Genomic DNA, 144,179 nt, shown 5'->3' on the forward strand with positions numbered 1-144,179 from the left:
CAGTGAGAAACGCACTGTCTTGGCGAAAGAAAGCGTTTTTGTACAACTTCATATAAATAGCTGTAACTTTTGATAGAAGACTCAGACAAACATGTTTATGGCTTTATCTTATAGAACTCAAGGTCCCCGTGCTGGGAAAACAGGTTTTGCAGCTGTTTGAGCTAAGATTTCCAAGTTATACACATAATGAAAACCTATACTTTGTTTCGGTCGAGATCCCCATTCAAATGCATGTAACAGTGAGAAACGCACTGTCTTGGCGAAAGAAAGCGTTTTTGTACAACTTCATATAAATAGCTGTAACTTTTGATAGAAGACTCAGACAAACATGTTTATGGCTTTATCTTATAGAACTCAAGGTCCCCGTGCTGGGCAAACAGGATTTGCAGCTGTTTGAGCTAAGATTTTCAAGTTATACACATAATGAAAACCTATACTTTGTTTCGGTCGAGTTCCCCATTCAAATGCATGTAACAGTGAGAAACGCACTGTCTTGGCGAAAGAAAGCGTTTTTGTACAACTTCATATAAATAGCTGTAACTTTTGATAGAAGACTCAGACAAACATGTTTATGGCTTTATCTTATAGAACTCAAGGTCCCCGTGCTGGCAAAGTAGGTTTTGCAGCTGTTTGAGCTAAGATTTCCAAGTTATACACATAATGAAAACCTATACTTTGTTTCGGTCGAGTTCCCCATTCAAATGCATGTAACAGTGAGAAACGCACTGTCTTGGCGAAAGAAAGCGTTTTTGTACAACTTCATATAAATAGCTGTAACTTTTGATAGAAGGCTCAGACAAACATGTTTATGGCTTTATCTTATAGAACTCAAGGTCCCCGTGCTGGGCAAACAGGATTTGCAGCTGTTGGAGCTAAGATTTTCAAGTTATACACATAATGAAAACCTATACTTTGTTTCGTTCGAGTTCCCCATTCAAATGCATGTAACAGTGAGAAACGCACTGTCTTGGCGAAATAAAGCGTTTTTGTACAACTTCATATAAATAGCTGTAACTTTTGATAGAAGACTCAGACAAACATGTTTATGGCTTTATCTTATTAAACTCAAGGTCCCCGTGCTGGGAAAACAGGTTTTGCAGCTGTTTGAGCTAAGATTTCCAAGTTATACACATAATGAAAACCTATACTTTGTTTCGGTCGAGTTCCCCATTCAAATGCATGTAACAGTGAGAAACGCACTGTCTTGGCGAAATAAAGCGTTTTTGTACAACTTCATATAAATCGCTGTAACTTTTGATAGAAGACTCAGACAAACATGTTTATGGCTTTATCTTATAGAACTCAAGGTCCCCGTGCTGGGCAAACAGGATTTGCAGCTGTTGGAGCTAAGATTTTCAAGTTATACACATAATGAAAACCTATACTTTGTTTCGGGCGAGTTCCCCATTCAAATGCATGTAACAGTGAGAAACGCACTGTCTTGGCGAAAGAAAGCGTTTTTGTACAACTTCATATAAATAGCTGTAACTTTTGATAGAAGACTCAGACAAACATGTTTATGGCTTTATCTTATAGAACTCAAGGTCCCCGTGCTGGCAAAATAGGTTTTGCAGCTGTTTGAGCTAAGATTTCCAAGTTATACACATAATGAAAACCTATACTTTGTTTCGGTCGAGTTCCCCATTCAAATGCATGTAACAGTGAGAAACGCACTGTCTTGGCGAAAGAAAGCGTTTTTGTACAACTTCATATAAATAGCTGTAACTTTTGATAGAATACTCGGATACACATGTTTATGGCTTTATCTTATAGAACTCAAGGTCCCCGTGCTGGGAAAACAGGATTTGCAGCTGTTGGAGCTAAGATTTTCAAGTTATACACATAATGAAAACCTATACTTTGTTTCGGTCGAGTTCCCCATTCAAATGCATGTAACAGTGAGAAACGCACTGTCTTGGCGAAAGAAAGCGTTTTTGTACAACTTCATATAAATAGCTGTAACTTTTGATAGAAGACTCGGATACACATGTTTATGGCTTTATCTTATAGAACTCAAGGTCCCCGTGCTGGGCAAACAGGATTTGCAGCTGTTGGAGCTAAGATTTTCAAGTTATACACATAATGAAAACCTATACTTTGTTTCGGTCGAGTTCCCCATTCAAATGCATGTAACAGTGAGAAACGCACTGTCTTGGCGAAAGAAAGCGTTTTTGTACAACTTCATATAAATAGCTGTAACTTTTGATAGACGACTCAGACAAACATGTTTATGGCTTTATCTTATTAAACTCAAGGATCCCGTGCTGGAAAACAGGTTTTGCAGCTGTTTGAGCTAAGATTTCCAAGTTATACACATAATGAAAACCTATACTTTGTTTCGGTCGAGTTCCCCATTCAAATGCATGTAACAGTGAGAAACGCACTGTCTTGGCGAAATAAAGCGTTTTTGTACAACTTCATATAAATCGCTGTAACTTTTGATAGAAGACTCAGACAAACATGTTTATGGCTTTATCTTATAGAACTCAAGGTCCCCGTGCTGGGCAAACAGGATTTGCAGCTGTTGGAGCTAAGATTTTCAAGTTATACACATAATGAAAACCTATACTTTGTTTCGGTCGAGTTCCCCATTCAAATGCATGTAACAGTGAGAAACGCACAGTCTTGGCGAAAGAAAGCGTTTTTGTACAACTTCATATAAATAGCTGTAACTTTTGATAGAAGACTCAGACAAACATGTTTATGGCTTTATCGTATAGAACTCAAGGTCCCCGTGCTGGGCAAACAGGATTTGCAGCTGTTGGAGCTAAGATTTTCAAGTTATACACATAATGAAAACCTATACTTTGTTTCGGTCGAGTTCCCCATTCAAATGCATGTAACAGTGAGAAACGCACTGTCTTGGCGAAAGAAAGCGTTTTTGAACAACTTCATATAAATAGCTGTAACTTTTGATAGAAGACTCAGACAAACATGTTTATGGCTTTATCTTATAGAACTCAAGGATCCCGTGCTGGAAAACAGGTTTTGCAGCTGTTTGAGCTAAGATTTCCAAGTTATACACATAATGAAAACCTATACTTTGTTTCGGTCGAGTTCCCCATTCAAATGCATGTAACAGTGAGAAACGCACTGTCTTGGCGAAAGAAAGCGTTTTTGTACAACTTCATATAAATAGCTGTAACTTTTGATAGAAGACTCAGACAAACATGTTTATGGCTTTATCTTATAGAACTCAAGGTCCCCGTGCTGGGAAAACAGGATTTGCAGCTGTTGGAGCTAAGATTTTCAAGTTATACACATAATGAAAACCTATACTTTGTTTCGGTCGAGTTCCCCATTCAAATGCATGTAACAGTGAGAAACGCACTATCTTGGCGAAAGAAAGCGTTTTTGAACAACTTCATATAAATAGCTGTAACTTTTGATAGAAGACTCAGACAAACATGTTTATGGCTTTATCTTATAGAACTCAAGGTCCCCGTGCTGGGAAAACAGGATTTGCAGCTGTTGGAGCTAAGATTTTCAAGTTATACACATAATGAAAACCTATACTTTGTTTCGGTCGAGTTCCCCATTCAAATGCATGTAACAGTGAGAAACGCACTGTCTTGGCGAAAGAAAGCGTTTTTGTACAACTTCATATAAATCGCTGTAACTTTTGATAGAAGACTCAGACAAACATGTTTATGGCTTTATCTTATAGAACTCACGGTCCCCGTGCTGGGAAATCAGGATTTGCAGCTGTTGGAGCTAAGATTTTCAAGTTATACACATAATGAAAACCTATACTTTGTTTCGGGCGAGTTCCCCATTCAAATGCATGTAACAGTGAGAAACGCACTGTCTTGGCGAAAGAAAGCGTTTTTGTACAACTTCATATAAATCGCTGTAACTTTTGATAGAAGACTCAGACAAACATGTTTATGGCTTTATCTTATAGAACTCAAGGTCCCCGTGCTGGGCAAACAGGATTTGCAGCTGTTGGAGCTAAGATTTTCAAGTTATACACATAATGAAAACCTATACTTTGTTTCGGTCGAGTTCCCCATTCAAATGCATGTAACAGTGAGAAACGCACTGTCTTGGCGAAAGAAAGCGTTTTTGTACAACTTCATATAAATAGCTGTAACTTTTGATAGAAGACTCAGACAAACATGTTTATGGCTTTATCTTATAGAACTCAAGGTCCCCGTGCTGGGAAAACAGGTTTTGCAGCTGTTTGAGCTAAGATTTCCAAGTTATACACATAATGAAAACCTATACTTTGTTTCGGTCGAGTTCCCCATTCAAATGCATGTAACAGTGAGAAACGCACTGTCTTGGCGAAAGAAAGCGTTTTTGAACAACTTCATATAAATAGCTGTAACTTTTGATAGAAGACTCAGACAAACATGTTTATGGCTTTATCTTATAGAACTCAAGGTCCCCGTGCTGGGAAAACAGGTTTTGCAGCTGTTTGAGCTAAGATTTCCAAGTTATACACATAATGAAAACCTATACTTTGTTTCGGTCGAGTTCCCCATTCAAATGCATGTAACAGTGAGAAACGCACTGTCTTGGCGAAAGAAAGCGTTTTTGTACAACTTCATATAAATAGCTGTAACTTTTGATAGAAGACTCGGATACACATGTTTATGGCTTTATCTTATAGAACTCAAGGTCCCCGTGCTGGGAAAACAGGTTTTGCAGCTGTTTGAGCTAAGATTTCCAAGTTATACACATAATGAAAACCTATACTTTGTTTCGGTCGAGTTCCCCATTCAAATGCATGTAACAGTGAGAAACGCACTGTCTTGGCGAAAGAAAGCGTTTTTGTACAACTTCATATAAATAGCTGTAACTTTTGATAGAAGACTCAGACAAACATGTTTATGGCTTTATCTTATAGAACTCACGGTCCCCGTGCTGGGAAAACAGGATTTGCAGCTGTTGGAGCTAAGATTTTCAAGTTATACACATAATGAAAACCTATACTTTGTTTCGTTCGAGTTCCCCATTCAAATGCATGTAACAGTGAGAAACGCACTGTCTTGGCGAAAGAAAGCGTTTTTGTACAACTTCATATAAATAGCTGTAACTTTTGATAGAAGACTCAGACAAACATGTTTATGGCTTTATCTTATTAAACTCAAGGTCCCCGTGCTGGGAAAACAGGTTTTGCAGCTGTTTGAGCTAAGATTTCCAAGTTATACACATAATGAAAACCTATACTTTGTTTCGGTCGAGTTCCCCATTCAAATGCATGTAACAGTGAGAAACGCACTGTCTTGGCGAAATAAAGCGTTTTTGTACAACTTCATATAAATCGCTGTAACTTTTGATAGAAGACTCAGACAAACATGTTTATGGCTTTATCTTATAGAACTCAAGGTCCCCGTGCTGGGCAAACAGGATTTGCAGCTGTTTGAGCTAAGATTTTCAAGTTATACACATAATGAAAACCTATACTTTGTTTCGGTCGAGTTCCCCATTCAAATGCATGTAACAGTGAGAAACGCACTGTCTTGGCGAAAGAAAGCGTTTTTGTACAACTTCATATAAATAGCTGTAACTTTTGATAGAAGACTCAGACAAACATGTTTATGGCTTTATCTTATAGAACTCAAGGTCCCCGTGCTGGCAAAGTAGGTTTTGCAGCTGTTTGAGCTAAGATTTCCAAGTTATACACATAATGAAAACCTATACTTTGTTTCGGTCGAGTTCCCCATTCAAATGCATGTAACAGTGAGAAACGCACTGTCTTGGCGAAAGAAAGCGTTTTTGTACAACTTCATATAAATAGCTGTAACTTTTGATAGAAGACTCAGACAAACATGTTTATGGCTTTATCTTATAGAACTCAAGGTCCCCGTGCTGGGCAAACAGGATTTGCAGCTGTTGGAGCTAAGATTTTCAAGTTATACACATAATGAAAACCTATACTTTGTTTCGGTCGAGTTCCCCATTCAAATGCATGTAACAGTGAGAAACGCACTGTCTTGGCGAAATAAAGCGTTTTTGTACAACTTCATATAAATCGCTGTAACTTTTGATAGAAGACTCAGACAAACATGTTTATGGCTTTATCTTATAGAACTCAAGGTCCCCGTGCTGGGCAAACAGGATTTGCAGCTGTTGGAGCTAAGATTTTCAAGTTATACACATAATGAAAACCTATACTTTGTTTCGGGCGAGTTCCCCATTCAAATGCATGTAACAGTGAGAAACGCACTGTCTTGGCGAAAGAAAGCGTTTTTGTACAACTTCATATAAATAGCTGTAACTTTTGATAGAAGACTCAGACAAACATGTTTATGGCTTTATCTTATAGAACTCAAGGTCCCCGTGCTGGCAAAATAGGTTTTGCAGCTGTTTGAGCTAAGATTTCCAAGTTATACACATAATGAAAACCTATACTTTGTTTCGGTCGAGTTCCCCATTCAAATGCATGTAACAGTGAGAAACGCACTGTCTTGGCGAAAGAAAGCGTTTTTGTACAACTTCATATAAATAGCTGTAACTTTTGATAGAATACTCGGATACACATGTTTATGGCTTTATCTTATAGAACTCAAGGTCCCCGTGCTGGGAAAACAGGATTTGCAGCTGTTGGAGCTAAGATTTTCAAGTTATACACATAATGAAAACCTATACTTTGTTTCGGTCGAGTTCCCCATTCAAATGCATGTAACAGTGAGAAACGCACTGTCTTGGCGAAAGAAAGCGTTTTTGTACAACTTCATATAAATAGCTGTAACTTTTGATAGAAGACTCGGATACACATGTTTATGGCTTTATCTTATAGAACTCAAGGTCCCCGTGCTGGGCAAACAGGATTTGCAGCTGTTGGAGCTAAGATTTTCAAGTTATACACATAATGAAAACCTATACTTTGTTTCGGTCGAGTTCCCCATTCAAATGCATGTAACAGTGAGAAACGCACTGTCTTGGCGAAAGAAAGCGTTTTTGTACAACTTCATATAAATAGCTGTAACTTTTGATAGACGACTCAGACAAACATGTTTATGGCTTTATCTTATTAAACTCAAGGATCCCGTGCTGGAAAACAGGTTTTGCAGCTGTTTGAGCTAAGATTTCCAAGTTATACACATAATGAAAACCTATACTTTGTTTCGGTCGAGTTCCCCATTCAAATGCATGTAACAGTGAGAAACGCACTGTCTTGGCGAAATAAAGCGTTTTTGTACAACTTCATATAAATCGCTGTAACTTTTGATAGAAGACTCAGACAAACATGTTTATGGCTTTATCTTATAGAACTCAAGGTCCCCGTGCTGGGCAAACAGGATTTGCAGCTGTTGGAGCTAAGATTTTCAAGTTATACACATAATGAAAACCTATACTTTGTTTCGGTCGAGTTCCCCATTCAAATGCATGTAACAGTGAGAAACGCACAGTCTTGGCGAAAGAAAGCGTTTTTGTACAACTTCATATAAATAGCTGTAACTTTTGATAGAAGACTCAGACAAACATGTTTATGGCTTTATCGTATAGAACTCAAGGTCCCCGTGCTGGGCAAACAGGATTTGCAGCTGTTGGAGCTAAGATTTTCAAGTTATACACATAATGAAAACCTATACTTTGTTTCGGTCGAGTTCCCCATTCAAATGCATGTAACAGTGAGAAACGCACTGTCTTGGCGAAAGAAAGCGTTTTTGAACAACTTCATATAAATAGCTGTAACTTTTGATAGAAGACTCAGACAAACATGTTTATGGCTTTATCTTATAGAACTCAAGGATCCCGTGCTGGAAAACAGGTTTTGCAGCTGTTTGAGCTAAGATTTCCAAGTTATACACATAATGAAAACCTATACTTTGTTTCGGTCGAGTTCCCCATTCAAATGCATGTAACAGTGAGAAACGCACTGTCTTGGCGAAAGAAAGCGTTTTTGTACAACTTCATATAAATAGCTGTAACTTTTGATAGAAGACTCAGACAAACATGTTTATGGCTTTATCTTATAGAACTCAAGGTCCCCGTGCTGGGAAAACAGGATTTGCAGCTGTTGGAGCTAAGATTTTCAAGTTATACACATAATGAAAACCTATACTTTGTTTCGGTCGAGTTCCCCATTCAAATGCATGTAACAGTGAGAAACGCACTATCTTGGCGAAAGAAAGCGTTTTTGAACAACTTCATATAAATAGCTGTAACTTTTGATAGAAGACTCAGACAAACATGTTTATGGCTTTATCTTATAGAACTCAAGGTCCCCGTGCTGGGAAAACAGGATTTGCAGCTGTTGGAGCTAAGATTTTCAAGTTATACACATAATGAAAACCTATACTTTGTTTCGGTCGAGTTCCCCATTCAAATGCATGTAACAGTGAGAAACGCACTGTCTTGGCGAAAGAAAGCGTTTTTGTACAACTTCATATAAATCGCTGTAACTTTTGATAGAAGACTCAGACAAACATGTTTATGGCTTTATCTTATAGAACTCACGGTCCCCGTGCTGGGAAATCAGGATTTGCAGCTGTTGGAGCTAAGATTTTCAAGTTATACACATAATGAAAACCTATACTTTGTTTCGGGCGAGTTCCCCATTCAAATGCATGTAACAGTGAGAAACGCACTGTCTTGGCGAAAGAAAGCGTTTTTGTACAACTTCATATAAATCGCTGTAACTTTTGATAGAAGACTCAGACAAACATGTTTATGGCTTTATCTTATAGAACTCAAGGTCCCCGTGCTGGGCAAACAGGATTTGCAGCTGTTGGAGCTAAGATTTTCAAGTTATACACATAATGAAAACCTATACTTTGTTTCGGTCGAGTTCCCCATTCAAATGCATGTAACAGTGAGAAACGCACTGTCTTGGCGAAAGAAAGCGTTTTTGTACAACTTCATATAAATAGCTGTAACTTTTGATAGAAGACTCAGACAAACATGTTTATGGCTTTATCTTATAGAACTCAAGGTCCCCGTGCTGGGAAAACAGGTTTTGCAGCTGTTTGAGCTAAGATTTCCAAGTTATACACATAATGAAAACCTATACTTTGTTTCGGTCGAGTTCCCCATTCAAATGCATGTAACAGTGAGAAACGCACTGTCTTGGCGAAAGAAAGCGTTTTTGAACAACTTCATATAAATAGCTGTAACTTTTGATAGAAGACTCAGACAAACATGTTTATGGCTTTATCTTATAGAACTCAAGGTCCCCGTGCTGGGAAAACAGGTTTTGCAGCTGTTTGAGCTAAGATTTCCAAGTTATACACATAATGAAAACCTATACTTTGTTTCGGTCGAGTTCCCCATTCAAATGCATGTAACAGTGAGAAACGCACTGTCTTGGCGAAAGAAAGCGTTTTTGTACAACTTCATATAAATAGCTGTAACTTTTGATAGAAGACTCGGATACACATGTTTATGGCTTTATCTTATAGAACTCAAGGTCCCCGTGCTGGGAAAACAGGTTTTGCAGCTGTTTGAGCTAAGATTTCCAAGTTATACACATAATGAAAACCTATACTTTGTTTCGGTCGAGTTCCCCATTCAAATGCATGTAACAGTGAGAAACGCACTGTCTTGGCGAAATAAAGCGTTTTTGTACAACTTCATATAAATCGCTGTAACTTTTGATAGAAGACTCAGACAAACATGTTTATGGCTTTATCTTATAGAACTCAAGGTCCCCGTGCTGGGCAAACAGGATTTGCAGCTGTTGGAGCTAAGATTTTCAAGTTATACACATAATGAAAACCTATACTTTGTTTCGGTCGAGTTCCCCATTCAAATGCATGTAACAGTGAGAAACGCACAGTCTTGGCGAAATAAAGCGTTTTTGTACAACTTCATATAAATCGCTGTAACTTTTGATAGAAGACTCAGACAAACATGTTTATGGCTTTATCTTATAGAACTCAAGGTCCCCGTGCTGGGCAAACAGGATTTGCAGCTGTTGGAGCTAAGATTTTCAAGTTATACACATAATGAAAACCTATACTTTGTTTCGGTCGAGTTCCCCATTCAAATGCATGTAACAGTGAGAAACGCACTGTCTTGGCGAAAGAAAGCGTTTTTGTACAACTTCATATAAATAGCTGTAACTTTTGATAGAAGACTCAGACAAACATGTTTATGGCTTTATCTTATAGAACTCAAGGTCCCCGTGCTGGCAAAATAGGTTTTGCAGCTGTTTGAGCTAAGATTTCCAAGTTATACACATAATGAAAACCTATACTTTGTTTCGGTCGAGTTCCCCATTCAAATGCATGTAACAGTGAGAAACGCACTGTCTTGGCGAAAGAAAGCGTTTTTGAACAACTTCATATAAATAGCTGTAACTTTTGATAGAAGACTCAGACAAACATTTTTATGGCTTTATCTTATAGAACTCAAGGTCCCCGTGCTGGGAAAACAGGTTTTGCAGCTGTTTGAGCTAAGATTTCCAAGTTATACACATAATGAAAACCTATACTTTGTTTCGGTCGAGTTCCCCATTCAAATGCATGTAACAGTGAGAAACGCACTGTCTTGGCGAAAGAAAGCGTTTTTGTACAACTTCATATAAATAGCTGTAACTTTTGATAGAAGACTCGGATACACATGTTTATGGCTTTATCTTATAGAACTCAAGGTCCCCGTGCTGGGAAAACAGGTTTTGCAGCTGTTTGAGCTAAGATTTCCAAGTTATACACATAATGAAAACCTATACTTTGTTTCGGTCGAGTTCCCCATTCAAATGCATGTAACAGTGAGAAACGCACTGTCTTGGCGAAAGAAAGCGTTTTTGTACAACTTCATATAAATAGCTGTAACTTTTGATAGAAGACTCAGACAAACATGTTTATGGCTTTATCTTATAGAACTCAAGGTCCCCGTGCTGGGAAAACAGGATTTGCAGCTGTTGGAGCTAAGATTTTCAAGTTATACACATAATGAAAACCTATACTTTGTTTCGGGCGAGTTCCCCATTCAAATGCATGTAACAGTGAGAAACGCACTGTCTTGGCGAAATAAAGCGTTTTTGTACAACTTCATATAAATCGCTGTAACTTTTGATAGAAGACTCAGACAAACATGTTTATGGCTTTATCTTATAGAACTCACGGTCCCCGTGCTGGGAAATCAGGATTTGCAGCTGTTGGAGCTAAGATTTTCAAGTTATACACATAATGAAAACCTATACTTTGTTTCGTTCGAGTTCCCCATTCAAATGCATGTAACAGTGAGAAACGTACTGTCTTGGCGAAATAAAGCGTTTTTGTACAACTTCATATAAATCGCTGTAACTTTTGATAGAAGACTCAGACAAACATGTTTATGGCTTTATCTTATAGAACTCAAGGTCCCCGTGCTGGCAAAACAGGTTTTGCAGCTGTTTGAGCTAAGATTTCCAAGTTATACACATAATGAAAACCTATACTTTGTTTCGGTCGAGTTCCCCATTCAAATGCATGTAACAGTGAGAAACGCACTGTCTTGGCGAAATAAAGCGTTTTTGTACAACTTCATATAAATCGCTGTAACTTTTGATAGAAGACTCAGACAAACATGTTTATGGCTTTATCTTATAGAACTCAAGGTCCCCGTGCTGGGAAAAGAGGTTTTGCAGCTGTTTGAGCTAAGATTTCCAAGTTATACACATAATGAAAACCTATACTTTGTTTCGGTCGAGTTCCCCATTCAAATGCATGTAACAGTGAGAAACGCACTGTCTTGGCGAAAGAAAGCGTTTTTGAACAACTTCATATAAATAGCTGTAACTTTTGATAGAAGACTCAGACAAACATGTTTATGGCTTTATCTTATAGAACTCAAGGTCCCCGTGCTGGGAAAACAGGTTTTGCAGCTGTTTGAGCTAAGATTTCCAAGTTATACACATAATGAAAACCTATACTTTGTTTCGGTCGAGTTCCCCATTCAAATGCATGTAACAGTGAGAAACGCACTGTCTTGGCGAAAGAAAGCGTTTTTGTACAACTTCATATAAATAGCTGTAACTTTTGATAGAAGACTCGGATACACATGTTTATGGCTTTATCTTATAGAACTCAAGGTCCCCGTGCTGGCAAAACAGGTTTTGCAGCTGTTTGAGCTAAGATTTCCAAGTTATACACATAATGAAAACCTATACTTTGTTTCGGTCGAGTTCCCCATTCAAATGCATGTAACAGTGAGAAACGCACTGTCTTGGCGAAAGAAAGCGTTTTTGTACAACTTCATATAAATAGCTGTAACTTTTGATAGAAGACTCAGACAAACATGTTTATGGCTTTATCTTATAGAACTCAAGGTCCCCGTGCTGGGAAAACAGGATTTGCAGCTGTTGGAGCTAAGATTTTCAAGTTATACACATAATGAAAACCTATACTTTGTTTCGGGCGAGTTCCCCATTCAAATGCATGTAACAGTGAGAAACGCACTGTCTTGGCGAAATAAAGCGTTTTTGTACAACTTCATATAAATCGCTGTAACTTTTGATAGAAGACTCAGACAAACATGTTTATGGCTTTATCTTATAGAACTCACGGTCCCCGTGCTGGGAAATCAGGATTTGCAGCTGTTGGAGCTAAGATTTTCAAGTTATACACATAATGAAAACCTATACTTTGTTTCGTTCGAGTTCCCCATTCAAATGCATGTAACAGTGAGAAACGTACTGTCTTGGCGAAATAAAGCGTTTTTGTACAACTTCATATAAATCGCTGTAACTTTTGATAGAAGACTCAGACAAACATGTTTATGGCTTTATCTTATAGAACTCAAGGTCCCCGTGCTGGCAAAACAGGTTTTGCAGCTGTTTGAGCTAAGATTTCCAAGTTATACACATAATGAAAACCTATACTTTGTTTCGGTCGAGTTCCCCATTCAAATGCATGTAACAGTGAGAAACGCACTGTCTTGGCGAAATAAAGCGTTTTTGTACAACTTCATATAAATCGCTGTAACTTTTGATAGAAGACTCAGACAAACATGTTTATGGCTTTATCTTATAGAACTCAAGGTCCCCGTGCTGGGAAAAGAGGTTTTGCAGCTGTTTGAGCTAAGATTTCCAAGTTATACACATAATGAAAACCTATACTTTGTTTCGGTCGAGTTCCCCATTCAAATGCATGTAACAGTGAGAAACGCACTGTCTTGGCGAAAGAAAGCGTTTTTGAACAACTTCATATAAATAGCTGTAACTTTTGATAGAAGACTCAGACAAACATGTTTATGGCTTTATCTTATAGAACTCAAGGTCCCCGTGCTGGGAAAACAGGTTTTGCAGCTGTTTGAGCTAAGATTTCCAAGTTATACACATAATGAAAACCTATACTTTGTTTCGGTCGAGTTCCCCATTCAAATGCATGTAACAGTGAGAAACGCACTGTCTTGGCGAAAGAAAGCGTTTTTGTACAACTTCATATAAATAGCTGTAACTTTTGATAGAAGACTCAGACAAACATGTTTATGGCTTTATCTTATAGAACTCAAGGTCCCCGTGCTGGGAAAACAGGTTTTGCAGCTGTTTGAGCTAAGATTTCCAAGTTATACACATAATGAAAACCTATACTTTGTTTCGGTCGAGTTCCCCATTCAAATGCATGTAACAGTGAGAAACGCACTGTCTTGGCGAAAGAAAGCGTTTTTGTACAACTTCATATAAATAGCTGTAACTTTTGATAGAAGACTCGGATACACATGTTTATGGCTTTATCTTATAGAACTCAAGGTCCCCGTGCTGGGAAAACAGGTTTTGCAGCTGTTTGAGCTAAGATTTCCAAGTTATACACATAATGAAAACCTATACTTTGTTTCGGTCGAGTTCCCCATTCAAATGCATGTAACAGTGAGAAACGCACTGTCTTGGCGAAAGAAAGCGTTTTTGTACAACTTCATATAAATAGCTGTAACTTTTGATAGAAGACTCAGACAAACATGTTTATGGCTTTATCTTATAGAACTCACGGTCCCCGTGCTGGGAAAACAGGATTTGCAGCTGTTGGAGCTAAGATTTTCAAGTTATACACATAATGAAAACCTATACTTTGTTTCGTTCGAGTTCCCCATTCAAATGCATGTAACAGTGAGAAACGCACTGTCTTGGCGAAAGAAAGCGTTTTTGTACAACTTCATATAAATCGCTGTAACTTTTGATAGAAGACTCAGACAAACATGTTTATGGCTTTATCTTATAGAACTCAAGGTCCCCGTGCTGGCAAAACAGGTTTTGCAGCTGTTTGAGCTAAGATTTCCAAGTTATACACATAATGAAAACCTATACTTTGTTTCGGTCGAGTTCCCCATTCAAATGCATGTAACAGTGAGAAACGCACTGTCTTGGCGAAATAAAGCGTTTTTGTACAACTTCATATAAATCGCTGTAACTTTTGATAGAAGACTCAGACAAACATGTTTATGGCTTTATCTTATAGAACTCAAGGTCCCCGTGCTGGGCAAACAGGATTTGCAGCTGTTGGAGCTAAGATTTTCAAGTTATACACATAATGAAAACCTATACTTTGTTTCGGTCGAGTTCCCCATTCAAATGCATGTAACAGTGAGAAACGCACAGTCTTGGCGAAATAAAGCGTTTTTGTACAACTTCATATAAATCGCTGTAACTTTTGATAGAAGACTCAGACAAACATGTTTATGGCTTTATCTTATAGAACTCAAGGTCCCCGTGCTGGGCAAACAGGATTTGCAGCTGTTGGAGCTAAGATTTTCAAGTTATACACATAATGAAAACCTATACTTTGTTTCGGGCGAGTTCCCCATTCAAATGCATGTAACAGTGAGAAACGCACTGTCTTGGCGAAATAAAGCGTTTTTGTACAACTTCATATAAATCGCTGTAACTTTTGATAGAAGACTCAGACAAACATGTTTATGGCTTTATCTTATAGAACTCACGGTCCCCGTGCTGGGAAATCAGGATTTGCAGCTGTTGGAGCTAAGATTTTCAAGTTATACACATAATGAAAACCTATACTTTGTTTCGGGCGAGTTCCCCATTCAAATGCATGTAACAGTGAGAAACGCACTGTCTTGGCGAAAGAAAGCGTTTTTGTACAACTTCATATAAATCGCTGTAACTTTTGATAGAAGACTCAGACAAACATGTTTATGGCTTTATCTTATAGAACTCAAGGTCCCCGTGCTGGGCAAACAGGATTTGCAGCTGTTGGAGCTAAGATTTTCAAGTTATACACATAATGAAAACCTATACTTTGTTTCGGTCGAGTTCCCCATTCAAATGCATGTAACAGTGAGAAACGCACTGTCTTGGCGAAAGAAAGCGTTTTTGTACAACTTCATATAAATAGCTGTAACTTTTGATAGAAGACTCAGACAAACATGTTTATGGCTTTATCTTATAGAACTCAAGGTCCCCGTGCTGGCAAAATAGGTTTTGCAGCTGTTTGAGCTAAGATTTCCAAGTTATACACATAATGAAAACCTATACTTTGTTTCGGTCGAGTTCCCCATTCAAATGCATGTAACAGTGAGAAACGCACTGTCTTGGCGAAAGAAAGCGTTTTTGTACAACTTCATATAAATAGCTGTAACTTTTGATAGAAGACTCGGATACACATGTTTATGGCTTTATCTTATAGAACTCAAGGTCCCCGTGCTGGGAAAAGAGGTTTTGCAGCTGTTTGAGCTAAGATTTCCAAGTTATACACATAATGAAAACCTATACTTTGTTTCGGTCGAGTTCCCCATTCAAATGCATGTAACAGTGAGAAACGCACTGTCTTGGCGAAAGAAAGCGTTTTTGAACAACTTCATATAAATAGCTGTAACTTTTGATAGAAGACTCAGACAAACATGTTTATGGCTTTATCTTATTAAACTCAAGGTCCCCGTGCTGGGAAAACAGGTTTTGCAGCTGTTTGAGCTAAGATTTCCAAGTTATACACATAATGAAAACCTATACTTTGTTTCGGTCGAGTTCCCCATTCAAATGCATGTAACAGTGAGAAACGCACTGTCTTGGCGAAATAAAGCGTTTTTGTACAACTTCATATAAATCGCTGTAACTTTTGATAGAAGACTCAGACAAACATGTTTATGGCTTTATCTTATAGAACTCAAGGTCCCCGTGCTGGGCAAACAGGATTTGCAGCTGTTTGAGCTAAGATTTCCAAGTTATACACATAATGAAAACCTATACTTTGTTTCGGGCGAGTTCCCCATTCAAATGCATGTAACAGTGAGAAACGCACTGTCTTGGCGAAAGAAAGCGTTTTTGTACAACTTCATATAAATAGCTGTAACTTTTGATAGAAGACTCGGATACACATGTTTATGGCTTTATCTTATAGAACTCAAGGTCCCCGTGCTGGGAAAACAGGTTTTGCAGCTGTTTGAGCTAAGATTTCCAAGTTATACACATAATGAAAACCTATACTTTGTTTCGGTCGAGTTCCCCATTCAAATGCATGTAACAGTGAGAAACGCACTGTCTTGGCGAAAGAAAGCGTTTTTGTACAACTTCATATAAATAGCTGTAACTTTTGATAGAAGACTCAGACAAACATGTTTATGGCTTTATCTTATAGAACTCACGGTCCCCGTGCTGGGAAAACAGGATTTGCAGCTGTTGGAGCTAAGATTTTCAAGTTATACACATAATGAAAACCTATACTTTGTTTCGTTCGAGTTCCCCATTCAAATGCATGTAACAGTGAGAAACGCACTGTCTTGGCGAAAGAAAGCGTTTTTGTACAACTTCATATAAATAGCTGTAACTTTTGATAGAAGACTCAGACAAACATGTTTATGGCTTTATCTTATAGAACTCAAGGTCCCCGTGCTGGGAAAACAGGTTTTGCAGCTGTTTGAGCTAAGATTTCCAAGTTATACACATAATGAAAACCTATACTTTGTTTCGGTCGAGATCCCCATTCAAATGCATGTAACAGTGAGAAACGCACTGTCTTGGCGAAAGAAAGCGTTTTTGTACAACTTCATATAAATAGCTGTAACTTTTGATAGAAGACTCAGACAAACATGTTTATGGCTTTATCTTATAGAACTCAAGGTCCCCGTGCTGGGCAAACAGGATTTGCAGCTGTTTGAGCTAAGATTTTCAAGTTATACACATAATGAAAACCTATACTTTGTTTCGGTCGAGTTCCCCATTCAAATGCATGTAACAGTGAGAAACGCACTGTCTTGGCGAAAGAAAGCGTTTTTGTACAACTTCATATAAATAGCTGTAACTTTTGATAGAAGACTCAGACAAACATGTTTATGGCTTTATCTTATAGAACTCAAGGTCCCCGTGCTGGCAAAGTAGGTTTTGCAGCTGTTTGAGCTAAGATTTCCAAGTTATACACATAATGAAAACCTATACTTTGTTTCGGTCGAGTTCCCCATTCAAATGCATGTAACAGTGAGAAACGCACTGTCTTGGCGAAAGAAAGCGTTTTTGTACAACTTCATATAAATAGCTGTAACTTTTGATAGAAGGCTCAGACAAACATGTTTATGGCTTTATCTTATAGAACTCAAGGTCCCCGTGCTGGGCAAACAGGATTTGCAGCTGTTGGAGCTAAGATTTTCAAGTTATACACATAATGAAAACCTATACTTTGTTTCGTTCGAGTTCCCCATTCAAATGCATGTAACAGTGAGAAACGCACTGTCTTGGCGAAATAAAGCGTTTTTGTACAACTTCATATAAATAGCTGTAACTTTTGATAGAAGACTCAGACAAACATGTTTATGGCTTTATCTTATTAAACTCAAGGTCCCCGTGCTGGGAAAACAGGTTTTGCAGCTGTTTGAGCTAAGATTTCCAAGTTATACACATAATGAAAACCTATACTTTGTTTCGGTCGAGTTCCCCATTCAAATGCATGTAACAGTGAGAAACGCACTGTCTTGGCGAAATAAAGCGTTTTTGTACAACTTCATATAAATCGCTGTAACTTTTGATAGAAGACTCAGACAAACATGTTTATGGCTTTATCTTATAGAACTCAAGGTCCCCGTGCTGGGCAAACAGGATTTGCAGCTGTTGGAGCTAAGATTTTCAAGTTATACACATAATGAAAACCTATACTTTGTTTCGGGCGAGTTCCCCATTCAAATGCATGTAACAGTGAGAAACGCACTGTCTTGGCGAAAGAAAGCGTTTTTGTACAACTTCATATAAATAGCTGTAACTTTTGATAGAAGACTCAGACAAACATGTTTATGGCTTTATCTTATAGAACTCAAGGTCCCCGTGCTGGCAAAATAGGTTTTGCAGCTGTTTGAGCTAAGATTTCCAAGTTATACACATAATGAAAACCTATACTTTGTTTCGGTCGAGTTCCCCATTCAAATGCATGTAACAGTGAGAAACGCACTGTCTTGGCGAAAGAAAGCGTTTTTGTACAACTTCATATAAATAGCTGTAACTTTTGATAGAATACTCGGATACACATGTTTATGGCTTTATCTTATAGAACTCAAGGTCCCCGTGCTGGGAAAACAGGATTTGCAGCTGTTGGAGCTAAGATTTTCAAGTTATACACATAATGAAAACCTATACTTTGTTTCGGTCGAGTTCCCCATTCAAATGCATGTAACAGTGAGAAACGCACTGTCTTGGCGAAAGAAAGCGTTTTTGTACAACTTCATATAAATAGCTGTAACTTTTGATAGAAGACTCGGATACACATGTTTATGGCTTTATCTTATAGAACTCAAGGTCCCCGTGCTGGGCAAACAGGATTTGCAGCTGTTGGAGCTAAGATTTTCAAGTTATACACATAATGAAAACCTATACTTTGTTTCGGTCGAGTTCCCCATTCAAATGCATGTAACAGTGAGAAACGCACTGTCTTGGCGAAAGAAAGCGTTTTTGTACAACTTCATATAAATAGCTGTAACTTTTGATAGACGACTCAGACAAACATGTTTATGGCTTTATCTTATTAAACTCAAGGATCCCGTGCTGGAAAACAGGTTTTGCAGCTGTTTGAGCTAAGATTTCCAAGTTATACACATAATGAAAACCTATACTTTGTTTCGGTCGAGTTCCCCATTCAAATGCATGTAACAGTGAGAAACGCACTGTCTTGGCGAAATAAAGCGTTTTTGTACAACTTCATATAAATCGCTGTAACTTTTGATAGAAGACTCAGACAAACATGTTTATGGCTTTATCTTATAGAACTCAAGGTCCCCGTGCTGGGCAAACAGGATTTGCAGCTGTTGGAGCTAAGATTTTCAAGTTATACACATAATGAAAACCTATACTTTGTTTCGGTCGAGTTCCCCATTCAAATGCATGTAACAGTGAGAAACGCACAGTCTTGGCGAAAGAAAGCGTTTTTGTACAACTTCATATAAATAGCTGTAACTTTTGATAGAAGACTCAGACAAACATGTTTATGGCTTTATCGTATAGAACTCAAGGTCCCCGTGCTGGGCAAACAGGATTTGCAGCTGTTGGAGCTAAGATTTTCAAGTTATACACATAATGAAAACCTATACTTTGTTTCGGTCGAGTTCCCCATTCAAATGCATGTAACAGTGAGAAACGCACTGTCTTGGCGAAAGAAAGCGTTTTTGAACAACTTCATATAAATAGCTGTAACTTTTGATAGAAGACTCAGACAAACATGTTTATGGCTTTATCTTATAGAACTCAAGGATCCCGTGCTGGAAAACAGGTTTTGCAGCTGTTTGAGCTAAGATTTCCAAGTTATACACATAATGAAAACCTATACTTTGTTTCGGTCGAGTTCCCCATTCAAATGCATGTAACAGTGAGAAACGCACTGTCTTGGCGAAAGAAAGCGTTTTTGTACAACTTCATATAAATAGCTGTAACTTTTGATAGAAGACTCAGACAAACATGTTTATGGCTTTATCTTATAGAACTCAAGGTCCCCGTGCTGGGAAAACAGGATTTGCAGCTGTTGGAGCTAAGATTTTCAAGTTATACACATAATGAAAACCTATACTTTGTTTCGGTCGAGTTCCCCATTCAAATGCATGTAACAGTGAGAAACGCACTATCTTGGCGAAAGAAAGCGTTTTTGAACAACTTCATATAAATAGCTGTAACTTTTGATAGAAGACTCAGACAAACATGTTTATGGCTTTATCTTATAGAACTCAAGGTCCCCGTGCTGGGAAAACAGGATTTGCAGCTGTTGGAGCTAAGATTTTCAAGTTATACACATAATGAAAACCTATACTTTGTTTCGGTCGAGTTCCCCATTCAAATGCATGTAACAGTGAGAAACGCACTGTCTTGGCGAAAGAAAGCGTTTTTGTACAACTTCATATAAATCGCTGTAACTTTTGATAGAAGACTCAGACAAACATGTTTATGGCTTTATCTTATAGAACTCACGGTCCCCGTGCTGGGAAATCAGGATTTGCAGCTGTTGGAGCTAAGATTTTCAAGTTATACACATAATGAAAACCTATACTTTGTTTCGGGCGAGTTCCCCATTCAAATGCATGTAACAGTGAGAAACGCACTGTCTTGGCGAAAGAAAGCGTTTTTGTACAACTTCATATAAATCGCTGTAACTTTTGATAGAAGACTCAGACAAACATGTTTATGGCTTTATCTTATAGAACTCAAGGTCCCCGTGCTGGGCAAACAGGATTTGCAGCTGTTGGAGCTAAGATTTTCAAGTTATACACATAATGAAAACCTATACTTTGTTTCGGTCGAGTTCCCCATTCAAATGCATGTAACAGTGAGAAACGCACTGTCTTGGCGAAAGAAAGCGTTTTTGTACAACTTCATATAAATAGCTGTAACTTTTGATAGAAGACTCAGACAAACATGTTTATGGCTTTATCTTATAGAACTCAAGGTCCCCGTGCTGGGAAAACAGGTTTTGCAGCTGTTTGAGCTAAGATTTCCAAGTTATACACATAATGAAAACCTATACTTTGTTTCGGTCGAGTTCCCCATTCAAATGCATGTAACAGTGAGAAACGCACTGTCTTGGCGAAAGAAAGCGTTTTTGAACAACTTCATATAAATAGCTGTAACTTTTGATAGAAGACTCAGACAAACATGTTTATGGCTTTATCTTATAGAACTCAAGGTCCCCGTGCTGGGAAAACAGGTTTTGCAGCTGTTTGAGCTAAGATTTCCAAGTTATACACATAATGAAAACCTATACTTTGTTTCGGTCGAGTTCCCCATTCAAATGCATGTAACAGTGAGAAACGCACTGTCTTGGCGAAAGAAAGCGTTTTTGTACAACTTCATATAAATAGCTGTAACTTTTGATAGAAGACTCGGATACACATGTTTATGGCTTTATCTTATAGAACTCAAGGTCCCCGTGCTGGGAAAACAGGTTTTGCAGCTGTTTGAGCTAAGATTTCCAAGTTATACACATAATGAAAACCTATACTTTGTTTCGGTCGAGTTCCCCATTCAAATGCATGTAACAGTGAGAAACGCACTGTCTTGGCGAAAGAAAGCGTTTTTGTACAACTTCATATAAATAGCTGTAACTTTTGATAGAAGACTCAGACAAACATGTTTATGGCTTTATCTTATAGAACTCACGGTCCCCGTGCTGGGAAAACAGGATTTGCAGCTGTTGGAGCTAAGATTTTCAAGTTATACACATAATGAAAACCTATACTTTGTTTCGTTCGAGTTCCCCATTCAAATGCATGTAACAGTGAGAAACGCACTGTCTTGGCGAAAGAAAGCGTTTTTGTACAACTTCATATAAATAGCTGTAACTTTTGATAGAAGACTCAGACAAACATGTTTATGGCTTTATCTTATTAAACTCAAGGTCCCCGTGCTGGGAAAACAGGTTTTGCAGCTGTTTGAGCTAAGATTTCCAAGTTATACACATAATGAAAACCTATACTTTGTTTCGGTCGAGTTCCCCATTCAAATGCATGTAACAGTGAGAAACGCACTGTCTTGGCGAAATAAAGCGTTTTTGTACAACTTCATATAAATCGCTGTAACTTTTGATAGAAGACTCAGACAAACATGTTTATGGCTTTATCTTATAGAACTCAAGGTCCCCGTGCTGGGCAAACAGGATTTGCAGCTGTTTGAGCTAAGATTTTCAAGTTATACACATAATGAAAACCTATACTTTGTTTCGGTCGAGTTCCCCATTCAAATGCATGTAACAGTGAGAAACGCACTGTCTTGGCGAAAGAAAGCGTTTTTGTACAACTTCATATAAATAGCTGTAACTTTTGATAGAAGACTCAGACAAACATGTTTATGGCTTTATCTTATAGAACTCAAGGTCCCCGTGCTGGCAAAGTAGGTTTTGCAGCTGTTTGAGCTAAGATTTCCAAGTTATACACATAATGAAAACCTATACTTTGTTTCGGTCGAGTTCCCCATTCAAATGCATGTAACAGTGAGAAACGCACTGTCTTGGCGAAAGAAAGCGTTTTTGTACAACTTCATATAAATAGCTGTAACTTTTGATAGAAGACTCAGACAAACATGTTTATGGCTTTATCTTATAGAACTCAAGGTCCCCGTGCTGGGCAAACAGGATTTGCAGCTGTTGGAGCTAAGATTTTCAAGTTATACACATAATGAAAACCTATACTTTGTTTCGGTCGAGTTCCCCATTCAAATGCATGTAACAGTGAGAAACGCACTGTCTTGGCGAAATAAAGCGTTTTTGTACAACTTCATATAAATCGCTGTAACTTTTGATAGAAGACTCAGACAAACATGTTTATGGCTTTATCTTATAGAACTCAAGGTCCCCGTGCTGGGCAAACAGGATTTGCAGCTGTTGGAGCTAAGATTTTCAAGTTATACACATAATGAAAACCTATACTTTGTTTCGGGCGAGTTCCCCATTCAAATGCATGTAACAGTGAGAAACGCACTGTCTTGGCGAAAGAAAGCGTTTTTGTACAACTTCATATAAATAGCTGTAACTTTTGATAGAAGACTCAGACAAACATGTTTATGGCTTTATCTTATAGAACTCAAGGTCCCCGTGCTGGCAAAATAGGTTTTGCAGCTGTTTGAGCTAAGATTTCCAAGTTATACACATAATGAAAACCTATACTTTGTTTCGGTCGAGTTCCCCATTCAAATGCATGTAACAGTGAGAAACGCACTGTCTTGGCGAAAGAAAGCGTTTTTGTACAACTTCATATAAATAGCTGTAACTTTTGATAGAATACTCGGATACACATGTTTATGGCTTTATCTTATAGAACTCAAGGTCCCCGTGCTGGGAAAACAGGATTTGCAGCTGTTGGAGCTAAGATTTTCAAGTTATACACATAATGAAAACCTATACTTTGTTTCGGTCGAGTTCCCCATTCAAATGCATGTAACAGTGAGAAACGCACTGTCTTGGCGAAAGAAAGCGTTTTTGTACAACTTCATATAAATAGCTGTAACTTTTGATAGAAGACTCGGATACACATGTTTATGGCTTTATCTTATAGAACTCAAGGTCCCCGTGCTGGGCAAACAGGATTTGCAGCTGTTGGAGCTAAGATTTTCAAGTTATACACATAATGAAAACCTATACTTTGTTTCGGTCGAGTTCCCCATTCAAATGCATGTAACAGTGAGAAACGCACTGTCTTGGCGAAAGAAAGCGTTTTTGTACAACTTCATATAAATAGCTGTAACTTTTGATAGACGACTCAGACAAACATGTTTATGGCTTTATCTTATTAAACTCAAGGATCCCGTGCTGGAAAACAGGTTTTGCAGCTGTTTGAGCTAAGATTTCCAAGTTATACACATAATGAAAACCTATACTTTGTTTCGGTCGAGTTCCCCATTCAAATGCATGTAACAGTGAGAAACGCACTGTCTTGGCGAAATAAAGCGTTTTTGTACAACTTCATATAAATCGCTGTAACTTTTGATAGAAGACTCAGACAAACATGTTTATGGCTTTATCTTATAGAACTCAAGGTCCCCGTGCTGGGCAAACAGGATTTGCAGCTGTTGGAGCTAAGATTTTCAAGTTATACACATAATGAAAACCTATACTTTGTTTCGGTCGAGTTCCCCATTCAAATGCATGTAACAGTGAGAAACGCACAGTCTTGGCGAAAGAAAGCGTTTTTGTACAACTTCATATAAATAGCTGTAACTTTTGATAGAAGACTCAGACAAACATGTTTATGGCTTTATCGTATAGAACTCAAGGTCCCCGTGCTGGGCAAACAGGATTTGCAGCTGTTGGAGCTAAGATTTTCAAGTTATACACATAATGAAAACCTATACTTTGTTTCGGTCGAGTTCCCCATTCAAATGCATGTAACAGTGAGAAACGCACTGTCTTGGCGAAAGAAAGCGTTTTTGAACAACTTCATATAAATAGCTGTAACTTTTGATAGAAGACTCAGACAAACATGTTTATGGCTTTATCTTATAGAACTCAAGGATCCCGTGCTGGAAAACAGGTTTTGCAGCTGTTTGAGCTAAGATTTCCAAGTTATACACATAATGAAAACCTATACTTTGTTTCGGTCGAGTTCCCCATTCAAATGCATGTAACAGTGAGAAACGCACTGTCTTGGCGAAAGAAAGCGTTTTTGTACAACTTCATATAAATAGCTGTAACTTTTGATAGAAGACTCAGACAAACATGTTTATGGCTTTATCTTATAGAACTCAAGGTCCCCGTGCTGGGAAAACAGGATTTGCAGCTGTTGGAGCTAAGATTTTCAAGTTATACACATAATGAAAACCTATACTTTGTTTCGGTCGAGTTCCCCATTCAAATGCATGTAACAGTGAGAAACGCACTATCTTGGCGAAAGAAAGCGTTTTTGAACAACTTCATATAAATAGCTGTAACTTTTGATAGAAGACTCAGACAAACATGTTTATGGCTTTATCTTATAGAACTCAAGGTCCCCGTGCTGGGAAAACAGGATTTGCAGCTGTTGGAGCTAAGATTTTCAAGTTATACACATAATGAAAACCTATACTTTGTTTCGGTCGAGTTCCCCATTCAAATGCATGTAACAGTGAGAAACGCACTGTCTTGGCGAAAGAAAGCGTTTTTGTACAACTTCATATAAATCGCTGTAACTTTTGATAGAAGACTCAGACAAACATGTTTATGGCTTTATCTTATAGAACTCACGGTCCCCGTGCTGGGAAATCAGGATTTGCAGCTGTTGGAGCTAAGATTTTCAAGTTATACACATAATGAAAACCTATACTTTGTTTCGGGCGAGTTCCCCATTCAAATGCATGTAACAGTGAGAAACGCACTGTCTTGGCGAAAGAAAGCGTTTTTGTACAACTTCATATAAATCGCTGTAACTTTTGATAGAAGACTCAGACAAACATGTTTATGGCTTTATCTTATAGAACTCAAGGTCCCCGTGCTGGGCAAACAGGATTTGCAGCTGTTGGAGCTAAGATTTTCAAGTTATACACATAATGAAAACCTATACTTTGTTTCGGTCGAGTTCCCCATTCAAATGCATGTAACAGTGAGAAACGCACTGTCTTGGCGAAAGAAAGCGTTTTTGTACAACTTCATATAAATAGCTGTAACTTTTGATAGAAGACTCAGACAAACATGTTTATGGCTTTATCTTATAGAACTCAAGGTCCCCGTGCTGGGAAAACAGGTTTTGCAGCTGTTTGAGCTAAGATTTCCAAGTTATACACATAATGAAAACCTATACTTTGTTTCGGTCGAGTTCCCCATTCAAATGCATGTAACAGTGAGAAACGCACTGTCTTGGCGAAAGAAAGCGTTTTTGAACAACTTCATATAAATAGCTGTAACTTTTGATAGAAGACTCAGACAAACATGTTTATGGCTTTATCTTATAGAACTCAAGGTCCCCGTGCTGGGAAAACAGGTTTTGCAGCTGTTTGAGCTAAGATTTCCAAGTTATACACATAATGAAAACCTATACTTTGTTTCGGTCGAGTTCCCCATTCAAATGCATGTAACAGTGAGAAACGCACTGTCTTGGCGAAAGAAAGCGTTTTTGTACAACTTCATATAAATAGCTGTAACTTTTGATAGAAGACTCGGATACACATGTTTATGGCTTTATCTTATAGAACTCAAGGTCCCCGTGCTGGGAAAACAGGTTTTGCAGCTGTTTGAGCTAAGATTTCCAAGTTATACACATAATGAAAACCTATACTTTGTTTCGGTCGAGTTCCCCATTCAAATGCATGTAACAGTGAGAAACGCACTGTCTTGGCGAAAGAAAGCGTTTTTGTACAACTTCATATAAATAGCTGTAACTTTTGATAGAAGACTCAGACAAACATGTTTATGGCTTTATCTTATAGAACTCACGGTCCCCGTGCTGGGAAAACAGGATTTGCAGCTGTTGGAGCTAAGATTTTCAAGTTATACACATAATGAAAACCTATACTTTGTTTCGTTCGAGTTCCCCATTCAAATGCATGTAACAGTGAGAAACGCACTGTCTTGGCGAAAGAAAGCGTTTTTGTACAACTTCATATAAATAGCTGTAACTTTTGATAGAAGACTCAGACAAACATGTTTATGGCTTTATCTTATTAAACTCAAGGTCCCCGTGCTGGGAAAACAGGTTTTGCAGCTGTTTGAGCTAAGATTTCCAAGTTATACACATAATGAAAACCTATACTTTGTTTCGGTCGAGTTCCCCATTCAAATGCATGTAACAGTGAGAAACGCACTGTCTTGGCGAAATAAAGCGTTTTTGTACAACTTCATATAAATCGCTGTAACTTTTGATAGAAGACTCAGACAAACATGTTTATGGCTTTATCTTATAGAACTCAAGGTCCCCGTGCTGGGCAAACAGGATTTGCAGCTGTTTGAGCTAAGATTTTCAAGTTATACACATAATGAAAACCTATACTTTGTTTCGGTCGAGTTCCCCATTCAAATGCATGTAACAGTGAGAAACGCACTGTCTTGGCGAAAGAAAGCGTTTTTGTACAACTTCATATAAATAGCTGTAACTTTTGATAGAAGACTCAGACAAACATGTTTATGGCTTTATCTTATAGAACTCAAGGTCCCCGTGCTGGCAAAGTAGGTTTTGCAGCTGTTTGAGCTAAGATTTCCAAGTTATACACATAATGAAAACCTATACTTTGTTTCGGTCGAGTTCCCCATTCAAATGCATGTAACAGTGAGAAACGCACTGTCTTGGCGAAAGAAAGCGTTTTTGTACAACTTCATATAAATAGCTGTAACTTTTGATAGAAGACTCAGACAAACATGTTTATGGCTTTATCTTATAGAACTCAAGGTCCCCGTGCTGGGCAAACAGGATTTGCAGCTGTTGGAGCTAAGATTTTCAAGTTATACACATAATGAAAACCTATACTTTGTTTCGTTCGAGTTCCCCATTCAAATGCATGTAACAGTGAGAAACGCACTGTCTTGGCGAAATAAAGCGTTTTTGTACAACTTCATATAAATAGCTGTAACTTTTGATAGAAGACTCAGACAAACATGTTTATGGCTTTATCTTATAGAACTCAAGGTCCCCGTGCTGGGCAAACAGGATTTGCAGCTGTTGGAGCTAAGATTTTCAAGTTATACACATAATGAAAACCTATACTTTGTTTCGGGCGAGTTCCCCATTCAAATGCATGTAACAGTGAGAAACGCACTGTCTTGGCGAAAGAAAGCGTTTTTGTACAACTTCATATAAATAGCTGTAACTTTTGATAGAAGACTCAGACAAACATGTTTATGGCTTTATCTTATAGAACTCAAGGTCCCCGTGCTGGCAAAATAGGTTTTGCAGCTGTTTGAGCTAAGATTTCCAAGTTATACACATAATGAAAACCTATACTTTGTTTCGGTCGAGTTCCCCATTCAAATGCATGTAACAGTGAGAAACGCACTGTCTTGGCGAAAGAAAGCGTTTTTGTACAACTTCATATAAATAGCTGTAACTTTTGATAGAATACTCGGATACACATGTTTATGGCTTTATCTTATAGAACTCAAGGTCCCCGTGCTGGGAAAACAGGATTTGCAGCTGTTGGAGCTAAGATTTTCAAGTTATACACATAATGAAAACCTATACTTTGTTTCGGTCGAGTTCCCCATTCAAATGCATGTAACAGTGAGAAACGCACTGTCTTGGCGAAAGAAAGCGTTTTTGTACAACTTCATATAAATAGCTGTAACTTTTGATAGAAGACTCGGATACACATGTTTATGGCTTTATCTTATAGAACTCAAGGTCCCCGTGCTGGGCAAACAGGATTTGCAGCTGTTGGAGCTAAGATTTTCAAGTTATACACATAATGAAAACCTATACTTTGTTTCGGTCGAGTTCCCCATTCAAATGCATGTAACAGTGAGAAACGCACTGTCTTGGCGAAAGAAAGCGTTTTTGTACAACTTCATATAAATAGCTGTAACTTTTGATAGACGACTCAGACAAACATGTTTATGGCTTTATCTTATTAAACTCAAGGATCCCGTGCTGGAAAACAGGTTTTGCAGCTGTTTGAGCTAAGATTTCCAAGTTATACACATAATGAAAACCTATACTTTGTTTCGGTCGAGTTCCCCATTCAAATGCATGTAACAGTGAGAAACGCACTGTCTTGGCGAAAGAAAGCGTTTTTGTACAACTTCATATAAATAGCTGTAACTTTTGATAGAAGACTCAGACAAACATGTTTATGGCTTTATCTTATAGAACTCAAGGTCCCCGTGCTGGGAAAACAGGATTTGCAGCTGTTGGAGCTAAGATTTTCAAGTTATACACATAATGAAAACCTATACTTTGTTTCGGTCGAGTTCCCCATTCAAATGCATGTAACAGTGAGAAACGCACTATCTTGGCGAAAGAAAGCGTTTTTGAACAACTTCATATAAATAGCTGTAACTTTTGATAGAAGACTCAGACAAACATGTTTATGGCTTTATCTTATAGAACTCAAGGTCCCCGTGCTGGGAAAACAGGATTTGCAGCTGTTGGAGCTAAGATTTTCAAGTTATACACATAATGAAAACCTATACTTTGTTTCGGTCGAGTTCCCCATTCAAATGCATGTAACAGTGAGAAACGCACTGTCTTGGCGAAAGAAAGCGTTTTTGTACAACTTCATATAAATCGCTGTAACTTTTGATAGAAGACTCAGACAAACATGTTTATGGCTTTATCTTATAGAACTCACGGTCCCCGTGCTGGGAAATCAGGATTTGCAGCTGTTGGAGCTAAGATTTTCAAGTTATACACATAATGAAAACCTATACTTTGTTTCGGGCGAGTTCCCCATTCAAATGCATGTAACAGTGAGAAACGCACTGTCTTGGCGAAAGAAAGCGTTTTTGTACAACTTCATATAAATCGCTGTAACTTTTGATAGAAGACTCAGACAAACATGTTTATGGCTTTATCTTATAGAACTCAAGGTCCCCGTGCTGGGCAAACAGGATTTGCAGCTGTTGGAGCTAAGATTTTCAAGTTATACACATAATGAAAACCTATACTTTGTTTCGGTCGAGTTCCCCATTCAAATGCATGTAACAGTGAGAAACGCACTGTCTTGGCGAAAGAAAGCGTTTTTGTACAACTTCATATAAATAGCTGTAACTTTTGATAGAAGACTCAGACAAACATGTTTATGGCTTTATCTTATAGAACTCAAGGTCCCCGTGCTGGGAAAACAGGTTTTGCAGCTGTTTGAGCTAAGATTTCCAAGTTATACACATAATGAAAACCTATACTTTGTTTCGGTCGAGTTCCCCATTCAAATGCATGTAACAGTGAGAAACGCACTGTCTTGGCGAAAGAAAGCGTTTTTGAACAACTTCATATAAATAGCTGTAACTTTTGATAGAAGACTCAGACAAACATGTTTATGGCTTTATCTTATAGAACTCAAGGTCCCCGTGCTGGGAAAACAGGTTTTGCAGCTGTTTGAGCTAAGATTTCCAAGTTATACACATAATGAAAACCTATACTTTGTTTCGGTCGAGTTCCCCATTCAAATGCATGTAACAGTGAGAAACGCACTGTCTTGGCGAAAGAAAGCGTTTTTGTACAACTTCATATAAATAGCTGTAACTTTTGATAGAAGACTCGGATACACATGTTTATGGCTTTATCTTATAGAACTCAAGGTCCCCGTGCTGGGAAAACAGGTTTTGCAGCTGTTTGAGCTAAGATTTCCAAGTTATACACATAATGAAAACCTATACTTTGTTTCGGTCGAGTTCCCCATTCAAATGCATGTAACAGTGAGAAACGCACTGTCTTGGCGAAAGAAAGCGTTTTTGTACAACTTCATATAAATAGCTGTAACTTTTGATAGAAGACTCAGACAAACATGTTTATGGCTTTATCTTATAGAACTCACGGTCCCCGTGCTGGGAAAACAGGATTTGCAGCTGTTGGAGCTAAGATTTTCAAGTTATACACATAATGAAAACCTATACTTTGTTTCGTTCGAGTTCCCCATTCAAATGCATGTAACAGTGAGAAACGCACTGTCTTGGCGAAAGAAAGCGTTTTTGTACAACTTCATATAAATAGCTGTAACTTTTGATAGAAGACTCAGACAAACATGTTTATGGCTTTATCTTATTAAACTCAAGGTCCCCGTGCTGGGAAAACAGGTTTTGCAGCTGTTTGAGCTAAGATTTCCAAGTTATACACATAATGAAAACCTATACTTTGTTTCGGTCGAGTTCCCCATTCAAATGCATGTAACAGTGAGAAACGCACTGTCTTGGCGAAATAAAGCGTTTTTGTACAACTTCATATAAATCGCTGTAACTTTTGATAGAAGACTCAGACAAACATGTTTATGGCTTTATCTTATAGAACTCAAGGTCCCCGTGCTGGGCAAACAGGATTTGCAGCTGTTTGAGCTAAGATTTTCAAGTTATACACATAATGAAAACCTATACTTTGTTTCGGTCGAGTTCCCCATTCAAATGCATGTAACAGTGAGAAACGCACTGTCTTGGCGAAAGAAAGCGTTTTTGTACAACTTCATATAAATAGCTGTAACTTTTGATAGAAGACTCAGACAAACATGTTTATGGCTTTATCTTATAGAACTCAAGGTCCCCGTGCTGGCAAAGTAGGTTTTGCAGCTGTTTGAGCTAAGATTTCCAAGTTATACACATAATGAAAACCTATACTTTGTTTCGGTCGAGTTCCCCATTCAAATGCATGTAACAGTGAGAAACGCACTGTCTTGGCGAAAGAAAGCGTTTTTGTACAACTTCATATAAATAGCTGTAACTTTTGATAGAAGACTCAGACAAACATGTTTATGGCTTTATCTTATAGAACTCAAGGTCCCCGTGCTGGGCAAACAGGATTTGCAGCTGTTGGAGCTAAGATTTTCAAGTTATACACATAATGAAAACCTATACTTTGTTTCGTTCGAGTTCCCCATTCAAATGCATGTAACAGTGAGAAACGCACTGTCTTGGCGAAATAAAGCGTTTTTGTACAACTTCATATAAATAGCTGTAACTTTTGATAGAAGACTCAGACAAACATGTTTATGGCTTTATCTTATAGAACTCAAGGTCCCCGTGCTGGGCAAACAGGATTTGCAGCTGTTGGAGCTAAGATTTTCAAGTTATACACATAATGAAAACCTATACTTTGTTTCGGGCGAGTTCCCCATTCAAATGCATGTAACAGTGAGAAACGCACTGTCTTGGCGAAAGAAAGCGTTTTTGTACAACTTCATATAAATAGCTGTAACTTTTGATAGAAGACTCAGACAAACATGTTTATGGCTTTATCTTATAGAACTCAAGGTCCCCGTGCTGGCAAAATAGGTTTTGCAGCTGTTTGAGCTAAGATTTCCAAGTTATACACATAATGAAAACCTATACTTTGTTTCGGTCGAGTTCCCCATTCAAATGCATGTAACAGTGAGAAACGCACTGTCTTGGCGAAAGAAAGCGTTTTTGTACAACTTCATATAAATAGCTGTAACTTTTGATAGAATACTCGGATACACATGTTTATGGCTTTATCTTATAGAACTCAAGGTCCCCGTGCTGGGAAAACAGGATTTGCAGCTGTTGGAGCTAAGATTTTCAAGTTATACACATAATGAAAACCTATACTTTGTTTCGGTCGAGTTCCCCATTCAAATGCATGTAACAGTGAGAAACGCACTGTCTTGGCGAAAGAAAGCGTTTTTGTACAACTTCATATAAATAGCTGTAACTTTTGATAGAAGACTCGGATACACATGTTTATGGCTTTATCTTATAGAACTCAAGGTCCCCGTGCTGGGCAAACAGGATTTGCAGCTGTTGGAGCTAAGATTTTCAAGTTATACACATAATGAAAACCTATACTTTGTTTCGGTCGAGTTCCCCATTCAAATGCATGTAACAGTGAGAAACGCACTGTCTTGGCGAAAGAAAGCGTTTTTGTACAACTTCATATAAATAGCTGTAACTTTTGATAGACGACTCAGACAAACATGTTTATGGCTTTATCTTATTAAACTCAAGGATCCCGTGCTGGAAAACAGGTTTTGCAGCTGTTTGAGCTAAGATTTCCAAGTTATACACATAATGAAAACCTATACTTTGTTTCGGTCGAGTTCCCCATTCAAATGCATGTAACAGTGAGAAACGCACTGTCTTGGCGAAATAAAGCGTTTTTGTACAACTTCATATAAATCGCTGTAACTTTTGATAGAAGACTCAGACAAACATGTTTATGGCTTTATCTTATAGAACTCAAGGTCCCCGTGCTGGGCAAACAGGATTTGCAGCTGTTGGAGCTAAGATTTTCAAGTTATACACATAATGAAAACCTATACTTTGTTTCGGTCGAGTTCCCCATTCAAATGCATGTAACAGTGAGAAACGCACAGTCTTGGCGAAAGAAAGCGTTTTTGTACAACTTCATATAAATAGCTGTAACTTTTGATAGAAGACTCAGACAAACATGTTTATGGCTTTATCGTATAGAACTCAAGGTCCCCGTGCTGGGCAAACAGGATTTGCAGCTGTTGGAGCTAAGATTTTCAAGTTATACACATAATGAAAACCTATACTTTGTTTCGGTCGAGTTCCCCATTCAAATGCATGTAACAGTGAGAAACGCACTGTCTTGGCGAAAGAAAGCGTTTTTGAACAACTTCATATAAATAGCTGTAACTTTTGATAGAAGACTCAGACAAACATGTTTATGGCTTTATCTTATAGAACTCAAGGATCCCGTGCTGGAAAACAGGTTTTGCAGCTGTTTGAGCTAAGATTTCCAAGTTATACACATAATGAAAACCTATACTTTGTTTCGGTCGAGTTCCCCATTCAAATGCATGTAACAGTGAGAAACGCACTGTCTTGGCGAAAGAAAGCGTTTTTGTACAACTTCATATAAATAGCTGTAACTTTTGATAGAAGACTCAGACAAACATGTTTATGGCTTTATCTTATAGAACTCAAGGTCCCCGTGCTGGGAAAACAGGATTTGCAGCTGTTGGAGCTAAGATTTTCAAGTTATACACATAATGAAAACCTATACTTTGTTTCGGTCGAGTTCCCCATTCAAATGCATGTAACAGTGAGAAACGCACTATCTTGGCGAAAGAAAGCGTTTTTGAACAACTTCATATAAATAGCTGTAACTTTTGATAGAAGACTCAGACAAACATGTTTATGGCTTTATCTTATAGAACTCAAGGTCCCCGTGCTGGCAAAATAGGTTTTGCAGCTGTTTGAGCTAAGATTTCCAAGTTATACACATAATGAAAACCTATACTTTGTTTCGGTCGAGTTCCCCATTCAAATGCATGTAACAGTGAGAAACGCACTGTCTTGGCGAAAGAAAGCGTTTTTGTACAACTTCATATAAATAGCTGTAACTTTTGATAGAATACTCGGATACACATGTTTATGGCTTTATCTTATAGAACTCAAGGTCCCCGTGCTGGGAAAACAGGATTTGCAGCTGTTGGAGCTAAGATTTTCAAGTTATACACATAATGAAAACCTATACTTTGTTTCGGTCGAGTTCCCCATTCAAATGCATGTAACAGTGAGAAACGCACTGTCTTGGCGAAAGAAAGCGTTTTTGTACAACTTCATATAAATAGCTGTAACTTTTGATAGAAGACTCGGATACACATGTTTATGGCTTTATCTTATAGAACTCAAGGTCCCCGTGCTGGGCAAACAGGATTTGCAGCTGTTGGAGCTAAGATTTTCAAGTTATACACATAATGAAAACCTATACTTTGTTTCGGTCGAGTTCCCCATTCAAATGCATGTAACAGTGAGAAACGCACTGTCTTGGCGAAAGAAAGCGTTTTTGTACAACTTCATATAAATAGCTGTAACTTTTGATAGACGACTCAGACAAACATGTTTATGGCTTTATCTTATTAAACTCAAGGATCCCGTGCTGGAAAACAGGTTTTGCAGCTGTTTGAGCTAAGATTTCCAAGTTATACACATAATGAAAACCTATACTTTGTTTCGGTCGAGTTCCCCATTCAAATGCATGTAACAGTGAGAAACGCACTGTCTTGGCGAAATAAAGCGTTTTTGTACAACTTCATATAAATCGCTGTAACTTTTGATAGAAGACTCAGACAAACATGTTTATGGCTTTATCTTATAGAACTCAAGGTCCCCGTGCTGGGCAAACAGGATTTGCAGCTGTTGGAGCTAAGATTTTCAAGTTATACACATAATGAAAACCTATACTTTGTTTCGGTCGAGTTCCCCATTCAAATGCATGTAACAGTGAGAAACGCACAGTCTTGGCGAAAGAAAGCGTTTTTGTACAACTTCATATAAATAGCTGTAACTTTTGATAGAAGACTCAGACAAACATGTTTATGGCTTTATCGTATAGAACTCAAGGTCCCCGTGCTGGGCAAACAGGATTTGCAGCTGTTGGAGCTAAGATTTTCAAGTTATACACATAATGAAAACCTATACTTTGTTTCGGTCGAGTTCCCCATTCAAATGCATGTAACAGTGAGAAACGCACTGTCTTGGCGAAAGAAAGCGTTTTTGAACAACTTCATATAAATAGCTGTAACTTTTGATAGAAGACTCAGACAAACATGTTTATGGCTTTATCTTATAGAACTCAAGGATCCCGTGCTGGAAAACAGGTTTTGCAGCTGTTTGAGCTAAGATTTCCAAGTTATACACATAATGAAAACCTATACTTTGTTTCGGTCGAGTTCCCCATTCAAATGCATGTAACAGTGAGAAACGCACTGTCTTGGCGAAAGAAAGCGTTTTTGTACAACTTCATATAAATAGCTGTAACTTTTGATAGAAGACTCAGACAAACATGTTTATGGCTTTATCTTATAGAACTCAAGGTCCCCGTGCTGGGAAAACAGGATTTGCAGCTGTTGGAGCTAAGATTTTCAAGTTATACACATAATGAAAACCTATACTTTGTTTCGGTCGAGTTCCCCATTCAAATGCATGTAACAGTGAGAAACGCACTATCTTGGCGAAAGAAAGCGTTTTTGAACAACTTCATATAAATAGCTGTAACTTTTGATAGAAGACTCAGACAAACATGTTTATGGCTTTATCTTATAGAACTCACGGTCCCCGTGCTGGGAAATCAGGATTTGCAGCTGTTGGAGCTAAGATTTTCAAGTTATACACATAATGAAAACCTATACTTTGTTTCGGGCGAGTTCCCCATTCAAATGCATGTAACAGTGAGAAACGCACTGTCTTGGCGAAAGAAAGCGTTTTTGTACAACTTCATATAAATCGCTGTAACTTTTGATAGAAGACTCAGACAAACATGTTTATGGCTTTATCTTATAGAACTCAAGGTCCCCGTGCTGGGCAAACAGGATTTGCAGCTGTTGGAGCTAAGATTTTCAAGTTATACACATAATGAAAACCTATACTTTGTTTCGGTCGAGTTCCCCATTCAAATGCATGTAACAGTGAGAAACGCACTGTCTTGGCGAAAGAAAGCGTTTTTGTACAACTTCATATAAATAGCTGTAACTTTTGATAGAAGACTCAGACAAACATGTTTATGGCTTTATCTTATAGAACTCAAGGTCCCCGTGCTGGGAAAACAGGTTTTGCAGCTGTTTGAGCTAAGATTTCCAAGTTATACACATAATGAAAACCTATACTTTGTTTCGGTCGAGTTCCCCATTCAAATGCATGTAACAGTGAGAAACGCACTGTCTTGGCGAAAGAAAGCGTTTTTGAACAACTTCATATAAATAGCTGTAACTTTTGATAGAAGACTCAGACAAACATGTTTATGGCTTTATCTTATAGAACTCAAGGTCCCCGTGCTGGGAAAACAGGTTTTGCAGCTGTTTGAGCTAAGATTTCCAAGTTATACACATAATGAAAACCTATACTTTGTTTCGGTCGAGTTCCCCATTCAAATGCATGTAACAGTGAGAAACGCACTGTCTTGGCGAAAGAAAGCGTTTTTGTACAACTTCATATAAATAGCTGTAACTTTTGATAGAAGACTCGGATACACATGTTTATGGCTTTATCTTATAGAACTCAAGGTCCCCGTGCTGGGAAAACAGGTTTTGCAGCTGTTTGAGCTAAGATTTCCAAGTTATACACATAATGAAAACCTATACTTTGTTTCGGTCGAGTTCCCCATTCAAATGCATGTAACAGTGAGAAACGCACTGTCTTGGCGAAAGAAAGCGTTTTTGTACAACTTCATATAAATAGCTGTAACTTTTGATAGAAGACTCAGACAAACATGTTTATGGCTTTATCTTATAGAACTCAAGGTCCCCGTGCTGGGAAAACAGGATTTGCAGCTGTTGGAGCTAAGATTTTCAAGTTATACACATAATGAAAACCTATACTTTGTTTCGTTCGAGTTCCCCATTCAAATGCATGTAACAGTGAGAAACGCACTGTCTTGGCGAAAGAAAGCGTTTTTGTACAACTTCATATAAATAGCTGTAACTTTTGATAGAAGACTCAGACAAACATGTTTATGGCTTTATCTTATTAAACTCAAGGTCCCCGTGCTGGGAAAACAGGTTTTGCAGCTGTTTGAGCTAAGATTTCCAAGTTATACACATAATGAAAACCTATACTTTGTTTCGGTCGAGTTCCCCATTCAAATGCATGTAACAGTGAGAAACGCACTGTCTTGGCGAAATAAAGCGTTTTTGTACAACTTCATATAAATCGCTGTAACTTTTGATAGAAGACTCAGACAAACATGTTTATGGCTTTATCTTATAGAACTCAAGGTCCCCGTGCTGGGCAAACAGGATTTGCAGCTGTTGGAGCTAAGATTTTCAAGTTATACACATAATGAAAACCTATACTTTGTTTCGGGCGAGTTCCCCATTCAAATGCATGTAACAGTGAGAAACGCACTGTCTTGGCGAAAGAAAGCGTTTTTGTACAACTTCATATAAATAGCTGTAACTTTTGATAGAAGACTCAGACAAACATGTTTATGGCTTTATCTTATAGAACTCAAGGTCCCCGTGCTGGCAAAATAGGTTTTGCAGCTGTTTGAGCTAAGATTTCCAAGTTATACACATAATGAAAACCTATACTTTGTTTCGGTCGAGTTCCCCATTCAAATGCATGTAACAGTGAGAAACGCACTGTCTTGGCGAAAGAAAGCGTTTTTGTACAACTTCATATAAATAGCTGTAACTTTTGATAGAAGACTCAGACAAACATGTTTATGGCTTTATCTTATAGAACTCAAGGTCCCCGTGCTGGGCAAACAGGATTTGCAGCTGTTGGAGCTAAGATTTTCAAGTTATACACATAATGAAAACCTATACTTTGTTTCGTTCGAGTTCCCCATTCAAATGCATGTAACAGTGAGAAACGCACTGTCTTGGCGAAATAAAGCGTTTTTGTACAACTTCATATAAATAGCTGTAACTTTTGATAGAAGACTCAGACAAACATGTTTATGGCTTTATCTTATTAAACTCAAGGTCCCCGTGCTGGGAAAACAGGTTTTGCAGCTGTTTGAGCTAAGATTTCCAAGTTATACACATAATGAAAACCTATACTTTGTTTCGGTCGAGTTCCCCATTCAAATGCATGTAACAGTGAGAAACGCACTGTCTTGGCGAAATAAAGCGTTTTTGTACAACTTCATATAAATCGCTGTAACTTTTGATAGAAGACTCAGACAAACATGTTTATGGCTTTATCTTATAGAACTCAAGGTCCCCGTGCTGGGCAAACAGGATTTGCAGCTGTTGGAGCTAAGATTTTCAAGTTATACACATAATGAAAACCTATACTTTGTTTCGGTCGAGTTCCCCATTCAAATGCATGTAACAGTGAGAAACGCACTGTCTTGGCGAAAGAAAGCGTTTTTGTACAACTTCATATAAATAGCTGTAACTTTTGATAGAAGACTCAGACAAACATGTTTATGGCTTTATCTTATAGAACTCAAGGTCCCCGTGCTGGCAAAATAGGTTTTGCAGCTGTTTGAGCTAAGATTTCCAAGTTATACACATAATGAAAACCTATACTTTGTTTCGGTCGAGTTCCCCATTCAAATGCATGTAACAGTGAGAAACGCACTGTCTTGGCGAAAGAAAGCGTTTTTGTACAACTTCATATAAATAGCTGTAACTTTTGATAGAATACTCGGATACACATGTTTATGGCTTTATCTTATAGAACTCAAGGTCCCCGTGCTGGGAAAACAGGATTTGCAGCTGTTGGAGCTAAGATTTTCAAGTTATACACATAATGAAAACCTATACTTTGTTTCGGTCGAGTTCCCCATTCAAATGCATGTAACAGTGAGAAACGCACTGTCTTGGCGAAAGAAAGCGTTTTTGTACAACTTCATATAAATAGCTGTAACTTTTGATAGAAGACTCGGATACACATGTTTATGGCTTTATCTTATAGAACTCAAGGTCCCCGTGCTGGACAAACAGGATTTGCAGCTGTTGGAGCTAAGATTTTCAAGTTATACACATAATGAAAACCTATACTTTGTTTCGGTCGAGTTCCCCATTCAAATGCATGTAACAGTGAGAAACGCACTGTCTTGGCGAAAGAAAGCGTTTTTGAACAACTTCATATAAATAGCTGTAACTTTTGATAGAAGACTCAGACAAACATGTTTATGGCTTTATCTTATAGAACTCAAGGTCCCCGTGCTGGGAAAACAGGATTTGCAGCTGTTGGAGCTAAGATTTTCAAGTTATACACATAATGAAAACCTATACTTTGTTTCGGTCGAGTTCCCCATTCAAATGCATGTAACAGTGAGAAACGCACTGTCTTGGCGAAAGAAAGCGTTTTTGAACATCTTCATATAAATAGCTGTAACTTTTGATAGAAGACTCAGACAAACATGTTTATGGCTTTATCTTATAGAACTCAAGGTCCCCGTGCTGGGCAAACAGGATTTGCAGCTGTTGGAGCTAAGATTTTCAAGTTATACACATAATGAAAACCTATACTTTGTTTCGGTCGAGTTCCCCATTCAAATGCATGTAACAGTGAGAAACGCACAGTCTTGGCGAAATAAAGCGTTTTTGTACAACTTCATATAAATCGCTGTAACTTTTGATAGAAGACTCAGACAAACATGTTTATGGCTTTATCTTATAGAACTCAAGGTCCCCGTGCTGGGCAAACAGGTTTTGTAGCTGTTGGAGCTAAGATTTTCAAGTTATACACATAATGAAAACCTATACTTTGTTTCGGTCGAGTTCCCCATTCAAATGCATGTAACAGTGAGAAACGCACAGTCTTGGCGAAATAAAGCGTTTTTGTACAACTTCATATAAATCGCTGTAACTTTTGATAGAAGACTCAGACAAACATGTTTATGGCTTTATCTTATAGAACTCAAGGTCCCCGTGCTGGGCAAACAGGATTTGCAGCTGTTTGAACTAAGATTTCCAAGTTATACACATAATGAAAACCTATACTTTGTTTCGGTCGAGTTCCCCATTCAAATGCATGTAACAGTGAGAAACGCACTGGCTTGGCGAAAGAAAGCGTTTTTGTACAACTTCATATAAATAGCTGTAACTTTTGATAGAAGACTCGGATACACATGTTTATGGCTTTATCTTATAGAACTCAAGGTCCCCGTGCTGGGCAAACAGGATTTGCAGCTGTTGGAGCTAAGATTTTCAAGTTATACACATAATGAAAACCTATACTTTGTTTCGGTCGAGTTCCCCATTCAAATGCATGTAACAGTGAGAAACGCACAGTCTTGGCGAAATAAAGCGTTTTTGTACAACTTCATATAAATCGCTGTAACTTTTGATAGAAGACTCAGACAAACATGTTTATGGCTTTATCATATAGAACTCAAGGTCCACGTGCTGGCAAAATAAAAAATAAAAAACCTATACTTTGTTTCGGTCGAGACAGTGCGTTTCTCACTGTTACATGCATTTGAATGGGGAACTCGACCGAAACAAAGTATAGGTTTTCATTATGTGTATAACTTGGAAATCTTAGCTCAAACAGCTGCAAAACCTGTTTTCCCAGCACGGGGACCTTGAGTTCTATAAGATAAAGCCATAAACATGTTTGTCTGAGTCTTCTATCAAAAGTTACAGCTATTTATATGAAGTTGTACAAAAACGCTTTCTTTCGCCAAGACAGTGCGTTTCTCACTGTTACATGCATTTGAATGGGGAACTCGACCGAAACAAAGTATAGGTTTTCATTATGTGTATAACTTGGAAATCTTAGCTCAAACGGCTGCAAAACCTGTTTTCCCAGCACGGGGACCTTGAGTTCTATAAGATAAAGCCATAAACATGTTTGTCTGAGTCTTCTATCAAAAGTTACAGCTATTTATATGAAGTTGTACAAAAACGCTTTCTTTCGCCAAGACAGTGCGTTTCTCACTGTTACATGCATTTGAATGGGGAACTCGACCGAAACAAATTATAGGTTTTCATTATGTGTATAACTTGAAAATCTTAGCTCCAACAGCTGCAAATCCTGTTTTCCCAGCACGGGGACCTTGAGTTCTATAAGATAAAGCCATAAACATGTTTGTCTGAGTCTTCTATCAAAAGTTACAGCTATTTATATGAAGTTGTACAAAAACGCTTTCTTTCGCCAAGACAGTGCGTTTCTCACTGTTACATGCATTTGAATGGGGAACTCGACCGAAACAAAGTATAGGTTTTCATTATGTGTATAACTTGAAAATCTTAGCTCCAACAGCTGCAAATCCTGTTTTCCCAGCACGGGGACCTTGAGTTCTATAAGATAAAGCCATAAACATGTTTGTCTGAGTCTTCTATCAAAAGTTACAGCTATTTATATGAAGTTGTACAAAAACGCTTTCTTTCGCCAAGACAGTGCGTTTCTCACTGTTACATGCATTTGAATGGGGAACTCGACCGAAACAAAGTATAGGTTTTCATTATGTGTATAACTTGAAAATCTTAGCTCCAACAGCTGCAAATCCTGTTTTCCCAGCACGGGGACCTTGAGTTCTATAAGATAAAGCCATAAACATGTTTGTCTGAGTCTTCTATCAAAAGTTACAGCTATTTATATGAAGTTGTACAAAAACGCTTTCTTTCGCCAAGACAGTGCGTTTCTCACTGTTACATGCATTTAAATGGGGAACTCGACCGAAACAAAGTATAGGTTTTCATTATGTGAATAATTTTAAAATCTTAGCTCAAACGGCTGCAAAACCTGTTTTCCCAGCACGGGGACCTTGAGTTCTATAAGATAAAGCCATAAACATGTTTGTCTGAGTCTTCTATCAAAAGTTACAGCTATTTATATGAAGTTGTACAAAAACGCTTTCTTTCGCCAAGACAGTGCGTTTCTCACTGTTACATGCATTTGAATGGGGAACTCGACCGAAACAAAGTATAGGTTTTCATTATGTGTATAACTTGAAAATCTTAGCTCAAACAGCTGCAAATCCTGTTTTCCCAGCACGGGGACCTTGAGTTCTATAAGATAAAGCCATAAACATGTTTGTCTGAGTCTTCTATCAAAAGTTACAGCTATTTATATGAAGTTGTACAAAAACGCTTTCTTTCGCCAAGACAGTGCGTTTCTCACTGTTACATGCATTTAAATGGGGAACTCGACCGAAACAAAGTATAGGTTTTCATTATGTGAATAATTTTAAAATCTTAGCTCAAACGGCTGCAAAACCTGTTTTCCCAGCACGGGGACCTTGAGTTCTATAAGATAAAGCCATAAACATGTTTGTCTGAGTCTTCTATCAAAAGTTACAGCTATTTATATGAAGTTGTACAAAAACGCTTTCTTTCGCCAAGACAGTGCGTTTCTCACTGTTACATGCATTTGAATGGGGAACTCGACCGAAACAAAGTATAGGTTTTCATTATGTGTATAACTTGAAAATCTTAGCTCCAACAGCTGCAAATCCTGTTTTCCCAGCACGGGGACCTTGAGTTCTATAAGATAAAGCCATAAACATGTTTGTCTGAGTCTTCTATCAAAAGTTACAGCTATTTATATGAAGTTGTACAAAAACGCTTTCTTTCGCCAAGACAGTGCGTTTCTCACTGTTACATGCATTTGAATGGGGAACTCGACCGAAACAAAGTATAGGTTTTCATTATGTGTATAACTTGGAAATCTTAGCTCAAACGGCTGCAAAACCTGTTTTCCCAGCACGGGGACCTTGAGTTCTATAAGATAAAGCCATAAACATGTTTGTCTGAGTCTTCTATCAAAAGTTACAGCTATTTATATGAAGTTGTACAAAAACGCTTTCTTTCGCCAAGACAGTGCGTTTCTCACTGTTACATGCATTTGAATGGGGAACTCGACCGAAACAAAGTATAGGTTTTCATTATGTGTATAACTTGAAAATCTTAGCTCAAACAGCTGCAAATCCTGTTTTCCCAGCACGGGGACCTTGAGTTCTATAAGATAAAGCCATAAACATGTTTGTCTGAGTCTTCTATCAAAAGTTACAGCTATTTATATGAAGTTGTACAAAAACGCTTTCTTTCGCCAAGACAGTGCGTTTCTCACTGTTACATGCATTTGAATGGGGAACTCGACCGAAACAAAGTATAGGTTTTCATTATGTGTATAACTTGAAAATCTTAGCTCAAACAGCTGCAAATCCTGTTTTCCCAGCACGGGGACCTTGAGTTCTATAAGATAAAGCCATAAACATGTTTGTCTGAGTCTTCTATCAAAAGTTACAGCTATTTATATGAAGTTGTACAAAAACGCTTTCTTTCGCCAAGACAGTGCGTTTCTCACTGTTACATGCATTTGAATGGGGAACTCGACCGAAACAAATTATAGGTTTTCATTATGTGTATAACTTGAAAATCTTAGCTCCAACAGCTGCAAATCCTGTTTTCCCAGCACGGGGACCTTGAGTTCTATAAGATAAAGCCATAAACATGTTTGTCTGAGTCTTCTATCAAAAGTTACAGCTATTTATATGAAGTTGTACAAAAACGCTTTCTTTCGCCAAGACAGTGCGTTTCTCACTGTTACATGCATTTGAATGGGGAACTCGACCGAAACAAAGTATAGGTTTTCATTATGTGTATAACTTGGAAATCTTAGCTCAAACGGCTGCAAAACCTGTTTTCCCAGCACGGGGACCTTGAGTTCTATAAGATAAAGCCATAAACATGTTTGTCTGAGTCTTCTATCAAAAGTTACAGCTATTTATATGAAGTTGTACAAAAACGCTTTCTTTCGCCAAGACAGTGCGTTTCTCACTGTTACATGCATTTGAATGGGGAACTCGACCGAAACAAAGTATAGGTTTTCATTATGTGAATAATTTTAAAATCTTAGCTCAAACGGCTGCAAAACCTGTTTTCCCAGCACGGGGACCTTGAGTTCTATAAGATAAAGCCATAAACATGTTTGTCTGAGTCTTCTATCAAAAGTTACAGCTATTTATATGAAGTTGTACAAAAACGCTTTCTTTCGCCAAGACAGTGCGTTTCTCACTGTTACATGCATTTGAATGGGGAACTCGACCGAAACAAAGTATAGGTTTTCATTATGTGTATAACTTGAAAATTTTAGCTCAAACAGCTGCAAATCCTGTTTTCCCAGCACGGGGACCTTGAGTTCTATAAGATAAAGCCATAAACATGTTTGTCTGAGTCTTCTATCAAAAGTTACAGCTATTTATATGAAGTTGTACAAAAACGCTTTCTTTCGCCAAGACAGTGCGTTTCTCACTGTTACATGCATTTAAATGGGGAACTCGACCGAAACAAAGTATAGGTTTTCATTATGTGAATAATTTTAAAATCTTAGCTCAAACGGCTGCAAAACCTGTTTTCCCAGCACGGGGACCTTGAGTTCTATAAGATAAAGCCATAAACATGTTTGTCTGAGTCTTCTATCAAAAGTTACAGCTATTTATATGAAGTTGTACAAAAACGCTTTCTTTCGCCAAGACAGTGCGTTTCTCACTGTTACATGCATTTGAATGGGGAACTCGACCGAAACAAATTATAGGTTTTCATTATGTGTATAACTTGAAAATCTTAGCTCCAACAGCTGCAAATCCTGTTTTCCCAGCACGGGGACCTTGAGTTCTATAAGATAAAGCCATAAACATGTTTGTCTGAGTCTTCTATCAAAAGTTACAGCTATTTATATGAAGTTGTACAAAAACGCTTTCTTTCGCCAAGACAGTGCGTTTCTCACTGTTACATGCATTTGAATGGGGAACTCGACCGAAACAAAGTATAGGTTTTCATTATGTGTATAACTTGGAAATCTTAGCTCAAACAGCTGCAAAACCTGTTTTCCCAGCACGGGGACCTTGAGTTCTATAAGATAAAGCCATAAACATGTTTGTCTGAGTCTTCTATCAAAAGTTACAGCTATTTATATGAAGTTGTACAAAAACGCTTTCTTTCGCCAAGACAGTGCGTTTCTCACTGTTACATGCATTTGAATGGGGAACTCGACCGAAACAAAGTATAGGTTTTCATTATGTGTATAACTTGGAAATCTTAGCTCAAACAGCTGCAAAACCTGTTTTCCCAGCACGGGGACCTTGAGTTCTATAAGATAAAGCCATAAACATGTTTGTCTGAGTCTTCTATCAAAAGTTACAGCTATTTATATGAAGTTGTACAAAAACGCTTTCTTTCGCCAAGACAGTGCGTTTCTCACTGTTACATGCATTTGAATGGGGAACTCGACCGAAACAAAGTATAGGTTTTCATTATGTGTATAACTTGGAAATCTTAGCTCAAACAGCTGCAAAACCTGTTTTCCCAGCACGGGGACCTTGAGTTCTATAAGATAAAGCCATAAACATGTTTGTCTGAGTCTTCTATCAAAAGTTACAGCTATTTATATGAAGTTGTACAAAAACGCTTTCTTTCGCCAAGACAGTGCGTTTCTCACTGTTACATGCATTTGAATGGGGAACTCGACCGAAACAAAGTATAGGTTTTCATTATGTGTATAACTTGGAAATCTTAGCTCAAACGGCTGCAAAACCTGTTTTCCCAGCACGGGGACCTTGAGTTCTATAAGATAAAGCCATAAACATGTTTGTCTGAGTCTTCTATCAAAAGTTACAGCTATTTATATGAAGTTGTACAAAAACGCTTTCTTTCGCCAAGACAGTGCGTTTCTCACTGTTACATGCATTTGAATGGGGAACTCGACCGAAACAAAGTATAGGTTTTCATTATGTGTATAACTTGGAAATCTTAGCTCAAACAGCTGCAAAACCTGTTTTCCCAGCACGGGGACCTTGAGTTCTATAAGATAAAGCCATAAACATGTTTGTCTGAGTCTTCTATCAAAAGTTACAGCTATTTATATGAAGTTGTACAAAAACGCTTTCTTTCGCCAAGACAGTGCGTTTCTCACTGTTACATGCATTTGAATGGGGAACTCGACCGAAACAAATTATAGGTTTTCATTATGTGTATAACTTGAAAATCTTAGCTCCAACAGCTGCAAATCCTGTTTTCCCAGCACGGGGACCTTGAGTTCTATAAGATAAAGCCATAAACATGTTTGTCTGAGTCTTCTATCAAAAGTTACAGCTATTTATATGAAGTTGTACAAAAACGCTTTCTTTCGCCAAGACAGTGCGTTTCTCACTGTTACATGCATTTGAATGGGGAACTCGACCGAAACAAATTATAGGTTTTCATTATGTGTATAACTTGAAAATCTTAGCTCCAACAGCTGCAAATCCTGTTTTCCCAGCACGGGGACCTTGAGTTCTATAAGATAAAGCCATAAACATGTTTGTCTGAGTCTTCTATCAAAAGTTACAGCTATTTATATGAAGTTGTACAAAAACGCTTTCTTTCGCCAAGACAGTGCGTTTCTCACTGTTACATGCATTTGAATGGGGAACTCGACCGAAACAAAGTATAGGTTTTCATTATGTGTATAACTTGGAAATCTTAGCTCAAACGGCTGCAAATCCTGTTTTCCCAGCACGGGGACCTTGAGTTCTATAAGATAAAGCCATAAACATGTTTGTCTGAGTCTTCTATCAAAAGTTACAGCTATTTATATGAAGTTGTACAAAAACGCTTTCTTTCGCCAAGACAGTGCGTTTCTCACTGTTACATGCATTTGAATGGGGAACTCGACCGAAACAAAGTATAGGTTTTCATTATGTGTATAACTTGGAAATCTTAGCTCAAACAGCTGCAAAACCTGTTTTCCCAGCACGGGGACCTTGAGTTCTATAAGATAAAGCCATAAACATGTTTGTCTGAGTCTTCTATCAAAAGTTACAGCTATTTATATGAAGTTGTACAAAAACGCTTTCTTTCGCCAAGACAGTGCGTTTCTCACTGTTACATGCATTTGAATGGGGAACTCGACCGAAACAAAGTATAGGTTTTCATTATGTGTATAACTTGGAAATCTTAGCTCAAACAGCTGCAAAACCTGTTTTCCCAGCACGGGGACCTTGAGTTCTATAAGATAAAGCCATAAACATGTTTGTCTGAGTCTTCTATCAAAAGTTACAGCTATTTATATGAAGTTGTACAAAAACGCTTTCTTTCGCCAAGACAGTGCGTTTCTCACTGTTACATGCATTTGAATGGGGAACTCGACCGAAACAAATTATAGGTTTTCATTATGTGTATAACTTGAAAATCTTAGCTCCAACAGCTGCAAATCCTGTTTTCCCAGCACGGGGACCTTGAGTTCTATAAGATAAAGCCATAAACATGTTTGTCTGAGTCTTCTATCAAAAGTTACAGCTATTTATATGAAGTTGTACAAAAACGCTTTCTTTCGCCAAGACAGTGCGTTTCTCACTGTTACATGCATTTGAATGGGGAACTCGACCGAAACAAAGTATAGGTTTTCATTATGTGTATAACTTGAAAATCTTAGCTCAAACAGCTGCAAATCCTGTTTTCCCAGCACGGGGACCTTGAGTTCTATAAGATAAAGCCATAAACATGTTTGTCTGAGTCTTCTATCAAAAGTTACAGCTATTTATATGAAGTTGTACAAAAACGCTTTCTTTCGCCAAGACAGTGCGTTTCTCACTGTTACATGCATTTGAATGGGGAACTCGACCGAAACAAATTATAGGTTTTCATTATGTGTATAACTTGAAAATCTTAGCTCCAACAGCTGCAAATCCTGTTTTCCCAGCACGGGGACCTTGAGTTCTATAAGATAAAGCCATAAACATGTTTGTCTGAGTCTTCTATCAAAAGTTACAGCTATTTATATGAAGTTGTACAAAAACGCTTTCTTTCGCCAAGACAGTGCGTTTCTCACTGTTACATGCATTTGAATGGGGAACTCGACCGAAACAAAGTATAGGTTTTCATTATGTGTATAACTTGGAAATCTTAGCTCAAACGGCTGCAAAACCTGTTTTCCCAGCACGGGGACCTTGAGTTCTATAAGATAAAGCCATAAACATGTTTGTCTGAGTCTTCTATCAAAAGTTACAGCTATTTATATGAAGTTGTACAAAAACGCTTTCTTTCGCCAAGACAGTGCGTTTCTCACTGTTACATGCATTTGAATGGGGAACTCGACCGAAACAAAGTATAGGTTTTCATTATGTGAATAATTTTAAAATCTTAGCTCAAACGGCTGCAAAACCTGTTTTCCCAGCACGGGGACCTTGAGTTCTATAAGATAAAGCCATAAACATGTTTGTCTGAGTCTTCTATCAAAAGTTACAGCTATTTATATGAAGTTGTACAAAAACGCTTTCTTTCGCCAAGACAGTGCGTTTCTCACTGTTACATGCATTTGAATGGGGAACTCGACCGAAACAAAGTATAGGTTTTCATTATGTGTATAACTTGAAAATTTTAGCTCAAACAGCTGCAAATCCTGTTTTCCCAGCACGGGGACCTTGAGTTCTATAAGATAAAGCCATAAACATGTTTGTCTGAGTCTTCTATCAAAAGTTACAGCTATTTATATGAAGTTGTACAAAAACGCTTTCTTTCGCCAAGACAGTGCGTTTCTCACTGTTACATGCATTTAAATGGGGAACTCGACCGAAACAAAGTATAGGTTTTCATTATGTGAATAATTTTAAAATCTTAGCTCAAACGGCTGCAAAACCTGTTTTCCCAGCACGGGGACCTTGAGTTCTATAAGATAAAGCCATAAACATGTTTGTCTGAGTCTTCTATCAAAAGTTACAGCTATTTATATGAAGTTGTACAAAAACGCTTTCTTTCGCCAAGACAGTGCGTTTCTCACTGTTACATGCATTTGAATGGGGAACTCGACCGAAACAAATTATAGGTTTTCATTATGTGTATAACTTGAAAATCTTAGCTCCAACAGCTGCAAATCCTGTTTTCCCAGCACGGGGACCTTGAGTTCTATAAGATAAAGCCATAAACATGTTTGTCTGAGTCTTCTATCAAAAGTTACAGCTATTTATATGAAGTTGTACAAAAACGCTTTCTTTCGCCAAGACAGTGCGTTTCTCACTGTTACATGCATTTGAATGGGGAACTCGACCGAAACAAAGTATAGGTTTTCATTATGTGTATAACTTGGAAATCTTAGCTCAAACAGCTGCAAAACCTGTTTTCCCAGCACGGGGACCTTGAGTTCTATAAGATAAAGCCATAAACATGTTTGTCTGAGTCTTCTATCAAAAGTTACAGCTATTTATATGAAGTTGTACAAAAACGCTTTCTTTCGCCAAGACAGTGCGTTTCTCACTGTTACATGCATTTGAATGGGGAACTCGACCGAAACAAAGTATAGGTTTTCATTATGTGTATAACTTGGAAATCTTAGCTCAAACAGCTGCAAAACCTGTTTTCCCAGCACGGGGACCTTGAGTTCTATAAGATAAAGCCATAAACATGTTTGTCTGAGTCTTCTATCAAAAGTTACAGCTATTTATATGAAGTTGTACAAAAACGCTTTCTTTCGCCAAGACAGTGCGTTTCTCACTGTTACATGCATTTGAATGGGGAACTCGACCGAAACAAAGTATAGGTTTTCATTATGTGTATAACTTGGAAATCTTAGCTCAAACAGCTGCAAAACCTGTTTTCCCAGCACGGGGACCTTGAGTTCTATAAGATAAAGCCATAAACATGTTTGTCTGAGTCTTCTATCAAAAGTTACAGCTATTTATATGAAGTTGTACAAAAACGCTTTCTTTCGCCAAGACAGTGCGTTTCTCACTGTTACATGCATTTGAATGGGGAACTCGACCGAAACAAAGTATAGGTTTTCATTATGTGTATAACTTGGAAATCTTAGCTCAAACGGCTGCAAAACCTGTTTTCCCAGCACGGGGACCTTGAGTTCTATAAGATAAAGCCATAAACATGTTTGTCTGAGTCTTCTATCAAAAGTTACAGCTATTTATATGAAGTTGTACAAAAACGCTTTCTTTCGCCAAGACAGTGCGTTTCTCACTGTTACATGCATTTGAATGGGGAACTCGACCGAAACAAAGTATAGGTTTTCATTATGTGTATAACTTGGAAATCTTAGCTCAAACAGCTGCAAAACCTGTTTTCCCAGCACGGGGACCTTGAGTTCTATAAGATAAAGCCATAAACATGTTTGTCTGAGTCTTCTATCAAAAGTTACAGCTATTTATATGAAGTTGTACAAAAACGCTTTCTTTCGCCAAGACAGTGCGTTTCTCACTGTTACATGCATTTGAATGGGGAACTCGACCGAAACAAATTATAGGTTTTCATTATGTGTATAACTTGAAAATCTTAGCTCCAACAGCTGCAAATCCTGTTTTCCCAGCACGGGGACCTTGAGTTCTATAAGATAAAGCCATAAACATGTTTGTCTGAGTCTTCTATCAAAAGTTACAGCTATTTATATGAAGTTGTACAAAAACGCTTTCTTTCGCCAAGACAGTGCGTTTCTCACTGTTACATGCATTTGAATGGGGAACTCGACCGAAACAAATTATAGGTTTTCATTATGTGTATAACTTGAAAATCTTAGCTCCAACAGCTGCAAATCCTGTTTTCCCAGCACGGGGACCTTGAGTTCTATAAGATAAAGCCATAAACATGTTTGTCTGAGTCTTCTATCAAAAGTTACAGCTATTTATATGAAGTTGTACAAAAACGCTTTCTTTCGCCAAGACAGTGCGTTTCTCACTGTTACATGCATTTGAATGGGGAACTCGACCGAAACAAAGTATAGGTTTTCATTATGTGTATAACTTGGAAATCTTAGCTCAAACGGCTGCAAATCCTGTTTTCCCAGCACGGGGACCTTGAGTTCTATAAGATAAAGCCATAAACATGTTTGTCTGAGTCTTCTATCAAAAGTTACAGCTATTTATATGAAGTTGTACAAAAACGCTTTCTTTCGCCAAGACAGTGCGTTTCTCACTGTTACATGCATTTGAATGGGGAACTCGACCGAAACAAAGTATAGGTTTTCATTATGTGTATAACTTGGAAATCTTAGCTCAAACAGCTGCAAAACCTGTTTTCCCAGCACGGGGACCTTGAGTTCTATAAGATAAAGCCATAAACATGTTTGTCTGAGTCTTCTATCAAAAGTTACAGCTATTTATATGAAGTTGTACAAAAACGCTTTCTTTCGCCAAGACAGTGCGTTTCTCACTGTTACATGCATTTGAATGGGGAACTCGACCGAAACAAAGTATAGGTTTTCATTATGTGTATAACTTGGAAATCTTAGCTCAAACAGCTGCAAAACCTGTTTTCCCAGCACGGGGACCTTGAGTTCTATAAGATAAAGCCATAAACATGTTTGTCTGAGTCTTCTATCAAAAGTTACAGCTATTTATATGAAGTTGTACAAAAACGCTTTCTTTCGCCAAGACAGTGCGTTTCTCACTGTTACATGCATTTGAATGGGGAACTCGACCGAAACAAATTATAGGTTTTCATTATGTGTATAACTTGAAAATCTTAGCTCCAACAGCTGCAAATCCTGTTTTCCCAGCACGGGGACCTTGAGTTCTATAAGATAAAGCCATAAACATGTTTGTCTGAGTCTTCTATCAAAAGTTACAGCTATTTATATGAAGTTGTACAAAAACGCTTTCTTTCGCCAAGACAGTGCGTTTCTCACTGTTACATGCATTTGAATGGGGAACTCGACCGAAACAAATTATAGGTTTTCATTATGTGTATAACTTGAAAATCTTAGCTCCAACAGCTGCAAATCCTGTTTTCCCAGCACGGGGACCTTGAGTTCTATAAGATAAAGCCATAAACATGTTTGTCTGAGTCTTCTATCAAAAGTTACAGCTATTTATATGAAGTTGTACAAAAACGCTTTCTTTCGCCAAGACAGTGCGTTTCTCACTGTTACATGCATTTGAATGGGGAACTCGACCGAAACAAAGTATAGGTTTTCATTATGTGTATAACTTGGAAATCTTAGCTCAAACGGCTGCAAATCCTGTTTTCCCAGCACGGGGACCTTGAGTTCTATAAGATAAAGCCATAAACATGTTTGTCTGAGTCTTCTATCAAAAGTTACAGCTATTTATATGAAGTTGTACAAAAACGCTTTCTTTCGCCAAGACAGTGCGTTTCTCACTGTTACATGCATTTGAATGGGGAACTCGACCGAAACAAAGTATAGGTTTTCATTATGTGTATAACTTGGAAATCTTAGCTCAAACAGCTGCAAAACCTGTTTTCCCAGCACGGGGACCTTGAGTTCTATAAGATAAAGCCATAAACATGTTTGTCTGAGTCGTCTATCAAAAGTTACAGCTATTTCTATGAAGTTGTACAAAAACGCTTTCTTTCGCCAAGACAGTGCGTTTCTCACTGTTACATGCATTTGAATGGGGAACTCGACCGAAACAAAGTATAGGTTTTCATTATGTGTATAACTTGGAAATCTTAGCTCAAACAGCTGCAAAACCTGTTTTCCCAGCACGGGGACCTTGAGTTCTATAAGATAAAGCCATAAACATGTTTGTCTGAGTCTTCTATCAAAAGTTACAGCTATTTATATGAAGTTGTACAAAAACGCTTTCTTTCGCCAAGACAGTGCGTTTCTCACTGTTACATGCATTTGAATGGGGAACTCGACCGAAACAAAGTATAGGTTTTCATTATGTGTATAACTTGGAAATCTTAGCTCAAACAGCTGCAAAACCTGTTTTCCCAGCACGGGGACCTTGAGTTCTATAAGATAAAGCCATAAACATGTTTGTCTGAGTCTTCTATCAAAAGTTACAGCTATTTATATGAAGTTGTACAAAAACGCTTTCTTTCGCCAAGACAGTGCGTTTCTCACTGTTACATGCATTTGAATGGGGAACTCGACCGAAACAAAGTATAGGTTTTCATTATGTGTATAACTTGGAAATCTTAGCTCAAACAGCTGCAAAACCTGTTTTCCCAGCACGGGGACCTTGAGTTCTATAAGATAAAGCCATAAACATGTTTGTCTGAGTCTTCTATCAAAAGTTACAGCTATTTATATGAAGTTGTACAAAAACGCTTTCTTTCGCCAAGACAGTGCGTTTCTCACTGTTACATGCATTTGAATGGGGAACTCGACCGAAACAAAGTATAGGTTTTCATTATGTGTATAACTTGGAAATCTTAGCTCAAACGGCTGCAAAACCTGTTTTCCCAGCACGGGGACCTTGAGTTCTATAAGATAAAGCCATAAACATGTTTGTCTGAGTCTTCTATCAAAAGTTACAGCTATTTATATGAAGTTGTACAAAAACGCTTTCTTTCGCCAAGACAGTGCGTTTCTCACTGTTACATGCATTTGAATGGGGAACTCGACCGAAACAAAGTATAGGTTTTCATTATGTGTATAACTTGGAAATCTTAGCTCAAACAGCTGCAAAACCTGTTTTCCCAGCACGGGGACCTTGAGTTCTATAAGATAAAGCCATAAACATGTTTGTCTGAGTCTTCTATCAAAAGTTACAGCTATTTATATGAAGTTGTACAAAAACGCTTTCTTTCGCCAAGACAGTGCGTTTCTCACTGTTACATGCATTTGAATGGGGAACTCGACCGAAACAAAGTATAGGTTTTCATTATGTGTATAACTTGGAAATCTTAGCTCAAACAGCTGCAAAACCTGTTTTCCCAGCACGGGGACCTTGAGTTCTATAAGATAAAGCCATAAACATGTTTGTCTGAGTCTTCTATCAAAAGTTACAGCTATTTATATGAAGTTGTACAAAAACGCTTTCTTTCGCCAAGACAGTGCGTTTCTCACTGTTACATGCATTTGAATGGGGAACTCGACCGAAACAAATTATAGGTTTTCATTATGTGTATAACTTGAAAATCTTAGCTCCAACAGCTGCAAATCCTGTTTTCCCAGCACGGGGACCTTGAGTTCTATAAGATAAAGCCATAAACATGTTTGTCTGAGTCTTCTATCAAAAGTTACAGCTATTTATATGAAGTTGTACAAAAACGCTTTCTTTCGCCAAGACAGTGCGTTTCTCACTGTTACATGCATTTGAATGGGGAACTCGACCGAAACAAATTATAGGTTTTCATTATGTGTATAACTTGAAAATCTTAGCTCCAACAGCTGCAAATCCTGTTTTCCCAGCACGGGGACCTTGAGTTCTATAAGATAAAGCCATAAACATGTTTGTCTGAGTCTTCTATCAAAAGTTACAGCTATTTATATGAAGTTGTACAAAAACGCTTTCTTTCGCCAAGACAGTGCGTTTCTCACTGTTACATGCATTTGAATGGGGAACTCGACCGAAACAAAGTATAGGTTTTCATTATGTGTATAACTTGGAAATCTTAGCTCAAACGGCTGCAAATCCTGTTTTCCCAGCACGGGGACCTTGAGTTCTATAAGATAAAGCCATAAACATGTTTGTCTGAGTCTTCTATCAAAAGTTACAGCTATTTATATGAAGTTGTACAAAAACGCTTTCTTTCGCCAAGACAGTGCGTTTCTCACTGTTACATGCATTTGAATGGGGAACTCGACCGAAACAAAGTATAGGTTTTCATTATGTGTATAACTTGGAAATCTTAGCTCAAACAGCTGCAAAACCTGTTTTCCCAGCACGGGGACCTTGAGTTCTATAAGATAAAGCCATAAACATGTTTGTCTGAGTCTTCTATCAAAAGTTACAGCTATTTATATGAAGTTGTACAAAAACGCTTTCTTTCGCCAAGACAGTGCGTTTCTCACTGTTACATGCATTTGAATGGGGAACTCGACCGAAACAAAGTATAGGTTTTCATTATGTGTATAACTTGAAAATCTTAGCTCAAACAGCTGCAAATCCTGTTTTCCCAGCACGGGGACCTTGAGTTCTATAAGATAAAGCCATAAACATGTTTGTCTGAGTCTTCTATCAAAAGTTACAGCTATTTATATGAAGTTGTACAAAAACGCTTTCTTTCGCCAAGACAGTGCGTTTCTCACTGTTACATGCATTTAAATGGGGAACTCGACCGAAACAAAGTATAGGTTTTCATTATGTGAATAATTTTAAAATCTTAGCTCAAACGGCTGCAAAACCTGTTTTCCCAGCACGGGGACCTTGAGTTCTATAAGATAAAGCCATAAACATGTTTGTCTGAGTCTTCTATCAAAAGTTACAGCTATTTATATGAAGTTGTACAAAAACGCTTTCTTTCGCCAAGACAGTGCGTTTCTCACTGTTACATGCATTTGAATGGGGAACTCGACCGAAACAAATTATAGGTTTTCATTATGTGTATAACTTGAAAATCTTAGCTCCAACAGCTGCAAATCCTGTTTTCCCAGCACGGGGACCTTGAGTTCTATAAGATAAAGCCATAAACATGTTTGTCTGAGTCTTCTATCAAAAGTTACAGCTATTTATATGAAGTTGTACAAAAACGCTTTCTTTCGCCAAGACAGTGCGTTTCTCACTGTTACATGCATTTGAATGGGGAACTCGACCGAAACAAAGTATAGGTTTTCATTATGTGTATAACTTGGAAATCTTAGCTCAAACGGCTGCAAAACCTGTTTTCCCAGCACGGGGACCTTGAGTTCTATAAGATAAAGCCATAAACATGTTTGTCTGAGTCTTCTATCAAAAGTTACAGCTATTTATATGAAGTTGTACAAAAACGCTTTCTTTCGCCAAGACAGTGCGTTTCTCACTGTTACATGCATTTGAATGGGGAACTCGACCGAAACAAAGTATAGGTTTTCATTATGTGTATAACTTGGAAATCTTAGCTCAAACAGCTGCAAAACCTGTTTTCCCAGCACGGGGACCTTGAGTTCTATAAGATAAAGCCATAAACATGTTTGTCTGAGTCTTCTATCAAAAGTTACAGCTATTTATATGAAGTTGTACAAAAACGCTTTCTTTCGCCAAGACAGTGCGTTTCTCACTGTTACATGCATTTGAATGGGGAACTCGACCGAAACAAATTATAGGTTTTCATTATGTGTATAACTTGAAAATCTTAGCTCCAACAGCTGCAAATCCTGTTTTCCCAGCACGGGGACCTTGAGTTCTATAAGATAAAGCCATAAACATGTTTGTCTGAGTCTTCTATCAAAAGTTACAGCTATTTATATGAAGTTGTACAAAAACGCTTTCTTTCGCCAAGACAGTGCGTTTCTCACTGTTACATGCATTTGAATGGGGAACTCGACCGAAACAAAGTATAGGTTTTCATTATGTGTATAACTTGGAAATCTTAGCTCAAACGGCTGCAAATCCTGTTTTCCCAGCACGGGGACCTTGAGTTCTATAAGATAAAGCCATAAACATGTTTGTCTGAGTCTTCTATCAAAAGTTACAGCTATTTATATGAAGTTGTACAAAAACGCTTTCTTTCGCCAAGACAGTGCGTTTCTCACTGTTACATGCATTTGAATGGGGAACTCGACCGAAACAAAGTATAGGTTTTCATTATGTGTATAACTTGAAAATCTTAGCTCAAACAGCTGCAAATCCTGTTTTCCCAGCACGGGGACCTTGAGTTCTATAAGATAAAGCCATAAACATGTTTGTCTGAGTCTTCTATCAAAAGTTACAGCTATTTATATGAAGTTGTACAAAAACGCTTTCTTTCGCCAAGACAGTGCGTTTCTCACTGTTACATGCATTTAAATGGGGAACTCGACCGAAACAAAGTATAGGTTTTCATTATGTGAATAATTTTAAAATCTTAGCTCAAACGGCTGCAAAACCTGTTTTCCCAGCACGGGGACCTTGAGTTCTATAAGATAAAGCCATAAACATGTTTGTCTGAGTCTTCTATCAAAAGTTACAGCTATTTATATGAAGTTGTACAAAAACGCTTTCTTTCGCCAAGACAGTGCGTTTCTCACTGTTACATGCATTTGAATGGGGAACTCGACCGAAACAAATTATAGGTTTTCATTATGTGTATAACTTGAAAATCTTAGCTCCAACAGCTGCAAATCCTGTTTTCCCAGCACGGGGACCTTGAGTTCTATAAGATAAAGCCATAAACATGTTTGTCTGAGTCTTCTATCAAAAGTTACAGCTATTTATATGAAGTTGTACAAAAACGCTTTCTTTCGCCAAGACAGTGCGTTTCTCACTGTTACATGCATTTGAATGGGGAACTCGACCGAAACAAAGTATAGGTTTTCATTATGTGTATAACTTGGAAATCTTAGCTCAAACGGCTGCAAAACCTGTTTTCCCAGCACGGGGACCTTGAGTTCTATAAGATAAAGCCATAAACATGTTTGTCTGAGTCTTCTATCAAAAGTTACAGCTATTTATATGAAGTTGTACAAAAACGCTTTCTTTCGCCAAGACAGTGCGTTTCTCACTGTTACATGCATTTGAATGGGGAACTCGACCGAAACAAAGTATAGGTTTTCATTATGTGTATAACTTGGAAATCTTAGCTCAAACAGCTGCAAAACCTGTTTTCCCAGCACGGGGACCTTGAGTTCTATAAGATAAAGCCATAAACATGTTTGTCTGAGTCTTCTATCAAAAGTTACAGCTATTTATATGAAGTTGTACAAAAACGCTTTCTTTCGCCAAGACAGTGCGTTTCTCACTGTTACATGCATTTGAATGGGGAACTCGACCGAAACAAATTATAGGTTTTCATTATGTGTATAACTTGAAAATCTTAGCTCCAACAGCTGCAAATCCTGTTTTCCCAGCACGGGGACCTTGAGTTCTATAAGATAAAGCCATAAACATGTTTGTCTGAGTCTTCTATCAAAAGTTACAGCTATTTATATGAAGTTGTACAAAAACGCTTTCTTTCGCCAAGACAGTGCGTTTCTCACTGTTACATGCATTTGAATGGGGAACTCGACCGAAACAAAGTATAGGTTTTCATTATGTGTATAACTTGGAAATCTTAGCTCAAACAGCTGCAAAACCTGTTTTCCCAGCACGGGGACCTTGAGTTCTATAAGATAAAGCCATAAACATGTTTGTCTGAGTCTTCTATCAAAAGTTACAGCTATTTATATGAAGTTGTACAAAAACGCTTTCTTTCGCCAAGACAGTGCGTTTCTCACTGTTACATGCATTTGAATGGGGAACTCGACCGAAACAAATTATAGGTTTTCATTATGTGTATAACTTGAAAATCTTAGCTCAAACAGCTGCAAATCCTGTTTTCCCAGCACGGGGACCTTGAGTTCTATAAGATAAAGCCATAAACATGTTTGTCTGAGTCTTCTATCAAAAGTTACAGCTATTTATATGAAGTTGTACAAAAACGCTTTCTTTCGCCAAGACAGTGCGTTTCTCACTGTTACATGCATTTGAATGGGGAACTCGACCGAAACAAAGTATAGGTTTTCATTATGTGTATAACTTGGAAATCTTAGCTCAAACGGCTGCAAATCCTGTTTTCCCAGCACGGGGACCTTGAGTTCTATAAGATAAAGCCATAAACATGTTTGTCTGAGTCTTCTATCAAAAGTTACAGCTATTTATATGAAGTTGTACAAAAACGCTTTCTTTCGCCAAGACAGTGCGTTTCTCACTGTTACATGCATTTGAATGGGGAACTCGACCGAAACAAAGTATAGGTTTTCATTATGTGTATAACTTGAAAATCTTAGCTCAAACAGCTGCAAATCCTGTTTTCCCAGCACGGGGACCTTGAGTTCTATAAGATAAAGCCATAAACATGTTTGTCTGAGTCTTCTATCAAAAGTTACAGCTATTTATATGAAGTTGTACAAAAACGCTTTCTTTCGCCAAGACAGTGCGTTTCTCACTGTTACATGCATTTAAATGGGGAACTCGACCGAAACAAAGTATAGGTTTTCATTATGTGAATAATTTTAAAATCTTAGCTCAAACGGCTGCAAAACCTGTTTTCCCAGCACGGGGACCTTGAGTTCTATAAGATAAAGCCATAAACATGTTTGTCTGAGTCTTCTATCAAAAGTTACAGCTATTTATATGAAGTTGTACAAAAACGCTTTCTTTCGCCAAGACAGTGCGTTTCTCACTGTTACATGCATTTGAATGGGGAACTCGACCGAAACAAAGTATAGGTTTTCATTATGTGTATAACTTGGAAATCTTAGCTCAAACAGCTGCAAAACCTGTTTTCCCAGCACGGGGACCTTGAGTTCTATAAGATAAAGCCATAAACATGTTTGTCTGAGTCTTCTATCAAAAGTTACAGCTATTTATATGAAGTTGTACAAAAACGCTTTCTTTCGCCAAGACAGTGCGTTTCTCACTGTTACATGCATTTGAATGGGGAACTCGACCGAAACAAATTATAGGTTTTCATTATGTGTATAACTTGAAAATCTTAGCTCCAACAGCTGCAAATCCTGTTTTCCCAGCACGGGGACCTTGAGTTCTATAAGATAAAGCCATAAACATGTTTGTCTGAGTCTTCTATCAAAAGTTACAGCTATTTATATGAAGTTGTACAAAAACGCTTTCTTTCGCCAAGACAGTGCGTTTCTCACTGTTACATGCATTTGAATGGGGAACTCGACCGAAACAAATTATAGGTTTTCATTATGTGTATAACTTGAAAATCTTAGCTCAAACAGCTGCAAATCCTGTTTTCCCAGCACGGGGACCTTGAGTTCTATAAGATAAAGCCATAAACATGTTTGTCTGAGTCTTCTATCAAAAGTTACAGCTATTTATATGAAGTTGTACAAAAACGCTTTCTTTCGCCAAGACAGTGCGTTTCTCACTGTTACATGCATTTGAATGGGGAACTCGACCGAAACAAAGTATAGGTTTTCATTATGTGTATAACTTGGAAATCTTAGCTCAAACGGCTGCAAATCCTGTTTTCCCAGCACGGGGACCTTGAGTTCTATAAGATAAAGCCATAAACATGTTTGTCTGAGTCTTCTATCAAAAGTTACAGCTATTTATATGAAGTTGTACAAAAACGCTTTCTTTCGCCAAGACAGTGCGTTTCTCACTGTTACATGCATTTGAATGGGGAACTCGACCGAAACAAAGTATAGGTTTTCATTATGTGTATAACTTGAAAATCTTAGCTCAAACAGCTGCAAATCCTGTTTTCGCAGCACGGGGACCTTGAGTTCTATAAGATAAAGCCATAAACATGTTTGTCTGAGTCTTCTATCAAAAGTTACAGCTATTTATATGAAGTTGTACAAAAACGCTTTCTTTCGCCAAGACAGTGCGTTTCTCACTGTTACATGCATTTAAATGGGGAACTCGACCGAAACAAAGTATAGGTTTTCATTATGTGAATAATTTTAAAATCTTAGCTCAAACGGCTGCAAAACCTGTTTTCCCAGCACGGGGACCTTGAGTTCTATAAGATAAAGCCATAAACATGTTTGTCTGAGTCTTCTATCAAAAGTTACAGCTATTTATATGAAGTTGTACAAAAACGCTTTCTTTCGCCAAGACAGTGCGTTTCTCACTGTTACATGCATTTGAATGGGGAACTCGACCGAAACAAAGTATAGGTTTTCATTATGTGTATAACTTGGAAATCTTAGCTCAAACAGCTGCAAAACCTGTTTTCCCAGCACGGGGACCTTGAGTTCTATAAGATAAAGCCATAAACATGTTTGTCTGAGTCTTCTATCAAAAGTTACAGCTATTTATATGAAGTTGTACAAAAACGCTTTCTTTCGCCAAGACAGTGCGTTTCTCACTGTTACATGCATTTGAATGGGGAACTCGCCCGAAACAAAGTATAGGTTTTCATTATGTGAATAATTTTAAAATCTTAGCTCAAACGGCTGCAAAACCTGTTTTCCCAGCACGGGGACCTTGAGTTCTATAAGATAAAGCCATAAACATGTTTGTCTGAGTCTTCTATCAAAAGTTACAGCTATTTATATGAAGTTGTACAAAAACGCTTTCTTTCGCCAAGACAGTGCGTTTCTCACTGTTACATGCATTTGAATGGGGAACTCGACCGAAACAAAGTATAGGTTTTCATTATGTGTATAACTTGGAAATCTTAGCTCAAACAGCTGCAAAACCTGTTTTCCCAGCACGGGGACCTTGAGTTCTATAAGATAAAGCCATAAACATGTTTGTCTGAGTCTTCTATCAAAAGTTACAGCTATTTATATGAAGTTGTACAAAAACGCTTTCTTTCGCCAAGACAGTGCGTTTCTCACTGTTACATACATTTGAATGGGGAACTCGACCGAAACAAATTATAGGTTTTCATTATGTGTATAACTTGAAAATCTTAGCTCCAACAGCTGCAAATCCTGTTTTCCCAGCACGGGGACCTTGAGTTCTATAAGATAAAGCCATAAACATGTTTGTCTGAGTCTTCTATCAAAAGTTACAGCTATTTATATGAAGTTGTACAAAAACGCTTTCTTTCGCCAAGACAGTGCGTTTCTCACTGTTACATGCATTTGAATGGGGAACTCGACCGAAACAAAGTATAGGTTTTCATTATGTGTATAACTTGGAAATCTTAGCTCAAACGGCTGCAAAACCTGTTTTCCCAGCACGGGGACCTTGAGTTCTATAAGATAAAGCCATAAACATGTTTGTCTGAGTCTTCTATCAAAAGTTACAGCTATTTATATGAAGTTGTACAAAAACGCTTTCTTTCGCCAAGACAGTGCGTTTCTCACTGTTACATGCATTTGAATGGGGAACTCGACCGAAACAAAGTATAGGTTTTCATTATGTGTATAACTTGAAAATCTTAGCTCAAACAGCTGCAAATCCTGTTTTCCCAGCACGGGGACCTTGAGTTCTATAAGATAAAGCCATAAACATGTTTGTCTGAGTCTTCTATCAAAAGTTACAGCTATTTATATGAAGTTGTACAAAAACGCTTTCTTTCGCCAAGACAGTGCGTTTCTCACTGTTACATGCATTTGAATGGGGAACTCGACCGAAACAAATTATAGGTTTTCATTATGTGTATAACTTGAAAATCTTAGCTCCAACAGCTGCAAATCCTGTTTTCCCAGCACGGGGACCTTGAGTTCTATAAGATAAAGCCATAAACATGTTTGTCTGAGTCTTCTATCAAAAGTTACAGCTATTTATATGAAGTTGTACAAAAACGCTTTCTTTCGCCAAGACAGTGCGTTTCTCACTGTTACATGCATTTGAATGGGGAACTCGACCGAAACAAATTATAGGTTTTCATTATGTGTATAACTTGGAAATCTTAGCTCAAACAGCTGCAAAACCTGTTTTCCCAGCACGGGGACCTTGAGTTCTATAAGATAAAGCCATAAACATGTTTGTCTGAGTCTTCTATCAAAAGTTACAGCTATTTATATGAAGTTGTACAAAAACGCTTTCTTTCGCCAAGACAGTGCGTTTCTCACTGTTACATGCATTTGAATGGGGAACTCGACCGAAACAAAGTATAGGTTTTCATTATGTGTATAACTTGGAAATCTTAGCTCAAACGGCTGCAAATCCTGTTTTTCCAGCACGGGGACCTTGAGTTCTATAAGATAAAGCCATAAACATGTTTGTCTGAGTCTTCTATCAAAAGTTACAGCTATTTATATGAAGTTGTACAAAAACGCTTTCTTTCGCCAAGACAGTGCGTTTCTCACTGTTACATGCATTTGAATGGGGAACTCGACCGAAACAAATTATAGGTTTTCATTATGTGTATAACTTGAAAATCTTAGCTCCAACAGCTGCAAATCCTGTTTTCCCAGCACGGGGACCTTGAGTTCTATAAGATAAAGCCATAAACATGTTTGTCTGAGTCTTCTATCAAAAGTTACAGCTATTTATATGAAGTTGTACAAAAACGCTTTCTTTCGCCAAGACAGTGCGTTTCTCACTGTTACATGCATTTGAATGGGGAACTCGACCGAAACAAATTATAGGTTTTCATTATGTGTATAACTTGGAAATCTTAGCTCAAACAGCTGCAAAACCTGTTTTCCCAGCACGGGGACCTTGAGTTCTATAAGATAAAGCCATAAACATGTTTGTCTGAGTCTTCTATCAAAAGTTACAGCTATTTATATGAAGTTGTACAAAAACGCTTTCTTTCGCCAAGACAGTGCGTTTCTCACTGTTACATGCATTTGAATGGGGAACTCGACCGAAACAAAGTATAGGTTTTCATTATGTGTATAACTTGGAAATCTTAGCTCAAACGGCTGCAAATCCTGTTTTCCCAGCACGGGGACCTTGAGTTCTATAAGATAAAGCCATAAACATGTTTGTCTGAGTCTTCTATCAAAAGTTACAGCTATTTATATGAAGTTGTACAAAAACGCTTTCTTTCGCCAAGACAGTGCGTTTCTCACTGTTACATGCATTTGAATGGGGAACTCGACCGAAACAAATTATAGGTTTTCATTATGTGTATAACTTGAAAATCTTAGCTCCAACAGCTGCAAATCCTGTTTTCCCAGCACGGGGACCTTGAGTTCTATAAGATAAAGCCATAAACATGTTTGTCTGAGTCTTCTATCAAAAGTTACAGCTATTTATATGAAGTTGTACAAAAACGCTTTCTTTCGCCAAGACAGTGCGTTTCTCACTGTTACATGCATTTGAATGGGGAACTCGACCGAAACAAATTATAGGTTTTCATTATGTGTATAACTTGGAAATCTTAGCTCAAACAGCTGCAAAACCTGTTTTCCCAGCACGGGGACCTTGAGTTCTATAAGATAAAGCCATAAACATGTTTGTCTGAGTCTTCTATCAAAAGTTACAGCTATTTATATGAAGTTGTACAAAAACGCTTTCTTTCGCCAAGACAGTGCGTTTCTCACTGTTACATGCATTTGAATGGGGAACTCGACCGAAACAAAGTATAGGTTTTCATTATGTGTATAACTTGGAAATCTTAGCTCAAACGGCTGCAAATCCTGTTTTCCCAGCACGGGGACCTTGAGTTCTATAAGATAAAGCCATAAACATGTTTGTCTGAGTCTTCTATCAAAAGTTACAGCTATTTATATGAAGTTGTACAAAAACGCTTTCTTTCGCCAAGACAGTGCGTTTCTCACTGTTACATGCATTTGAATGGGGAACTCGACCGAAACAAATTATAGGTTTTCATTATGTGTATAACTTGAAAATCTTAGCTCCAACAGCTGCAAATCCTGTTTTCCCAGCACGGGGACCTTGAGTTCTATAAGATAAAGCCATAAACATGTTTGTCTGAGTCCTCTATCAAAAGTTACAGCTATTTATATGAAGTTGTACAAAAACGCTTTCTTTCGCCAAGACAGTGCGTTTCTCACTGTTACATGCATTTGAATGGGGAACTCGACCGAAACAAAGTATAGGTTTTCATTATGTGTATAACTTGGAAATCTTAGCTCAAACAGCTGCAAATCCTGTTTTCCCAGCACGGGGACCTTGAGTTCTATAAGATAAAGCCATAAACATGTTTGTCTGAGTCTTCTATCAAAAGTTACAGCTATTTATATGAAGTTGTACAAAAACGCTTTCTTTCGCCAAGACAGTGCGTTTCTCACTGTTACATGCATTTGAATGGGGAACTCGACCGAAACAAATTATAGGTTTTCATTATGTGTATAACTTGGAAATCTTAGCTCAAACAGCTGCAAAACCTGTTTTCCCAGCACGGGGACCTTGAGTTCTATAAGATAAAGCCATAAACATGTTTGTCTGAGTCTTCTATCAAAAGTTACAGCTATTTATATGAAGTTGTACAAAAACGCTTTCTTTCGCCAAGACAGTGCGTTTCTCACTGTTACATGCATTTGAATGGGGAACTCGACCGAAACAAAGTATAGGTTTTCATTATGTGTATAACTTGGAAATCTTAGCTCAAACGGCTGCAAATCCTGTTTTCCCAGCACGGGGACCTTGAGTTTTATAAGATAAAGCCATAAACATGTTTGTCTGAGTCTTCTATCAAAAGTTACAGCTATTTATATGAAGTTGTACAAAAACGCTTTCTTTCGCCAAGACAGTGCGTTTCTCACTGTTACATGCATTTGAATGGGGAACTCGACCGAAACAAAGTATAGGTTTTCATTATGTGTATAACTTGGAAATCTTAGCTCAAACGGCTGCAAATCCAGTTTTCCCAGCACGGGGACCTTGAGTTCTATAAGATAAAGCCATAAACATGTTTGTCTGAGTCTTCTATCAAAAGTTACAGCTATTTATATGAAGTTGTACAAAAACGCTTTCTTTCGCCAAGACAGTGCGTTTCTCACTGTTACATGCATTTGAATGGGGAACTCGACCGAAACAAAGTATAGGTTTTCATTATGTGTATAACTTGGAAATCTTAGCTCAAACAGCTGCAAAACCTGTTTTCCCAGCACGGGGACCTTGAGTTCTATAAGATAAAGCCATAAACATGTTTGTCTGAGTCTTCTATCAAAAGTTACAGCTATTTATATGAAGTTGTACAAAAACGCTTTCTTTCGCCAAGACAGTGCGTTTCTCACTGTTACATGCATTTGAATGGGGAACTCGACCGAAACAAAGTATAGGTTTTCATTATGTGTATAACTTGAAAATCTTAGCTCAAACAGCTGCAAATCCTGTTTTCCCAGCACGGGGACCTTGAGTTCTATAAGATAAAGCCATAAACATGTTTGTCTGAGTCTTCTATCAAAAGTTACAGCTATTTATATGAAGTTGTACAAAAACGCTTTCTTTCGCCAAGACAGTGCGTTTCTCACTGTTACATGCATTTAAATGGGGAACTCGACCGAAACAAAGTATAGGTTTTCATTATGTGAATAATTTTAAAATCTTAGCTCAAACGGCTGCAAAACCTGTTTTCCCAGCACGGGGACCTTGAGTTCTATAAGATAAAGCCATAAACATGTTTGTCTGAGTCTTCTATCAAAAGTTACAGCTATTTATATGAAGTTGTACAAAAACGCTTTCTTTCGCCAAGACAGTGCGTTTCTCACTGTTACATGCATTTGAATGGGGAACTCGACCGAAACAAATTATAGGTTTTCATTATGTGTATAACTTGAAAATCTTAGCTCCAACAGCTGCAAATCCTGTTTTCCCAGCACGGGGACCTTGAGTTCTATAAGATAAAGCCATAAACATGTTTGTCTGAGTCTTCTATCAAAAGTTACAGCTATTTATATGAAGTTGTACAAAAACGCTTTCTTTCGCCAAGACAGTGCGTTTCTCACTGTTACATGCATTTGAATGGGGAACTCGACCGAAACAAAGTATAGGTTTTCATTATGTGTATAACTTGGAAATCTTAGCTCAAACGGCTGCAAAACCTGTTTTCCCAGCACGGGGACCTTGAGTTCTATAAGATAAAGCCATAAACATGTTTGTCTGAGTCTTCTATCAAAAGTTACAGCTATTTATATGAAGTTGTACAAAAACGCTTTCTTTCGCAAAGACAGTGCGTTTCTCACTGTTACATGCATTTGAATGGGGAACTCGACCGAAACAAAGTATAGGTTTTCATTATGTGTATAACTTGGAAATCTTAGCTCAAACAGCTGCAAAACCTGTTTTCCCAGCACGGGGACCTTGAGTTCTATAAGATAAAGCCATAAACATGTTTGTCTGAGTCTTCTATCAAAAGTTACAGCTATTTATATGAAGTTGTACAAAAACGCTTTCTTTCGCCAAGACAGTGCGTTTCTCACTGTTACATGCATTTGAATGGGGAACTCGACCGAAACAAAGTATAGGTTTTCATTATGTGTATAACTTGGAAATCTTAGCTCAAACAGCTGCAAAACCTGTTTTCCCAGCACGGGGACCTTGAGTTCTATAAGATAAAGCCATAAACATGTTTGTCTGAGTCTTCTATCAAAAGTTACAGCTATTTATATGAAGTTGTACAAAAACGCTTTCTTTCGCCAAGACAGTGCGTTTCTCACTGTTACATGCATTTGAATGGGGAACTCGACCGAAACAAAGTATAGGTTTTCATTATGTGTATAACTTGGAAATCTTAGCTCAAACAGCTGCAAAACCTGTTTTCCCAGCACGGGGACCTTGAGTTCTATAAGATAAAGCCATAAACATGTTTGTCTGAGTCTTCTATCAAAAGTTACAGCTATTTATATGAAGTTGTACAAAAACGCTTTCTTTCGCCAAGACAGTGCGTTTCTCACTGTTACATGCATTTGAATGGGGAACTCGACCGAAACAAAGTATAGGTTTTCATTATGTGTATAACTTGGAAATCTTAGCTCAAACAGCTGCAAAACCTGTTTTCCCAGCACGGGGACCTTGAGTTCTATAAGATAAAGCCATAAACATGTTTGTCTGAGTCTTCTATCAAAAGTTACAGCTATTTATATGAAGTTGTACAAAAACGCTTTCTTTCGCCAAGACAGTGCGTTTCTCACTGTTACATGCATTTGAATGGGGAACTCGACCGAAACAAATTATAGGTTTTCATTATGTGTATAACTTGAAAATCTTAGCTCAAACAGCTGCAAATCCTGTTTTCCCAGCACGGGGACCTTGAGTTCTATAAGATAAAGCCATAAACATGTTTGTCTGAGTCTTCTATCAAAAGTTACAGCTATTTATATGAAGTTGTACAAAAACGCTTTCTTTCGCCAAGACAGTGCGTTTCTCACTGTTACATGCATTTGAATGGGGAACTCGACCGAAACAAAGTATAGGTTTTCATTATGTGTATAACTTGGAAATCTTAGCTCAAACGGCTGCAAATCCTGTTTTCCCAGCACGGGGACCTTGAGTTCTATAAGATAAAGCCATAAACATGTTTGTCTGAGTCTCCTATCAAAAGTTACAGCTATTTATATGAAGTTGTACAAAAACGCTTTCTTTCGCCAAGACAGTGCGTTTCTCACTGTTACATGCATTTGAATGGGGAACTCGACCGAAACAAAGTATAGGTTTTCATTATGTGTATAACTTGGAAATCTTAGCTCAAACAGCTGCAAAACCTGTTTTCCCAGCACGGGGACCTTGAGTTCTATAAGATAAAGCCATAAACATGTTTGTCTGAGTCTTCTATCAAAAGTTACAGCTATTTATATGAAGTTGTACAAAAACGCTTTCTTTCGCCAAGACAGTGCGTTTCTCACTGTTACATGCATTTGAATGGGGAACTCGACCGAAACAAAGTATAGGTTTTCATTATGTGTATAACTTGAAAATCTTAGCTCACACAGCTGCAAATCCTGTTTTCCCAGCACGGGGACCTTGAGTTCTATAAGATAAAGCCATAAACATGTTTGTCTGAGTCTTCTATCAAAAGTTACAGCTATTTATATGAAGTTGTACAAAAACGCTTTCTTTCGCCAAGACAGTGCGTTTCTCACTGTTACATGCATTTAAATGGGGAACTCGACCGAAACAAAGTATAGGTTTTCATTATGTGAATAATTTTAAAATCTTAGCTCAAACGGCTGCAAAACCTGTTTTCCCAGCACGGGGACCTTGAGTTCTATAAGATAAAGCCATAAACATGTTTGTCTGAGTCTTCTATCAAAAGTTACAGCTATTTATATGAAGTTGTATAAAAACGCTTTCTTTCGCCAAGACAGTGCGTTTCTCACTGTTACATGCATTTGAATGGGGAACTCGACCGAAACAAAGTATAGGTTTTCATTATGTGTATAACTTGGAAATCTTAGCTCAAACAGCTGCAAAACCTGTTTTCCCAGCACGGGGACCTTGAGTTCTATAAGATAAAGCCATAAACATGTTTGTCTGAGTCTTCTATCAAAAGTTACAGCTATTTATATGAAGTTGTACAAAAACGCTTTCTTTCGCCAAGACAGTGCGTTTCTCACTGTTACATGCATTTGAATGGGGAACTCGACCGAAACAAAGTATAGGTTTTCATTATGTGTATAACTTGGAAATCTTAGCTCAAACAGCTGCAAAACCTGTTTTCCCAGCACGGGGACCTTGAGTTCTATAAGATAAAGCCATAAACATGTTTGTCTGAGTCTTCTATCAAAAGTTACAGCTATTTATATGAAGTTGTACAAAAACGCTTTCTTTCGCCAAGACAGTGCGTTTCTCACTGTTACATGCATTTGAATGGGGAACTCGACCGAAACAAAGTATAGGTTTTCATTATGTGAATAACTTGAAAATCTTAGCTCCAACAGCTGCAAATCCTGGTTTCCCAGCACGGGGACCTTGAGTTCTATAAGATAAAGCCATAAACATGTTTGTCTGAGTCTTCTATCAAAAGTTACAGCTATTTATATGAAGTTGTACAAAAACGCTTTCTTTCGCCAAGACAGTGCGTTTCTCACTGTTACATGCATTTGAATGGGGAACTCGACCGAAACAAAGTATAGGTTTTCATTATGTGTATAACTTGGAAATCTTAGCTCCAACAGCTGCAAATCCTGTTTTCCCAGCACGGGGACCTTGAGTTCTATAAGATAAAGCCATAAACATGTTTGTCTGAGTCTTCTATCAAAAGTTACAGCTATTTATATGAAGTTGTACAAAAGCGCTTTCTTTCGCCAAGACAGTGCGTTTCTCACTGTTACATGCATTTGAATGGGGAACTCGACCGAAACAAAGTATAGGTTTTCATTATGTGTATAACTTGAAAATCTTAGCTCCAACAGCTGCAAATCCTGTTTTCCCAGCACAGGGACCTTGAGTTCTATAAGATAAAGCCATAAACATGTTTGTCTGAGTCTTCTATCAAAAGTTACAGCTATTTATATGAAGTTGTACAAAAGCGCTTTCTTTCGCCAAGACAGTGCGTTTCTCACTGTTACATGCATTTGAATGGGGAACTCGACCGAAACAAAGTATAGGTTTTCATTATGTGTATAACTTGAAAATCTTAGCTCCAACAGCTGCAAATCCTGTTTTCCCAGCACGGGGACCTTGAGTTCTATAAGATAAAGCCATAAACATGTTTGTCTGAGTCTTCTATCAAAAGTTACAGCTATTTATATGAAGTTGTACAAAAACGCTTTCTTTCGCCAAGACAGTGCGTTTCTCACTGTTACATGCATTTGAATGGGGAACTCGACCGAAACAAAGTATAGGTTTTCATTATGTGTATAACTTGGAAATCTTAGCTCCAACAGCTGCAAATCCTGTTTTCCCAGCACGGGGACCTTGAGTTCTATAAGATAAAGCCATAAACATGTTTGTCTGAGTCTTCTATCAAAAGTTACAGCTATTTATATGAAGTTGTTCAAAAACGCTTTCTTTCGCCAAGACAGTGCGTTTCTCACTGTTACATGCATTTAAATGGGGAACTCGACCGAAACAAAGTATAGGTTTTCATTATGTGAATAATTTTAAAATCTTAGCTCAAACGGCTGCAAAACCTGTTTTCCCAGCACGGGGACCTTGAGTTCTATAAGATAAAGCCATAAACATGTTTGTCTGAGTCTTCTATCAAAAGTTACAGCTATTTATATGAAGTTGTACAAAAACGCTTTCTTTCGCCAAGACAGTGCGTTTCTCACTGTTACATGCATTTGAATGGGGAACTCGACCGAAACAAAGTATAGGTTTTCATTATGTGTATAACTTGGAAATCTTAGCTCAAACAGCTGCAAAACCTGTTTTCCCAGCACGGGGACCTTGAGTTCTATAAGATAAAGCCATAAACATGTTTGTCTGAGTCTTCTATCAAAAGTTACAGCTATTTATATGAAGTTGTACAAAAACGCTTTCTTTCGCCAAGACAGTGCGTTTCTCACTGTTACATGCATTTAAATGGGGAACTCGACCGAAACAAAGTATAGGTTTTCATTATGTGAATAATTTTAAAATCTTAGCTCAAACGGCTGCAAAACCTGTTTTCCCAGCACGGGGACCTTGAGTTCTATAAGATAAAGCCATAAACATGTTTGTCTGAGTCTTCTATCAAAAGTTACAGCTATTTATATGAAGTTGTACAAAAACGCTTTCTTTCGCCAAGACAGTGCGTTTCTCACTGTTACATGAACTCGACCGAAACAAAGTCTGAGTCTTCTATCAAAAGTTACAGCTATTTATATGAAGTTGTACAAAAACGCTTTCTTTCGCCAAGACAGTGCGTTTCTCACTGTTACATGCATTTGAATGGGGAACTCGACCGAAACAAAGTATAGGTTTTCATTATGTGTATAACTTGAAAATCTTAGCTCCAACAGCTGCAAATCCTGTTTTCCCAGCACGGGGACCTTGAGTTCTATAAGATAAAGCCATAAACATGTTTGTCTGAGTCTTCTATCAAAAGTTACAGCTATTTATATGAAGTTGTACAAAAACGCTTTCTTTCGCCAAGACAGTGCGTTTCTCACTGTTACATGCATTTAAATGGGGAACTCGACCGAAACAAAGTATAGGTTTTCATTATGTGAATAATTTTAAAATCTTAGCTCAAACGGCTGCAAAACCTGTTTTCCCAGCACGGGGACCTTGAGTTCTATAAGATAAAGCCATAAACATGTTTGTCTGAGTCTTCTATCAAAAGTTACAGCTATTTATATGAAGTTGTACAAAAACGCTTTCTTTCGCCAAGACAGTGCGTTTCTCACTGTTACATGCATTTGAATGGGGAACTCGACCGAAACAAAGTATAGGTTTTCATTATGTGTATAACTTGGAAATCTTAGCTCAAACGGCTGCAAAACCTGTTTTCCCAGCACGGGGACCTTGAGTTCTATAAGATAAAGCCATAAACATGTTTGTCTGAGTCTTCTATCAAAAGTTACAGCTATTTATATGAAGTTGTACAAAAACGCTTTCTTTCGCCAAGACAGTGCGTTTCTCACTGTTACATGCATTTGAATGGGGAACTCGACCGAAACAAAGTATAGGTTTTCATTATGTGTATAACTTGGAAATCTTAGCTCAAACAGCTGCAAAACCTGTTTTCCCAGCACGGGGACCTTGAGTTCTATAAGATAAAGCCATAAACATGTTTGTCTGAGTCTTCTATCAAAAGTTACAGCTATTTATATGAAGTTGTACAAAAACGCTTTCTTTCGCCAAGACAGTGCGTTTCTCACTGTTACATGCATTTGAATGGGGAACTCGACCGAAACAAAGTATAGGTTTTCATTATGTGTATAACTTGGAAATCTTAGCTCAAACAGCTGCAAAACCTGTTTTCCCAGCACGGGGACCTTGAGTTCTATAAGATAAAGCCATAAACATGTTTGTCTGAGTCTTCTATCAAAAGTTACAGCTATTTATATGAAGTTGTACAAAAACGCTTTCTTTCGCCAAGACAGTGCGTTTCTCACTGTTACATGCATTTGAATGGGGAACTCGACCGAAACAAATTATAGGTTTTCATTATGTGTATAACTTGAAAATCTTAGCTCAAACAGCTGCAAATCCTGTTTTCCCAGCACGGGGACCTTAAGTTCTATAAGATAAAGCCATAAACATGTTTGTCTGAGTCTTCTATCAAAAGTTACAGCTATTTATATGAAGTTGTACAAAAACGCTTTCTTTCGCCAAGACAGTGCGTTTCTCACTGTTACATGCATTTGAATGGGGAACTCGACCGAAACAAAGTATAGGTTTTCATTATGTGAATAATTTTAAAATCTTAGCTCAAACGGCTGCAAAACCTGTTTTCCCAGCACGGGGACCTTGAGTTCTATAAGATAAAGCCATAAACATGTTTGTCTGAGTCTTCTATCAAAAGTTACAGCTATTTATATGAAGTTGTACAAAAACGCTTTCTTTCGCCAAGACAGTGCGTTTCTCACTGTTACATGCATTTGAATGGGGAACTCGACCGAAACAAAGTATAGGTTTTCATTATGTGTATAACTTGGAAATCTTAGCTCAAACGGCTGCAAAACCTGTTTTCCCAGCACGGGGACCTTGAGTTCTATAAGATAAAGCCATAAACATGTTTGTCTGAGTCTTCTATCAAAAGTTACAGCTATTTATATGAAGTTGTACAAAAACGCTTTCTTTCGCCAAGACAGTGCGTTTCTCACTGTTACATGCATTTGAATGGGGAAGTCGACCGAAACAAAGTATAGGTTTTCATTATGTGTATAACTTGAAAATCTTAGCTCAAACAGCTGCAAAACCTGTTTTCCCAGCACGGGGACCTTGAGTTCTATAAGATAAAGCCATAAACATGTTTGTCTGAGTCTTCTATCAAAAGTTACAGCTATTTATATGAAGTTGTACAAAAACGCTTTCTTTCGCCAAGACAGTGCGTTTCTCACTGTTACATGAACTCGACCGAAACAAAGTCTGAGTCTTCTATCAAAAGTTACAGCTATTTATATGAAGTTGTACAAAAACGCTTTCTTTCGCCAAGACAGTGCGTTTCTCACTGTTACATGCATTTGAATGGGGAACTCGACCGAAACAAAGTATAGGTTTTCATTATGTGTATAACTTGGAAATCTTAGCTCAAACAGCTGCAAAACCTGTTTTCCCAGCACGGGGACCTTGAGTTCTATAAGATAAAGCCATAAACATGTTTGTCTGAGTCTTCTATCAAAAGTTACAGCTATTTATATGAAGTTGTACAAAAACGCTTTCTTTCGCCAAGACAGTGCGTTTCTCACTGTTACATGCATTTGAATGGGGAACTCGACCGAAACAAAGTATAGGTTTTCATTATGTGTATAACTTGGAAATCTTAGCTCAAACAGCTGCAAAACCTGTTTTCCCAGCACGGGGACCTTGAGTTCTATAAGATAAAGCCATAAACATGTTTGTCTGAGTCTTCTATCAAAAGTTACAGCTATTTATATGAAGTTGTACAAAAACGCTTTCTTTCGCCAAGACAGTGCGTTTCTCACTGTTACATGCATTTGAATGGGGAACTCGACCGAAACAAAGTATAGGTTTTCATTATGTGTATAACTTGGAAATCTTAGCTCAAACAGCTGCAAAACCTGTTTTCCCAGCACGGGGACCTTGAGTTCTATAAGATAAAGCCATAAACATGTTTGTCTGAGTCTTCTATCAAAAGTTACAGCTATTTATATGAAGTTGTACAAAAACGCTTTCTTTCGCCAAGACAGTGCGTTTCTCACTGTTACATGCATTTGAATGGGGAACTCGACCGAAACAAAGTATAGGTTTTCATTATGTGTATAACTTGGAAATCTTAGCTCAAACAGCTGCAAAACCTGTTTTCCCAGCACGGGGACCTTGAGTTCTATAAGATAAAGCCATAAACATGTTTGTCTGAGTCTTCTATCAAAAGTTACAGCTATTTATATGAAGTTGTACAAAAACGCTTTCTTTCGCCAAGACAGTGCGTTTCTCACTGTTACATGCATTTGAATGGGGAACTCGACCGAAACAAAGTATAGGTTTTCATTATGTGTATAACTTGAAAATCTTAGCTCAAACAGCTGCAAAACCTGTTTTCCCAGCACGGGGACCTTGAGTTCTTTAAGATAAAGCCATAAACATGTTTGTCTGAGTTTTCTATCAAAAGTTACAGCTATTTATATGAAGTTGTACAAAAACGCTTTCTTTCGCCAAGACAGTGCGTTTCTCACTGTTACATGCATTTGAATGGGGAACTCGACCGAAACAAAGTATAGGTTTTCATTATGTGTATAACTTGGAAATCTTAGCTCAAACGGCTGCAAAACCTGTTTTCCCAGCACGGGGACCTTGAGTTCTATAAGATAAAGCCATAAACATGTTTGTCTGAGTCTTCTATCAAAAGTTACAGCTATTTATATGAAGTTGTACAAAAACGCTTTCTTTCGCCAAGACAGTGCGTTTCTCACTGTTACATGCATTTGAATGGGGAACTCGACCGAAACAAAGTATAGGTTTTCATTATGTGTATAACTTGAAAATCTTAGCTCAAACAGCTGCAAAACCTGTTTTCCCAGCACGGGGACCTTGAGTTCTATAAGATAAAGCCATAAACATGTTTGTCTGAGTCTTCTATCAAAAGTTACAGCTATTTATATGAAGTTGTACAAAAACGCTTTCTTTCGCCAAGACAGTGCGTTTCTCACTGTTACATGCATTTAAATGGGGAACTCGACCGAAACAAAGTATAGGTTTTCATTATGTGAATAATTTTAAAATCTTAGCTCAAACGGCTGCAAAACCTGTTTTCCCAGCACGGGGACCTTGAGTTCTATAAGATAAAGCCATAAACATGTTTGTCTGAGTCTTCTATCAAAAGTTACAGCTATTTATATGAAGTTGTACAAAAACGCTTTCTTTCGCCAAGACAGTGCGTTTCTCACTGTTACATGCATTTGAATGGGGAACTCGACCGAAACAAATTATAGGTTTTCATTATGTGTATAACTTGAAAATCTTAGCTCCAACAGCTGCAAATCCTGTTTTCCCAGCACGGGGACCTTGAGTTCTATAAGATAAAGCCATAAACATGTTTGTCTGAGTCTTCTATCAAAAGTTACAGCTATTTATATGAAGTTGTACAAAAACGCTTTCTTTCGCCAAGACAGTGCGTTTCTCACTGTTACATGCATTTGAATGGGGAACTCGACCGAAACAAAGTATAGGTTTTCATTATGTGTATAACTTGGAAAGCTTAGCTCAAACGGCTGCAAAACCTGTTTTCCCAGCACGGGGACCTTGAGTTCTATAAGATAAAGCCATAAACATGTTTGTCTGAGTCTTCTATCAAAAGTTACAGCTATTTATATGAAGTTGTACAAAAACGCTTTCTTTCGCCAAGACAGTGCGTTTCTCACTGTTACATGCATTTGAATGGGGAACTCGACCGAAACAAAGTATAGGTTTTCATTATGTGTATAACTTGGAAATCTTAGCTCAAACAGCTGCAAAACCTGTTTTCCCAGCACGGGGACCTTGAGTTCTATAAGATAAAGCCATAAACATGTTTGTCTGAGTCTTCTATCAAAAGTTACAGCTATTTATATGAAGTTGTACAAAAACGCTTTCTTTCGCCAAGACAGTGCGTTTCTCACTGTTACATGCATTTGAATGGGGAACTCGACCGAAACAAAGTATAGGTTTTCATTATGTGAATAATTTTAAAATCTTAGCTCAAACGGCTGCAAAACCTGTTCGTTTTTCCCAGCACGGGGACCTTGAGTTCTATAAGATAAAGCCATAAACATGTGTATCCGAGTCTTCTATCAAAAGTTACAGCTATTTATATGAAGTTGTACAAAAACGCTTTCTTTCGCCAAGACAGTGCGTTTCTCACTGTTACATGCATTTGAATGGGGAACTCGCCCGAAACAAAGTATAGGTTTTCATTATGTGTATAACTTGAAAATCTTAGCTCCAACAGCTGCAAATCCTGTTTTCCCAGCACGGGGACCTTGAGTTCTATAAGATAAAGCCATAAACATGTTTGTCTGAGTCTTCTATCAAAAGTTACAGCTATTTATATGAAGTTGTACAAAAACGCTTTCTTTCGCCAAGACAGTGCGTTTCTCACTGTTACATGCATTTGAATGGGGAACTCGACCGAAACAAAGTATAGGTTTTCATTATGTGTATAACTTGGAAATCTTAGCTCAAACAGCTGCAAAACCTGTTTTCCCAGCACGGGGACCTTGAGTTCTATAAGATAAAGCCATAAACATGTTTGTCTGAGTCTTCTATCAAAAGTTACAGCTATTTATATGAAGTTGTACAAAAACGCTTTCTTTCGCCAAGACAGTGCGTTTCTCACTGTTACATGCATTTGAATGGGGAACTCGACCGAAACAAAGTATAGGTTTTCATTATGTGAATAATTTTAAAATCTTAGCTCAAACGGCTGCAAAACCTGTTCTTTTTTCCCAGCACGGGGACCTTGAGTTCTATAAGATAAAGCCATAAACATGTTTGTCTGAGTCTTCTATCAAAAGTTACAGCTATTTATATGAAGTTGTACAAAAACGCTTTCTTTCGCCAAGACAGTGCGTTTCTCACTGTTACATGCATTTGAATGGGGAACTCGACCGAAACAAAGTATAGGTTTTCATTATGTGTATAACTTGGAAATCTTAGCTCAAACAGCTGCAAAACCTGTTTTCCCAGCACGGGGATATTGAGTTCTATAAGATAAAGCCATAAACATGTTTGTCTGAGTCTTCTATCAAAAGTTACAGCGATTTATATGAAGTTATACAAAAACGCTTTCTTTCGCCAAGACAGTGCGTTTCTCACTGTTACATGCATTTGAATGGGGAACTCGCCCGAAACAAAGTATAGGTTTTCATTATGTGAATAATTTTAAAATCTTAGCTCAAACGGCTGCAAAACCTGTTCTTTTTTCCCAGCACGGGGACCTTGAGTTCTATAAGATAAAGCCAAAAACATGTGTATCCTAGTCTTCTATCAAAAGTTACAGCTATTTATATGAAGTTGTACAAAAACGCTTTCTTTCGCCAAGACAGTGCGTTTCTCACTGTTACATGCATTTGAATGGGGAACTCGACCGAAACAAAGTATAGGTTTTCATTATGTGTATAACTTGGAAATCTTAGCTCAAACAGCTGCAAAACCTATTTTCCCAGCACGGGGACCTTGAGTTCTATAAGATAAAGCCATAAACATGTTTGTCTGAGTCTTCTATCAAAAGTTACAGCTATTTATATGAAGTTGTACAAAAACGCTTTCTTTCGCCAAGACAGTGCGTTTCTCACTGTTACATGCATTTGAATGGGGAACTCGACCGAAACAAAGTATAGGTTTTCATTATGTGTATAACTTGAAAATCTTAGCTCCAACAGCTGCAAATCCTGTTTTCCCAGCACGGGGACCTTGAGTTCTATAAGATAAAGCCATAAACATGTTTGTCTGAGTCTTCTATCAAAAGTTACAGCTATTTATATGAAGTTGTACAAAAACGCTTTCTTTCGCCAAGACAGTGCGTTTCTCACTGTTACATGCATTTGAATGGGGAACTCGACCGAAACAAAGTATAGGTTTTCATTATGTGTATAACTTGGAAATCTTAGCTCAAACAGCTGCAAAACCTGTTTTCCCAGCACGGGGACCTTGAGTTCTATAAGATAAAGCCATAAACATGTTTGTCTGAGTCTTCTATCAAAAGTTACAGCTATTTATATGAAGTTGTACAAAAACGCTTTCTTTCGCCAAGACAGTGCGTTTCTCACTGTTACATGCATTTGAATGGGGAACTCGACCGAAACAAATTATAGGTTTTCATTATGTGTATAACTTGAAAATCTTAGCTCAAACAGCTGCAAATCCTGTTTTCCCAGCACGGGGACCTTAAGTTCTATAAGATAAAGCCATAAACATGTTTGTCTGAGTCTTCTATCAAAAGTTACAGCTATTTATATGAAGTTGTACAAAAACGCTTTCTTTCGCCAAGACAGTGCGTTTCTCACTGTTACATGCATTTGAATGGGGAACTCGACCGAAACAAAGTATAGGTTTTCATTATGTGAATAATTTTAAAATCTTAGCTCAAACGGCTGCAAAACCTGTTTTCCCAGCACGGGGACCTTGAGTTCTATAAGATAAAGCCATAAACATGTTTGTCTGAGTCTTCTATCAAAAGTTACAGCTATTTATATGAAGTTGTACAAAAACGCTTTCTTTCGCCAAGACAGTGCGTTTCTCACTGTTACATGCATTTGAATGGGGAACTCGACCGAAACAAAGTATAGGTTTTCATTATGTGTATAACTTGGAAATCTTAGCTCAAACGGCTGCAAAACCTGTTTTCCCAGCACGGGGACCTTGAGTTCTATAAGATAAAGCCATAAACATGTTTGTCTGAGTCTTCTATCAAAAGTTACAGCTATTTATATGAAGTTGTACAAAAACGCTTTCTTTCGCCAAGACAGTGCGTTTCTCACTGTTACATGCATTTGAATGGGGAAGTCGACCGAAACAAAGTATAGGTTTTCATTATGTGTATAACTTGAAAATCTTAGCTCAAACAGCTGCAAAACCTGTTTTCCCAGCACGGGGACCTTGAGTTCTATAAGATAAAGCCATAAACATGTTTGTCTGAGTCTTCTATCAAAAGTTACAGCTATTTATATGAAGTTGTACAAAAACGCTTTCTTTCGCCAAGACAGTGCGTTTCTCACTGTTACATGAACTCGACCGAAACAAAGTCTGAGTCTTCTATCAAAAGTTACAGCTATTTATATGAAGTTGTACAAAAACGCTTTCTTTCGCCAAGACAGTGCGTTTCTCACTGTTACATGCATTTGAATGGGGAACTCGACCGAAACAAAGTATAGGTTTTCATTATGTGTATAACTTGGAAATCTTAGCTCAAACAGCTGCAAAACCTGTTTTCCCAGCACGGGGACCTTGAGTTCTATAAGATAAAGCCATAAACATGTTTGTCTGAGTCTTCTATCAAAAGTTACAGCTATTTATATGAAGTTGTACAAAAACGCTTTCTTTCGCCAAGACAGTGCGTTTCTCACTGTTACATGCATTTGAATGGGGAACTCGACCGAAACAAAGTATAGGTTTTCATTATGTGTATAACTTGGAAATCTTAGCTCAAACAGCTGCAAAACCTGTTTTCCCAGCACGGGGACCTTGAGTTCTATAAGATAAAGCCATAAACATGTTTGTCTGAGTCTTCTATCAAAAGTTACAGCTATTTATATGAAGTTGTACAAAAACGCTTTCTTTCGCCAAGACAGTGCGTTTCTCACTGTTACATGCATTTGAATGGGGAACTCGACCGAAACAAAGTATAGGTTTTCATTATGTGTATAACTTGGAAATCTTAGCTCAAACAGCTGCAAAACCTGTTTTCCCAGCACGGGGACCTTGAGTTCTATAAGATAAAGCCATAAACATGTTTGTCTGAGTCTTCTATCAAAAGTTACAGCTATTTATATGAAGTTGTACAAAAACGCTTTCTTTCGCCAAGACAGTGCGTTTCTCACTGTTACATGCATTTGAATGGGGAACTCGACCGAAACAAAGTATAGGTTTTCATTATGTGTATAACTTGGAAATCTTAGCTCAAACAGCTGCAAAACCTGTTTTCCCAGCACGGGGACCTTGAGTTCTATAAGATAAAGCCATAAACATGTTTGTCTGAGTCTTCTATCAAAAGTTACAGCTATTTATATGAAGTTGTACAAAAACGCTTTCTTTCGCCAAGACAGTGCGTTTCTCACTGTTACATGCATTTGAATGGGGAACTCGACCGAAACAAAGTATAGGTTTTCATTATGTGTATAACTTGAAAATCTTAGCTCAAACAGCTGCAAAACCTGTTTTCCCAGCACGGGGACCTTGAGTTCTTTAAGATAAAGCCATAAACATGTTTGTCTGAGTTTTCTATCAAAAGTTACAGCTATTTATATGAAGTTGTACAAAAACGCTTTCTTTCGCCAAGACAGTGCGTTTCTCACTGTTACATGCATTTGAATGGGGAACTCGACCGAAACAAAGTATAGGTTTTCATTATGTGTATAACTTGGAAATCTTAGCTCAAACGGCTGCAAAACCTGTTTTCCCAGCACGGGGACCTTGAGTTCTATAAGATAAAGCCATAAACATGTTTGTCTGAGTCTTCTATCAAAAGTTACAGCTATTTATATGAAGTTGTACAAAAACGCTTTCTTTCGCCAAGACAGTGCGTTTCTCACTGTTACATGCATTTGAATGGGGAACTCGACCGAAACAAAGTATAGGTTTTCATTATGTGTATAACTTGAAAATCTTAGCTCAAACAGCTGCAAAACCTGTTTTCCCAGCACGGGGACCTTGAGTTCTATAAGATAAAGCCATAAACATGTTTGTCTGAGTCTTCTATCAAAAGTTACAGCTATTTATATGAAGTTGTACAAAAACGCTTTCTTTCGCCAAGACAGTGCGTTTCTCACTGTTACATGCATTTAAATGGGGAACTCGACCGAAACAAAGTATAGGTTTTCATTATGTGAATAATTTTAAAATCTTAGCTCAAACGGCTGCAAAACCTGTTTTCCCAGCACGGGGACCTTGAGTTCTATAAGATAAAGCCATAAACATGTTTGTCTGAGTCTTCTATCAAAAGTTACAGCTATTTATATGAAGTTGTACAAAAACGCTTTCTTTCGCCAAGACAGTGCGTTTCTCACTGTTACATGCATTTGAATGGGGAACTCGACCGAAACAAATTATAGGTTTTCATTATGTGTATAACTTGAAAATCTTAGCTCCAACAGCTGCAAATCCTGTTTTCCCAGCACGGGGACCTTGAGTTCTATAAGATAAAGCCATAAACATGTTTGTCTGAGTCTTCTATCAAAAGTTACAGCTATTTATATGAAGTTGTACAAAAACGCTTTCTTTCGCCAAGACAGTGCGTTTCTCACTGTTACATGCATTTGAATGGGGAACTCGACCGAAACAAAGTATAGGTTTTCATTATGTGTATAACTTGGAAAGCTTAGCTCAAACGGCTGCAAAACCTGTTTTCCCAGCACGGGGACCTTGAGTTCTATAAGATAAAGCCATAAACATGTTTGTCTGAGTCTTCTATCAAAAGTTACAGCTATTTATATGAAGTTGTACAAAAACGCTTTCTTTCGCCAAGACAGTGCGTTTCTCACTGTTACATGCATTTGAATGGGGAACTCGACCGAAACAAAGTATAGGTTTTCATTATGTGTATAACTTGGAAATCTTAGCTCAAACAGCTGCAAAACCTGTTTTCCCAGCACGGGGACCTTGAGTTCTATAAGATAAAGCCATAAACATGTTTGTCTGAGTCTTCTATCAAAAGTTACAGCTATTTATATGAAGTTGTACAAAAACGCTTTCTTTCGCCAAGACAGTGCGTTTCTCACTGTTACATGCATTTGAATGGGGAACTCGACCGAAACAAAGTATAGGTTTTCATTATGTGAATAATTTTAAAATCTTAGCTCAAACGGCTGCAAAACCTGTTCGTTTTTCCCAGCACGGGGACCTTGAGTTCTATAAGATAAAGCCATAAACATGTGTATCCGAGTCTTCTATCAAAAGTTACAGCTATTTATATGAAGTTGTACAAAAACGCTTTCTTTCGCCAAGACAGTGCGTTTCTCACTGTTACATGCATTTGAATGGGGAACTCGCCCGAAACAAAGTATAGGTTTTCATTATGTGTATAACTTGAAAATCTTAGCTCCAACAGCTGCAAATCCTGTTTTCCCAGCACGGGGACCTTGAGTTCTATAAGATAAAGCCATAAACATGTTTGTCTGAGTCTTCTATCAAAAGTTACAGCTATTTATATGAAGTTGTACAAAAACGCTTTCTTTCGCCAAGACAGTGCGTTTCTCACTGTTACATGCATTTGAATGGGGAACTCGACCGAAACAAAGTATAGGTTTTCATTATGTGTATAACTTGGAAATCTTAGCTCAAACAGCTGCAAAACCTGTTTTCCCAGCACGGGGACCTTGAGTTCTATAAGATAAAGCCATAAACATGTTTGTCTGAGTCTTCTATCAAAAGTTACAGCTATTTATATGAAGTTGTACAAAAACGCTTTCTTTCGCCAAGACAGTGCGTTTCTCACTGTTACATGCATTTGAATGGGGAACTCGACCGAAACAAAGTATAGGTTTTCATTATGTGAATAATTTTAAAATCTTAGCTCAAACGGCTGCAAAACCTGTTCTTTTTTCCCAGCACGGGGACCTTGAGTTCTATAAGATAAAGCCATAAACATGTGTATCCGAGTCTTCTATCAAAAGTTACAGCTATTTATATGAAGTTGTACAAAAACGCTTTCTTTCGCCAAGACAGTGCGTTTCTCACTGTTACATGCATTTGAATGGGGAACTCGCCCGAAACAAAGTATAGGTTTTCATTATGTGTATAACTTGAAAATCTTAGCTCCAACAGCTGCAAATCCTGTTTTCCCAGCACGGGGACCTTGAGTTCTATAAGATAAAGCCATAAACATGTTTGTCTGAGTCTTCTATCAAAAGTTACAGCTATTTATATGAAGTTGTACAAAAACGCTTTCTTTCGCCAAGACAGTGCGTTTCTCACTGTTACATGCATTTGAATGGGGAACTCGACCGAAACAAAGTATAGGTTTTCATTATGTGTATAACTTGGAAATCTTAGCTCAAACAGCTGCAAAACCTGTTTTCCCAGCACGGGGATATTGAGTTCTATAAGATAAAGCCATAAACATGTTTGTCTGAGTCTTCTATCAAAAGTTACAGCGATTTATATGAAGTTATACAAAAACGCTTTCTTTCGCCAAGACAGTGCGTTTCTCACTGTTACATGCATTTGAATGGGGAACTCGCCCGAAACAAAGTATAGGTTTTCATTATGTGAATAATTTTAAAATCTTAGCTCAAACGGCTGCAAAACCTGTTCTTTTTTCCCAGCACGGGGACCTTGAGTTCTATAAGATAAAGCCAAAAACATGTGTATCCTAGTCTTCTATCAAAAGTTACAGCTATTTATATGAAGTTGTACAAAAACGCTTTCTTTCGCCAAGACAGTGCGTTTCTCACTGTTACATGCATTTGAATGGGGAACTCGACCGAAACAAAGTATAGGTTTTCATTATGTGTATAACTTGGAAATCTTAGCTCAAACAGCTGCAAAACCTATTTTCCCAGCACGGGGACCTTGAGTTCTATAAGATAAAGCCATAAACATGTTTGTCTGAGTCTTCTATCAAAAGTTACAGCTATTTATATGAAGTTGTACAAAAACGCTTTCTTTCGCCAAGACAGTGCGTTTCTCACTGTTACATGCATTTGAATGGGGAACTCGACCGAAACAAAGTATAGGTTTTCATTATGTGTATAACTTGAAAATCTTAGCTCCAACAGCTGCAAATCCTGTTTTCCCAGCACGGGGACCTTGAGTTCTATAAGATAAAGCCATAAACATGTTTGTCTGAGTCTTCTATCAAAAGTTACAGCTATTTATATGAAGTTGTACAAAAACGCTTTCTTTCGCCAAGACAGTGCGTTTCTCACTGTTACATGCATTTGAATGGGGAACTCGACCGAAACAAAGTATAGGTTTTCATTATGTGTATAACTTGGAAATCTTAGCTCAAACAGCTGCAAAACCTGTTTTCCCAGCACGGGGACCTTGAGTTCTATAAGATAAAGCCATAAACATGTTTGTCTGAGTCTTCTATCAAAAGTTACAGCTATTTATATGAAGTTGTACAAAAACGCTTTCTTTCGCCAAGACAGTGCGTTTCTCACTGTTACATGCATTTAAATGGGGAACTCGACCGAAACAAATTATAGGTTTTCATTATGTGTATAACTTGAAAATCTTAGCTCCAACAGCTGCAAATCCTGTTTTCCCAGCACGGGGACCTTGAGTTCTATAAGATAAAGCCATAAACATGTTTGTCTGAGTCTTCTATCAAAAGTTACAGCTATTTATATGAAGTTGTACAAAAACGCTTTCTTTCGCCAAGACAGTGCGTTTCTCACTGTTACATGCATTTGAATGGGGAACTCGACCGAAACAAAGTATAGGTTTTCATTATGTGTATAACTTGGAAATCTTAGCTCAAACAGCTGCAAAACCTGTTTTCCCAGCACGGGGACCTTGAGTTCTATAAGATAAAGCCATAAACATGTTTGTCTGAGTCTTCTATCAAAAGTTACAGCTATTTATATGAAGTTGTACAAAAACGCTTTCTTTCGCCAAGACAGTGCGTTTCTCACTGTTACATGCATTTGAATGGGGAACTCGACCGAAACAAATTATAGGTTTTCATTATGTGTATAACTTGAAAATCTTAGCTCCAACAGCTGCAAATCCTGTTTTCCCAGCATGGGGACCGAAACTCGACCGAACTCGACCGAAACAAAGTATAGGTTTTCATTATGTGTATAACTTGGAAATCTTAGCTCAAACAGCTGCAAAACCTGTTTTCCCAGCACGGGGACCTTGAGTTCTATAAGATAAAGCCATAAACATGTTTGTCTGAGTCTTCTATCAAAAGTTACAGCTATTTATATGAAGTTGTACAAAAACGCTTTCTTTCGCCAAGACAGTGCGTTTCTCACTGTTACATGCATTTAAATGGGGAACTCGACCGAAACAAAGTATAGGTTTTCATTATGTGAATAATTTTAAAATCTTAGCTCAAACGGCTGCAAAACCTGTTTTCCCAGCACGGGGACCTTGAGTTCTATAAGATAAAGCCATAAACATGTTTGTCTGAGTCTTCTATCAAAAGTTACAGCTATTTATATGAAGTTGTACAAAAACGCTTTCTTTCGCCAAGACAGTGCGTTTCTCACTGTTACATGCATTTGAATGGGGAACTCGACCGAAACAAAGTATAGGTTTTCATTATGTGTATAACTTGGAAATCTTAGCTCAAACGGCTGCAAAACCTGTTTTCCCAGCACGGGGACCTTGAGTTCTATAAGATAAAGCCATAAACATGTTTGTCTGAGTCTTCTATCAAAAGTTACAGCTATTTATATGAAGTTGTACAAAAACGCTTTCTTTCGCCAAGACAGTGCGTTTCTCACTGTTACATGCATTTGAATGGGGAACTCGACCGAAACAAAGTATAGGTTTTCATTATGTGTATAACTTGGAAATCTTAGCTCAAACAGCTGCAAAACCTGTTTTCCCAGCACGGGGACCTTGAGTTCTATAAGATAAAGCCATAAACATGTTTGTCTGAGTCTTCTATCAAAAGTTACAGCTATTTATATGAAGTTGTACAAAAACGCTTTCTTTCGCCAAGACAGTGCGTTTCTCACTGTTACATGCATTTGAATGGGGAACTCGACCGAAACAAAGTATAGGTTTTCATTATGTGAATAATTTTAAAATCTTAGCTCAAACGGCTGCAAAACCTGTTCTTTTTTCCCAGCACGGGGACCTTGAGTTCTATAAGATAAAGCCATAAACATGTGTATCCGAGTCTTCTATCAAAAGTTACAGCTATTTATATGAAGTTGTACAAAAACGCTTTCTTTCGCCAAGACAGTGCGTTTCTCACTGTTACATGCATTTGAATGGGGAACTCGCCCGAAACAAAGTATAGGTTTTCATTATGTGTATAACTTGAAAATCTTAGCTCCAACAGCTGCAAATCCTGTTTTCCCAGCACGGGGACCTTGAGTTCTATAAGATAAAGCCATAAACATGTTTGTCTGAGTCTTCTATCAAAAGTTACAGCTATTTATATGAAGTTGTACAAAAACGCTTTCTTTCGCCAAGACAGTGCGTTTCTCACTGTTACATGCATTTGAATGGGGAACTCGACCGAAACAAAGTATAGGTTTTCATTATGTGTATAACTTGGAAATCTTAGCTCAAACAGCTGCAAAACCTGTTTTCCCAGCACGGGGACCTTGAGTTCTATAAGATAAAGCCATAAACATGTTTGTCTGAGTCTTCTATCAAAAGTTACAGCGATTTATATGAAGTTATACAAAAACGCTTTCTTTCGCCAAGACAGTGCGTTTCTCACTGTTACATGCATTTGAATGGGGAACTCGACCGAAACAAAGTATAGGTTTTCATTATGTGAATAATTTTAAAATCTTAGCTCAAACGGCTGCAAAACCTGTTCTTTTTTCCCAGCACGGGGACCTTGAGTTCTATAAGATAAAGCCAAAAACATGTGTATCCGAGTCTTCTATCAAAAGTTACAGCTATTTATATGAAGTTGTACAAAAACGCTTTCTTTCGCCAAGACAGTGCGTTTCTCACTGTTACATGCATTTGAATGGGGAACTCGACCGAAACAAAGTATAGGTTTTCATTATGTGTATAACTTGGAAATCTTAGCTCAAACAGCTGCAAAACCTATTTTCCCAGCACGGGGACCTTGAGTTCTATAAGATAAAGCCATAAACATGTTTGTCTGAGTCTTCTATCAAAAGTTACAGCTATTTATATGAAGTTGTACAAAAACGCTTTCTTTCGCCAAGACAGTGCGTTTCTCACTGTTACATGCATTTGAATGGGGAACTCGACCGAAACAAAGTATAGGTTTTCATTATGTGTATAACTTGAAAATCTTAGCTCCAACAGCTGCAAATCCTGTTTTCCCAGCACGGGGACCTTGAGTTCTATAAGATAAAGCCATAAACATGTTTGTCTGAGTCTTCTATCAAAAGTTACAGCTATTTATATGAAGTTGTACAAAAACGCTTTCTTTCGCCAAGACAGTGCGTTTCTCACTGTTACATGCATTTGAATGGGGAACTCGACCAAAACAAATTATAGGTTTTCATTATGTGTATAACTTGAAAATCTTAGCTCCAACAGCTGCAAATCCTGTTTTCCCAGCACGGGGACCTTGAGTTCTATAAGATAAAGCCATAAACATGTTTGTCTGAGTCTTCTATCAAAAGTTACAGCTATTTATATGAAGTTGTACAAAAACGCTTTCTTTCGCCAAGACAGTGCGTTTCTCACTGTTACATGCATTTGAATGGGGAACTCGACCGAAACAAAGTATAGGTTTTCATTATGTGTATAACTTGGAAATCTTAGCTCAAACAGCTGCAAAACCTGTTTTCCCAGCACGGGGACCTTGAGTTCTATAAGATAAAGCCATAAACATGTTTGTCTGAGTCTTCTATCAAAAGTTACAGCTATTTATATGAAGTTGTACAAAAACGCTTTCTTTCGCCAAGACAGTGCGTTTCTCACTGTTACATGCATTTGAATGGGGAACTCGACCGAAACAAAGTATAGGTTTTCATTATGTGTATAACTTGAAAATCTTAGCTCCAACAGCTGCAAATCCTGTTTTCCCAGCACGGGGACCTTGAGTTCTATAAGATAAAGCCATAAACATGTTTGTCTGAGTCTTCTATCAAAAGTTACAGCTATTTATATGAAGTTGTACAAAAACGCTTTCTTTCGCCAAGACAGTGCGTTTCTCACTGTTACATGCATTTGAATGGGGAACTCGATCGAAACAAAGTATAGGTTTTCATTATGTGTATAACTTGGAAATCTTAGCTCCAACAGCTGCAAATCCTGTTTTCCCAGCATGGGGACCGAAACTCGACCGAACTCGACCGAAACAAAGTATAGGTTTTCATTATGTGTATAACTTGGAAATCTTAGCTCAAACAGCTGCAAAACCTGTTTTCCCAGCATGGGGACCGAAACTCGACCGAACTCGACCGAAACAAAGTATAGGTTTTCATTATGTGTATAACTTGGAAATCTTAGCTCAAACAGCTGCAAATCCTGTTTTCCCAGCATGGGGACCGAAACTCGACCGAACTCGACCGAAACAAAGTATAGGTTTTCATTATGTGTATAACTTGGAAATCTTAGCTCAAACAGCTGCAAATCCTGTTTTCCCAGCATGGGGACCGAAACTCGACCGAACTCGACCGAAACAAAGTATAGGTTTTCATTATGTGTATAACTTGGAAATCTTAGCTCAAACAGCTGCAAAACCTGTTTTCCCAGCACGGGGATATTGAGTTCTATAAGATAAAGCCATAAACATGTTTGTCTGAGTCTTCTATCAAAAGTTACAGCTATTTATATGAAGTTGTACAAAAACGCTTTCTTTCGCCAAGACAGTGCGTTTCTCACTGTTACATGCATTTGAATGGGGAACTCGACCGAAACAAAGTATAGGTTTTCATTATGTGTATAACTTGGAAATCTTAGCTCAAACAGCTGCAAAACCTGTTTTCCCAGCACGGGGACCTTGAGTTCTATAAGATAAAGCCATAAACATGTTTGTCTGAGTCTTCTATCAAAAGTTACAGCTATTTATATGAAGTTGTACAAAAACGCTTTCTTTCGCCAAGACAGTGCGTTTCTCACTGTTACATGCATTTGAATGGGGAACTCGACCGAAACAAAGTATAGGTTTTCATTATGTGTATAACTTGGAAATCTTAGCTCAAACAGCTGCAAAACCTGTTTTCCCAGCACGGGGACCTTGAGTTCTATAAGATAAAGCCATAAACATGTTTGTCTGAGTCTTCTATCAAAAGTTACAGCTATTTATATGAAGTTGTACAAAAACGCTTTCTTTCGCCAAGACAGTGCGTTTCTCACTGTTACATGCATTTGAATGGGGAACTCGACCGAAACAAAGTATAGGTTTTCATTATGTGAATAATTTTAAAATCTTAGCTCAAACGGCTGCAAAACCTGTTCTTTTTTCCCAGCACGGGGACCTTGAGTTCTATAAGATAAAGCCAAAAACATGTGTATCCGAGTCTTCTATCAAAAGTTACAGCTATTTATATGAAGTTGTACAAAAACGCTTTCTTTCGCCAAGACAGTGCGTTTCTCACTGTTACATGCATTTGAATGGGGAACTCGACCGAAACAAAGTATAGGTTTTCATTATGTGTATAACTTGGAAATCTTAGCTCAAACAGCTGCAAAACCTATTTTCCCAGCACGGGGACCTTGAGTTCTATAAGATAAAGCCATAAACATGTTTGTCTGAGTCTTCTATCAAAAGTTACAGCTATTTATATGAAGTTGTACAAAAACGCTTTCTTTCGCCAAGACAGTGCGTTTCTCACTGTTACATGCATTTGAATGGGGAACTCGACCGAAACAAAGTATAGGTTTTCATTATGTGTATAACTTGAAAATCTTAGCTCCAACAGCTGCAAATCCTGTTTTCCCAGCACGGGGACCTTGAGTTCTATAAGATAAAGCCATAAACATGTTTGTCTGAGTCTTCTATCAAAAGTTACAGCTATTTATATGAAGTTGTACAAAAACGCTTTCTTTCGCCAAGACAGTGCGTTTCTCACTGTTACATGCATTTGAATGGGGAACTCGACCGAAACAAAGTATAGGTTTTCATTATGTGTATAACTTGAAAATCTTAGCTCCAACAGCTGCAAATCCTGTTTTCCCAGCACGGGGACCTTGAGTTCTATAAGATAAAGCCATAAACATGTTTGTCTGAGTCTTCTATCAAAAGTTACAGCTATTTATATGAAGTTGTACAAAAACGCTTTCTTTCGCCAAGACAGTGCGTTTCTCACTGTTACATGCATTTGAATGGGGAACTCGACCGAAACAAAGTATAGGTTTTCATTATGTGTATAACTTGGAAATCTTAGCTCCAACAGCTGCAAATCCTGTTTTCCCAGCATGGGGACCGAAACTCGACCGAACTCGACCGAAACAAAGTATAGGTTTTCATTATGTGTATAACTTGGAAATCTTAGCTCAAACAGCTGCAAAACCTGTTTTCCCAGCATGGGGACCGAAACTCGACCGAACTCGACCGAAACAAAGTATAGGTTTTCATTATGTGTATAACTTGGAAATCTTAGCTCAAACAGCTGCAAATCCTGTTTTCCCAGCATGGGGACCGAAACTCGACCGAACTCGACCGAAACAAAGTATAGGTTTTCATTATGTGTATAACTTGGAAATCTTAGCTCAAACAGCTGCAAATCCTGTTTTCCCAGCATGGGGACCGAAACTCGACCGAACTCGACCGAAACAAAGTATAGGTTTTCATTATGTGTATAACTTGGAAATCTTAGCTCAAACAGCTGCAAAACCTGTTTTCCCAGCACGGGGATATTGAGTTCTATAAGATAAAGCCATAAACATGTTTGTCTGAGTCTTCTATCAAAAGTTACAGCTATTTATATGAAGTTGTACAAAAACGCTTTCTTTCGCCAAGACAGTGCGTTTCTCACTGTTACATGCATTTGAATGGGGAACTCGACCGAAACAAAGTATAGGTTTTCATTATGTGTATAACTTGGAAATCTTAGCTCAAACAGCTGCAAAACCTGTTTTCCCAGCACGGGGACCTTGAGTTCTATAAGATAAAGCCATAAACATGTTTGTCTGAGTCTTCTATCAAAAGTTACAGCTATTTATATGAAGTTGTACAAAAACGCTTTCTTTCGCCAAGACAGTGCGTTTCTCACTGTTACATGCATTTGAATGGGGAACTCGACCGAAACAAAGTATAGGTTTTCATTATGTGTATAACTTGGAAATCTTAGCTCAAACAGCTGCAAAACCTGTTTTCCCAGCACGGGGACCTTGAGTTCTATAAGATAAAGCCATAAACATGTTTGTCTGAGTCTTCTATCAAAAGTTACAGCTATTTATATGAAGTTGTACAAAAACGCTTTCTTTCGCCAAGACAGTGCGTTTCTCACTGTTACATGCATTTGAATGGGGAACTCGACCGAAACAAAGTATAGGTTTTCATTATGTGTATAACTTGAAAATCTTAGCTCCAACAGCTGCAAATCCTGTTTTCCCAGCACGGGGACCTTGAGTTCTATAAGATAAAGCCATAAACATGTTTGTCTGAGTCTTCTATCAAAAGTTACAGCTATTTATATGAAGTTGTACAAAAACGCTTTCTTTCGCCAAGACAGTGCGTTTCTCACTGTTACATGCATTTGAATGGGGAACTCGACCGAAACAAAGTATAGGTTTTCATTATGTGTATAACTTGGAAATCTTAGCTCAAACAGCTGCAAAACCTGTTTTCCCAGCACGGGGACCTTGAGTTCTATAAGATAAAGCCATAAACATGTTTGTCTGAGTCTTCTATCAAAAGTTACAGCTATTTATATGAAGTTGTACAAAAACGCTTTCTTTCGCCAAGACAGTGCGTTTCTCACTGTTACATGCATTTGAATGGGGAACTCGACCGAAACAAAGTATAGGTTTTCATTATGTGTATAACTTGAAAATCTTAGCTCCAACAGCTGCAAATCCTGTTTTCCCAGCACGGGGACCTTGAGTTCTATAAGATAAAGCCATAAACATGTTTGTCTGAGTCTTCTATCAAAAGTTACAGCTATTTATATGAAGTTGTACAAAAACGCTTTCTTTCGCCAAGACAGTGCGTTTCTCACTGTTACATGCATTTGAATGGGGAACTCGACCGAAACAAAGTATAGGTTTTCATTATGTGTATAACTTGGAAATCTTAGCTCAAACAGCTGCAAAACCTGTTTTCCCAGCACGGGGACCTTGAGTTCTATAAGATAAAGCCATAAACATGTTTGTCTGAGTCTTCTATCAAAAGTTACAGCTATTTATATGAAGTTGTACAAAAACGCTTTCTTTCGCCAAGACAGTGCGTTTCTCACTGTTACATGCATTTGAATGGGGAACTCGACCGAAACAAAGTATAGGTTTTCATTATGTGTATAACTTGGAAATCTTAGCTCAAACAGCTGCAAAACCTGTTTTCCCAGCACGGGGACCTTGAGTTCTATAAGATAAAGCCATAAACATGTTTGTCTGAGTCTTCTATCAAAAGTTACAGCTATTTATATGAAGTTGTACAAAAACGCTTTCTTTCGCCAAGACAGTGCGTTTCTCACTGTTACATGCATTTGAATGGGGAACTCGACCGAAACAAAGTATAGGTTTTCATTATGTGTATAACTTGGAAATCTTAGCTCAAACAGCTGCAAAACCTGTTTTCCCAGCACGGGGACCTTGAGTTCTATAAGATAAAGCCATAAACATGTTTGTCTGAGTCTTCTATCAAAAGTTACAGCTATTTATATGAAGTTGTACAAAAACGCTTTCTTTCGCCAAGACAGTGCGTTTCTCACTGTTACATGCATTTGAATGGGGAACTCGACCGAAACAAAGTATAGGTTTTCATTATGTGTATAACTTGGAAATCTTAGCTCAAACAGCTGCAAAACCTGTTTTCCCAGCACGGGGACCTTGAGTTCTATAAGATAAAGCCATAAACATGTTTGTCTGAGTCTTCTATCAAAAGTTACAGCTATTTATATGAAGTTGTACAAAAACGCTTTCTTTCGCCAAGACAGTGCGTTTCTCACTGTTACATGCATTTGAATGGGGAACTCGACCGAAACAAAGTATAGGTTTTCATTATGTGTATAACTTGGAAATCTTAGCTCAAACAGCTGCAAAACCTGTTTTCCCAGCACGGGGATATTGAGTTCTATAAGATAAAGCCATAAACATGTTTGTCTGAGTCTTCTATCAAAAGTTACAGCTATTTATATGAAGTTGTACAAAAACGCTTTCTTTCGCCAAGACAGTGCGTTTCTCACTGTTACATGCATTTAAATGGGGAACTCGACCGAAACAAAGTATAGGTTTTCATTATGTGAATAATTTTAAAATCTTAGCTCAAACGGCTGCAAAACCTGTTTTCCCAGCACGGGGACCTTGAGTTCTATAAGATAAAGCCATAAACATGTTTGTCTGAGTCTTCTATCAAAAGTTACAGCTATTTATATGAAGTTGTACAAAAACGCTTTCTTTCGCCAAGACAGTGCGTTTCTCACTGTTACATGCATTTGAATGGGGAACTCGACCGAAACAAAGTATAGGTTTTCATTATGTGTATAACTTGGAAATCTTAGCTCAAACAGCTGCAAAACCTGTTTTCCCAGCACGGGGACCTTGAGTTCTATAAGATAAAGCCATAAACATGTTTGTCTGAGTCTTCTATCAAAAGTTACAGCTATTTATATGAAGTTGTACAAAAACGCTTTCTTTCGCCAAGACAGTGCGTTTCTCACTGTTACATGCATTTGAATGGGGAACTCGACCGAAACAAAGTATAGGTTTTCATTATGTGTATAACTTGGAAATCTTAGCTCAAACAGCTGCAAAACCTGTTTTCCCAGCACGGGGACCTTGAGTTCTATAAGATAAAGCCATAAACATGTTTGTCTGAGTCTTCTATCAAAAGTTACAGCTATTTATATGAAGTTGTACAAAAACGCTTTCTTTCGCCAAGACAGTGCGTTTCTCACTGTTACATGCATTTGAATGGGGAACTCGACCGAAACAAAGTATAGGTTTTCATTATGTGTATAACTTGAAAATCTTAGCTCCAACAGCTGCAAATCCTGTTTTCCCAGCACGGGGACCTTGAGTTCTATAAGATAAAGCCATAAACATGTTTGTCTGAGTCTTCTATCAAAAGTTACAGCTATTTATATGAAGTTGTACAAAAACGCTTTCTTTCGCCAAGACAGTGCGTTTCTCACTGTTACATGCATTTGAATGGGGAACTCGACCGAAACAAAGTATAGGTTTTCATTATGTGTATAACTTGAAAATCTTAGCTCCAACAGCTGCAAATCCTGTTTTCCCAGCACGGGGACCTTGAGTTCTATAAGATAAAGCCATAAACATGTTTGTCTGAGTCTTCTATCAAAAGTTACAGCTATTTATATGAAGTTGTACAAAAACGCTTTCTTTCGCCAAGACAGTGCGTTTCTCACTGTTACATGCATTTGAATGGGGAACTCGACCGAAACAAATTATAGGTTTTCATTATGTGTATAACTTGAAAATCTTAGCTCCAACAGCTGCAAATCCTGTTTTCCCAGCACGGGGACCTTGAGTTCTATAAGATAAAGCCATAAACATGTTTGTCTGAGTCTTCTATCAAAAGTTACAGCTATTTATATGAAGTTGTACAAAAACGCTTTCTTTCGCCAAGACAGTGCGTTTCTCACTGTTACATGCATTTGAATGGGGAACTCGACCGAAACAAAGTATAGGTTTTCATTATGTGTATAACTTGAAAATCTTAGCTCCAACAGCTGCAAAACCTGTTTTCCCAGCACGGGGACCTTGAGTTCTATAAGATAAAGCCATAAACATGTTTGTCTGAGTCTTCTATCAAAAGTTACAGCTATTTATATGAAGTTGTACAAAAACGCTTTCTTTCGCCAAGACAGTGCGTTTCTCACTGTTACATGCATTTGAATGGGGAACTCGACCGAAACAAAGTATAGGTTTTCATTATGTGTATAACTTGGAAATCTTAGCTCAAACAGCTGCAAAACCTGTTTTCCCAGCACGGGGACCTTGAGTTCTATAAGATAAAGCCATAAACATGTTTGTCTGAGTCTTCTATCAAAAGTTACAGCTATTTATATGAAGTTGTACAAAAACGCTTTCTTTCGCCAAGACAGTGCGTTTCTCACTGTTACATGCATTTGAATGGGGAACTCGACCGAAACAAAGTATAGGTTTTCATTATGTGTATAACTTGGAAATCTTAGCTCAAACAGCTGCAAAACCTGTTTTCCCAGCACGGGGACCTTGAGTTCTATAAGATAAAGCCATAAACATGTTTGTCTGAGTCTTCTATCAAAAGTTACAGCTATTTATATGAAGTTGTACAAAAACGCTTTCTTTCGCCAAGACAGTGCGTTTCTCACTGTTACATGCATTTGAATGGGGAACTCGACCGAAACAAAGTATAGGTTTTCATTATGTGTATAACTTGAAAATCTTAGCTCCAACAGCTGCAAATCCTGTTTTCCCAGCACGGGGACCTTGAGTTCTATAAGATAAAGCCATAAACATGTTTGTCTGAGTCTTCTATCAAAAGTTACAGCTATTTATATGAAGTTGTACAAAAACGCTTTCTTTCGCCAAGACAGTGCGTTTCTCACTGTTACATGCATTTGAATGGGGAACTCGACCGAAACAAATTATAGGTTTTCATTATGTGTATAACTTGAAAATCTTAGCTCCAACAGCTGCAAATCCTGTTTTCCCAGCACGGGGACCTTGAGTTCTATAAGATAAAGCCATAAACATGTTTGTCTGAGTCTTCTATCAAAAGTTACAGCTATTTATATGAAGTTGTACAAAAGCGCTTTCTTTCGCCAAGACAGTGCGTTTCTCACTGTTACATGCATTTGAATGGGGAACTCGACCGAAACAAAGTATAGGTTTTCATTATGTGTATAACTTGAAAATCTTAGCTCCAACAGCTGCAAATCCTGTTTTCCCAGCACGGGGACCTTGAGTTCTATAAGATAAAGCCATAAACATGTTTGTCTGAGTCTTCTATCAAAAGTTACAGCTATTTATATGAAGTTGTACAAAAACGCTTTCTTTCGCCAAGACAGTGCGTTTCTCACTGTTACATGCATTTGAATGGGGAACTCGACCGAAACAAATTATAGGTTTTCATTATGTGTATAACTTGAAAATCTTAGCTCCAACAGCTGCAAATCCTGTTTTCCCAGCACGGGGACCTTGAGTTCTATAAGATAAAGCCATAAACATGTTTGTCTGAGTCTTCTATCAAAAGTTACAGCTATTTATATGAAGTTGTACAAAAACGCTTTCTTTCGCCAAGACAGTGCGTTTCTCACTGTTACATGCATTTGAATGGGGAACTCGACCGAAACAAAGTATAGGTTTTCATTATGTGTATAACTTGAAAATCTTAGCTCCAACAGCTGCAAAACCTGTTTTCCCAGCACGGGGACCTTGAGTTCTATAAGATAAAGCCATAAACATGTTTGTCTGAGTCTTCTATCAAAAGTTACAGCTATTTATATGAAGTTGTACAAAAACGCTTTCTTTCGCCAAGACAGTGCGTTTCTCACTGTTACATGCATTTGAATGGGGAACTCGACCGAAACAAAGTATAGGTTTTCATTATGTGTATAACTTGGAAATCTTAGCTCAAACAGCTGCAAAACCTGTTTTCCCAGCACGGGGACCTTGAGTTCTATAAGATAAAGCCATAAACATGTTTGTCTGAGTCTTCTATCAAAAGTTACAGCTATTTATATGAAGTTGTACAAAAACGCTTTCTTTCGCCAAGACAGTGCGTTTCTCACTGTTACATGCATTTGAATGGGGAACTCGACCGAAACAAAGTATAGGTTTTCATTATGTGTATAACTTGAAAATCTTAGCTCCAACAGCTGCAAATCCTGTTTTCCCAGCACGGGGACCTTGAGTTCTATAAGATAAAGCCATAAACATGTTTGTCTGAGTCTTCTATCAAAAGTTACAGCTATTTATATGAAGTTGTACAAAAACGCTTTCTTTCGCCAAGACAGTGCGTTTCTCACTGTTACATGCATTTAAATGGGGAACTCGACCGAAACAAAGTATAGGTTTTCATTATGTGAATAATTTTAAAATCTTAGCTCAAACGGCTGCAAAACCTGTTTTCCCAGCACGGGGACCTTGAGTTCTATAAGATAAAGCCATAAACATGTTTGTCTGAGTCTTCTATCAAAAGTTACAGCTATTTATATGAAGTTGTACAAAAACGCTTTCTTTCGCCAAGACAGTGCGTTTCTCACTGTTACATGCATTTGAATGGGGAACTCGACCGAAACAAAGTATAGGTTTTCATTATGTGTATAACTTGAAAATCTTAGCTCCAACAGCTGCAAATCCTGTTTTCCCAGCACGGGGACCTTGAGTTCTATAAGATAAAGCCATAAACATGTTTGTCTGAGTCTTCTATCAAAAGTTACAGCTATTTATATGAAGTTGTACAAAAACGCTTTCTTTCGCCAAGACAGTGCGTTTCTCACTGTTACATGCATTTGAATGGGGAACTCGACCGAAACAAATTATAGGTTTTCATTATGTGTATAACTTGAAAATCTTAGCTCAAACAGCTGCAAATCCTGTTTTCCCAGCACGGGGACCTTGAGTTCTATAAGATAAAGCCATAAACATGTTTGTCTGAGTCTTCTATCAAAAGTTACAGCTATTTATATGAAGTTGTACAAAAGCGCTTTCTTTCGCCAAGACAGTGCGTTTCTCACTGTTACATGCATTTGAATGGGGAACTTGACCGAAACAAAGTATAGGTTTTCATTATGTGTATAACTTGGAAATCTTAGCTCAAACAGCTGCAAAACCTGTTTTCCCAGCACGGGGACCTTGAGTTCTATAAGATAAAGCCATAAACATGTTTGTCTGAGTCTTCTATCAAAAGTTACAGCTATTTATATGAAGTTGTACAAAAACGCTTTCTTTCGCCAAGACAGTGCGTTTCTCACTGTTACATGCATTTGAATGGGGAACTCGACCGAAACAAAGTATAGGTTTTCATTATGTGTATAACTTGGAAATCTTAGCTCAAACAGCTGCAAAACCTGTTTTCCCAGCACGGGGACCTTGAGTTCTATAAGATAAAGCCATAAACATGTTTGTCTGAGTCTTCTATCAAAAGTTACAGCTATTTATATGAAGTTGTACAAAAACGCTTTCTTTCGCCAAGACAGTGCGTTTCTCACTGTTACATGCATTTGAATGGGGAACTCGACCGAAACAAAGTATAGGTTTTCATTATGTGTATAACTTGAAAATCTTAGCTCCAACAGCTGCAAATCCTGTTTTCCCAGCACGGGGACCTTGAGTTCTATAAGATAAAGCCATAAAAATGTTTGTCTGAGTCTTCTATCAAAAGTTACAGCTATTTATATGAAGTTGTACAAAAACGCTTTCTTTCGCCAAGACAGTGCGTTTCTCACTGTTACATGCATTTGAATGGGGAACTCGACCGAAACAAAGTATAGGTTTTCATTATGTGTATAACTTGAAAATCTTAGCTCCAACAGCTGCAAATCCTGTTTTCCCAGCACGGGGACCTTGAGTTCTATAAGATAAAGCCATAAACATGTTTGTCTGAGTCTTCTATCAAAAGTTACAGCTATTTATATGAAGTTGTACAAAAACGCTTTCTTTCGCCAAGACAGTGCGTTTCTCACTGTTACATGCATTTGAATGGGGAACTCGACCGAAACAAAGTATAGGTTTTCATTATGTGTATAACTTGAAAATCTTAGCTCCAACAGCTGCAAATCCTGTTTTCCCAGCACGGGGACCTTGAGTTCTATAAGATAAAGCCATAAACATGTTTGTCTGAGTCTTCTATCAAAAGTTACAGCTATTTATATGAAGTTGTACAAAAACGCTTTCTTTCGCCAAGACAGTGCGTTTCTCACTGTTACATGCATTTGAATGGGGAACTCGACCGAAACAAAGTATAGGTTTTCATTATGTGTATAACTTGGAAATCTTAGCTCAAACAGCTGCAAAACCTGTTTTCCCAGCACGGGGACCTTGAGTTCTATAAGATAAAGCCATAAACATGTTTGTCTGAGTCTTCTATCAAAAGTTACAGCTATTTATATGAAGTTGTACAAAAACGCTTTCTTTCGCCAAGACAGTGCGTTTCTCACTGTTACATGCATTTGAATGGGGAACTCGACCGAAACAAAGTATAGGTTTTCATTATGTGTATAACTTGGAAATCTTAGCTCAAACAGCTGCAAAACCTGTTTTCCCAGCACGGGGACCTTGAGTTCTATAAGATAAAGCCATAAACATGTTTGTCTGAGTCTTCTATCAAAAGTTACAGCTATTTATATGAAGTTGTACAAAAACGCTTTCTTTCGCCAAGACAGTGCGTTTCTCACTGTTACATGCATTTGAATGGGGAACTCGACCGAAACAAAGTATAGGTTTTCATTATGTGTATAACTTGAAAATCTTAGCTCCAACAGCTGCAAATCCTGTTTTCCCAGCACGGGGACCTTGAGTTCTATAAGATAAAGCCATAAACATGTTTGTCTGAGTCTTCTATCAAAAGTTACAGCTATTTATATGAAGTTGTACAAAAACGCTTTCTTTCGCCAAGACAGTGCGTTTCTCACTGTTACATGCATTTGAATGGGGAACTCGACCGAAACAAAGTATAGGTTTTCATTATGTGTATAACTTGGAAATCTTAGCTCAAACAGCTGCAAAACCTGTTTTCCCAGCACGGGGACCTTGAGTTCTATAAGATAAAGCCATAAACATGTTTGTCTGAGTCTTCTATCAAAAGTTACAGCTATTTATATGAAGTTGTACAAAAACGCTTTCTTTCGCCAAGACAGTGCGTTTCTCACTGTTACATGCATTTGAATGGGGAACTCACCGAAACAAAGTATAGGTTTTCATTATGTGTATAACTTGAAAATCTTAGCTCAAACAGCTGCAAAACCTGTTTTGTTTGCCCAGCACGGGGACCTTGAGTTCTATAAGATAAAGCCATAAACATGTGTATCCGAGTCTTCTATCAAAAGTTACAGCTATTTATATGAAGTTGTACAAAAACGCTTTCTTTCGCCAAGACAGTGCGTTTCTCACTGTTACATGCATTTGAATGGGGAACTCGACCGAAACAAAGTATAGGTTTTCATTATGTGTATAACTTGGAAATCTTAGCTCACACAGCTGCAAAATCTGTTTTCCCAGCACGGGGATATTGAATTCTATAAGATAAAACCATAAATACATCAATCTGAGCCTTCTATCAAAAGTTACAGCTGTCTTCATGAAGCTGTACAAAAACACTTTATTTCGCCGAGACAGTGCGTTTCTGACTATTACATGCATTTGAATGCAGTTCTCGCACGAAACAAAGTATAGGTTTTCATTATGTGAATAACTCGAAAATCTTAGCTCAAACCTGTTTGCTCAACACGGGGATACTGAATATTATAAGATAAAGCCATAACTACGTAAATCTGAATCTTCTATCAAAAGTTACAGCTAACTTCATGAAGTTGTACAAAAAGGCTTTATTTTGCAAAGATAGTGCGTTTCTGACTATTACATGCGAGACGTGTCTCTTTACTGTGTTTAAGACACTTTACAGGTCCCTCCCCTAATGAAGAGTAGTGAGCAGCTGATTGGACCATGGAACAGGTGACCACGTTCAAAAAGCCGCTCTGACAGCTCCAGAGGGGAGAGAGGGAGAGAGTGTGTGCAACGAGCGAGTAGCCTGACAGCCGTCGCGGTCCTGACCATGGTTTTCCCAGCCTGTGCTTATTTTGTGTATTTGTGTGAGGGTGAATTGTAAAAGCCGCTCCTAGTGCATTAGCTGAGAGCTTAGGCACTCGTGGGCTGAAGCGGAAGGGGTGAGCTGCCTTTTCTTTTGGAATCGTTTTCTCCTGTTTTCTTGGTCAGGGAGCGAGGGATAGCTCTGTCATTTGTTTGTTCTTTTTCTTTCCTAGGGTTTAGTTAGTCTTTGCTGGTGGGTCTTAGTTGGTTTTGTTTATTATTTCGGCCTGGGCTCACCCTGGAGCTATGCTTCTTGTCCTTAAATAAAATCACCTTTTTTTTTACTCACAACTGGTTTGGATGTTTGGCTTGGGAACCAGGGCGGGGATTTGTATCTCTCTCCTCCAACCTTATGTGCGTCCCTACACGCCTAGATTAGGGGCGTAACATAAATGGAGTTCTCACACGAAACAAAGTATAGCTTTTTATTTTGTGAATAACTTAAAAATCTTAGCTCACATAGCTTTAAAACTGTTTGCTCAACGCGGATATTGAATTCTATAAGATAAAGCCATAAATACGTATATCTGAGTTTCCTATCAAAAGTTACAGCTGTCTTCATGAAGTTGTAAACCCTTTATTTCGCCGAGACAGTGCGTTTCTGACTTTTACATGCATTTGAATGGAGTTCTCGCACGAAACAAAGTATAGGCTTTCATTTTTTCAATAACTGGAAGCTCTTGGCTCAAACAGCTGCAAAACCTGTTTCCCCAGCACGGAGATGCTGAATTGTATAAGGCAAAGCCATATTGATGTGTGTCTGAGCCTTCTATCAAAAGTTACAGGTAACTTCAAGCTGTACAAAAACACCTTATTTCGCCGAGACCGTGCGTTTCTGACTATTACATGCATTTGAATGGAGTTCTCGCACGAAACAAAGTATAGGTTTTCATCTTGTGAATAACTTGAAAATCTTAGCTCACATAGCTTTAAAACTGTTTGCTCAACACGGGGATATTGAATTCGATCAGATAAAGCCATAAATACGCATATCTGAGTCTCCTATCAAAAGTTAGAGCTGTCTTCATGAAGTTGTAAACGCTTTATTTCGCCAAGACAGTGCGTTTCTGACTATTACATGCATTTGAATGGAGTTGTCGCACGAAACAAAGTATAGGTATTCATTTTGTGAATAACTTGAAAATCTTAGATCAAACAGCTGCAAAACCTGTTTGCTCAACACGGGGATATCGAACTTTATAAGATAAAGCCATAAATATGTTTATATGCGTCTTCTATCAAAAGTTACAGCTGTCTTGAATGAAAGCATTATAGCAGCTTACCTCGATCATGTGGTAGAACAGACACATGGGCCACCTACGTGTCCTTCTACGGCAGGAGTAGTTGCCACAAACCTGCAAAACAAAAAGAAATGATCAGGTGACATGAACAGATTTATACAGCCATAAGCAAGAGATTCTTTCTGCCTGTGGGCGTCAAACTGGACCCCCCCCCCCCCCCCCCCCCTCCTTACTGTAACTATCAAAACTATCATAGTCTAAAACTATCATCTCATATCAAAACTATTATAATCACATTATCTGACTTTATCAGTTATAACAATGAGAAACGGTAAACAATTTGGCAAATAAATTACTTATAATTGTGCTTACCTGGTCCAAATGATCCACAGTCCCTTTGCATTTGTTATAATCCAGGATGATGTGGGGCTTTCTCTTCCCAGAGTCCTGGACTTGTAGCTCACGGTGCCTGGTGCTCAATAAGACAACCTTTTTTCTTTGCTTGGGGATGTAGGAAACCACAGCCTTGCCCCCCCCCCCCCCCCCCCCCCCCTAGCGACCTGGACGGGAGAGACGATCATCGAATCTTACTGCCCGATTAATTTGCTCAAATGATTTTTTTTTTTTTTGACATGGTAGCATGAAACAGAAGAGCCCTGTCTCCCCATTTCACAGGCTTGTTGTCGTTTCATGTTGAGACCTGTACAGGCCAGCCAGCATCACAAGCCCCATGTAAGCCTGCAACTCCTCATCTATGTCCTTCCAGTCTTTTACTGACCTGTTGCCCCTGCAGGTTGGTGAAATGCAGGATTAGCTGCATAATGTCCTCTGCAAAAAAAAGATGGAAAGTGCTCACAGGGCTGCTGATCCTATACGAATTGCATAATGGGTTGGTCCTGGGGTTAAAATGGGGGGAGGAAAAAATGGCAGGACCTCTTCGTGTGTGGGTTGCCACATGATTTCTCCATTTTTAGATCTCCACTGGCCATCCTCCAGTCTTGTCTCTTCCTCCTGCTCTTCTTCCTCCTTCTCCTTCTCCTCCTCCGCACATGAGCTGCAAAGCTCCTCGGTGCCTGGCAAAAATTCTTCTTCGCTGTCAGAAGTATCTCCACTGCTTGTGGAGAGTGCAAAACTGCAGCAACAGCCTCCTCTAAACTGAGTGCACGCTTCATTGTGTCTGTGCAGAAATGACCACTCAGACCAGGCTGCAAAGTATTCTCATAGACTTCAAAGGTGCACCTGAATAAACATGCTATACCATACATCCAATAAGAGAGAGGAGGCACACTCTTGATCAAGAAAAAACATAAGCGCACGCCTTTGATCTCTCCCCCCCCCCTCTCTCTCTCTCTCTCACACACACACACACACACATGCACATACATACATACACAATACCATTTTATGGTGGTTAGCTGTTTTATTGTCATGCATTTTACAAGGTAAGATAACCATGTCCTGCATTCAAAACCACTGAAAATGTCTATGGTGGTGCTGTGCCTAATATTGTGCTGGTGTATGCTGGGTAATCGCACAGCTAGCGACTGGGTGACTTTATTCACCCGCTTCGGCTGTTGTCAGTCCATATCCCCTAGATATGGACCATCTCCTGCTAGATTGTTCAGAAGGTTGTTATCATCCATCCAGATGGAGGATCACTAACAGGAGCGTGGGAAGACTCCAGAATCCACTCTGGCTGCAATCCGGTGGATACAGGAGTGTGTACAGGTAAGACCGTTTAAACGGACAGCATTTATAGAATGACTATTAAAAGTCAGACCAGCGAGTGTCAATAATGTTAATGTGGTTATGTTAGTAATACACCGAGTGCTAATATAACAGCTTTAAGATGCATTTGTAGATGTTATTACGTGTTTTACCGTCTTTATGGTGCTAGCTTAAAGTTACGGTGTAAACGTTAGCTTATATTGGAGTAAAGCTGTTACTGTTTAAACGATGTTAGCACAGAAATATTAGCTTCTGTCATGACTGACGAAGTTACTAGTTAATAAAGTTTCCAGTAAAGTGTTTAATCGCAGCCACAGACTGACAGCAAATATCTCGATTAGCTTCAGTGCATCTGTAATAAATATGTGCAAGTTTCAGTGCTTCGTTTAAACTGTATGATACTTATACTGACCCAGGGTCAGTGTAAAATACAATCCTAGCTGTGTGAACAAAGCCTGGCTCCTTTAATCCTGCATGAAAAACCTCAGGATGCAGGCTATTATTACTCTTTCCTGCTGGCACACCTGTCACACCTGAGAGTCAGCTAGAAACTTACAGTGACGTGGACATCATGCAAAGACTGCCAGACTCTGTAATACTGCGAATGATCAGTGACTCAAGTTAACACTAAACTTTAAACGGTACCTCTGTGTCTCTGTGTGCTGAACATTTAGGATTGAGTCAGGCTGCATCTGTGTTAGTCCTCTGACAGACTGGTGACCTGTCCAGGTGTGCTCTACCTATGACTACTGGGACAGGCTCTAGCTCCTGTAATAGAAATTTTATGTTATTCTCATTTAAAGCATTTAAGTGCTTATGCATATGCTTAGTTGTGACACTGTTATAGACTGTTCAATGAAGGTTTCTAAAACTAGATGAACTTACTTCAGCAGTTTGAGAAAACAACTCCCTTTACAGGTGCTGATAACGTCAAGGGCACAAAACAGCATAACCATTGATCCGTTAGGTTTCATAGCGAGACACGTGAAGTGGCAGAGCTGACATGACTGAACTGTGATGTTTGATGTGTGTTTGCTCTCCTGTGCACAGTAATAAATAGCATGATCACAGCTCTTTCTGTGTTACAGACTTTATTTAAAAAATTCCATGACATCTACTATAACTGAACCAACCTGGTGCTCTTCATTTATGGAGGCTGTTGAGTCTGAATGTTGGATGTTGTGTATCTCGTGTTCTCTGGGCTTTGTTGTCCTCAGTCTTTTTGCAGGATCAGAAAACAAAACCGGGAGGCGCGTAAATGTTTCTTCTCCATGATGTTTCTTCAAATGTTTCTTCTGGATGATGATATGACCGTGACACGGGATGCCACCTTTGGTCTTGTGACGAAGCAAAGCTCAGGAAGAAGTGTGATTAAATGGTACCCACATGTTGAGAAGGATGTACAGGGCACCTGCAGCCAAATCCAAGCTTCAGCTTAGTTGTAGTTGCAGAATGCTATAGGACTGAGACATCTAAGGCATCAAATGTTTGATTAAACGGATGAAAAAGAGAAGTTTTTTCCCTATAATTATCACTTCTTAAAATCTGTAGCAACTTCAAGTCTGTCAGCATGCTGAGCATGCTCAGAATGTGACAATATATTTTTGTTCAATATTTAATTTCTTTCAGTTGCAATTGTTAAATGAAAAAATATATATTCTTATAATTTAGCAAACGAATTTATAAAAAAAAAAATACATATATCTGTATTAGTTTTAGTAAATTAATTTGACACCTGTATTGAAAATACCATATTGTATTCATACAGAATCAGTATGGTATCATTGTTTGTCTGTTCACTGATTGTTGAAGCTAAGAGCTACTTTGATCTGTTTAGATCTAAAGTATCCAAAGTTGAGTTCTAATGTTTCTTCACCCCTGTGTGTGTGATATGTGATTTCCTACATGCTGGCAGAGCAGAGCAGCAGTTTGTGCTCACAGATGGTGACGGTGTGGAGAGACGGTGGTATTTCCTCAGAAGAACCAGCAGAGTCACAAAGGACACCAGTCCATCTCACCACCTTGACTTGCTGACTGATGTTCGTCTACACTGCACAGAGGAAATCAACTGACCGAGGTTTGTCCAGTGACGTGTTATGAAATGTATATTTGTTTTATGCTTACAGATATGTTTTTCTTGACAGAGGCTCTGCAGAGGTTAGACAAAGCAGAGAAAACATGTGCTTTACATTTTACTGTGATTTATTGAGATATTTGTTGCCTGATGTTCAGCAGGAATGGAGAAATAGAATCAAAGGGAGATGTTTTTCCTGTTTTTGTAATGATGTAAGTAAATCTTCAATATTATTTATTTGCTTGGTTATATTAGGAGCGTTTCTGAGTGAGGGGGAGAGGAGTCATCATCCAGGTAAAGTGACGTGGATCAGTGGATACACTTGTCTCCCCTTTAAAGGAGACGATCCAAGTCATCCTTAAATGTTAGCGCTTTCAAATACACAAACATTTTTAAAGGACAAAAATGAACATCCAACTTTGACTGTAATACAAAATAAATCTTTGCATGTGTGTTTTCAAACTCTCAGATGGGCAGTATATCAGTCTTGGACTGTCTAACCTGCCGGAGCAGCACTGAATGACCACCGCACGAGCATGTTCCTGCAACATTCAGCATCTGATCCTTCATCTGTGTGCTTCTGCTTTTGGTAAGTAGAGTTACCCAACTCCAGTAACTCTAAACACATGCCATCCATTTCTAACGGCCTGGTTACTTCCTGTCAGTTACTTTAGAAACCATGTGGTCACCTGACCTAACACTGTTTCTTCTTCTTCTCCTTAATGTTGAAGTGTCAAATGTCAAACAGCTGGAGAGGAAACTACACCAGTGTACTGGGATGTTTCAGCAACACGTGCCAGATGCTGTTCCTTCATGGTGACATCACCAGAGACAGTCCCGCCAACCTCAGGACCCATTGATTATGATGATCTGATCCATCAAACCCCCAGCAGGTGAACTTTATTCATGACATAACACCGCAACAATGTAAAAAATTAAACAGCAACAGTCTAAATGTAAAGTGCATTCTAAAGTCCTCTTCAATAAATTGTATGCAAAGAGTCATTCAGGTCACTACAGAACCCAGAGTCTTCATCATTAAATCTCTGGTTGCTTCAATTTTTCTATCCTATATCAGATATTTTAAAGGTTAGCTTAGGTAAAGTTCCATTCTCATGGTGAGGCAAAGTGCTTTATGTGTGTGTGTGCCCGTGTCATGAACGGCTATAAAAGGCCTATAATTAAAGAACAAAGCGGGGTTTGAGTTCGAGTTGTGGCAGACTGTCACTACTTGTAAATGGAACGCAGCCTTCCTACGGCGGACAGCTAATAACAGGAATCGGACGCGGTCCAGCCAAGTCCACAGCAACCACCATAGCAACCGCCTAGCATGACCTTAAAAACATATTCTGTCTTCATAACTATCAAAATCGTGAAATGATTTGCAAAGTGTGAAAGTGTTACAGCTGCAGAGAGCTATGGCGGTATCTATGGAAGCTGTTTACATAGCTAATAATATACGATGTAACCATGGAGACAGTCAGTCACTTGAGCTAGCGGTGCATGTTTACTACAGTGAATAAGGTGATTGAGTGCACAGCGTCCACACTCTGCAGGGGGTAAAGACATTACTTCAATATTGTTTTATATTGATATATATTAGCCTTCTGTTGACCATCACCTCAGGTTCACCATTACAGTTTCAGATTACAGATGCACACTGTCTAAACACATTCAAAAACTCATGTCTCAGAAATAAGCACAGCTGTTCATGTTTGTCATTAGAGTTTTATTTGTAAGAAAATTATGAACTTCATATTGTGCATTAAATAAAAGAACATTTCACAACTCTGAGTCAACAGAAACAGGTAACAGAAATGTCTCTAATGTGTACAGTGTAGTGTAAGCATTAAAAGATCATAAAGGAAAAACTAACATTTATGTGAAACTAATTGTAATAAAAAATGAGCAGGTGCTTTATAGATTTAAAAGAAAGAATCTGAAAACAACACTTTTTTGGTCTAAGTGATCAAAGTAGAAAACAGAACTGATGTTCAAGAACAAACCGTAGCTGCACTAATATTACACATCTCGATCGTTGTACTGAACAGACATGTTGCTTTTAAAACCACATGCAGTGTGTGACCATGACTGTTCACTGAGACCATGAACGCCACTTCGCTGAAGCATTCTTCTTCTTCTTCTTGCCATTAAATTGGAAGCAGAAGCAGCACGAGCTGATTTGATCTACTGAAAGGAAAAAGCAGAACATCTGAGTTGAAACCAGTCAGCTGAAATCATTAAGACAGGAACAAATTCAATGCAGTGTCTCAAGTGGCTTAGCCTGTTACAACTGTTGATACAAGCTAAATACGGTTAACACACAGTGTCAGGGAGCTCCAGTGTGGGAACTAGTGGCTTTAGGTTTGTAGTCATTTAACTTTCATCCATTCATTCGTTTAATTCAGGAGGAAGAAATGCCAGGTTGGTGCAGGCTGGTTACATGCATTTGGTCCCATGCTGTCTTTAATTAAATGACTTGGTTCATTTTATGGCTGGGCTGTATGTGGGGTTATATCATGTTATTTGGGCAGGAGTACCTGTCCCCTGTTAGACTTAGAAAGTTTCTCCATAAGTAGAGTTTCTAACTCTTCTAGCACAGCTGTGGCTGACAGCTTTTTGGTGGCTCTTTTTACCCCACACTGGTTGTGAGTGTGTAAATAGCCCCACTAGTTATTTTGGGTTGCAGTTAACTAGGGAGGAAGGGGTGGGTATGCCATGATTAGGTGAATAACAATTATATGTGATACATAAATTTCACAATGCATGCATATATCTCTATCAATTAAACCTGGCCTGAGGGCTGCCATTTTTTACATTCAGTTATTTCTCTTAGAAATGTTGGAACTAAATAATGAATGTGTTACAGTTAAAGTGAAACACTGGTCAGTGTAAATGGCTCATTGGGACACAGAAACCTTTAAATTAAACCTGATATCTAGTGTCAAACAATATCAAAGCTGTAAAAGATGTTTACATTCAGAATTTATAAAACTATGATTGTAAATAAATTCAAACAAGTGAGCTTTTCTCTTTGTGCTGAATATCAACACTGTGGTTTCTTAGACTGTAAGCTGTACTTTAGTGCAACCAGTTGCAGAAGCTGCCACTCCAAATGTCTTTTGATAACAAGAAAAAAATACCTTTTCAGTACACGGCCTGAAGTTCTTCTCCGACATCTTCTGCAATCGGCTTTGTCTGCTGGTTTGAAGACAATAAACCACAAAAAAGATGATTTAGTCACTTTGTCTGCGTCATGCAGCTCGAATGTGTCGTGTAACGATGTTGAATAGCCGTCGTTATCCCTCTGCTTTGAGCCTTTTATCAAAAGTTACAGCTAACTTCATGAAGTTGTACAAAAAGGCTTCATTTCGCCGAGACAGTGCGTTTCTGACTATTACATGCATTTGAATGGAGTTCTTGCACGAAACAAAGTATAAGTTTTCATTATGTGAATAACTTGTATTTTACACTGACCCTGGGTCAGTATCAACTTCATGAAGACAGCTGTAACTTTTGATAGAGGACTCACACACACACATATTTATGGCTTTGCCTTATAGAATTCAGCATCTCCGTGCTGAGGAAATAGGTTTTGCAGCTGTTTGAGCTAAGATTTTCAAGTTATTCACAAATTGAAAACCTATACTTTGTGTCGGGCGAGAACTCCATTCAAATGCATGTAATAGCGAGAAACGCACTAACGTGGTGAAATAAAGTGTTTTTCCATAAACTTCATAAAGACAGCTGTAAATTTTGAGAGAAGACTCACACACACATTGGGGGGATATTGAAGTCTATAAGATAAAGCCATGAATATGTTTGTCTGAGTCTTCTATCAAAAGTTACAGCAAGCTCTATGAAGTTGATGAGAAACGCGTTTCTCACTGTTACATGCATTTGAATTTAGTTCTTGCCCGACACAAAGTATAGGTTTTAATTTGTGAATAACTTGAAAATCTTAGCTCAAACAGCTGCAAAACCTATTTCCTGAGCACTGAGATGCTGAATTCTATAAGGCAAAGCCATAAATATGTGTGTGTGATTCTTCTATCAACAGTTACAGCTGTCTTCTTGAAGTTGATACTGACCCAGGGTCAGTGTAAAATACAATCCTAGCTGTGTGAACAAAGCTTGGCTCCTTTAATCCTGCATGACAAACCTCAGGATGCAGGTTATTATTACTCTTTCCTGCTGGCACACCTGAGAGTCAGCTAGAAACTTACAGTGACGTGGACATCATGCAAAGACTGCCAGACTCTGTAATACTGTGAATGATCAGTGACTCAAGTTAACACTAAACTTTAAACAGTACCTCTGTGTCTCTGTGTGCTGAACATTTAGGATTGAGTCTGCATTGACTTTATTTATTGAGACTTTAATGTGCTAAAAGCAGGTTGAAGACAGCTCAGAAACATTTGAAGATTAAAATTTAGCATTATGGCTGCTGGTGGTTTGTAAAGCCTATACTCAGCTGTAGTTTTTGTTACTAATTTATGTTTGTTGTTGTTTAACACAGATTTCAGAAGAGCAAATATGCTTAATAGTTTAACTAGATTTCATTTGTCAGTGTGGGACTGCTGAGTCACCTGAAGAACTCATTTCATTCATTCTCCACATGATGTTCATATACAGAAATGTTTCACAGGAACTGGTTCCTCCCAAACTGTGAACTAGTGTGTTTCCATAGATTATCGCTGTATGAATGTACTTTTAAATGAAGGCAAGTGTTTGTCCTTTTTTGTTCCTCAGTTACAGTACGTGATATCTTGATATCAGGCGGTCAACACTGGGGGAAGACAAGAAGCAGACGTACTTCCAAGAGGGAGCTGCAGTGAGGACACAGCCAGGTCACTGAGGTCAGAGGTCAGAATCTGAAACAGCTCAGGTTTATATTTTAGGGGTTATAAAAAATCAAAATGTATTTATGAAGAAACCTTTAAATAATAGTCATAATTATGATTATTATAAGAAATATCAAACATTTAAGTGGATTTTCTGTTACACATGTTGTATTAGCCCTGCAATAAACTGGCAGCCTGTCTTTGTCCTGTATCAGCTGGGATAGGCTTCATCCTCCCGCAACCCTGAATTGGATACATTGTATTCCAATTATGTAATCTGATCATTTACAAACTCAAGGTATCTAATCAAAATGTAAGTAATAATTATAAAATGGGAAAGCAGAAATAAGTGTGACATAAATGTAAATGTGTTAGCTGACATAGAGGACAGCTACATGTAGTCTGAAAAACCTTTGTTGTCAAGTTTGCAGGTATATCAGCACGAGACATTCTTACATAGAAGAGTCTGTTAAAGTCTCTAACTCAGCGAAGCATTATTGGTCCCGTCTGTTTGGATAAATATAGTAAGTTGATGTTTGTCCATTTATTGACACATTTTCTTAAGTGCTTATCCAGTTCAGGATCACAGTGGAGCTGCAGCTGGATATGTTCATTAAATAAACCTTACAAAAGTTAACAATAAACCTGCATCCATGTACGTTGTTGTCCACAGGATAAGAAAATCAAACTGGAACACTGTGGAACATGTTAATAAATGTTTGTGTGTTTATGCCTGTGTCTTTCACAGGAGGCGCTGGAAGGTTTCCCTAATAGTTCCTGGTGAATCAAAGCAGAACCATAAAGGTTGCTGGATTGCATGATGGCCTTACCCCTGAGCAGTCATCCTGTTAAAGGAGGAACCAGTTAGAAGCTGTTTTCAAAGTAGCTGAGCAGATTTCATCTCAAGTAAGCGATTAACTGTTTGTTCATCTGTTCTGCCACTTAAAGAGCATTTAAGGACGTCTTTTGAGTGTCCAGCTGAATTAATTCTACTGGCTCTCATGGTCATTTGTTATTATAGACATATTTTTCATGTTCATCCAGCTATTTAGTAAATTCTATCTATTTAGTAATATCCGTCAGCTATAAAATGTAATATAAATATAAAAAATATCTAAATATCTCCTGCACTTTATATTTTAATGATGTAAGTCTGTTATCGTGTTACATTAGCATTCCTCACATATCAATGAGATGCTGTACAGTACAATCCTACTGACGCAGCAGAGGGATAACGACGGCTATTCAACATCGTTACACGACACATTCGAGCTGCATGACACAGACAAAGTGACTAAATCATCTTTTTTATGGTTTATTGTCTTCAAACCAGCAGACAAAGCCGATTGCAGAAGATTTCGGAGAAGAACTTCAGGCCGTGTACTGAAAAGGTATTTTTTTCTTGTTATCAAAAGACATTTGGAGTGGCAGCTTCTGCAACTGGTTGCACTAAAGTACAGCTTACAGTCTAAGAAACCACAGTGTTGATATTCAGCACAAAGAGAAAAGCTCACTTGTTTGAATTTATTTACAATAATAGTTTTATAAATTCTGAATGTAAACATCTTTTACAGCTTTGATATTGTTTGACACTAGATATCAGGTTTAATTTAAAGGTTTCTGTGTCCCAATGAGCCATTTACACTGACCAGTGTTTCACTTTAACTGTAACACATTCATTATTTAGTTCCAACATTTCTAAGAGAAATAACTGAATGTAAAAAATGGCAGCCCTCAGGCCAGGTTTAATTGATAGAGATATATGCATGCATTGTGAAATTTATGTATCACATATAATTGTTATTCACCTAATCATGGCATACCCACCCCTTCCTCCCTAGTTAACTGCAACCCAAAATAACAACCCGTTCTCACTCCCAAAGCGTAACATTTTACGCTAGGTGACAAATCGTCACCATATTACGTTTTCGGCTACCCACCACGTTCCTAAATGACGACCTTGGAAAAAGAGGAAATATGAGAACCGTCTGGACTGAACCTACACATGTTCGCTCTTTTTCTTCAAATCGCTTAGAAACACGCTATTTAACATCATTAAAGTCCTGGTTAAGGTCAGGAATAAGGTTATGGTCAGGGCTAGGGATAAGGTTAGGTTTAGGGCTGGAATACAGGGCTGGAACGTCTACTACCGCGGGAGCACTGGATTGCACTGGATTGCACTGGATTCCAGCCATAACCCGCCGCGTACCATAAGAACGCCGAAGGTCTCCTTTCGCGTTCCTCAGGAACGCCGCGGGACGTGACAAAACGTCGACATGTTACGCCTCGGGAGTGAGAACGCTCTGAAAATAACTAGTGGGGCTATTTACACACTCACAACCAGTGTGGGGTAAAAAGAGCCACCAAAAAGCTGTCAGCCACAGATGTGCTAGAAGAGTTAGAAACTCTACTTATGGAGAAACTTTCTAAGTCTAACAGGGGACAGGTACTCCTGCCCAAATAACATGATATAACCCCACATACAGCCCAGCCATAAAATGAACCAAGTCATTTAATTAAAGACAGCATGGGACCAAATGCATGTAACCAGCCTGCACCAACCTGGCATTTCTTCCTCCTGAATTAAATGAATGAATGGATGAAAGTTAAATGACTACAAACCTAAAGCCACTAGTTCCCACACTGGAGCTCCCTGACACTGTGTGTTAACCGTATTTAGCTTGTATCAACAGTTGTAACAGGCTAAGCCACTTGAGACACTGCATTGAATTTGTTCCTGTCTTAATGATTTCAGCTGACTGGTTTCAACTCAGATGTTCTGCTTTTTCCTTTCAGTAGATCAAATCAGCTCGTGCTGCTTCTGCTTCCAATTTAATGGCAAGAAGAAGAAGAAGAATGCTTCAGCGAAGTGGCGTTCATGGTCTCAGTGAACAGTCATGGTCACACACTGCATGTGGTTTTAAAAGCAACATGTCTGTTCAGTACAACGATCGAGATGTGTAATATTAGTGCAGCTACGGTTTGTTCTTGAACATCAGTTCTGTTTTCTACTTTGATCACTTAGACCAAAAAAGTGTTGTTTTCAGATTCTTTCTTTTAAATCTATAAAGCACCTGCTCATTTTTTATTACAATTAGTTTCACATAAATGTTAGTTTTTCCTTTATGATCTTTTAATGCTTACACTACACTGTACACATTAGAGACATTTCTGTTACCTGTTTCTGTTGACTCAGAGTTGTGAAATGTTCTTTTATTTAATGCACAATATGAAGTTCATAATTTTCTTACAAATAAAACTCTAATGACAAACATGAACAGCTGTGCTTATTTCTGAGACATGAGTTTTTGAATGTGTTTAGACAGTGTGCATCTGTAATCTGAAACTGTAATGGTGAACCTGAGGTGATGGTCAACAGAAGGCTAATATATATCAATATAAAACAATATTGAAGTAATGTCTTTACCCCCTGCAGAGTGTGGACGCTGTGCACTCAATCACCTTATTCACTGTAGTAAACATGCACCGCTAGCTCAAGTGACTGACTGTCTCCATGGTTACATCGTATATTATTAGCTATGTAAACAGCTTCCATAGATACCGCCATAGCTCTCTGCAGCTGTAACACTTTCACACTTTGCAAATCATTTCACGATTTTGATAGTTATGAAGACAGAATATGTTTTTAAGGTCATGCTAGGCGGTTGCTATGGTGGTTGCTGTGGACTTGGCTGGACCGCGTCCGATTCCTGTTATTAGCTGTCCGCCGTAGGAAGGCTGCGTTCCATTTACAAGTAGTGACAGTCTGCCGCAACTCGAACTCAAACCCCGCTTTGTTCTTTAATTATAGGCCTTTTATAGCCGTTCATGACACGGGCACACACACACATAAAGCACTTTGCCTCACCATGACAATGGAACTTTACCTAAGATAACCTTGTGAATAATTTAAGACTCTAAAACCCACTGTCTTGACAAAATAAAGCGTTTTTGAACAACTTCATATAAATCGCTGTAACTTTTGATAGAAGACTCAGACAAACATGTTTATGGCTTTATCTTATAGAACTCAATATCCCCGTGCTGGGCAAACAGGTTTTGCAGCCGTTTGAGCTAAGATTTTAAAATTATTCACATAATGAAAACCTATACTTTGTTTCAGGCGAGTTTCCCATTCAAATGCATGTAACAGTGAGAAACAGACTGTCTTGGCGAAATAAAGCGTTTTTGAACAACTTCATATAAATCGCTGTAACTTTTGATAGAAGACTCAGACAAACATGTTTATGGCTTTATCTTATAGAACTCAATATCCCCGTGCTGGGCAAACAGAACAGGTTTTGCAGCCGTTTGAGCTAAGATTTTAAAATTATTCACATAATGAAAATCTATACTTTGTCTCAGGCGAGTTTCCCATTCAAATGCATGTAACATTGAGAAACGCATTGTCTTGGCGAAATAAAGCGTTTTTGAACAACTTCATATAAATCGCTGTAACTTTTGATAGAAGACTCAGACAAACATGTTTATGGCTTTATCTTATAGAACTCAATATCCCCGTGCTGGGCAAACAGGTTTTGCAGCCGTTTGAGCTAAGATTTTAAAATTATTCACATAATGAAAACCTATACTTTGTTTCAGGCGAGTTTCCCATTCAAATGCATGTAACAGTGAGAAACGCATTGTCTTGGCGAAATAAAGTTTTTTTGAACAACTTCATATAAATCGCTGTAACTTTTGATAGAAGACTCAGACAAACATGTTTATGGCTTTATCTTATAGAACTCAATATCCCCGTGCTGGGTAAACAGGTTTTGCAGCCGTTTGAGCTAAGATTTTAAAATTATTCACATAATGAAAACCTATACTTTGTTTCAGGCGAGTTTCCCATTCAAATGCATGTAACAGTGAGAAACGCATTGTCTTGGCGAAATAAAGCGTTTTTGAACAACTTCATATAAATCGCTGTAACTTTTGATAGAAGACTCAGACAAACATGTTTATGGCTTTATCTTATAGAACTCAATATCCCCGTGCTGGGTAAATAGGTTTTGCAGCCGTTTGAGCTAAGATTTTAAAATTATTCACATAATGAAAATCTATACTTTGTTTCAGGCGAGTTTCCCATTCAAATGCATGTAACAGTGAGAAACACACTGTCTTGGCGAAATAAAGCGTTTTTCAACCACTTCATATAAATCGCTGTAACTTTTGATAGAAGACTCAGACAAACATGTTTATGGCTTTATCTTATAGAACTCAATATCCCCGTGCTGGGCAAACAGGTTTTGCAGCCGTTTGAGCTAAGATTTTAAAATTATTCACATAATGAAAACCTATACTTTGTTTCAGGCGAGTTTCCCATTCAAATGCATGTAACAGTGAGAAACACACTGTCTTGGCGAAATAAAGCGTTTTTCAACCACTTCATATAAATCGCTGTAACTTTTGATAGAAGACTCAGACAAACATGTTTATGGCTTTATCTTATAGAACTCAATATCCCCGTGCTGGGCAAACAGGTTTTGCAGCCGTTTGAGCTAAGATTTTAAAATTATTCACATAATGAAAACCTATACTTTGTTTCAGGCGAGTTTCCCATTCAAATGCATGTAACAGTGAGAAACGCATTGTCTTGGCGAAATAAAGCGTTTTTGAACAACTTCATATAAATCGCTGTAACTTTTGATAGAAGACTCAGACAAACATGTTTATGGCTTTATCTTATAGAACTCAATATCCCCGTGCTGGGCAAACAGGTTTTGCAGCCGTTTGAGCTAAGATTTTAAAATTATTCACATAATGAAAACCTATACTTTGTTTCAGGCGAGTTTCCCATTCAAATGCATGTAACAGTGAGAAACACACTGTCTTGGCGAAATAAAGCGTTTTTCAACCACTTCATATAAATCGCTGTAACTTTTGATAGAAGACTCAGACAAACATGTTTATGGCTTTATCTTATAGAACTCAATATCCCCGTGCTGGGCAAACAGGTTTTGCAGCCGTTTGAGCTAAGATTTTAAAATTATTCACATAATGAAAACCTATACTTTGTTTCGGGCGAGTTTCCCATTCAAATGCATGTAACAGTGAGAAACGCATTGTCTTGGCGAAATAAAGCGTTTTTGAACAACTTCATATAAATCGCTGTAACTTTTGATAGAAGACTCAGACAAACATGTTTATGGCTTTATCTTATAGAACTCAATATCCCCGTGCTGGGCAAACAGGTTTTGCAGCCGTTTGAGCTAAGATTTTAAAATTATTCACATAATGAAAACCTATACTTTGTCTCAGGCGAGTTTCCCATTCAAATGCATGTAACAGTGAGAAACGCATTGTCTTGGCGAAATAAAGTTTTTTTTGAACAACTTCATATAAATCGCTGTAACTTTTGATAGAAGACTCAGACAAACATATGGCTTTATCTTATAGAACTCAATATCCCCGTGCTGGGCAAACAGGTTTTGCAGCCGTTTGAGCTAAGATTTTAAAATTATTCACATAATGAAAACCTATACTTTGTTTCAGGCGAGTTTCCCATTCAAATGCATGTAACAGTGAGAAACGCATTGTCTTGGCGAAATAAAGCGTTTTTGAACAACTTCATATAAATCGCTGTAACTTTTGATAGAAGACTCAGACAAACATGTTTATGGCTTTATCTTATAGAACTCAATATCCCCGTGCTGGGCAAACAGGTTTTGCAGCCGTTTGAGCTAAGATTTTAAAATTATTCACATAATGAAAACCTATACTTTGTTTCAGGCGAGTTTCCCATTCAAATGCATGTAACAGTGAGAAACGCATTGTCTTGGCGAAATAAAGCGTTTTTGAACAACTTCATATAAATCGCTGTAACTTTTGATAGAAGACTCAGACAAACATGTTTATGGCTTTATCTTATAGAACTCAATATCCCCGTGCTGGGCAAACAGGTTTTGCAGCCGTTTGAGCTAAGATTTTAAAATTATTCACATAATGAAAACCTATACTTTGTTTCAGGCGAGTTTCCCATTCAAATGCATGTAACAGTGAGAAACGCATTGTCTTGGCGAAATAAAGCGTTTTTGAACAACTTCATATAAATCGCTGTAACTTTTGATAGAAGACTCAGACAAACATGTTTATGGCTTTATCTTATAGAACTCAATATCCCCGTGCTGGGCAAACAGGTTTTGCAGCCGTTTGAGCTAAGATTTTAAAATTATTCACATAATGAAAACCTATACTTTGTTTCAGGCGAGTTTCCCATTCAAATGCATGTAACAGTGAGAAACGCATTGTCTTGGCGAAATAAAGCGTTTTTGAACCACTTCATATAAATCGCTGTAACTTTTGATAGAAGACTCAGACAAACATGTTTATGGCTTTATCTTATAGAACTCAATATCCCCGTGCTGGGCAAACAGGTTTTGCAGCCGTTTGAGCTAAGATTTTAAAATTATTCACATAATGAAAACCTATACTTTGTTTCAGGCGAGTTTCCCATTCAAATGCATGTAACAGTGAGAAACGCATTGTCTTGGCGAAATAAAGCGTTTTTGAACCACTTCATATAAATCGCTGTAACTTTTGATAGAAGACTCAGACAAACATGTTTATGGCTTTATCTTATAGAACTCAATATCCCCGTGCTGGGCAAACAGGTTTTGCAGCCGTTTGAGCTAAGATTTTAAAATTATTCACATAATGAAAACCTATACTTTGTTTCAGGCGAGTTTCCCATTCAAATGCATGTAACAGTGAGAAACGCATTGTCTTGGCGAAATAAAGCGTTTTTGAACAACTTCATATAAATCGCTGTAACTTTTGATAGAAGACTCAGACAAACATGTTTATGGCTTTATCTTATAGAACTCAATATCCCCGTGCTGGGCAAACAGGTTTTGCAGCCGTTTGAGCTAAGATTTTAAAATTATTCACATAATGAAAACCTATACTTTGTTTCAGGCGAGTTTCCCATTCAAATGCATGTAACAGTGAGAAACGCATTGTCTTGGCGAAATAAAGCGTTTTTGAACAACTTCATATAAATCGCTGTAACTTTTGATAGAAGACTCAGACAAACATATGGCTTTATCTTATAGAACTCAATATCCCCGTGCTGGGCAAACAGGTTTTGCAGCCGTTTGAGCTAAGATTTTAAAATTATTCACATAATGAAAATCTATACTTTGTTTCAGGCGAGTTTCCCATTCAAATGCATGTAACAGTGAGAAACACACTGTCTTGGCGAAATAAAGCGTTTTTCAACCACTTCATATAAATCGCTGTAACTTTTGATAGAAGACTCAGACAAACATGTTTATGGCTTTATCTTATAGAACTCAATATCCCCGTGCTGGGCAAACAGGTTTTGCAGCCGTTTGAGCTAAGATTTTAAAATTATTCACATAATGAAAACCTATACTTTGTTTCAGGCGAGTTTCCCATTCAAATGCATGTAACAGTGAGAAACGCATTGTCTTGGCGAAATAAAGCGTTTTTGAACAACTTCATATAAATCGCTGTAACTTTTGATAGAAGACTCAGACAAACATGTTTATGGCTTTATCTTATAGAACTCAATATCCCCGTGCTGGGCAAACAGGTTTTGCAGCCGTTTGAGCTAAGATTTTAAAATTATTCACATAATGAAAACCTATACTTTGTTTCAGGCGAGTTTCCCATTCAAATGCATGTAACAGTGAGAAACGCATTGTCTTGGCGAAATAAAGCGTTTTTGAACAACTTCATATAAATCGCTGTAACTTTTGATAGAAGACTCAGACAAACATATGGCTTTATCTTATAGAACTCAATATCCCCGTGCTGGGCAAACAGGTTTTGCAGCCGTTTGAGCTAAGATTTTAAAATTATTCACATAATGAAAACCTATACTTTGTTTCAGGCGAGTTTCCCATTCAAATGCATGTAACAGTGAGAAACGCATTGTCTTGGCGAAATAAAGCGTTTTTGAACAACTTCATATAAATCGCTGTAACTTTTGATAGAAGACTCAGACAAACATGTTTATGGCTTTATCTTATAGAACTCAATATCCCCGTGCTGGGCAAACAGGTTTTGCAGCCGTTTGAGCTAAGATTTTAAAATTATTCACATAATGAAAACCTATACTTTGTTTCAGGCGAGTTTCCCATTCAAATGCATGTAACAGTGAGAAACGCATTGTCTTGGCGAAATAAAGCGTTTTTGAACAACTTCATATAAATCGCTGTAACTTTTGATAGAAGACTCAGACAAACATGTTTATGGCTTTATCTTATAGAACTCAATATCCCCGTGCTGGGCAAACAGGTTTTGCAGCCGTTTGAGCTAAGATTTTAAAATTATTCACATAATGAAAATCTATACTTTGTTTCAGGCGAGTTTCCCATTCAAATGCATGTAACAGTGAGAAACACACTGTCTTGGCGAAATAAAGCGTTTTTCAACCACTTCATATAAATCGCTGTAACTTTTGATAGAAGACTCAGACAAACATGTTTATGGCTTTATCTTATAGAACTCAATATCCCCGTGCTGGGCAAACAGGTTTTGCAGCCGTTTGAGCTAAGATTTTAAAATTATTCACATAATGAAAACCTATACTTTGTTTCAGGCGAGTTTCCCATTCAAATGCATGTAACAGTGAGAAACGCATTGTCTTGGCGAAATAAAGCGTTTTTGAACCACTTCATATAAATCGCTGTAACTTTTGATAGAAGACTCAGACAAACATGTTTATGGCTTTATCTTATAGAACTCAATATCCCCGTGCTGGGCAAACAGGTTTTGCAGCCGTTTGAGCTAAGATTTTAAAATTATTCACATAATGAAAACCTATACTTTGTTTCAGGCGAGTTTCCCATTCAAATGCATGTAACAGTGAGAAACGCATTGTCTTGGCGAAATAAAGCGTTTTTGAACAACTTCATATAAATCGCTGTAACTTTTGATAGAAGACTCAGACAAACATATGGCTTTATCTTATAGAACTCAATATCCCCGTGCTGGGCAAACAGGTTTTGCAGCCGTTTGAGCTAAGATTTTAAAATTATTCACATAATGAAAATCTATACTTTGTTTCAGGCGAGTTTCCCATTCAAATGCATGTAACAGTGAGAAACACACTGTCTTGGCGAAATAAAGCGTTTTTCAACCACTTCATATAAATCGCTGTAACTTTTGATAGAAGACTCAGACAAACATGTTTATGGCTTTATCTTATAGAACTCAATATCCCCGTGCTGGGCAAACAGGTTTTGCAGCCGTTTGAGCTAAGATTTTAAAATTATTCACATAATGAAAACCTATACTTTGTTTCAGGCGAGTTTCCCATTCAAATGCATGTAACAGTGAGAAACGCATTGTCTTGGCGAAATAAAGCGTTTTTGAACAACTTCATATAAATCGCTGTAACTTTTGATAGAAGACTCAGACAAACATGTTTATGGCTTTATCTTATAGAACTCAATATCCCCGTGCTGGGCAAACAGGTTTTGCAGCCGTTTGAGCTAAGATTTTAAAATTATTCACATAATGAAAACCTATACTTTGTTTCAGGCGAGTTTCCCATTCAAATGCATGTAACAGTGAGAAACGCATTGTCTTGGCGAAATAAAGCGTTTTTGAACAACTTCATATAAATCGCTGTAACTTTTGATAGAAGACTCAGACAAACATATGGCTTTATCTTATAGAACTCAATATCCCCGTGCTGGGCAAACAGGTTTTGCAGCCGTTTGAGCTAAGATTTTAAAATTATTCACATAATGAAAATCTATACTTTGTTTCAGGCGAGTTTCCCATTCAAATGCATGTAACAGTGAGAAACGCATTGTCTTGGCGAAATAAAGCGTTTTTGAACAACTTCATATAAATCGCTGTAACTTTTGATAGAAGACTCAGACAAACATGTTTATGGCTTTATCTTATAGAACTCAATATCCCCGTGCTGGGCAAACAGGTTTTGCAGCCGTTTGAGCTAAGATTTTAAAATTATTCACATAATGAAAACCTATACTTTGTTTCAGGCGAGTTTCCCATTCAAATGCATGTAACAGTGAGAAACGCATTGTCTTGGCGAAATAAAGCGTTTTTGAACAACTTCATATAAATCGCTGTAACTTTTGATAGAAGACTCAGACAAACATGTTTATGGCTTTATCTTATAGAACTCAATATCCCCGTGCTGGGCAAACAGGTTTTGCAGCCGTTTGAGCTAAGATTTTAAAATTATTCACATAATGAAAACCTATACTTTGTTTCAGGCGAGTTTCCCATTCAAATGCATGTAACAGTGAGAAACGCATTGTCTTGGCGAAATAAAGCGTTTTTGAACAACTTCATATAAATCGCTGTAACTTTTGATAGAAGACTCAGACAAACATGTTTATGGCTTTATCTTATAGAACTCAATATCCCCGTGCTGGGCAAACAGGTTTTGCAGCCGTTTGAGCTAAGATTTTAAAATTATTCACATAATGAAAACCTATACTTTGTTTCAGGCGAGTTTCCCATTCAAATGCATGTAACAGTGAGAAACGCATTGTCTTGGCGAAATAAAGCGTTTTTGAACAACTTCATATAAATCGCTGTAACTTTTGATAGAAGACTCAGACAAACATATGGCTTTATCTTATAGAACTCAATATCCCCGTGCTGGGCAAACAGGTTTTGCAGCCGTTTGAGCTAAGATTTTAAAATTATTCACATAATGAAAACCTATACTTTGTTTCAGGCGAGTTTCCCATTCAAATGCATGTAACAGTGAGAAACGCATTGTCTTGGCGAAATAAAGCGTTTTTGAACAACTTCATATAAATCGCTGTAACTTTTGATAGAAGACTCAGACAAACATGTTTATGGCTTTATCTTATAGAACTCAATATCCCCGTGCTGGGCAAACAGGTTTTGCAGCCGTTTGAGCTAAGATTTTAAAATTATTCACATAATGAAAACCTATACTTTGTTTCAGGCGAGTTTCCCATTCAAATGCATGTAACAGTGAGAAACGCATTGTCTTGGCGAAATAAAGCGTTTTTGAACAACTTCATATAAATCGCTGTAACTTTTGATAGAAGACTCAGACAAACATATGGCTTTATCTTATAGAACTCAATATCCCCGTGCTGGGCAAACAGGTTTTGCAGCCGTTTGAGCTAAGATTTTAAAATTATTCACATAATGAAAACCTATACTTTGTTTCAGGCGAGTTTCCCATTCAAATGCATGTAACAGTGAGAAACGCATTGTCTTGGCGAAATAAAGCGTTTTTGAACAACTTCATATAAATCGCTGTAACTTTTGATAGAAGACTCAGACAAACATGTTTATGGCTTTATCTTATAGAACTCAATATCCCCGTGCTGGGCAAACAGGTTTTGCAGCCGTTTGAGCTAAGATTTTAAAATTATTCACATAATGAAAACCTATACTTTGTTTCAGGCGAGTTTCCCATTCAAATGCATGTAACAGTGAGAAACGCATTGTCTTGGCGAAATAAAGCGTTTTTGAACAACTTCATATAAATCGCTGTAACTTTTGATAGAAGACTCAGACAAACATATGGCTTTATCTTATAGAACTCAATATCCCCGTGCTGGGCAAACAGGTTTTGCAGCCGTTTGAGCTAAGATTTTAAAATTATTCACATAATGAAAATCTATACTTTGTTTCAGGCGAGTTTCCCATTCAAATGCATGTAACAGTGAGAAACGCATTGTCTTGGCGAAATAAAGCGTTTTTGAACAACTTCATATAAATCGCTGTAACTTTTGATAGAAGACTCAGACAAACATGTTTATGGCTTTATCTTATAGAACTCAATATCCCCGTGCTGGGCAAACAGGTTTTGCAGCCGTTTGAGCTAAGATTTTAAAATTATTCACATAATGAAAACCTATACTTTGTTTCAGGCGAGTTTCCCATTCAAATGCATGTAACAGTGAGAAACGCATTGTCTTGGCGAAATAAAGCGTTTTTGAACAACTTCATATAAATCGCTGTAACTTTTGATAGAAGACTCAGACAAACATGTTTATGGCTTTATCTTATAGAACTCAATATCCCCGTGCTGGGCAAACAGGTTTTGCAGCCGTTTGAGCTAAGATTTTAAAATTATTCACATAATGAAAACCTATACTTTGTTTCAGGCGAGTTTCCCATTCAAATGCATGTAACAGTGAGAAACGCATTGTCTTGGCGAAATAAAGCGTTTTTGAACAACTTCATATAAATCGCTGTAACTTTTGATAGAAGACTCAGACAAACATGTTTATGGCTTTATCTTATAGAACTCAATATCCCCGTGCTGGGCAAACAGGTTTTGCAGCCGTTTGAGCTAAGATTTTAAAATTATTCACATAATGAAAACCTATACTTTGTTTCAGGCGAGTTTCCCATTCAAATGCATGTAACAGTGAGAAACGCATTGTCTTGGCGAAATAAAGCGTTTTTGAACAACTTCATATAAATCGCTGTAACTTTTGATAGAAGACTCAGACAAACATGTTTATGGCTTTATCTTATAGAACTCAATATCCCCGTGCTGGGCAAACAGGTTTTGCAGCCGTTTGAGCTAAGATTTTAAAATTATTCACATAATGAAAATCTATACTTTGTTTCAGGCGAGTTTCCCATTCAAATGCATGTAACAGTGAGAAACACACTGTCTTGGCGAAATAAAGCGTTTTTCAACCACTTCATATAAATCGCTGTAACTTTTGATAGAAGACTCAGACAAACATGTTTATGGCTTTATCTTATAGAACTCAATATCCCCGTGCTGGGCAAACAGGTTTTGCAGCCGTTTGAGCTAAGATTTTAAAATTATTCACATAATGAAAACCTATACTTTGTTTCAGGCGAGTTTCCCATTCAAATGCATGTAACAGTGAGAAACGCATTGTCTTGGCGAAATAAAGCGTTTTTGAACAACTTCATATAAATCGCTGTAACTTTTGATAGAAGACTCAGACAAACATGTTTATGGCTTTATCTTATAGAACTCAATATCCCCGTGCTGGGCAAACAGGTTTTGCAGCCGTTTGAGCTAAGATTTTAAAATTATTCACATAATGAAAACCTATACTTTGTTTCAGGCGAGTTTCCCATTCAAATGCATGTAACAGTGAGAAACGCATTGTCTTGGCGAAATAAAGCGTTTTTGAACAACTTCATATAAATCGCTGTAACTTTTGATAGAAGACTCAGACAAACATGTTTATGGCTTTATCTTATAGAACTCAATATCCCCGTGCTGGGCAAACAGGTTTTGCAGCCGTTTGAGCTAAGATTTTAAAATTATTCACATAATGAAAACCTATACTTTGTTTCAGGCGAGTTTCCCATTCAAATGCATGTAACAGTGAGAAACGCATTGTCTTGGCGAAATAAAGCGTTTTTGAACAACTTCATATAAATCGCTGTAACTTTTGATAGAAGACTCAGACAAACATATGGCTTTATCTTATAGAACTCAATATCCCCGTGCTGGGCAAACAGGTTTTGCAGCCGTTTGAGCTAAGATTTTAAAATTATTCACATAATGAAAATCTATACTTTGTTTCAGGCGAGTTTCCCATTCAAATGCATGTAACAGTGAGAAACGCATTGTCTTGGCGAAATAAAGCGTTTTTGAACAACTTCATATAAATCGCTGTAACTTTTGATAGAAGACTCAGACAAACATGTTTATGGCTTTATCTTATAGAACTCAATATCCCCGTGCTGGGCAAACAGGTTTTGCAGCCGTTTGAGCTAAGATTTTAAAATTATTCACATAATGAAAACCTATACTTTGTTTCAGGCGAGTTTCCCATTCAAATGCATGTAACAGTGAGAAACGCATTGTCTTGGCGAAATAAAGCGTTTTTGAACAACTTCATATAAATCGCTGTAACTTTTGATAGAAGACTCAGACAAACATGTTTATGGCTTTATCTTATAGAACTCAATATCCCCGTGCTGGGCAAACAGGTTTTGCAGCCGTTTGAGCTAAGATTTTAAAATTATTCACATAATGAAAACCTATACTTTGTTTCAGGCGAGTTTCCCATTCAAATGCATGTAACAGTGAGAAACGCATTGTCTTGGCGAAATAAAGCGTTTTTGAACAACTTCATATAAATCGCTGTAACTTTTGATAGAAGACTCAGACAAACATGTTTATGGCTTTATCTTATAGAACTCAATATCCCCGTGCTGGGCAAACAGGTTTTGCAGCCGTTTGAGCTAAGATTTTAAAATTATTCACATAATGAAAACCTATACTTTGTTTCAGGCGAGTTTCCCATTCAAATGCATGTAACAGTGAGAAACGCATTGTCTTGGCGAAATAAAGCGTTTTTGAACAACTTCATATAAATCGCTGTAACTTTTGATAGAAGACTCAGACAAACATATGGCTTTATCTTATAGAACTCAATATCCCCGTGCTGGGCAAACAGGTTTTGCAGCCGTTTGAGCTAAGATTTTAAAATTATTCACATAATGAAAATCTATACTTTGTTTCAGGCGAGTTTCCCATTCAAATGCATGTAACAGTGAGAAACGCATTGTCTTGGCGAAATAAAGCGTTTTTGAACAACTTCATATAAATCGCTGTAACTTTTGATAGAAGACTCAGACAAACATGTTTATGGCTTTATCTTATAGAACTCAATATCCCCGTGCTGGGCAAACAGGTTTTGCAGCCGTTTGAGCTAAGATTTTAAAATTATTCACATAATGAAAACCTATACTTTGTTTCAGGCGAGTTTCCCATTCAAATGCATGTAACAGTGAGAAACGCATTGTCTTGGCGAAATAAAGCGTTTTTGAACAACTTCATATAAATCGCTGTAACTTTTGATAGAAGACTCAGACAAACATGTTTATGGCTTTATCTTATAGAACTCAATATCCCCGTGCTGGGCAAACAGGTTTTGCAGCCGTTTGAGCTAAGATTTTAAAATTATTCACATAATGAAAACCTATACTTTGTTTCAGGCGAGTTTCCCATTCAAATGCATGTAACAGTGAGAAACGCATTGTCTTGGCGAAATAAAGCGTTTTTGAACAACTTCATATAAATCGCTGTAACTTTTGATAGAAGACTCAGACAAACATGTTTATGGCTTTATCTTATAGAACTCAATATCCCCGTGCTGGGCAAACAGGTTTTGCAGCCGTTTGAGCTAAGATTTTAAAATTATTCACATAATGAAAACCTATACTTTGTTTCAGGCGAGTTTCCCATTCAAATGCATGTAACAGTGAGAAACGCATTGTCTTGGCGAAATAAAGCGTTTTTGAACAACTTCATATAAATCGCTGTAACTTTTGATAGAAGACTCAGACAAACATGTTTATGGCTTTATCTTATAGAACTCAATATCCCCGTGCTGGGCAAACAGGTTTTGCAGCCGTTTGAGCTAAGATTTTAAAATTATTCACATAATGAAAACCTATACTTTGTTTCAGGCGAGTTTCCCATTCAAATGCATGTAACAGTGAGAAACGCATTGTCTTGGCGAAATAAAGCGTTTTTGAACAACTTCATATAAATCGCTGTAACTTTTGATAGAAGACTCAGACAAACATATGGCTTTATCTTATAGAACTCAATATCCCCGTGCTGGGCAAACAGGTTTTGCAGCCGTTTGAGCTAAGATTTTAAAATTATTCACATAATGAAAACCTATACTTTGTTTCAGGCGAGTTTCCCATTCAAATGCATGTAACAGTGAGAAACGCATTGTCTTGGCGAAATAAAGCGTTTTTGAACCACTTCATATAAATCGCTGTAACTTTTGATAGAAGACTCAGACAAACATGTTTATGGCTTTATCTTATAGAACTCAATATCCCCGTGCTGGGCAAACAGGTTTTGCAGCCGTTTGAGCTAAGATTTTAAAATTATTCACATAATGAAAACCTATACTTTGTTTCAGGCGAGTTTCCCATTCAAATGCATGTAACAGTGAGAAACGCATTGTCTTGGCGAAATAAAGCGTTTTTGAACAACTTCATATAAATCGCTGTAACTTTTGATAGAAGACTCAGACAAACATATGGCTTTATCTTATAGAACTCAATATCCCCGTGCTGGGCAAACAGGTTTTGCAGCCGTTTGAGCTAAGATTTTAAAATTATTCACATAATGAAAATCTATACTTTGTTTCAGGCGAGTTTCCCATTCAAATGCATGTAACAGTGAGAAACACACTGTCTTGGCGAAATAAAGCGTTTTTCAACCACTTCATATAAATCGCTGTAACTTTTGATAGAAGACTCAGACAAACATGTTTATGGCTTTATCTTATAGAACTCAATATCCCCGTGCTGGGCAAACAGGTTTTGCAGCCGTTTGAGCTAAGATTTTAAAATTATTCACATAATGAAAACCTATACTTTGTTTCAGGCGAGTTTCCCATTCAAATGCATGTAACAGTGAGAAACGCATTGTCTTGGCGAAATAAAGCGTTTTTGAACAACTTCATATAAATCGCTGTAACTTTTGATAGAAGACTCAGACAAACATGTTTATGGCTTTATCTTATAGAACTCAATATCCCCGTGCTGGGCAAACAGGTTTTGCAGCCGTTTGAGCTAAGATTTTAAAATTATTCACATAATGAAAACCTATACTTTGTTTCAGGCGAGTTTCCCATTCAAATGCATGTAACAGTGAGAAACGCATTGTCTTGGCGAAATAAAGCGTTTTTGAACAACTTCATATAAATCGCTGTAACTTTTGATAGAAGACTCAGACAAACATATGGCTTTATCTTATAGAACTCAATATCCCCGTGCTGGGCAAACAGGTTTTGCAGCCGTTTGAGCTAAGATTTTAAAATTATTCACATAATGAAAATCTATACTTTGTTTCAGGCGAGTTTCCCATTCAAATGCATGTAACAGTGAGAAACGCATTGTCTTGGCGAAATAAAGCGTTTTTGAACAACTTCATATAAATCGCTGTAACTTTTGATAGAAGACTCAGACAAACATGTTTATGGCTTTATCTTATAGAACTCAATATCCCCGTGCTGGGCAAACAGGTTTTGCAGCCGTTTGAGCTAAGATTTTAAAATTATTCACATAATGAAAACCTATACTTTGTTTCAGGCGAGTTTCCCATTCAAATGCATGTAACAGTGAGAAACGCATTGTCTTGGCGAAATAAAGCGTTTTTGAACAACTTCATATAAATCGCTGTAACTTTTGATAGAAGACTCAGACAAACATGTTTATGGCTTTATCTTATAGAACTCAATATCCCCGTGCTGGGCAAACAGGTTTTGCAGCCGTTTGAGCTAAGATTTTAAAATTATTCACATAATGAAAACCTATACTTTGTTTCAGGCGAGTTTCCCATTCAAATGCATGTAACAGTGAGAAACGCATTGTCTTGGCGAAATAAAGCGTTTTTGAACAACTTCATATAAATCGCTGTAACTTTTGATAGAAGACTCAGACAAACATGTTTATGGCTTTATCTTATAGAACTCAATATCCCCGTGCTGGGCAAACAGGTTTTGCAGCCGTTTGAGCTAAGATTTTAAAATTATTCACATAATGAAAACCTATACTTTGTTTCAGGCGAGTTTCCCATTCAAATGCATGTAACAGTGAGAAACGCATTGTCTTGGCGAAATAAAGCGTTTTTGAACAACTTCATATAAATCGCTGTAACTTTTGATAGAAGACTCAGACAAACATATGGCTTTATCTTATAGAACTCAATATCCCCGTGCTGGGCAAACAGGTTTTGCAGCCGTTTGAGCTAAGATTTTAAAATTATTCACATAATGAAAACCTATACTTTGTTTCAGGCGAGTTTCCCATTCAAATGCATGTAACAGTGAGAAACGCATTGTCTTGGCGAAATAAAGCGTTTTTGAACAACTTCATATAAATCGCTGTAACTTTTGATAGAAGACTCAGACAAACATGTTTATGGCTTTATCTTATAGAACTCAATATCCCCGTGCTGGGCAAACAGGTTTTGCAGCCGTTTGAGCTAAGATTTTAAAATTATTCACATAATGAAAACCTATACTTTGTTTCAGGCGAGTTTCCCATTCAAATGCATGTAACAGTGAGAAACGCATTGTCTTGGCGAAATAAAGCGTTTTTGAACAACTTCATATAAATCGCTGTAACTTTTGATAGAAGACTCAGACAAACATGTTTATGGCTTTATCTTATAGAACTCAATATCCCCGTGCTGGGCAAACAGGTTTTGCAGCCGTTTGAGCTAAGATTTTAAAATTATTCACATAATGAAAACCTATACTTTGTTTCAGGCGAGTTTCCCATTCAAATGCATGTAACAGTGAGAAACGCATTGTCTTGGCGAAATAAAGCGTTTTTGAACAACTTCATATAAATCGCTGTAACTTTTGATAGAAGACTCAGACAAACATGTTTATGGCTTTATCTTATAGAACTCAATATCCCCGTGCTGGGCAAACAGGTTTTGCAGCCGTTTGAGCTAAGATTTTAAAATTATTCACATAATGAAAATCTATACTTTGTTTCAGGCGAGTTTCCCATTCAAATGCATGTAACAGTGAGAAACACACTGTCTTGGCGAAATAAAGCGTTTTTCAACCACTTCATATAAATCGCTGTAACTTTTGATAGAAGACTCAGACAAACATGTTTATGGCTTTATCTTATAGAACTCAATATCCCCGTGCTGGGCAAACAGGTTTTGCAGCCGTTTGAGCTAAGATTTTAAAATTATTCACATAATGAAAACCTATACTTTGTTTCAGGCGAGTTTCCCATTCAAATGCATGTAACAGTGAGAAACGCATTGTCTTGGCGAAATAAAGCGTTTTTGAACAACTTCATATAAATCGCTGTAACTTTTGATAGAAGACTCAGACAAACATGTTTATGGCTTTATCTTATAGAACTCAATATCCCCGTGCTGGGCAAACAGGTTTTGCAGCCGTTTGAGCTAAGATTTTAAAATTATTCACATAATGAAAACCTATACTTTGTTTCAGGCGAGTTTCCCATTCAAATGCATGTAACAGTGAGAAACGCATTGTCTTGGCGAAATAAAGCGTTTTTGAACAACTTCATATAAATCGCTGTAACTTTTGATAGAAGACTCAGACAAACATGTTTATGGCTTTATCTTATAGAACTCAATATCCCCGTGCTGGGCAAACAGGTTTTGCAGCCGTTTGAGCTAAGATTTTAAAATTATTCACATAATGAAAACCTATACTTTGTTTCAGGCGAGTTTCCCATTCAAATGCATGTAACAGTGAGAAACGCATTGTCTTGGCGAAATAAAGCGTTTTTGAACAACTTCATATAAATCGCTGTAACTTTTGATAGAAGACTCAGACAAACATATGGCTTTATCTTATAGAACTCAATATCCCCGTGCTGGGCAAACAGGTTTTGCAGCCGTTTGAGCTAAGATTTTAAAATTATTCACATAATGAAAATCTATACTTTGTTTCAGGCGAGTTTCCCATTCAAATGCATGTAACAGTGAGAAACGCATTGTCTTGGCGAAATAAAGCGTTTTTGAACAACTTCATATAAATCGCTGTAACTTTTGATAGAAGACTCAGACAAACATGTTTATGGCTTTATCTTATAGAACTCAATATCCCCGTGCTGGGCAAACAGGTTTTGCAGCCGTTTGAGCTAAGATTTTAAAATTATTCACATAATGAAAACCTATACTTTGTTTCAGGCGAGTTTCCCATTCAAATGCATGTAACAGTGAGAAACGCATTGTCTTGGCGAAATAAAGCGTTTTTGAACAACTTCATATAAATCGCTGTAACTTTTGATAGAAGACTCAGACAAACATGTTTATGGCTTTATCTTATAGAACTCAATATCCCCGTGCTGGGCAAACAGGTTTTGCAGCCGTTTGAGCTAAGATTTTAAAATTATTCACATAATGAAAACCTATACTTTGTTTCAGGCGAGTTTCCCATTCAAATGCATGTAACAGTGAGAAACGCATTGTCTTGGCGAAATAAAGCGTTTTTGAACAACTTCATATAAATCGCTGTAACTTTTGATAGAAGACTCAGACAAACATGTTTATGGCTTTATCTTATAGAACTCAATATCCCCGTGCTGGGCAAACAGGTTTTGCAGCCGTTTGAGCTAAGATTTTAAAATTATTCACATAATGAAAACCTATACTTTGTTTCAGGCGAGTTTCCCATTCAAATGCATGTAACAGTGAGAAACGCATTGTCTTGGCGAAATAAAGCGTTTTTGAACAACTTCATATAAATCGCTGTAACTTTTGATAGAAGACTCAGACAAACATATGGCTTTATCTTATAGAACTCAATATCCCCGTGCTGGGCAAACAGGTTTTGCAGCCGTTTGAGCTAAGATTTTAAAATTATTCACATAATGAAAATCTATACTTTGTTTCAGGCGAGTTTCCCATTCAAATGCATGTAACAGTGAGAAACGCATTGTCTTGGCGAAATAAAGCGTTTTTGAACAACTTCATATAAATCGCTGTAACTTTTGATAGAAGACTCAGACAAACATGTTTATGGCTTTATCTTATAGAACTCAATATCCCCGTGCTGGGCAAACAGGTTTTGCAGCCGTTTGAGCTAAGATTTTAAAATTATTCACATAATGAAAACCTATACTTTGTTTCAGGCGAGTTTCCCATTCAAATGCATGTAACAGTGAGAAACGCATTGTCTTGGCGAAATAAAGCGTTTTTGAACAACTTCATATAAATCGCTGTAACTTTTGATAGAAGACTCAGACAAACATGTTTATGGCTTTATCTTATAGAACTCAATATCCCCGTGCTGGGCAAACAGGTTTTGCAGCCGTTTGAGCTAAGATTTTAAAATTATTCACATAATGAAAACCTATACTTTGTTTCAGGCGAGTTTCCCATTCAAATGCATGTAACAGTGAGAAACGCATTGTCTTGGCGAAATAAAGCGTTTTTGAACAACTTCATATAAATCGCTGTAACTTTTGATAGAAGACTCAGACAAACATGTTTATGGCTTTATCTTATAGAACTCAATATCCCCGTGCTGGGCAAACAGGTTTTGCAGCCGTTTGAGCTAAGATTTTAAAATTATTCACATAATGAAAACCTATACTTTGTTTCAGGCGAGTTTCCCATTCAAATGCATGTAACAGTGAGAAACGCATTGTCTTGGCGAAATAAAGCGTTTTTGAACAACTTCATATAAATCGCTGTAACTTTTGATAGAAGACTCAGACAAACATGTTTATGGCTTTATCTTATAGAACTCAATATCCCCGTGCTGGGCAAACAGGTTTTGCAGCCGTTTGAGCTAAGATTTTAAAATTATTCACATAATGAAAACCTATACTTTGTTTCAGGCGAGTTTCCCATTCAAATGCATGTAACAGTGAGAAACGCATTGTCTTGGCGAAATAAAGCGTTTTTGAACAACTTCATATAAATCGCTGTAACTTTTGATAGAAGACTCAGACAAACATGTTTATGGCTTTATCTTATAGAACTCAATATCCCCGTGCTGGGCAAACAGGTTTTGCAGCCGTTTGAGCTAAGATTTTAAAATTATTCACATAATGAAAACCTATACTTTGTTTCAGGCGAGTTTCCCATTCAAATGCATGTAACAGTGAGAAACGCATTGTCTTGGCGAAATAAAGTTTTTTTTGAACAACTTCATATAAATCGCTGTAACTTTTGATAGAAGACTCAGACAAACATATGGCTTTATCTTATAGAACTCAATATCCCCGTGCTGGGCAAACAGGTTTTGCAGCCGTTTGAGCTAAGATTTTAAAATTATTCACATAATGAAAACCTATACTTTGTTTCAGGCGAGTTTCCCATTCAAATGCATGTAACAGTGAGAAACGCATTGTCTTGGCGAAATAAAGCGTTTTTGAACAACTTCATATAAATCGCTGTAACTTTTGATAGAAGACTCAGACAAACATGTTTATGGCTTTATCTTATAGAACTCAATATCCCCGTGCTGGGCAAACAGGTTTTGCAGCCGTTTGAGCTAAGATTTTAAAATTATTCACATAATGAAAACCTATACTTTGTTTCAGGCGAGTTTCCCATTCAAATGCATGTAACAGTGAGAAACGCATTGTCTTGGCGAAATAAAGCGTTTTTGAACAACTTCATATAAATCGCTGTAACTTTTGATAGAAGACTCAGACAAACATATGGCTTTATCTTATAGAACTCAATATCCCCGTGCTGGGCAAACAGGTTTTGCAGCCGTTTGAGCTAAGATTTTAAAATTATTCACATAATGAAAACCTATACTTTGTTTCGGGCGAGTTTCCCATTCAAATGCATGTAACAGTGAGAAACGCATTGTCTTGGCGAAATAAAGCGTTTTTGAACAACTTCATATAAATCGCTGTAACTTTTGATAGAAGACTCAGACAAACATGTTTATGGCTTTATCTTATAGAACTCAATATCCCCGTGCTGGGCAAACAGGTTTTGCAGCCGTTTGAGCTAAGATTTTAAAATTATTCACATAATGAAAACCTATACTTTGTTTCAGGCGAGTTTCCCATTCAAATGCATGTAACAGTGAGAAACGCATTGTCTTGGCGAAATAAAGCGTTTTTGAACAACTTCATATAAATCGCTGTAACTTTTGATAGAAGACTCAGACAAACATGTTTATGGCTTTATCTTATAGAACTCAATATCCCCGTGCTGGGCAAACAGGTTTTGCAGCCGTTTGAGCTAAGATTTTAAAATTATTCACATAATGAAAATCTATACTTTGTTTCAGGCGAGTTTCCCATTCAAATGCATGTAACAGTGAGAAACACACTGTCTTGGCGAAATAAAGCGTTTTTCAACCACTTCATATAAATCGCTGTAACTTTTGATAGAAGACTCAGACAAACATGTTTATGGCTTTATCTTATAGAACTCAATATCCCCGTGCTGGGCAAACAGGTTTTGCAGCCGTTTGAGCTAAGATTTTAAAATTATTCACATAATGAAAACCTATACTTTGTTTCAGGCGAGTTTCCCATTCAAATGCATGTAACAGTGAGAAACGCATTGTCTTGGCGAAATAAAGCGTTTTTGAACAACTTCATATAAATCGCTGTAACTTTTGATAGAAGACTCAGACAAACATGTTTATGGCTTTATCTTATAGAACTCAATATCCCCGTGCTGGGCAAACAGGTTTTGCAGCCGTTTGAGCTAAGATTTTAAAATTATTCACATAATGAAAACCTATACTTTGTTTCAGGCGAGTTTCCCATTCAAATGCATGTAACAGTGAGAAACGCATTGTCTTGGCGAAATAAAGTTTTTTTTGAACAACTTCATATAAATCGCTGTAACTTTTGATAGAAGACTCAGACAAACATATGGCTTTATCTTATAGAACTCAATATCCCCGTGCTGGGCAAACAGGTTTTGCAGCCGTTTGAGCTAAGATTTTAAAATTATTCACATAATGAAAACCTATACTTTGTTTCAGGCGAGTTTCCCATTCAAATGCATGTAACAGTGAGAAACGCATTGTCTTGGCGAAATAAAGCGTTTTTGAACAACTTCATATAAATCGCTGTAACTTTTGATAGAAGACTCAGACAAACATGTTTATGGCTTTATCTTATAGAACTCAATATCCCCGTGCTGGGCAAACAGGTTTTGCAGCCGTTTGAGCTAAGATTTTAAAATTATTCACATAATGAAAACCTATACTTTGTTTCAGGCGAGTTTCCCATTCAAATGCATGTAACAGTGAGAAACGCATTGTCTTGGCGAAATAAAGCGTTTTTGAACAACTTCATATAAATCGCTGTAACTTTTGATAGAAGACTCAGACAAACATATGGCTTTATCTTATAGAACTCAATATCCCCGTGCTGGGCAAACAGGTTTTGCAGCCGTTTGAGCTAAGATTTTAAAATTATTCACATAATGAAAACCTATACTTTGTTTCAGGCGAGTTTCCCATTCAAATGCATGTAACAGTGAGAAACGCATTGTCTTGGCGAAATAAAGCGTTTTTGAACAACTTCATATAAATCGCTGTAACTTTTGATAGAAGACTCAGACAAACATGTTTATGGCTTTATCTTATAGAACTCAATATCCCCGTGCTGGGCAAACAGGTTTTGCAGCCGTTTGAGCTAAGATTTTAAAATTATTCACATAATGAAAACCTATACTTTGTTTCAGGCGAGTTTCCCATTCAAATGCATGTAACAGTGAGAAACGCATTGTCTTGGCGAAATAAAGCGTTTTTGAACAACTTCATATAAATCGCTGTAACTTTTGATAGAAGACTCAGACAAACATGTTTATGGCTTTATCTTATAGAACTCAATATCCCCGTGCTGGGCAAACAGGTTTTGCAGCCGTTTGAGCTAAGATTTTAAAATTATTCACATAATGAAAACCTATACTTTGTTTCAGGCGAGTTTCCCATTCAAATGCATGTAACAGTGAGAAACGCATTGTCTTGGCGAAATAAAGCGTTTTTGAACAACTTCATATAAATCGCTGTAACTTTTGATAGAAGACTCAGACAAACATGTTTATGGCTTTATCTTATAGAACTCAATATCCCCGTGCTGGGCAAACAGGTTTTGCAGCCGTTTGAGCTAAGATTTTAAAATTATTCACATAATGAAAACCTATACTTTGTTTCAGGCGAGTTTCCCATTCAAATGCATGTAACAGTGAGAAACGCATTGTCTTGGCGAAATAAAGCGTTTTTGAACAACTTCATATAAATCGCTGTAACTTTTGATAGAAGACTCAGACAAACATGTTTATGGCTTTATCTTATAGAACTCAATATCCCCGTGCTGGGCAAACAGGTTTTGCAGCCGTTTGAGCTAAGATTTTAAAATTATTCACATAATGAAAACCTATACTTTGTTTCAGGCGAGTTTCCCATTCAAATGCATGTAACAGTGAGAAACGCATTGTCTTGGCGAAATAAAGCGTTTTTGAACAACTTCATATAAATCGCTGTAACTTTTGATAGAAGACTCAGACAAACATATGGCTTTATCTTATAGAACTCAATATCCCCGTGCTGGGCAAACAGGTTTTGCAGCCGTTTGAGCTAAGATTTTAAAATTATTCACATAATGAAAACCTATACTTTGTTTCAGGCGAGTTTCCCATTCAAATGCATGTAACAGTGAGAAACGCATTGTCTTGGCGAAATAAAGCGTTTTTGAACAACTTCATATAAATCGCTGTAACTTTTGATAGAAGACTCAGACAAACATGTTTATGGCTTTATCTTATAGAACTCAATATCCCCGTGCTGGGCAAACAGGTTTTGCAGCCGTTTGAGCTAAGATTTTAAAATTATTCACATAATGAAAACCTATACTTTGTTTCAGGCGAGTTTCCCATTCAAATGCATGTAACAGTGAGAAACGCATTGTCTTGGCGAAATAAAGCGTTTTTGAACAACTTCATATAAATCGCTGTAACTTTTGATAGAAGACTCAGACAAACATGTTTATGGCTTTATCTTATAGAACTCAATATCCCCGTGCTGGGCAAACAGGTTTTGCAGCCGTTTGAGCTAAGATTTTAAAATTATTCACATAATGAAAACCTATACTTTGTTTCAGGCGAGTTTCCCATTCAAATGCATGTAACAGTGAGAAACGCATTGTCTTGGCGAAATAAAGCGTTTTTGAACAACTTCATATAAATCGCTGTAACTTTTGATAGAAGACTCAGACAAACATGTTTATGGCTTTATCTTATAGAACTCAATATCCCCGTGCTGGGCAAACAGGTTTTGCAGCCGTTTGAGCTAAGATTTTAAAATTATTCACATAATGAAAATCTATACTTTGTTTCAGGCGAGTTTCCCATTCAAATGCATGTAACAGTGAGAAACACACTGTCTTGGCGAAATAAAGCGTTTTTCAACCACTTCATATAAATCGCTGTAACTTTTGATAGAAGACTCAGACAAACATGTTTATGGCTTTATCTTATAGAACTCAATATCCCCGTGCTGGGCAAACAGGTTTTGCAGCCGTTTGAGCTAAGATTTTAAAATTATTCACATAATGAAAACCTATACTTTGTTTCAGGCGAGTTTCCCATTCAAATGCATGTAACAGTGAGAAACGCATTGTCTTGGCGAAATAAAGCGTTTTTGAACAACTTCATATAAATCGCTGTAACTTTTGATAGAAGACTCAGACAAACATGTTTATGGCTTTATCTTATAGAACTCAATATCCCCGTGCTGGGCAAACAGGTTTTGCAGCCGTTTGAGCTAAGATTTTAAAATTATTCACATAATGAAAACCTATACTTTGTTTCAGGCGAGTTTCCCATTCAAATGCATGTAACAGTGAGAAACGCATTGTCTTGGCGAAATAAAGCGTTTTTGAACAACTTCATATAAATCGCTGTAACTTTTGATAGAAGACTCAGACAAACATATGGCTTTATCTTATAGAACTCAATATCCCCGTGCTGGGCAAACAGGTTTTGCAGCCGTTTGAGCTAAGATTTTAAAATTATTCACATAATGAAAACCTATACTTTGTTTCAGGCGAGTTTCCCATTCAAATGCATGTAACAGTGAGAAACGCATTGTCTTGGCGAAATAAAGCGTTTTTGAACAACTTCATATAAATCGCTGTAACTTTTGATAGAAGACTCAGACAAACATGTTTATGGCTTTATCTTATAGAACTCAATATCCCCGTGCTGGGCAAACAGGTTTTGCAGCCGTTTGAGCTAAGATTTTAAAATTATTCACATAATGAAAACCTATACTTTGTTTCAGGCGAGTTTCCCATTCAAATGCATGTAACAGTGAGAAACGCATTGTCTTGGCGAAATAAAGCGTTTTTGAACAACTTCATATAAATCGCTGTAACTTTTGATAGAAGACTCAGACAAACATGTTTATGGCTTTATCTTATAGAACTCAATATCCCCGTGCTGGGCAAACAGGTTTTGCAGCCGTTTGAGCTAAGATTTTAAAATTATTCACATAATGAAAACCTATACTTTGTTTCAGGCGAGTTTCCCATTCAAATGCATGTAACAGTGAGAAACGCATTGTCTTGGCGAAATAAAGCGTTTTTGAACAACTTCATATAAATCGCTGTAACTTTTGATAGAAGACTCAGACAAACATGTTTATGGCTTTATCTTATAGAACTCAATATCCCCGTGCTGGGCAAACAGGTTTTGCAGCCGTTTGAGATAAGATTTTAAAATTATTCACATAATGAAAACCTATACTTTGTTTCAGGCGAGTTTCCCATTCAAATGCATGTAACAGTGAGAAACGCATTGTCTTGGCGAAATAAAGCGTTTTTGAACAACTTCATATAAATCGCTGTAACTTTTGATAGAAGACTCAGACAAACATGTTTATGGCTTTATCTTATAGAACTCAATATCCCCGTGCTGGGCAAACAGGTTTTGCAGCCGTTTGAGCTAAGATTTTAAAATTATTCACATAATGAAAACCTATACTTTGTTTCAGGCGAGTTTCCCATTCAAATGCATGTAACAGTGAGAAACACACTGTCTTGGCGAAATAAAGCGTTTTTCAACCACTTCATATAAATCGCTGTAACTTTTGATAGAAGACTCAGACAAACATGTTTATGGCTTTATCTTATAGAACTCAATATCCCCGTGCTGGGCAAACAGGTTTTGCAGCCGTTTGAGCTAAGATTTTAAAATTATTCACATAATGAAAACCTATACTTTGTTTCAGGCGAGTTTCCCATTCAAATGCATGTAACAGTGAGAAACGCATTGTCTTGGCGAAATAAAGCGTTTTTGAACAACTTCATATAAATCGCTGTAACTTTTGATAGAAGACTCAGACAAACATGTTTATGGCTTTATCTTATAGAACTCAATATCCCCGTGCTGGGCAAACAGGTTTTGCAGCCGTTTGAGCTAAGATTTTAAAATTATTCACATAATGAAAACCTATACTTTGTCTCAGGCGAGTTTCCCATTCAAATGCATGTAACAGTGAGAAACGCATTGTCTTGGCGAAATAAAGTTTTTTTTGAACAACTTCATATAAATCGCTGTAACTTTTGATAGAAGACTCAGACAAACATATGGCTTTATCTTATAGAACTCAATATCCCCGTGCTGGGCAAACAGGTTTTGCAGCCGTTTGAGCTAAGATTTTAAAATTATTCACATAATGAAAACCTATACTTTGTTTCAGGCGAGTTTCCCATTCAAATGCATGTAACAGTGAGAAACGCATTGTCTTGGCGAAATAAAGCGTTTTTGAACAACGTCATATAAATCGCTGTAACTTTTGATAGAAGACTCAGACAAACATGTTTATGGCTTTATCTTATAGAACTCAATATCCCCGTGCTGGGCAAACAGGTTTTGCAGCCGTTTGAGCTAAGATTTTAAAATTATTCACATAATGAAAACCTATACTTTGTTTCAGGCGAGTTTCCCATTCAAATGCATGTAACAGTGAGAAACGCATTGTCTTGGCGAAATAAAGCGTTTTTGAACAACTTCATATAAATCGCTGTAACTTTTGATAGAAGACTCAGACAAACATATGGCTTTATCTTATAGAACTCAATATCCCCGTGCTGGGCAAACAGGTTTTGCAGCCGTTTGAGCTAAGATTTTAAAATTATTCACATAATGAAAACCTATACTTTGTTTCAGGCGAGTTTCCCATTCAAATGCATGTAACAGTGAGAAACGCATTGTCTTGGCGAAATAAAGCGTTTTTGAACAACTTCATATAAATCGCTGTAACTTTTGATAGAAGACTCAGACAAACATGTTTATGGCTTTATCTTATAGAACTCAATATCCCCGTGCTGGGCAAACAGGTTTTGCAGCCGTTTGAGCTAAGATTTTAAAATTATTCACATAATGAAAACCTATACTTTGTTTCAGGCGAGTTTCCCATTCAAATGCATGTAACAGTGAGAAACGCATTGTCTTGGCGAAATAAAGCGTTTTTGAACAACTTCATATAAATCGCTGTAACTTTTGATAGAAGACTCAGACAAACATATGGCTTTATCTTATAGAACTCAATATCCCCGTGCTGGGCAAACAGGTTTTGCAGCCGTTTGAGCTAAGATTTTAAAATTATTCACATAATGAAAACCTATACTTTGTTTCAGGCGAGTTTCCCATTCAAATGCATGTAACAGTGAGAAACGCATTGTCTTGGCGAAATAAAGCGTTTTTGAACAACTTCATATAAATCGCTGTAACTTTTGATAGAAGACTCAGACAAACATGTTTATGGCTTTATCTTATAGAACTCAATATCCCCGTGCTGGGCAAACAGGTTTTGCAGCCGTTTGAGCTAAGATTTTAAAATTATTCACATAATGAAAACCTATACTTTGTTTCAGGCGAGTTTCCCATTCAAATGCATGTAACAGTGAGAAACGCATTGTCTTGGCGAAATAAAGCGTTTTTGAACAACTTCATATAAATCGCTGTAACTTTTGATAGAAGACTCAGACAAACATGTTTATGGCTTTATCTTATAGAACTCAATATCCCCGTGCTGGGCAAACAGGTTTTGCAGCCGTTTGAGCTAAGATTTTAAAATTATTCACATAATGAAAACCTATACTTTGTTTCAGGCGAGTTTCCCATTCAAATGCATGTAACAGTGAGAAACGCATTGTCTTGGCGAAATAAAGCGTTTTTGAACAACTTCATATAAATCGCTGTAACTTTTGATAGAAGACTCAGACAAACATATGGCTTTATCTTATAGAACTCAATATCCCCGTGCTGGGCAAACAGGTTTTGCAGCCGTTTGAGCTAAGATTTTAAAATTATTCACATAATGAAAACCTATACTTTGTTTCAGGCGAGTTTCCCATTCAAATGCATGTAACAGTGAGAAACGCATTGTCTTGGCGAAATAAAGCGTTTTTGAACAACTTCATATAAATCGCTGTAACTTTTGATAGAAGACTCAGACAAACATGTTTATGGCTTTATCTTATAGAACTCAATATCCCCGTGCTGGGCAAACAGGTTTTGCAGCCGTTTGAGCTAAGATTTTAAAATTATTCACATAATGAAAACCTATACTTTGTTTCAGGCGAGTTTCCCATTCAAATGCATGTAACAGTGAGAAACGCATTGTCTTGGCGAAATAAAGCGTTTTTGAACAACTTCATATAAATCGCTGTAACTTTTGATAGAAGACTCAGACAAACATATGGCTTTATCTTATAGAACTCAATATCCCCGTGCTGGGCAAACAGGTTTTGCAGCCGTTTGAGCTAAGATTTTAAAATTATTCACATAATGAAAACCTATACTTTGTTTCAGGCGAGTTTCCCATTCAAATGCATGTAACAGTGAGAAACGCATTGTCTTGGCGAAATAAAGCGTTTTTGAACAACTTCATATAAATCGCTGTAACTTTTGATAGAAGACTCAGACAAACATGTTTATGGCTTTATCTTATAGAACTCAATATCCCCGTGCTGGGCAAACAGGTTTTGCAGCCGTTTGAGCTAAGATTTTAAAATTATTCACATAATGAAAACCTATACTTTGTTTCAGGCGAGTTTCCCATTCAAATGCATGTAACAGTGAGAAACGCATTGTCTTGGCGAAATAAAGCGTTTTTGAACAACTTCATATAAATCGCTGTAACTTTTGATAGAAGACTCAGACAAACATGTTTATGGCTTTATCTTATAGAACTCAATATCCCCGTGCTGGGCAAACAGGTTTTGCAGCCGTTTGAGCTAAGATTTTAAAATTATTCACATAATGAAAATCTATACTTTGTTTCAGGCGAGTTTCCCATTCAAATGCATGTAACAGTGAGAAACACACTGTCTTGGCGAAATAAAGCGTTTTTCAACCACTTCATATAAATCGCTGTAACTTTTGATAGAAGACTCAGACAAACATGTTTATGGCTTTATCTTATAGAACTCAATATCCCCGTGCTGGGCAAACAGGTTTTGCAGCCGTTTGAGCTAAGATTTTAAAATTATTCACATAATGAAAACCTATACTTTGTTTCAGGCGAGTTTCCCATTCAAATGCATGTAACAGTGAGAAACGCATTGTCTTGGCGAAATAAAGCGTTTTTGAACAACTTCATATAAATCGCTGTAACTTTTGATAGAAGACTCAGACAAACATGTTTATGGCTTTATCTTATAGAACTCAATATCCCCGTGCTGGGCAAACAGGTTTTGCAGCCGTTTGAGCTAAGATTTTAAAATTATTCACATAATGAAAACCTATACTTTGTTTCAGGCGAGTTTCCCATTCAAATGCATGTAACAGTGAGAAACGCATTGTCTTGGCGAAATAAAGCGTTTTTGAACAACTTCATATAAATCGCTGTAACTTTTGATAGAAGACTCAGACAAACATGTTTATGGCTTTATCTTATAGAACTCAATATCCCCGTGCTGGGCAAACAGGTTTTGCAGCCGTTTGAGCTAAGATTTTAAAATTATTCACATAATGAAAACCTATACTTTGTTTCAGGCGAGTTTCCCATTCAAATGCATGTAACAGTGAGAAACGCATTGTCTTGGCGAAATAAAGCGTTTTTGAACAACTTCATATAAATCGCTGTAACTTTTGATAGAAGACTCAGACAAACATATGGCTTTATCTTATAGAACTCAATATCCCCGTGCTGGGCAAACAGGTTTTGCAGCCGTTTGAGCTAAGATTTTAAAATTATTCACATAATGAAAATCTATACTTTGTTTCAGGCGAGTTTCCCATTCAAATGCATGTAACAGTGAGAAACGCATTGTCTTGGCGAAATAAAGCGTTTTTGAACAACTTCATATAAATCGCTGTAACTTTTGATAGAAGACTCAGACAAACATGTTTATGGCTTTATCTTATAGAACTCAATATCCCCGTGCTGGGCAAACAGGTTTTGCAGCCGTTTGAGCTAAGATTTTAAAATTATTCACATAATGAAAACCTATACTTTGTTTCAGGCGAGTTTCCCATTCAAATGCATGTAACAGTGAGAAACGCATTGTCTTGGCGAAATAAAGCGTTTTTGAACAACTTCATATAAATCGCTGTAACTTTTGATAGAAGACTCAGACAAACATGTTTATGGCTTTATCTTATAGAACTCAATATCCCCGTGCTGGGCAAACAGGTTTTGCAGCCGTTTGAGCTAAGATTTTAAAATTATTCACATAATGAAAACCTATACTTTGTTTCAGGCGAGTTTCCCATTCAAATGCATGTAACAGTGAGAAACGCATTGTCTTGGCGAAATAAAGCGTTTTTGAACAACTTCATATAAATCGCTGTAACTTTTGATAGAAGACTCAGACAAACATGTTTATGGCTTTATCTTATAGAACTCAATATCCCCGTGCTGGGCAAACAGGTTTTGCAGCCGTTTGAGATAAGATTTTAAAATTATTCACATAATGAAAACCTATACTTTGTTTCAGGCGAGTTTCCCATTCAAATGCATGTAACAGTGAGAAACGCATTGTCTTGGCGAAATAAAGCGTTTTTGAACAACTTCATATAAATCGCTGTAACTTTTGATAGAAGACTCAGACAAACATGTTTATGGCTTTATCTTATAGAACTCAATATCCCCGTGCTGGGCAAACAGGTTTTGCAGCCGTTTGAGCTAAGATTTTAAAATTATTCACATAATGAAAACCTATACTTTGTTTCAGGCGAGTTTCCCATTCAAATGCATGTAACAGTGAGAAACACACTGTCTTGGCGAAATAAAGCGTTTTTCAACCACTTCATATAAATCGCTGTAACTTTTGATAGAAGACTCAGACAAACATGTTTATGGCTTTATCTTATAGAACTCAATATCCCCGTGCTGGGCAAACAGGTTTTGCAGCCGTTTGAGCTAAGATTTTAAAATTATTCACATAATGAAAACCTATACTTTGTTTCAGGCGAGTTTCCCATTCAAATGCATGTAACAGTGAGAAACGCATTGTCTTGGCGAAATAAAGCGTTTTTGAACAACTTCATATAAATCGCTGTAACTTTTGATAGAAGACTCAGACAAACATGTTTATGGCTTTATCTTATAGAACTCAATATCCCCGTGCTGGGCAAACAGGTTTTGCAGCCGTTTGAGCTAAGATTTTAAAATTATTCACATAATGAAAACCTATACTTTGTCTCAGGCGAGTTTCCCATTCAAATGCATGTAACAGTGAGAAACGCATTGTCTTGGCGAAATAAAGTTT

The sequence above is a fragment of the Diplotaxodon limnothrissa genome, linkage group LG17, assembly GCF_057381915.1.
Source record: "Diplotaxodon limnothrissa isolate DT_005_m linkage group LG17, D_limnothrissa_male_GT1.1, whole genome shotgun sequence".
Lineage (NCBI taxonomy): Eukaryota > Metazoa > Chordata > Actinopteri > Cichliformes > Cichlidae > Diplotaxodon > Diplotaxodon limnothrissa.